The 144,179-nt window shown below is 40.9% G+C and overlaps 2 protein-coding genes across 3 annotated transcripts; one reads left to right on the top strand and one right to left on the bottom strand.

The window, feature by feature from the left end:
* Positions 1-25,986: 25,986 nt before the first annotated feature.
* Positions 25,987-81,787, top strand: LOC119658083. Of its 2 annotated transcripts, XM_038065346.1 has the most exons (10): positions 25,987-26,323; positions 63,805-63,966; positions 64,035-64,130; positions 64,961-65,110; positions 65,168-65,375; positions 78,065-78,247; positions 79,814-80,004; positions 80,080-80,695; positions 81,004-81,099; positions 81,388-81,787. In XM_038065346.1, the coding sequence occupies exons 1-8, from the start codon at positions 26,318-26,320 to the stop codon at positions 80,605-80,607; spliced, it is 1,524 nt and encodes a 507-aa protein (XP_037921274.1). In that variant the 5' UTR covers positions 25,987-26,317; the 3' UTR covers positions 80,608-80,695; positions 81,004-81,099; positions 81,388-81,787. The 2 variants fall into 2 exon arrangements, with proteins under 2 accessions (XP_037921274.1, XP_037921273.1); XM_038065345.1 differs by lacking the exon at positions 81,004-81,099.
* A 9,250-nt stretch (positions 81,788-91,037) lies between these two features.
* On the bottom strand, positions 91,038-107,477 carry LOC119657756 (tyrosine-protein phosphatase non-receptor type 23). The gene is made up of 5 exons (XM_038064811.1): positions 107,285-107,477; positions 92,481-92,635; positions 92,134-92,422; positions 91,582-91,851; positions 91,038-91,521 (listed from the first exon to the last, which is right to left on the bottom strand). The coding sequence occupies exons 1-5, from the start codon at positions 107,300-107,302 to the stop codon at positions 91,234-91,236; spliced, it is 1,020 nt and encodes a 339-aa protein (XP_037920739.1). The 5' UTR covers positions 107,303-107,477; the 3' UTR covers positions 91,038-91,233.
* Between the last annotated feature and the right edge of the window lie 36,702 nt (positions 107,478-144,179).

Below are 144,179 nucleotides of genomic sequence, written 5' to 3'. Positions count from 1 at the left end.
CCTCCACGCTGCGATCCTCCCCGTCTTTGAGTCTCCTTCTGCCTCCATTCTCTTCATTAAAACAAGCCTCTTTTATTAATTTTATTGCTTTTTGCGCCCAAGAATTACGCAACACTTCATTCCAAGTGTATGTCCAAACACAAATTTAGAAATGTTTTCTTTCTTCTCCAAGGTTACACACTCGATAGATGCATCTTTGTTAGTCTTTCACTTAGCTAGTTTCTGGCATGAAGAAAGAACTATTAGCGCTTTTTTCTTCTCCACAATTTTTGAAATCCTTTTTTGCGAGTCTGCAATTATTGTGCAATTTATTGAAACTGGTTTCCTAGTGTCGGAAAGAAAGCCGTTTGGGTATTGTGGGAGCAATGGGAAAGTCTGGAAATATTCGGCGAATTAGAAATAATTGGTTCAACAAAAAGCAGTAAATGCCGCAAAAACTGGTAAAATTGAATCAACTATTTTTGTTGACCGTAAGTGCGGTGTAACTGACGCTGCGTCATTTAGTATTTCGCCTACAATTCGATGGACTCAAAATGTTGCATTTCGAGCATTGTCAAGGGAAAAGTATTGTGGCTCAATTTCATAAGTATGTATTTACCATATTGCGTTTTTATCAAAAGTGGAAAAGTAGATGATGTAGGAAGGTTGTCAACAAGTGGAGCAATGTAACTCACCGCTGAATGCATTGTATTACACATCCCGCATCATATTCAAGAGTTTAGGTAATTCGATCCGGTTACAATTTACCAAAACAAATGGGGGAATCAAACGAGTATGGGGAACACATTTTTTGGAAGATTATTGCCCACAGTAGTAAGTGCTTTGAAACTTCAGATTTATAATGAACAAATAAATGAAAACAACACCTCAAAAGAGATACTTTCTTGACTTTTGGAGTTGACGAATTAGAAATTGTTTCTTGGTTCGACTGAAATTAAGTTTACTTAATATTATTTATATATACCGAAATTTAAATTGAAACATCTTTGAGACAATAAGCAAATTATCTGGATGGCTGTCAGCATATACATAGTGCAGCTTAGTTTTATTATATACTGCTTCCTCCCGTACACTCTAAAAAGTATAAGGAGAGGGAGAAGTTAGAGCATCTATTAGAAGATGTAATCTTTTCATTAGAGAAGATGAATCCAAAGCATCAATGAGACCGAAAACCATCTTAAATCTGAATGGTCTCACCGCCATCAATGTTTCTCCTATCTTCGATGATATATTGGCAATCAATCAGCAAATCACTGGAGCGAATAATGTTGGGCATGTACAAATATTGCTAACGAACCCTGAAACTGCGATTCACGGAAATTCCAAAATGAATGAAAATATGTTTACGGCTTTAGCGAATTTCGCGTTGATATTGAGAGTATATTTCTAAATCAGCCCATTTAATTTTTTCCGTTAATATTTGTTGCAATCTATCGTTTTCGTGTTTGATGTGAAGGAAAACAATAATTTGTTCACTCAGCCCGTTGCCCCATATTTGTAACAAATCAAATTGATTCAATTTTTTGTCAGATCGTAGTTGGTATTAACTTTCGAATAATTTCATGTGATAATATTCCTGATATCCAGTGGTCCGACTTATGTATGAAGAATTTGCATATTCTTAAACCAATAACAAGATTATTATTTCGCACTATTGACAGGAAATTCCTGGTGCATTTTTTAAAGGATACTTCGAAACTTTTGTTTTTATGCTAAGTATTATATGAGCGAGAAGCGGTATTGTGGAGGCGCAGTTCATTGTTCACCGCATCTGCTCAGATGGAAGCTAGTGCGAGCTAGTCGTCTCTTCTCTCAAACCTGACATCATCCAGGGGGTAGTGTACGTTCTGATCTTCAGAGCCAGCCCGTAGCATTCACGAAGGAAAGCAGCTCTCCCACCCTGCAGCTAGAAATTTCTCTGAGGTCTTCAAAGAATAGTTACCCGTATCCTGACTCTAACTAAAGCTGGGCAATCGCAGAGAAAGTGCATGAGGGTTTTCCTTCCTTCTCCGCAGCTTCGGCAATGCGAATTGTAGGGTATGCCGAGGCTGGCGGCATGGTTCCCTATGGACCGCCATAATCTTGAGTGCATTTGCACGCGTCTTGGACAGAAGCTCATGTTGTAAGCGGGCCAAATTCTCCTTGACTTGGTACAGCTCGTAAGCCTTCGCCATCTAAGGCCCGCGGCTGCTAGGTAGTGCGAGTAGACTTGGCCCCTGACAACTGCCAGCGACAGACTGGCTGTATTCAGCGAAGGGCTGTCAAGAGCAGAGCCTCGTCTGGCCGATCCATCAGCCCGCTCATTCTCTTCTGTGGGTAACCTTGAGCGTGCCGTCCAGATGGTTCAGCGCGTCCTTGCATTGCCACCAGCCTGGAGCTGTCGTCGCGGGGCACAAGGCCTTGATGTCGCTTTTCTGTCGGTCAGAATAGCTATGTTATACTTGAGGCTTCAATCCTGCTCCAGCCATCGACACACTGCCAATATCGCCAGTACTTCCGCCTGGAATACACTGGCGAAACCTTGGAGACCATGCGACTTGTATACACCGGGTGTATTCGAGAAAACCCCCGCGCCGACTCCACAGTCTTTGATCCATCGGGAAAGAATACTGAGTCATGACTTTGCAACACGCCGCCGGTTTTCCACTTGGAAAGTCCACAGCGAAGTTTCTCGTAAAGTTCAGTTTGCGGGTGACATAGTCAGTGCGGAATGCCCAGATTTTCCGAAGGACTTTCTCTAGGATGTTGCTGTGGCCGTAGGACTGCCTAGCACCCGGACTCACGTAGTCTGCCGCCACTGCACGCTGCAACATATTTAATGTGGAGGTCAAGGGGGAGTAGATGCAGCAGCACATTGAGAGTATCTGCCGGGCAGGACTACAAAGCCCCAGTAGCACCTGCACATGCGGTTCTTGGAATCCTTTTAAGCTTCATCCTATTCTATTTTTCGCTCAAAGCCGACCACCATACAATACGCACGTTAGAATCGGACACACAACAGCGGTGAACATCCGGAGAACCGTCCTCGGAGACCTAATTTCTTCGCAAAGGTTCCCTTGTGGGCATAGGAGGCTATACAGAGCTTCTTAACTCTCAGTCTTATGTTCAATCTCCAATTTAGCTTTGGATCCAGGGTTACACACAGATACTTTACATTAGAAGAAAGAACCAAACTCTGTTCATTCAGTCGTGGTAGGTGGAATTCAAGTGTCTTGGTGGTGAATAGCATCAGTTCCGTTTTGGTTGGGTTTATGCTGAAACTGCATTATGCGGCCCACAGGCACACCTTTTGCAACCCTCCTTCCATGATGTCGCTCATAATGATACTAATACCACCAAGTTGTAGGCATACGTCACCACCTTCACCCCGCTGCTGTCCAATATTCGTAAAATTTCCTCCATTACTATTAACCAGAACACCGGAGAGATGGCGTCACCCTGGGGCATGCCTGTGTTCACAGCTCTGGTCATGTGGCCTCTCAGATCTGACTGGATTATCCTGGTACTTAGCATGGATATAATCCAATGCGTAAGATACCCCTCCAATCCAATACTGGTCAAGGCTTCCTTGATGGCGTTGGTACTAGCGTTGTTAAAAGTTCCCTCTATATCCAAGAAGACAGCTAGGGTATACCGCTTGTACTGCAGCGACCGCTCAACCGTGCCAATTACCTCGTGGAGGGTGATTTCTGTGTGTTTTGAGACTTAGCGAAAGTCGTTCTCTCTGTAATGGACCTTAAGTGAATGTCCAGGACGCGCTCCAGGGTCTTCAGCACAAAAGATGTGAGGCTGATTGGTCTAAGTCCTTCGCGGACTCATGACTGCGCTTGCCCGCTTTCAGTATGAAAACCACTCGTGCGCGTCTTCAGGACTGTGGTACGTACCCTAAAGAGGCATCTCTTTAGGATCCTCCGGTAAATCTCAACAAGCCACGGCACAAACCTTTCCTGTTGCTTCTGCAGCATGACTGGCATTATGCCTTCTGGACCCGGAGATTTATATGCGCAGAAGCTGTTTATAGCCCAGCCGATCTTATCCTCGGTAATTACCGATTTGATATTCTCGCACAACTGGGGCGGTAGCACACCTTTCAAGCAAGGTGCTGACTCACAGTCCTCCCCGCTGGCGCTTGAACAAGCAGCTCCAAAGTTTCAGTAGAAGATTCCGTCCGTTTTAAGAAAGGATGTTTCTTGGAGAGAATCTCACCGAGCCTCGCGGCTTCACTGGTGCTATCGATGTTTTGACAATTGTCCAACCAAGACGGCCTCTTGGCTTTCCTGATGGCCGACTTGTACTTCTTCAGGCAGTCCTTTTATGTCAATATTTATGCATGTAGCAGATGTTGAAGATTTCTCTGGTCAGTTTCCTGAGGCTGGGGAGATCTTCAGTCCATCACGGAGGCAGTGTCTTTTTGCTTTGTACTTAGTAGGGCACGAGACTTTTAAGACGGTATCGAGTGACTTTTCCAGAGACCCGACCTTTGACTCCAGTTCGTTTGACGTGCCAATCTTACCAATTTGCACACCGGAGAGTTTGTTCTTAATTACTTGACCAAACTTTCTTCAGTCCATCCCCCTGGGGTCTCTGAAGGGCTTGAGGACCTCTGCGGCTAGATGTAGGCTGAAAAGTATCCAACTGTGATCAGAGAAGGATTATTAGGGTGATATCAAGGACCTCCTCCCAACTATCTCAGTTGTCCGAGCAGGGGAAATAGAAGGTTGCTGTACAGCCCCTGTTACACACCGATAGGTTTGAAGTGATAATAAAATCAAGGACTGACTCACTTCTCTCGTTGATTTCCTTGCCTTGCTTTGCATTGGCGTCGCAGCCAATCAATAGGTTGGCTTTCTTTGTTGCTATGGTGTTCGTCAGTGTTGTAGTTCCTCTCGCGGAGCTGATCGGTCGGGAGCCATATAAGCCGAGGAAATGTACACGTTCTCTGCCCCCCCTGTTCCAGCTTGACCACGACTAGGTCACTGGAACTCAGGTCCGGAAACAGAAAAGCCTGTAGACTCTTCCTCACGAGAATACATGCGCTAGGTCTGCCTTGATCAGCTTGGAATAAATTAAAATATTTGCTCTAAAGCCCTTTGATGGTTCGATCGCCTCTGACCCAGGGCTCCTGGGTGCGATGTCGATAACTTCCTCTAGGGAAAAGACAAGTAGATTAGGAGGCGCACTTCGAATGCTACAGATTTATCTGTGTTACCCTCAGCATGCTCTGCTTGAGGGGGGGGGGGGGGTCGTCAGTCCCCGTCGGATCGTCGATCGTTATCTCCTCCACCACGTTGATTGCGTTTAGGTCGTCGTCTTGTTTTTCAGAGCGGAACACTTTTATCTTTGCATTCCTAACTCCGAACCACATTTTATAGTCGACCTTTTGCAGTACCTGCAGGCACTCGTCGTTTATATGGAGTAGAAAAGGTTGGCTGTTTGTCTCAGGTTACCCATCCTAGATGACAATCCAGTCGTCCATGAGAGTCCCGGGGTTTTAAAGGCGCAGAATTTGCACGAGTTTGTCCTTATCCATATAGATCTTCGGCAACCAGATGCGAGCGACCGGTGTCTTGGGAATTTCGTTATAAGGGATGACCTTGATCTTAGCGACGGACGAACCGAAAAAGTCCCTAGAGAATTGGTCCTCGGAAGCTATAACATGGAACCCACGGACCACCTGAGAAGAATCAAAGCAGAGGGTGACTCCCGCATGTTTGTCTTCGGTGTTCAGGAGATACTCAGTCACAGTCACAGCCTGGCCTCAACACTGGTCCACACCTCCGGCGCTAGTTTGCCGTATAAGTATAATTAACATCCGCCAGCGCCACACGTAAGTGCTCCTGGCCACGTAGCTGAAATGTTTCGCAGTTCGTGGCCCATCGGCTGACTGTTGTTGCGTAATTTTCTTCAGATGTTGCTTAGCGTCTGAGCTCTTGCCCACGCTCGTTGACAGCACCGGCCTCCTTATTCTTAGCAATCTTGTTGAGAATATGGAGGGCCTTCTGGTACTAGCCCTTGAGCAGGATACCAGCGGACCTTCGCTTCTTAGTCGGTTTCCGGTGACCGACGTTCTTGTCGGTTTTCACTTTCGGGGGATCCCCCGACTTTGAGGATTTCAGGTTAGGAGTGCTATAACTGGTACTCGGTGCACCCAGTTTGACGGCAGTGGATTCCAGGTTGGAAGGCACTACTCCGTCTGTCGCCGCGCTTCGGGAGGTTCCTGCGGTTGTTTGCATCACAACGGTGCTACGGGTGGCACCGAGTGTACTGCCCTCTACGACTACTGCCTCCTAACGGAACCGAGACTGACTGATGGAGCTGGCAGCTGATAAGCTGGACAGAGCGGTGGGATTCCTTTTGTCTTTCGAGGAAAGTAGAGTTCTTTCTTGATTTTTATAGAAAGGGTTTTTCAGGAAAGGTGAATAGTTGCAGTCGGAAACAAGATAATCTGGAGCCAAAAGAAAAGTGAAAAGTGCAGGGAAAACGACTTTGAAACGGCAATGATGTAATGAATTATTTTTCCTAGATGAAGAAGAAACGAAACTTTGAAAATTAAAAATCGGAGTCACCTGAAAATATATTTGAAACAAGGTAAGAAAAATATGGATGAGGATAATAGTGCATTAAGCTCAATTTGTGCAAAGGTTCTTAAGAATGCAGTGTCAGTGTCAGAACAACTCTATCGATACGAATGTGCATTTTGGTGTTAAATGATTTTTGTGCGATCATTGCCAAAAGTAGTTTATACAAGAAACGATTTGGAGGATGTGAATGAAAATCAATCGTGGCATTTATTAGCTGTGGGAGATAAGGGAAAGAAATAACAAAAAAAATATTTACATTCTTCCATACTTTTTTTTAAATATAGCAAGTCCGAAAACCGGAGGGTGGACGCTTCAGGTATGAGGTTGTGGGTTTCTTTTATAAAAATAGTTCAGTCGACATTTGTCCCATTAGTACCTAGCACGTACTATATGCATATATTATGTGAGAATATCCACTTTTGCATGATACTGACATTCAAAATCTTGAATTTGCACAGAAGCGACAACTTTAACCTATTATAACTTTGTTAGTAATAGTACGATTTCCACCAAACGTGCTCGATATTATAGCCTACATTGTTGCCTCGTGATTCTAGGATGAACTTAAGGGGACTTTGCAGTTAATTACCAAAAATTATGGTAACATACTATATACTATTATTAACTTTACTTGAACAGATATCGGTATGAAGGCTATTTAGCAGCCTAGGCACCATATAGTGGCAGCCTCCTGATTTTTTTCACATTCTGCGGTTGGGTAGTTTCTGAAAATTTGTCGGTGAAGGAAATGATCTATTTTGTCTCTCTGCACTCTCCACCTGTTCAACAAATGTCGAAACTGAGACCACCTTCGGAAAGTACTCATTTGATACTCCACATGACTATATTTGGTGGAGAAAAATTTACACCCCTTTTTGCATGTATGGGAACCCCCTACCCTAACATTCATTATATGCTTCAGCGTTAAAGTTCCCATATATCTACCAAATTAATTGGCGATTACTATAACCGTTTCCGAGAAAAATCCGTGTGGCAGACAAACAATGAACCGATTGAAATAAGGTTTTGTTTTACACACGTAGAGGCATCTCACTCCACGTAGAGGCATACGAGCATGTATCAATATTTGTTGCAGGACTCCTTCGCAAGGCCTTCAACTAAGCACCGATCACAACAAATGTCGTTCCGAAGGCGGCGATCATAACACCATTCAGCTTCTTCAGATTCGCCGGGTGATCAATGCGTCTCCCCAGCGTAGCTCAGCCGCTCTACCAACCCATGAACCATCTCTCATTAGAGTGCCTAAGAGTATGGTGTTGCTTGGCTAAGATATTAGGACTACTGCAATCAATACCCAGGACATATTCAACAGCTTCTCTCCGCCCAGCCTCTCGGGGCTGAGGCGAAGTAAAATATCGTTGGTAAACTGTCTTTTCAGAGCGTATCGGTCTTTCTAGTTTTTTGGAAAGCTTTCATTGACCATCGATCACTGGTATAAATCGCGCAACAACATTTGCGTAAGACCTCTCACAGACAAGCGCACCAGCTGACCTACATCTAGCACCGGCTAGGTTTCAGTTCGTGGGGCTATAGACACCAAAGTAGCGGACGTCTTCTTGGGCGGGATTGGATACGAAAAATGTCCCGTCACCCGCAATGGAATGGGATGTTTGAGCACTTCCATTGGACGTTCAATTCCAAACGTAAAGTCCTCTCGTCTGAGCTATTATCGACAGTTCCCTTCAGCCTTCAAAAAGCTTTTGAGGAATTCCGGGCTTCAGGGGTAGTTGAATTTTCTAGCGACGAATCAAATGTAGGAATTCAAAGAGCCGAATCTTTCGACATTCAAGCTATCAAACAATTGCTCTCCTGGTGAAATTATTTCACAGACGCCTAAAACCAGCACATCTGAATCAGAACGTTTCTCCACATCTACATCAGTTCCTTCGGAGTCCAGTAACATGAATCAAGAGCCAACTTTGTCGTCAGAGCATATAACCTCCGAACTCTTTCTCCCTCGAATTTTACTTAGTCAAAGCTTAGAAGATTTTTCAGACGTTCTATGCTAATACTTTAAGACTTTTGCACTGTCACTAATCTTTTCGAACTAGAAGTAAAAAATGCTCAATACTTTCACACAACTTTGTAAAACTATACGTTCGTTACCCTCAACAAAGTAACACAAAACTTTACTGCGAAAGCATTGTAAGCTTCTTCTTTTTCTTCTTTTGTCTTTATCTCCTTCAGATGCTTGATGCGTTTTAGGATGATATTAACTAATAATAATAATCTTTTTAGAGAAGTTGCACTGCGTTCCAGAAGGACTATTGTGCTCCTTTAGTTGTTTTAGTATACCTGTTAACCATAGCTCCCAGGTGCCTGAATCTACTTTGCACAAATGCCGGACATTGTCCCAGGACATGTATGTCACTCCCCTCACAGAATCTGCAGACAGTATTCCTAGATGTTCTTAGCTTCTCCAACCAATAATCAGTGAGTATTCGTATTATCATCCGGAGGCTCTTCTTGATGACGTTTAAATGTACCCTTTAGCGCTAATCCTTCATGAGTACCCTGGACTATTCCATTCCTGGTAAGTTCACCCAATACAGTTATCTCAGCCGTTCGACTTCATTTTTCAAGGTCATAGCCATAAACCCATCTCCGACGTTAGTGCTCCTCTCCTGGCTGATTCCTCCGCTGTCTTATTATGGCCTTATATGCGTCAATGACGAATTGGTTAAGATATTCTAGCACTATTCCGAGTTACAGTTCGCTCCTGATATCGCTTTCCATCTGCAGATGAGCCATGTTATAGCCAAGGTTTCTTGCTTAGGAGTCCCAATCTGTTCTCTTGAGATCCCTCACTATTCTTTTTACTTTAGAGTGTCCCTCAATAGAACTTAAACGCATAGTTTCTCCTTTCTGCAAGTAAATTTTATTTGTGCAAATAAGTACTCCGGGAGCTACTTAAACCCTTCTTCAGTGCTTAGTTAGTGCCCCTTAAGGTTGAATCTAATTATTTTGTTATCCGACAGCAAGAGCTCCTCCGGCACCCTCTAATTTTTGATAAGCCCATGCTTTAGAGTATTCCCAGGAGTTATGTATAATACCTCTTGTCTACTACTAGCCATGAATGTTGTCGTGTTTTCATGAATTGGTGTTCCTGCTTCCCAAGGACCGACGGCGGAATCTCAGCGGAGGAGCAGTGAGTGTGCCTTCCTCTCACAGAACTTCACCAATCTAACGATTGATTCCCGCGGGATCTGTATGTCGTCATCTTGGAGGTGGCTCGATGCCACGACTGCAATCTGAGTTCTTCCCTTGGCTTCCAAATATATTTTACACTATGATTAAAAATGATACAAGTTCTTCGTTTTCCATAACAGAAATCAGATATTAAAAACATGTCTCCTCTTTGGAGGCCACGAATCTGTTTCCGGTGCACCCAGAGTTCCAATATTCCAACTTTTTCTTGGTAATTGTAAAAGACAATTACGGCAGATGCAGCATTTGAATGAAAAGTATATTGTTGGGCTATCTTAGTCCTGATCATTGGTTCGTTTAGTGTTTGGAGCTCTTCTCCACTCTCGAAGTGCCATTCTCCTCGTTTGACAGAATACTTTCCTTTTTCGCCTTGAGCCTTAGAAGATGCAGCTCAAGGTGGTCCACTTTTTCCTTCTCATTGGAAAATACATTCACTTCCGTGCTTCCCCCTTCCCACTGCGATTTTTCGTCCGAATTCTTTCTGTGCACATGCACGGTACATTGGAAAATCTGTTCTAATAAGTCAGTTATATCATTTAATTGCCTCCAGTGATTGGTCACTTATCCCGATCAGAAGGAGTTCGTCTTGAGCAATTAGGAGGCCCAAAAGCTGGCTCCTACCTTCATCCGTAATCTACCCGGGACTTCTTCCTGCTTCGGTTCTGATTTGGATTTTTTGGGAGCAATCCTCTCTTATAAGCAATGACTGATGCTCGCCTCTTCCTTGTTTCCATCGTTGGAAGCTTAAGTAAATTCTGAGCCTACTTTAGGGGCTCTTATTGTTTCAGGCCTTACTTCAATTAGCGCAGATACAATTTATCACCTGCGCGACTGAGGCCAATCTTCTTCCTGACGTATGAAATATTAATCTCAGACCTACTATTGTTGTGACCTACCTTATTAGCACGGGCCTTAGAAGCATACGCTCTTCGCAGTAGGCCAATGTTGACCTGGACTTCACTGCTCGACTTGCCAGTTTTTCTATTTTGGATGTTGTTACCTGGTATTCAGTATTGTGGAGATGTGCTCCCCCCTGGTGGACCAGTTTGTGTGCGGTACGAGGTCCCTTTATTAAGTCCTTATGAAGCCATTATTTGTTAAGGAGCCACTAAGTTGATCACTTCCTTTCGAAATTCACAGGAGATGTAAGGCAATCGAGTTTCAAATCTTGGAGGACAGGAAAGTGCGTTTGCCGCACGGAAGTGTACTAACAGCTCGATCATAATCTCATTGAGAGGTTTTGTGAAAGAAAGGAGAATCATCCGAGCTAACTTATAAGGCCAACAGGGTAGCACAATTCTGCAAATTACACAGAAGCAGAAGGAATTTAAGCTTGTTAAGCCTAATAAAGCTAAATATACATCTCAAAGTAACACACCACCAAATAAAGCCAGATATCTTTTCTGATAAACTCTCTTCGGCGTTTGATTTATTAGATTAAGGAGAAAAACATCTAAACAAGGTTACTCGCTTAAATCCTTCATTTCTTTTGCTGCCAATTTGACCATATCTTCAAGTTTAATGTTGAAATTTTCTCAAGCTTAGTCTTTTAGATTCTCTTCATCGCACTTTGTTTGGAATACAAAATACGCTTGCAATTCCATTTTGACTGATTTCAGATAACAAACAAAGTTGAGTGTGAGATACCAGACAATTTTTATATCACTTTTTCGTAGCAATGTTGAATAATTTTACCTGGGAAGGTCAACATTGGAAAAATATATTTGGAACAAATATGACATTGTGCAGGAATTTTGCTTCGTACGTAATCAAGACTTTTCATTGTTCGTCGCACTATCATCATCTGCTAATGGGTTGAGTAGTACAATAAGTTTGATCATTTGGACATAATAGCACGCTTGACTTCATTTAGTATACATCAAGTTGCCGCACCAGTTAAAACAATCTGAATCACATACCAGTCATGCATTTTTGCAAAATTGGGAAGGAAAAATTAGTTAAGATGAAAAACAAAACTTCAAACGAAAAATCCGAAATATTTACATAATCTTTGCAAAAATAACAAATCTTCTACTGTACCATAATTATGAACTAGCTATCATCTGTGGACCATACTTGGTTTGATCCACACAAAAAGATTAAAACGAGCTCATTTAAGTTGAAGACATAACTTCTGTTGGGTGTTTGCACATTTTCAGCGGTGTCCAACATGCAAAAAACACAATAGAGGCACATATTACGCTGATAGGTGGATGCACATTTTGACAGCATTCCTATAATTGACACGAATCACTTTGGTGGGGGGGAAATATGAAAGGAAATATTACAGCATTCCAAAAACAATCACGGCGAATGAACAGTTGATTTTCTGAGAACACATTTGAAAACAATAGCAAATTTCATGTCAAGCTCAATTAACCCTATCGTTGTCTTTGGATTCAGGAAGCGTCATCGAAGGTTATCTAGTTCTTCGGGAACCGGAATGGCTCTCCGAGAGAGAGAATTCCTGGAGGCCCGATTATTTGCGGTTGGTCCCCTTGTGGGACTTTCATGGTGATTGTGATTGTAGCTATTTCATGAGTAAAGTTCCTTGTGGGATCAAGCGCGGAGTTACGCAGCATAACTCGGACGCAGTAACCCTTAGTTGCATGGGAGATTATGTCTATATAGCAAACTGGGACAGCGTGACATTGACAGACGACTGAAACCAGCAACTAATTACCTAGTGCACAAACGGGGTCATTAGTTGAAGAAAACCGTACGCTAGCATATTCCATTTGGAAATATGTACATGCCACGGACAGATGTGACTTCCTCATTCTCCAAGGGTTCTGCCCGGTAGCCAGGAGGCGATTAAGGCGTTTAAGTCCAACCAGGTGAACTTTCAACTGGTATGGGAATGCCTTGAGAGACTTAACACGCCCGGCTCGCACAATAAGGTCTTGATATCCTGGGTTCCAGACCATATTGGGTTGGAAGGCCATGAGGCAGCAAAAAGAGAGCAAGGACTATAAACGAACCTGTGGAATTGGAAAGAGAACGGATATACTGACCAAACCTACCAGGAATGCATCAATTTGAGGTGCCTTTAGGGGGGGGGGGAATAAAAACCCAAGCGTACAAAGGACTATTTAAGTCTCAAAAAGAAGAACGTTCTGATTATAGTGGGAACACTCGTTGGTCACTGGCAACTATCACCTGGGGATGCTAGCGGTATCTAGGGACACTGTCTACAGGTTCTACACGGAGTGTGACGAAACCTCTATATCATATAAGATAAGATCATATCAAATGTTTGGAAGAAAGAAATATATTATGACGGTCATAGGCTTGCTTGACATGCTACAGTTAATAGGTACGCTATAACCAGTGAAAGCCACACAATAGATGTAGTGCAACTTCCCCTAGCAGAATAATAATAATAATAATGCCTACATGGCAAGTACTCACGTTAAACCCCCAGGAACTTCTGTTTGTCTATCACACTCATTTTTCTCAGGAACGGTTATACCTGTTGACATAAACATACCCAAACTAACTAACTACTACGCTACACATAAATTGTTCCGCACTCAACTTGAGATGGATTGCCATACACATAAAAGAGGAGTGCACATTTGTTTTACCGAATAAAGCCTCACATACCTATACCAAACGAAATAAATCAATATATAATATAACATCAAATAAAAGGTCTTGGCTAGTACTTTCCGAAGCAGATATTAGTTTTGGTATTGATTGCAAAGGGAAAGAGGGTGCCAAGAAGCCGTTCTCAAAAACTATCAAACAGAAAAATTTGAAAAAAAAGTGGTCTTCCATACACGTGGTATCTAAATACCAAAAATACTCCCCTTTACAATAAACTGCGTTTATAAATGATACAGCCATTATATTTTTTCGAACATTTCCTATAATTACTGTTAGAAATCTTCAATTACCTTGGAATTTTTATTGAAAACACTTGCATATATAACGCATCTACTCCGACTTTTTTAAAATCAATTAATGGTGTTACTTTCAGTATTCATTTATTTCCAATTTGTGATTTTTCTAATTGTTCTTAAATAAGAGAACCACTTATCTTTTTTAACCTTCATTGAATTTCGATTGATGAAAGCAACAGTAAAATATCATTTTAATATTGAATCGGCTCCCCACCATTCTTGAGAACGAAGTAAGTACGTGTTGGCAAATGAGAAATAAGAGTCTTGGTCATTTAACGCTTCGTTTTGGCCCAGGCACCCTTGACTGTTCCTTTCAACTGCTCACTGTTGTTAAAATGGCGGTAATCGTTGTAAATGTCCTGAATCATTTATTTGGTTTAAATCAGGTAAATGTGCAGGTCAATCTAGAGTAGGCACTTTAGTAGCGGCAAGCTAGTGTTTTTTAGACATAAAATTAGCTTAGCCGATCAAAACCGCTTTAAATACGATAACAAGTTATGGCGCGGAATTTCCTTGTAGCCTTCGGAATTGATTTGGTTACCGGTGGACGCGTTAATCGCCGTCGGTATCGACTTGCTGAGTGTCGAAAACGCTGCCAAAATCATAACAGATTGGTCATTGACATTGGATACCGCCTCAAATCATGCCAATAACTAGAAAATCCAACTGGGCCGTGGACATAAACCTTCTGTCATCGGTCCAATCAATCTAGGCATAAAACAAAATGAAAATATAAAGGGTACACATTGCAATCTGTTTTATCTTATTATATTCATGAACTGACGTCTGATGACAATCCATAAAATCTGCCATAATGTCATAATTCTTCATCTTTAACAACTGTATTTTAAGCTTTTGCGTGCGGTGACTCCTTTTGAGTTTTTCAAACTGTCACAGGTCCAACGTGAGGCGCGAATTTGTTACGGAGTCTGGCAGAATCCTTTGTTGCATTTGATGCGCAGTTAAACATTTTCCGCTTTTCAGGATAACTTTGGATTTGCGGGCAACCAGAAGATTTTCACGTACCGTAAAGTTTGGGGGTCAGCCAAGAAGACGGTGATGATACCATAGCTTCAAGCCAAATGGTGAGCAATTTCACACCTAGACCCCTTTCATTAAGGTCATAAATTTTAACTTTCTCATATTTATTTAACACACTTTTTCCTCCCATTATTTTACAAAAGTCTACTGATATAAATGACCAAAAACAACTGTGGTTCTATCATTTATGAACTGAACACTCGAATGAAGTGCTTTCTCTCAATTGGATGGAGTCCACCAAGCAAGAAATTCGTCATATTTTACATTTTTACTATCTGAGAGGTAAAAACGCAATGAAGGCGGCCAAAAAATTTGAGAAGTCTATGGGTCCGATACTGTAACGATTCGCACAGTACAGCGTTGATTCGATCTATTTCGTTCTGGTGTAATGGATGTCGAAGATACACCCCGTACTGGTAGGCCAATCGTCGTAGAAATCGATAAAATCGTCGAAATCATCCAAGTAGACCGGCATATGAGCATTCGCTCGATTGGTAAGGAACTGGGTAAGGACCTTAAAACCGTTTGGAACCATTTGGAAAAGATTGGATTCCAAAAAAAGCTGGATGTTTGGGTTTCACACGAGTTGACGGAAAAAAATCTCTTGGACCGAATCAACGCCTGCTATGCACTGCTGAAACGGAACGAATTCGACCCATTTTTAAAGCGGATGGTTACTGGTGATGAAAAGTGGATCACGTACGAAAATCTCAAGTGAAAAAGATCGTGGTCGAAGTGCAGCAAGCCGGCCCAAACATTCGCCAAACCCGGATTGACGGCCACGAAGGTTTTGCTGTGTGTTTGGTGGGATTGGAAGGGAGTCATCCACTACGAGCTGCTCAACTATGACCAGACACTCAATTCGGTCCTCTACTGTGAGCAACTCGGCCGTTTGAAGCAGGCGATTGACCAGAAGCGGCCAGGATTGGTCAATAGGAATGGTGTTGTGTTCCACCAGGACAATGATCGGCCTCACACATCTTTGATGCCAGACGCCAGAAGTTACGGGAGCTCGGATGGGATGTTCTATAGCACCCACCGTATAGTCCGGACCTGGCATCAAGTGATTACCATCTTTTCCGGTCCATGCAAAACGCTCTTGGTGCTACTAAGTTGGCCTCAAAAGAGTTTTTTTGCAAATAACGAGGGGGGGGGGGGTTTATAAGAGGGGCATAATGAGGTTACCTTCTAAGTGGCAACAAGTTTGCGAACAAAACGGCGCATATTTGACTTTAATCGAATAATTCTAAGTATGTTAAATAAAGCGGTAAAATTCGATCACAAATACGACATTACTTTTTCCCCAACCCAATATGTTTTTCTATTCAACATCTTTTCCATAGTGCTTAAAGGAGAGACACAGCGGAGTATTCTGGTTAGTAAAAGTAACTTTGTTTCTTATACTTAATACAGAACATTCCTTCGACCTTGCATATGTTATCTCCAATATGTATATAGACTTCTCGTTCCATTCCGCTTCGATAATTGAAAGTATGGAGAAGATGTCCTGTTGAACAGATTCATCTCCTCATGCTTCGGAAATAGGTTTGCTACCATAGCCACGCTACTTAACGTTGCCTTTGCATTTAGCCTGCTCTTAATAACTTGCAGGTAGTGTCTTGCAACACACAACACTTTGTAGCATTCCGGCAGGATCCTCCGTGGAACTTTTTTAATTTTACCTAGGAAATCTCGGTATTCGTGTTTCATTCTATATATTCTGCCCTATTATCATATTATTCTTTGACAAAGTTTTTCACTCATAAGCAAGACAACCCGAACATTCCAATTTTTTGGCTCAATTTTCTGCTGGGCAGGACTTTTTATCACGTTGGTAGTCCTAGACGTGTAGACGATGGAGTATAAAACCTAGGAAACACCTACTGAACCAACACCAACAGCTCTGCTACCAAACCCTATCTCCACCTCCACGTGGTGACCGCTGGGAGTTCTTTCTTAATGAAAAAGTGCCGACGGAGAAGGCCTAAAAGCGGGACAAATTGTACCAACTTGTCCTACAGGTTGGCGGTTGGGTAGGGCTGACAACCCTAAACGGAAAACCGAATCCACGGAAGGAACCCCTGACACGATGAACTTTACAACGACGAACCGGGCAACGCCAACTGAATAACAATTTGCGCGCCCTGTACAGAGCAAATGCTGCTCAGCAGCTAGGCGATCATCATCATCATCAACGGCGCAACAACCGGTATCCGGTCTAGGCCTGCCTTAATAAGGAACTCCAGACATCCCGGTTTTGCGCCGAGGTCCACCAATTCGATATCCCTAAAAGCTGTCTGGCGTCCTGGCCTACGCCATCGCTCCATCTTAGGCAGGGTCTGCCTCGTCTTCTTTTCCTACCATAGATATTGCCCTTATAGACTTTCCGGGTGGGATCATCTTCATCGATACGGATTAAGTGACCCGCCCACCGTAACCTATTGAACCGGATTTTATCCACAACCGGACGGTCATGGTATCGCTCATAGATTTCGTCATTGTGTAGGCTACGGAATCGTCCATCCTCATGTAGGGGGCCAAAAATTCTTCGGAGGATTATTCTTTTGAACGCGGCCAAGAGTTCGCAATTTTTCTTGCTAAGAACCCAAGTTTCCGAGGAATACATGACGACTCATATAGTCATATCATAGTCTCGTACAATAGGAGTTTTGACCCTATGTTGAGACGTTTCGAGCGGAACAGTCTTTGTAAGCTGAAATAGGCTCTGTTGGCTGACAACAACCGTGCGCGGATTTCATCATCGTAGCTGTCATCGGTTGTGATTTTCGACCCTAGATAGGAGAAATTGTCAACGGTCTCAAAGTTGTATTCCCCTATCCTTATTCTTGTTCGTGCTTGTGTTTGACCAGTGCGGTTTGATGTTGTTGGTTGATTCGTCTTCGGTGCTGACGTTGCCACCATGTATTTTGTCTTGCCTTCATTGATGTGTAGCCCAAGATCTCGCGCCGCCTGCTCGATCTGGATGAAGGCAGTTTGAACGTCTCGGGTGGTTCTTCCCATGATGTCGATATCGTCAGCATAGGCCAGTAGTTGGGTGGACTTGAAGAGGATCGTACCTCTTGCATTCACCTCAGCATCACGGATCACCTTCTCGAGGGCCAGGTTAAAGAGGACGCATGATAGCGCATCCCCTTGTCGTAGACCTTTGTTGATGTCGAATGGTCTTGAGAGTGATCCTGCTGCTTTTATCTGGCCTCGCACATTGGTCAGGGTCAGCCTAGTCAGTCTTATTAATTTCGTCGGGATACCGAATTCTCTCATGGCCGTGTACAGTTTTACCCTGGCTATGCTATCATAGGCGGCTTTAAAGTCGATGAACAGATGGTGCAACTGTTGTCCATATTCCAACAGTTTTTCCATCGCTTGCCGCAGAGAGAAAATCTGATCTGTTGCTGATTTGCCTGGAGTGAAGCCTCTTTGGTATGGGCCAATGATGTTCTGGGCGTATGGGGCTATCCGGCCTAGCAAGATAGTGGAGAATATCTTATAGATGGTACTCAGCAACGTGATACCTCTATAATTGCTGCACTGTGTGATATTTCCCTTTTTATGTATGAGACAGATTATGCCTCGCTGCCAATCGTCAGGCATTGATTCGCTGTCCCATACTTTGAGCACAAGTTGATTAACCACTTGGTGTAACTGGTCGCCTCTTTATTTAACTAATTCGGCTGTAATTCCATCGGCTCCTGGCGACTTATGATTTTTTAGCCGATGAATTGCACGGACCATTTCTCCTAAACTTGGTGGTGGCAGTATTTGTCCGTCGTCTTCAGTTGGCGGAACCTCCAACTCGCCGATGTTCTGGTTGTTCAGTAGCTCATCAAAGTACTTAACCCATCGCTCTAATATGCCCATTCTGTCGGAAATCAGATTTCCCTCTTCGTCTCGGCAGGATGAGCATCGAGGTGTATAAGGCTTCATCCTGCTGACTTGTTGGTAAAACTTCCGCGCCTGGTGCGGTAGCTCCCTGTACTTTTCTGGTTGACAGGCTTGCTGGTTCGCCCAGGCTTCCTTTTTCCGTCTGTGAAGTCGCTTCTCCGCTCGACGGAGTTCGTGATAAGTCTCTGCGCGTGCCCGCGTTCTTTGAGAATGCAACATTACTCGGTATGCGGCATTCTTCCGTTCCGTTGCTACATTCATCGTCAAACCAGCCGTTCCGACTCCTTTTGCGGCTGGGGCCAAGTATATTTGTGGCCGTATCCATGATAACGTTCTTCAGGTGGTTATGAAGTTCATTAGTTGATGCTTCATCTCCAGGTCCTCTATTGACTGCGGTTATTGCGGCATCCATTTCCCTCTTATAGGTGTCGCGGAGGGTTGTGTTGTGGATGGCTTCAGTGTCCACTCTCACCTGATTGTCAGAGGGGATTCTAGGTGGTATTGTTATTCGAGCTCGGAGCACCATGCCAACGAGATAGTGATCCGAGTCTATATTGGCCCCCCTATATGTTCTGACATTCATCAAGGCTGAGAGGTGGCGTCTGGAGAGGCCCATGTATGTTTGTGGATCGCTTTCCGCGCAAACCAGGTACTTCCAACAACCATTTCGGGTGACCCTGCTATTTGAATAGTCCGCAGTCCGTTATCATTTGTTTTTTCGTGTAAGCTATGGGAGCCAACGTATCGCCTGAATACGGGCTCCTTCCCTACTTGGCTGTTAAAATCCCCAAGTATGATTTTGATATCATATCTGGGACAGGCTTCGAGGGTTCTTTCTACTGCCTCGTAGAAGGTATCCTTCTCCGACTCTGCAGTCTCCTCTGTAGGGGCGTGAACGTTTATGAGGCTTAGCTAGGCGATACTCTGTCCCAATACAACGCTGATATAACAGCGTTGCAAGAGATGCGCTAGACAGGGAGCGATTTCCTGGAAAAGAACCGCTACACCATGTATTATAGCGGCCATCGGGTAAGCAATGTGCTCGGAGTAGGTTTCTTAGTCAGCCAACAAATGAAACTTGCTGTTCACTATCGTTTACGCCCCTCCTAGTTGGAGAAGGATAGCTTCTACGAGGCTGTCGAACGAACCCTCGAAGTCTGTCCCAGGTAGTAAGTAGGAATGGAGCCCGTATTCAGGCGATACGTTGGCTCCCATAGCTAACATAGCTATTATTCAATTAGCAGTATCACACGAAATGGTTGTTGGAAATATCTGGTGTGCGCGGAAAGGCGGTCCACAAACATATATTGGCACTTTCAATCAATTGACCACGTCTCAGCCTTGAGGAATGTTAGATCATATAAGGGGGCCAATATAGACTCGGATCACTATCTCGTAAGCTTAGTGCTAAGGGCTCGAATTACAATACCATCGACAATCCCCTCTGACAAGTAGGTGAGAGTGAATACTGAAGCCATTCACAACACACCTAAAAGAGAGAATAACAATCGCAATAACCGTAGCTAACAGATGTTCCAGAGATGACGAATCAACAAATGATAATCACAATCATCTGAAGAGCATCATCATTGATACATACTTGGTCTCAGTCGGAAGAAAAGTCGGAACGGCCGGTTCGACGATGAATCTACGCTAGCAACGGAACGGAAGAATGTTGCATACCGAGTAATGTTGTATTCTCAAAGAACGCGGACACGGGCAGAGACTGATCACGAACTCCGTCAAACGGAGAAGCAACTTCACAGATGGAAAAAGGAAACCTGGGAAAATCAACAGATCTGTGAACTCAAATAGTATAGGGGGCAACCGCCCCAGGTGCGGGAGTTTTACATACGAGCCAGGAGATCAAAAATGAAGACTTTTTGAACTCGATGCTCATCCTGGCGAGACAAAGAGAGACATCTAATTTCTGACAGAATGGGCATATCGGAGCGATGGGTTTTGCATTTTGATGAACTACTCCACGGACAAGTGCTACCGGCATTTCATCGGCTTAAAAACCATAAGCCGCCAAGAGCCGATGTAATTACATCCGAACTGGTCAAACATGGAGGCGACCAACTACACCATGTGGTTTATCTATGGATGGTCAAGTTGCTGCCAACAGAGCCTATTTTAACTTACAGAAACTGTTCCGCTCGAAACGTCTCACCATGCATTCAAAGCTCATACTATACAAGACAATGATATTGTCATTCCTTATATATTCCTCGGCGACGGAGACCTGGGTTCTCAATAAGAATAATTGCGAGGGAAGAATCCCCACAAGAATTTTTGGCCGCCTACATGAATATGGACGATTCCGTAGCCTACATAAGAACGTCGGGTTACAGATAAATTTCGGCTCAATAGGTTGGGGTGGGCGGGTTACCTAATCCGTATAGATGAGGATGATCCAGGTCAGAAAGTCTATAATGGCAATATCTATGATCTATCTATATAAAAGAAGACAAGGCAGACCCTGCCTGAGATGGAATGATGGCGTATCTCAGGATGCCACACAGCTTTTAGGGATATCGAATTGGTGGACCTCGGTGTAAAACCAGGATGTCTGAATTTCGTTACTAAGGCAGGTTTAGACTGAATACCGGTTGTTGCGCTGTTTATGATTATGATGATGTATATCTGCCCCAGCACACACACATCTACACATTATCATAGGTTAGACCTACTTAACTAAAATATAGCCAGAAGCATACGGCATCGTCAAGTTTCTAGATTTCCACACACGGTTCCGTGGTTGACTAGGATCAAAAACTAGCACAAACACGTCACCTGCGTCGGCCTGGATGTACATTATTGGATTGTGCACTTCACACAGCAGTAATTCTATCAACATACTCTAGTTTAAATGTGCTTAATTAGAGTATTATAGAGAATCGAGACCAGGAAAATAATGGCCCCTTTCAAATGTGTTATCATCACAGTTAACGCTGTGCAAGAGATAAGACAACAGGGGCGAGACCACCACAAGACGAATACAGACACTCATAACGACTGGGTATTCAGAGTTGCTTCCACTATTTTAAAAACGAATGATGGAAAGCTAGTTCATAGGTTTCCCATGATGGTAAGTATGTTCATTTTCATTTAACGTGAAGTATCGTAGCATTTCCTCGCGAATATGAGGTTCAACCAATATATCCAAACATTTGACCGAGAATGATATTAAGCAGTTTTTAAGTTCTTGGGTATGAACAGTTCTCCTTTCTAAATTCTGGTATGAACTATAATCTTGTAAGGAGAAGTAGGCAGGTAGCCCAGAATAAGGCGTGCGAGAAGATAGTTATTAGAAATCGCTCCAGGCGCTCCATACCGTAAGCCGCTTTAAATGTTTTAAAATGTTCTTAGGATAGTTTAACTTTTTATTGCTTTTTACGGGTAACCACCGCTTTTGCAGTGTTTCGTGTTTGAAGATTTGTAAAAATCGCTATTCATCTAGCTCTCTCTTCACTTACCTGTTTTTTCGGAACCGATATTTTCAAGGGAGTCTGTAGTAACTCATTTTCGGAGTTCGTGGAAATACCATCTGATTTTGATGAAAGCTGACTCATCCATTTTAAGGGCTCTACTCTCTTAAACTCTCTCTTTTACCTTCTAGTTCCTCATAGTACATTCTGAAAGAGTCCCCTTTCGACTTTTTATAACCCTCTTATATGCATGGTGGGACGTCCGGTGGCTCACACTTTAATAAGGGAATCGTTCGAACGCGTTTCCCCTGTAACTAACCCTTCCGGAGTACTCTAAAAGCGTGTGATTTAGGGTTTACTATTGAGCTTCTATCGCCGAGAGAGTCCTTACTCGAAAGCTGCTCCTTATTGTGAAGAAGTTTACCGAACTTTGCTCTGTTGGTTATACCTTTGTTTCATATTCCCTCCCATTAGTCAGACTAATTTTTATGTAATGTTTGTCCAACAATGAGACTTCGTCCCAAATTGACTCTAACACCTCTGGAGCATAAATTCTTATAATAATCAATTCATTTTACCTTTGCGCGATGAACCGGCCGGATTGCACTTGCTACTACCCAGAAAAATCTGCTGAGCAATCAGATCACAATTTAATAGCAGTTCAATATTAGTGGAATTTGCGTACGTTACCAGATTTCTTAATTCTTACGACGGTGGAGGTCACAAGGAATCATGGATTAAATACACAGGCATCATCATTATCACCAACGGCGCAACAACCGCTATCCGGCCTAGGCCTGCCTTAATAAAAAACTACTACAACTGGTTTTACGCCGAGGTTCACCAATTCCATATCCCTAAAATCTGTCTGACGCCTGGAGCGGTTGCTCCCTGTACTTTTCGAGTTCACAGACTTGTTGGTTCTCCCAGGCTTCCTTTTCTCGTTTCTGAAGTCGTTTCTCCGTTCGGCGGAGTTATTGGTAGGTAGGTAGGTACCTATTAGTGTTATATCGCAAAATTCGGGGGAGTCAAACATAATTTCTGAATTTGGACTCCTACACAACTTAATTTATTTGTACAGGTTGACATTCATATTTTAAAGAGAAGTCTTAGCAGCGAATTATTGTCGATTTTAATGACTCATCGATACCAGTTTTTGAGTCATTGTGATTTTAGTATCATAAAGGCGGCGATTTCTTCAGTTTTTAAAATGTCTGTGGCAGGTAAAGGTTTCAGGACTCAAAAACTTCAGATTTTTGGCTTACAATTGCATCATGAACGGCCCCGCATACACTTTACTTGGAAATTTTCAAACACCCTGTATACTGTGTGTGCTGCGTTCTTTGAGAATACACCATTACTCGGTATAGAGCATTCTTCCTTTCCGACTCCTTTTGCGGCTGGGGCCAAGTATATTGCTGGCCATATTTATAATAACGTTCTTCAGGTGATTGTGAAGATCATTTATTGATGCTTCATCACCAGGATCTCTGTTAACTGCGGTTATTGCGGCATTCATTTCCCCATTATAGAAGTTGCGGAGGGCTTTAATGTGGATGGATTCAGTGCTAACCCCCACCTGATTGTCAGAGGGGATTCTGGGTGGTGTTGTTATTCGATGTGGTTGAAAGTAGTATGTTTGTGGACAGCTCTCCGCGCAAACCAGGTATTTCCAACAACGATTTCGTGCGATAGGGCTAACTGAATAATTGGTATTTTGATGTAAGCTATGGAAGCCGACGTATCGCCTCAATACGGGCTCCATCCCTACTTGACTTTTGAAATTGCCAAGTCTGATTTTGATGATGATTTTCGAGGGTCCGTTCGACTACCTCATAGAAGATATCCTTCTCCGGCTCTGTAGTCTGAACTGTAAGGGCGTGAACATTAATGAGGCTTATATTTCTAAATTTGCCGGACGCTTATATTTTCGAAGCCGATAACAGCAGGGTTTCCTTTTTTTCGGCTGACTAAGACATCTGCTCCGAGCACAAGGTTTACTAGATGGCCACTGTAATATATGGTGTGGTGACTCTTCTCCAGGAAACCAGTCCCTGTCCAACGTAGCTCTTGCAACGCTATTACATCCGCCATATATTAGGACAGGGTATCGGCTTACTCCTTGGCAGCGCCATCTCTGCACAGTACGTTCAATGAGAAAATGCGCAAATCGTTATTCCTGTCATTGCCGGGTTCATTGTTGTATAGTCAATCCAGTCCGAGGCTCCTTCTGTGGTTTCGTATTGTTGGTTTTCCGTGTAGTGTTGTCAGCCCTACCCCCCCCTGGACCCGTTGGTATAATTTGTCCCGTTTTTAGGCCTGGGAAACTCGCCTTCATCCTTTTCCATCTGCAGCTTCGTTAAGAGAGAGCTCCCAGCGTTCAGAATGTGGTGGTGGAGATAAGGTTTAGTAATAGAGCTGTTGATGTTGGTTAAGCAGGCATTTCCCAGGTTTTATGCTCCATCGTGGGTACCAATCCACGTTTCGCCCTGGGACCTATACTACCCTTTGATCGCCATACACAGGCATGATGCAAGTAAACTTGACCGACGTTATGTCAATTTTAGTCTTATAAGTAATAGAAAAGAATTAGAAGGGTGTACTGCGGTCAATTTGGAAATCGCTGGCATCACCAAATTTCGATTATCGATTATACGATTATTCTGTCTCCTTACGATCGATTTTTCTGAGAATTTGATGCGTTCAGTGGTGCGCCAGGGCATGTTCTATACATCACAAAGGACACTAAAGCGTTTTCTGTAGTGACTTTAAGTATTATTTGGTAATGCATATATAGCAGATGTCATTACTTTTTCAATCGATTCTATTAGCCTCATGGATGTCGCTCGAAAACAGGCTTTGCAACATTCATCCAAGCGGTAAAGTCGGCTTTGTGGTAGGATACTGAATAACATCGGAGAGATTTTAATTTTAGTTAATGCTTTGAATTGCAAATGTAACTGGGGACACATCGGTTACATGTACGGGACAATCCCTAATTTAGAAGCTTGTTTTTAGTTTTTCTTCTTTAAATCGAATAAAATCAAGGATTTAGCGACATTTTTTGTCAATATGAAGTTGACCACTAGCCACTGTGTTTTTGCCTTAAGAATATCTTATTATTATGATATTAAGCGGATATTTGAACACCATCACAAAATTAATCTCCCCAATTGAGGTCCGTTATCTTCAACGTTTTAAATAAATATGCCTGAAAACTTGGTTATTGTATCAAGTAAATACACTGTGTCCTTTATTTAATCTATTATCAAAGTCTACATCTAAATTTGAAATTTGTAGTAATCCGATGTGGTGCGCATATCGCTTGTATTGTATTGGCAATAATAAATAAATGTTTAATAGAGCCCAATTTTTGAAGATATTCATCATCTTATGTATAAAGATGCATTTATTCATCATATAAAGCTAAGCCTCCAGTTTCATAATTTTTCAGTTTTAATTGTCTATATTTGGAAGGTAGTTGACCTCATGTTTCTGAAAAAACTGTCCGCGTGCATTAATTTGGACACCTCTATCTTCCATGATTTACGTATTAATTGCAAATTTACAAAAAGTTATTCCAATCGAATGCACGAAACAATTAACATAGATTACCAATCTTGCAATCTCGCTAACATCTAAAAAGTCACACAAATCCATTCCATCTATCACCAGCTTCGCCCCGTGAGTGTACAAAAGACTTGAAAGATTCGTTGTAGCGTAACACCATGCATTATCTGTAACGATGATGCAGCAATTCGAATTGTTGATGATACCATTCGTAAACGGTGGGGACCTTTCTCCGCTCCAAGATCTTCTTGTTGGGGATGTGGGGATAGTAAGACTTTGGTCGTACTCTGCCGTGCTGCGAAGTCATTTAGGTATGTCATCTCGCTTAAAACTGAAAAGAAATTTTTCGAACGTTACAAACGTTAGTGGACTAGCGTAAGTCATAGTCGCCGCACTCATCGATCCGCTGATTTTCTTTACAAGTATCTAGTATCTATAGATCGTTCGGTGAATTGTAAGAGAGAGTGTATAACGTAGTCGCGGGTTTACACTTTCGGACAATACTTTTCTAATACCGCGAAAAGTGACCAGTGCTAACCCAAAAAAGATCCAGTATTGAAAATTCGAACGCGAATAAGTGCATTCCCGGATTTTTGTTTTAGTTTAAGTGAAAGAAGGACCTTTTTCGGAATACTAGTTTTGATCCACGCTGCAAAAGATGAAGGTAATAATGAAGAAGTGATCAAACAATTCATTCAATTCAAACGCTTAGTTAGCGGATGTCATCTAATTCATGAATGTTAGATTCGTTCGAAATCCGGGATGAATGAGGACATAAATGCATGTTTTCAGAACATGCACTCTCCTAATTTATCTTCCCTTGCCTTAGCTTATCTAATTAGTCATAACGTCACGAGCTGCGTTGAACGTCTCAATCATATTAAATTGCTTATTAATTTTGATTTAGTACTGAACCACAAATTCCGAGTTCGAGATCGCCCAAAAGATACTCAAACGCGACATTTATGGGAAAACCTCATAAGTCCAATTCCATCAGCAACGACGTTTCTGAGTCAGTTTAAAACTTTTACTTTCATATCGTTGTCGAAGTTGTTATTAGTGAAAGCCGTACGTGCGGAATACAATTTATATAACTTCAACGGATGGTTTGGCTGATGTTTCTCTCTTGCGGGCAATAACAAATAAAACCATATTTCTTATAATTTGCGCCCCAAATTTTACTTTTTTCTATTATTAATTATAAAGACTGTTACGAATTAAATCGAAACAAATACCTGGAAGTGTTGTGCACGTCTTACAATCAGCTTCTTTTACCAGAGTGTCTTACCGGTTTTTTTTCTTGGCTCACTGACTAGTAATAATATCAATTGTTGCGTTGCAGCTTTAATTGGTCTACATATGCATATGCATTTATATGTAGATTGCATGCGAGTGATCTCGTTCTGTGACAATAAGAAATATAATACAATATTTGCGGATGCGGCGGGGTGATTGCACATCAAGGAAATAAGCGATACTAGAGGTTATTGTATGGTTAATATGTGTTTCATAATCCATTACCACGGATCGGCGTTTTATGCGAGGAGAAGCACTACCATTTTCATCATCATTTGGCAGAAACCATACATAACAGTTACCGTGATCTTCATCTTTTACCAAATTCGCTTATATGTCGTGTTTTACCTAATAATTCAGTTAAGACTAAAGGGCAAACTATTATGGGAATTAAGTAGTGCTTCCTGTATCTTGGAGCTCAATGAGCCAAAAGATGAAAGTTGAGCAGGTTGGGCTTTTAGTTGAAATCCAAGTCTATTACAGAAATGGAAATCCCGTGTTACTTTTTGTGCTGGCATCACGATTTGCAAACAGCTTGCTCTAGATACACCAATTCATTTATATGTGTATCTCCTGTTTACCTCTTTGTGGAGCACAGGGCATTATGCAGTCTCCTTTTAGGTTTTTTAAATCGGGTTACTGATTTTTTTGGGTGGTTGAAATTGTAAAGGCTATGTACTAATCACTGCTGCTAGTTAGTTATATGAGACTCCTTTCCTTTCCCCCGAAATGCGCATAGGAGTATGATATTATACGGCAGAGCTAGATCAGGTTTTATCTGGTGTTCGTGCTCATGCTTGAATTCCTCCTTTTTTCCTTCCTTTTTTTTCCGACAGATCTCTTCCTTCTGGATTGACGTTATCCTGCTTTCGAGTTTTATCCACAGCATTAAATCCGTTTCGCGTTTTTGAAGAGCAACCCTTGCCTAATAAGACATTTGTCGCTTCCTCCAACAAGTTTGGGTAGTTTTGTCAAGTGATGAATTGTCATGATGAGTTGACAATCTTCATGTATGCTCGAAAACTGCGTTAGGTGAGAGCCTTTTTCGATCTATCTAGCGATATCCGATATGTTCTGTGTTCTTTTGTGAAGCAGCTTCTTTTAATTCGTTGCACCTTATCTTCTTATCGCGCTGTTCTTCGTTTGTAAGTGTTACATTTTGTGTTAGGACTTATTATCAAAGACAGGCACAAAGCAATTGCCATACCAATAGTGCTGACCCGCCTGTTCTTCGATATAATACCTTCCTTTAAACCGCAGGAATGACAGACTCTCGATAAGAAATTCGGTAATGATATGGGTTAGGTACTTTGCCCGGTTAATTTGACTAGGATCCAAAGTAAAATCATCTCACGACATTGAAAGTATTTTGTGCATAGTTAGCTACATTAGTCATTTGGCTGACCACATTTTACGTTTCGACTGTAGAAATCCGAAATAATCTTTATAGAGACCACTTTCCTTTTCGATTCACCCAAATATTACTCAGTCTGTGAACGGGTGCTAGTTTCCGTTTTTGTTTCCTTTAAAACACACCGTAAGTGATTGATCGAAAGGTATTGGCACTATCTAGTTGCAATAATAATATAGTGGAAATTTGTTTGAGATACTTCCAGGTCAATCGTTTTATTCCCGGATACGTTTTGCCAAATTGTAGTTCCGCTTTCGCAGTCATCAGCGGAAATTTGATGATACATAAAGAAACAAGAAGCACTCGTATTTTGCGGAAAACGATTTGGTAATATTTTGTGCAGTAAGTTAGAGCAAATAATGTGGCTCCTTTGACTTTTGATACTGCCGTTTTTTATGCATCACGCCTGAGGTCGAGTCAGCTTCTCTATACAGTTGTTTAAAGTATCAGCCCCACCCCGCTTGGCTGCTTGTGCAAAGGTCAGTTTCTATTTTACTGGCTTTGTATTTGGGATTGGTTCCACAGGAAATTCGATACTCATTTCTACACCTTAATTTTTTTCATAAACGTGTCACATGCATGCCATGACTCTTTGTCGATCGTGAAGCCTTATCATTTTTGATTCAGATCAACAATATATTTTGCAGCAATATATCTTTTGTCAAACCTGTTTATTGTTCATTTCACAATTATCTTTCCGGACCGATTTATTTCATATACATGCTACTACTACTTTTTTTTTGAGACTATAGGATCACAATCACCATGCACTAGGTCCTCGCTGACGTTCCTTAGCTATTGCGTCACTACACTACACTACTACTGACATCATTTCGCTGTTTGGAAAGTTAGTATCATATGAAGTCTTAGCGACTAAAGTATGCAGATAAGAAGAAACTTTAAGTAATACGACCACTGATTTTCTATTCTCGACTGACCCATACTTTAAAATTACCAGATTTTGTTCTAGGAGTGTGGTCTCTTGCATCCACCGCTTAGCTCTTACGCTTTTGACTTGAATTCGCCTATTGTGGTACTTCGTATACCGTAGTAACTATATACTGGCAAGTCACCTAGAGATCGCCTAGATCGTTATTATATTCTGAAGTTATGATGAAGTCGGTTTGTCTTCGAGAATCATCATCATCAACGGCGTAACAACCGGTATCCGGTTTAGGCCTACCTTAATAAGGAACTCCAAACATTCCGGTTTTGCGCCAAGGTCCAACAAATCGATATCCCTAAAAACTGTCTGGCGTCCTGACCTACGTCATCGCTCCATCTCAGGCAGGATCTCCCTCGACTTCTTTTTCTACCTTAGATATCGCCCTTATAAACTTTCCGGGTGGAATCATCCTCATCGATACGGATTAAGTGACCCGCCCATCGTAACCTATTCAGCCAGATTTTATCCACAACCGGACGGTCATGGTATCGCTCATAGATTTCGTCATTGTATAGGCTACAGAATCGTCCTTCCTCACGTAAGGAGCCAACAATTCTTCTGAGGATTCTTCTCTCGTACGCGGCCTAGAGTTCGCAATTTTTCTTGCTAAGAACCCAAGTTTCCGAGGAATGCATGAGGACTGGCAAGATCAGTTTCTTGTACAGTAAGAGCTTTGACCCTATGGTAAGACGTTTCGACCGGAACAGTTTTTGTAAGCTGAAATAGGCTATGTTGCCTGCCAACAACCGTGCGTGGATTTCATCATTGTAGCTGTTATCGGTTGTAATTCTCGACCCTAGATAGGAGAAATTATCGACGGTCTCAAAGTTATAGTCTCCTAGGTGGACTTAAAGAGGATCGTACCTCTCGCATTTACCTCAGCATCACGGATCACTTTCTCCAGGGCCAGGTTGAAGAGGACGCATGATAGGGCATCTCCTTATCATAGAGCGTCGTTGATGTCGAATGGTCTTGAGAGTGATGCTGCTGCTTTTATCTGGCCTCGCACATTGGTCAGGGTCAACCTAGTCAATCTTATCAATTTCGTAGGGATACCGAATTCTGTCATGGCCGTGTACAGTTTTACCCTGGTTATGCTATCATAGGCGGCCTAGAAGTCGATGAAGAGATTGTGCAACTGACGGCCATTTTCCATCGGTTACCACAGAGAGTTCCCCATTTGCCTTTTAATGTATGGGGCAGATAATGCCTCGCAGCCAATCATGATCCTTTGATTTGCAATCCTAAGCTTAAGTTGATGAACCGTTTGGTGTCCGTCGTCGTCAATAGGCAGGATGTCGAACTAGCCAATATTCTGGTTGTTAAGCAGTTTAACAAAGTACTCAACCCATCCATCCCGCTTTGTCTCAATAGGATAAGCATCAAGGAGTATATGACTTCACATTGCTAACTTGTTGGTAAAATTTAGGCGCCTCGTGTGCAATCCCTGCACTTCTCCGCTTCACACACTTTTTGCCAGGCTTCCTTTTTCTGCCTCTGATGCCATTTTTCCGCTCGATGAGTTCGTGTTTCTTCGGTTGCTTTATTGCGACATCCATTTTCCCCTTGTAGGTGTAACGAAGGACTTTGTTATGTATAGTCTCATTCTTCACTGTCACCTGACTGCCAGATTGGTATTATTATTCAAGCTCGGAGCACCATGTCAATGAGATAGTGATCAGAATCTCAATTTTCTCCCTACATGTTCTTATATTCATCAATGCTGAGAGTTGATAACGCTCGGTCTCGCCTGGAGAGGTCACGTTTGTCTGTGGATGGTTTTCCGCGTGAATCAGATACTTCTAATTATTATTTTGTGTGACACTACTAATTGAATAATCCTCAGTTCGTAATCAATAGTATACAAGCAGCAGCATTATGCAAGCTAAGTGGACCGACGTGTTCCCAGAATACGGGCCCAGTCCCTACTTGGTTATTAAAATCTCCAAACATGGCACACTGACTCATAGAAGATTTGTCCCATTTTCAAGCGCGGGAGATTCGACTTCATTTGCCTGTACTGATTAAAATAGAACTCCCAGCGATCACTATGTGGGGTTGAAATAGAGTTTGGTAGTAGAGGTGTTGCCTCGCCTTCGTTCTTTAACTACTGTCGCTTCGTTATAAACTTTCTTTTATTTTTGTTTATTTTTTTTATGCATTTTCTCTTCTTGCGTCGAGTCACAGAGATCACTCCATTCCTTGTGGCAAGTAGATACCTATATGCAATCAAGTGTGTATTTTATAGTGTTTCTCCCCGCTAAATTATATTACTTCTAATTAACGCTCATCTTAATAAAACATGGACAGATGTTCAAGCAAATTAGATCATAGAAGCTACCATGTTTGTAAAACTTCGGGAAGCAACTGCATACTTACTATTCTCGTTGGAGAACAACAAATGTTTTCGAATGAGCCCGCCGCTGTGTTTTGGTTTGTATCAAAACTGCTTCGTGTCTTTGTTGGTGTTCATCAAGTGCCCTCTCACCACTCCTCTTTGTCTTTGTTATGGACACCGTCACACAGGATATCCAACGTTCAGCGCCCTACACACTGCTTTATGCAGATGATGGTTTCCTACCATCTGATAGCAAAAAGGATCTCGAGCAACTTGTTCAAAAATGGAATGATCGCCTCATGCAACACGGTCTCAGATTGAATTTAAACAAAACTGAATTTTTGACGACCGATCCCCATGAAACAGGCACAATCATTATCAGCGGCAGTGATCTGCCCAGAACTGAGCGATTTAAATACCTCGGGTCAACGCTATCAGCCAATGGAGAACTGCGTTATGAAATTGCTTCACGCATTAACGCAACCTGGATGAAGTGGCGTTCCACAACTGGTGTCCTTTGTGATCGACGTATCAACGAACGTCTCAAATCTAAAATTTACCGCAATGTCGTCCATCCAGTCGCTCTCTATTGTTCTGAGTGTTGGCCGACCATAAAAGACAATGAACGGCGTCTTGCGGTAATGGAGACGAAGATGCTACGTTGGACTAGTGGCGTCACACGTTTGGATCACATCCGAAATGAGGATATCCGCGATCGTTATGGGGTTGCACCGATCGTGGAAAAGTTGCGAGAGAGGCGTCTTCGATGGTATGGTCACGCAATTCGTGCAAACGAGAATTCCCTTGCCAAGATTGGTCTGAACATCGTCGTCGATGGTAAACGACCAAAGGGCAGACCTAAGCAACGGTGGCTTGATACGCTGGATGGGGATTTGAAAGCCTCGAGATTGCACCCAGATCAGGCATTCGATAGAGAAAAATGGCGAAGCCGACCGCGCTTGTGAACGGGACAAAGGCTGAAGAAAAAAAAGGAAACTTCTAATGTAACTAATCTCTAATACAATACGTACATGTGTATGTTTCAAAAATGAATAATATAGGTTTATTGTCTATATCTTTTTAAAAGGGAGCTCCTTGTTGTTTAATATAAATATCCAGTTGTGTTCTACTCGAACGGTATAAGGATCTCTTCCCAATATCATCTTAATCGTGCCAATAGAGGAACTCACGTAGTTAGGTTTATTTCACGTTTGTTAGGTGCTTCATTTCAAGTTGTCTATAGTTAAGGCAGATAGCCAACAACACATTGGCATCGGTCTTCATTAGACACTTGCCCAATAGGTTCACAAGTGAATTTTAGAAGTGCTACTTGATTGATTGATCAAGAAATCAAAATTTTAGCAAATCATTCCATATCGGATAAAAGTTGTAAAGAGTGGCTCCTTTCCCGCCAGATTAGTGTATATTTGTCAATGTTTATATCCTTTCTGAGGTTTTAAAAGGTAACTTGTAAGTAGTGATCATTTCTTTGGGTCTGCAGCGGAGATTAGAGAACAGTAGCACCATATAGCATTATCTGTAAGTATTATAAAACTGAATTATGTGTCGACTTTGCATACCTTGGATTTCCGCTGGAACAGGTCTTAGCCTATTCGCGATAATTTGCGTTAACAAATGCTGGGTCAATTTCTATATCATCGCCAACGTTGTTTACGGATCGAGTGATACCGGCTATTTTCCGCTCGTACCGTTTGCTCCCAAGCAGCAACAAGTTCTTCCCATCCTATCAGTTCAGTGTCGGTCGGTACTAGTTGATCATTTCTGAAGAGGTAAATACTATATGCAAAGACATGGTACTAGTTAATAGTCCCGAACTCGCCGAGAGCTTATTTTGAATTCGAGTAGGCCCCATATTTACGCTAATGAAAGGGTTCCTCCTGGAGGGGCATTTGTAGTTTCCGTTGTTGTTGGCACAAACGGGGATAATGTGAAAATGGTTGTGTTCGACGCTTAAGCCACGCATCTTTCCTGGCTCATTTCTAATCCGTAAGCATACAAATATTTGGTGAAGTGTGTACTATCTACGGAATCCAATGATGTCTTTGGTGTACCTTCTGGTATTTTATCTAAATATCCCGATAGACCACTAGAAAAACTTACTTCCCAACGTATCAAGTCCAAAACTTTAATGCGTATTCTTTCTTCTGCATATCCTATAAAAGGCGTATCCAGACGTTCTATAATTGATCTTTGAACTTATTCTGTTCGCGTTAGTTTACTATTTCAGTACATCTGGGTGTATTTTGTTGTTCGTAATTCAGGACTTGCCCTATACAAATTACAAAACACACTGCTACTTAGTGAAAGCACTCGTTTTTGATAGTTATTAATAACTTGTATTGGCACTTCGCACTGGTGGTTGCTTGAAATAGTCAGTGACTCCCAATGCAGTGATCAAATCAAACATTTGCTCCACTGATATATTGTTCAGATTGTTTCTATCACGCAGAATATCACTAATCTAAATAACCTTTAATGTATTGACTGAGAAGTTTTATCCTTTATATCGAAGCCGTCGACGGTGGCAAACTCTCACTCCGACTTTGCGGTAGTGTAACTCTATATATCGTGGATAGTTGGTCAATATCCTCAAAATATCTTTTCTTTGAAGGGGATTTATGCAGTTCACCAAGTATTTATCGAGCGTCTAATTTATTTGTAGAAGTCTCATATACCCAGACACAAAATTATGAACATAGTTCCTACTGCATGAAAATGGTGAAAAGTAATATTGCCTAAATATTATATTATGCTGAACTGAGACTTGTTATTTCTTAGGAATGAGGGAAAATTGTCCACATTTGAGAATAACTAATGATATAAAAATTACATACATTCAGAATTTATCAATAAGCAGCCTTAGTGGATTCAAAAACACACAGATTCGAAGTTTTATATATGTACATACATATGCACAAACATATATCGTGACAAAAAGAATCGAGCAATAAAGTTGATAACGATTGAATTCCATTTGCGGAACAGATGCCATGTTAATAGCCTCACACTGCCATAAGTGTTGCATCTTACGTACATATCTTTAGCGAAACGGGTCGAATCATAGCAGATAGTAGAAACTTTTTGGATTTTTGTTTCATTCAGTAAAGAGAATGCAAAAGCATGTCATATACATACTATGCCACAAATATCCAAAATTATTACCCGACTGGCTGTCGTTTTGCTTCATCTTTGAACTTTAATGGATAAACCATAACGTGGATATAGTGGTGAAAGAGAATGATCAATTCATGCTCCATGTCACAAAAGCCGGTGCTTCATAATTGGAAATGGTTCATTATTGGCTTTTCCTGAGAAAAATAAACCAAAATTGTACCATTTGCTTAGAGATCTGGAAAGTTTTTTATCGTATCGGATGAACGTAATAAGTTTCGGATACTGAGTTTCAAGGGCAAGAAAAAGATTTTCTACCATAAAATTCGATTGTGTTTTCTAAAAACCAAAAGGTGTTCATTTCCTTTAAATTTCCCTGTTTTTTAGAATCACTATTTCCATTTTAATTAATTGATTAGATCAGTTCGAAGTTTCGTTTTAGATAGGTTTTTTGAATTTCCGTGAGAAGTTCATTTCACTTTGATTTAATACTATCATCCAGCTTTAAATCTAATTACATTTTACAAAATTGAATAAGAAACTTCGGAGTATATATGGTATTTTATTTTAAATAAAACTCTATGCGTTCCAAGTTTAACTCATCTTTGGTAGGCAGTGGCGCAGCTCCAAACACTCACGCTTTTCGTCAGGCTCTTGAATCTGAAAAGATCGTCCAGAGGTCGAGGGTGCACAGATTCCTGCAGAAAATCTTACTTATCTAGGTTTTTTTGAAGGATAATCACTGCTGCATATGAAGTTCAGAGCCATCTACTCCTCTTCCTCGCACTAGCTACATATAGCCGATAATAAAAATGCTAGAAGCCCCGTTTTCTTTCCCCAAGATTTTCGCAGCCTGCCAGCAGAAACTATAATTTGTATGTACGACCGCGTAATTCACTCAAATTTCACTCTTCAGAGTAAACTTGACAGTGGATGGCTGGATGCCAAATGATGGCTCTGGCCTCACCATTGTGGATCCAAATCGTTGGTGGGCCATTCAGTCGGCTTTTTCATTTCCTGCAATATTAGAATGCTTGGCACTCAGGTCAGCAATTTTCTGCTCAGTCGGTCAAGTTTCCACCGCACCAGGTGGCAACTCCACTCCAATTAGCTTAATGTTAGAATTAACATGTAGTTGCTCTTTAATGCTGATTATATTGCCCAACTATCGGCGCAGATTTGAATAGTGTGATTTTTGTCGCAAACATTCTTCTGCTGCCAAGGAAAGGACTCGTGGTCACCACATTCGCCTCTTCTAATGATGACGACAGACTATGTCATTTCATTCATATTTCAATCATATGATTGGCAGGCATGGCAACGGTGCGTCGCAAGCGGGTTTCCATTTTACTTCCAAATGATTGGGAGTGGATTAAGGACAGATTGATGTGCCGCAGTCGGTATAATACTCAAGCAACCGAGCCATTGAATTTGCGCCATCCGCTCCCAGCAGTTAGCCAAATTCAGTCTCGGCCACCAGATACTGGCATTACAATGAGTTTTATTATGGATGTATAAATCCAATGTCCTCAGATCTTGTTGCCAGCACCAAAGCAACCCGCACAAATTCTAATATTGAGACATCCTGCCTCATAGACTTTAGTTCAGCATGTGAAGGATTCAACTGATTAACAGCGGATCGGTTTCATGCTGTCTTCCACGCAACAAATCGCCACGAATGATGCAAAATTAATGGCACCCTTATCGGTCCTGACCTGAGACTGGTTTTCTGTTTCTTAATCACTTTCTGTGTTTCCTCTGCTTCTATAACCCTCAAAGATTCAATTCAACTTTGCTCCTACTGTGCTGGTTATGATGATCTGGATTGTTTTTTCAGTTCCAGGAATGGATTTGATGCGCTTCGTAAGGATGATAAGTCGGGCGCCTAACCCTATTTTGTACGTCTCCCAATTTGTATTCCTCAAATTGAGGACGAAGTAAATACGCTTATGATCGGAAAGCGTAATATCGGTTGTTACTCTATTCTCCGAGGAAAACCACCATGTCAGGCCAACGCAATGTGCCCAGCTAACCTAATTGTGGAAATTAAGTTCAGGACCTAAGTTGAGTATTTGGAGTTTAGTTTCTACCAGATTCTTTAATAGTTTCGGTCCTGTCATGTTGATATTGAAACTTCCTCAGTATATATAGTCAGCGTTACAATCGCATTCTACTATTACCTCCACGTCCTTACTTTTGGCATATTGGATAGCTCCAATGAATGTTCCGTCATGGGGAAAATAAGCAGAACACCTTACCTCCCTGCTGACTTTTTACGGTTTGCTTAGTCGTTGTGTTGTCGCCATTACAAAGGCTGTTTACCAAAACAGTCTGGAGGTTTTTTAAAATCCCCATGGGGAACCGACGTCGAGCACTTCAATTGGTGCCACAATATTAGAATTTTAGGCCCTTGATTTTCCAAGCAATAACCCAAGGTTAAGTTGAAATTAATGTCCATATTTATTTAGTAGTAGTAGTATTTTTTCCTGCATACGATCGTTTCGGATACCTCGTGCCGCTATGATTAATTTACTAATCCTACCCATATTTCCCAAATCTTTTTATTTTTATTACCTGCGGCATAGCTTTTTCACCAGGGTCGTTGCACAGTTTCCTTCGTCGTGATTTAGGGTTACCTGCCTCCCTGCGTTGATGATGTATATGCTTTCTGCTGTATCTAAGAGGTGGGGTTTCCGCACCTGCTTTATAACATCCACATTGTCCATCGTTGGGGCATGTCCCTCTTCCACCCTTGCAACCGTAGACTTGATGTTTCGAGGATCGTCGCTTTTTCTTTTGTTGTACTCTCTTAGGTGTTCCTCGAATCTAGTGGTCATTATACTTTTTCACATTCTGGGCAGTGGACCTTATAGATTCCACTCATCTCTTCCTTTTTCAAGATGCATGTGGTGAACAAAGGTCTTGCAGCCATTAGTTCAACAACTGATTTGTGCCTAATTAGCAGTGATTACTTTACAATGGTGCAAATTTATTTGGAAAACATGGCACTCTATCTACGCTCCTGATGATGAGCAGTACTACCTGACCGAATCGTTCGTGTTTTTGTCTGCAAAGTTTAACCGCTGTATATACTGAGATATGTATAAACGGATAAACTTTACCGTTAGGAAGAGTTTCTCGCTAAACTGACAGCGCTGCTCAGTATCGTAACCGGATGAATTCGTGTTGGCATTGAAGACGCATCCGTCGACTTTACTGGCCCTGCCGTTTCGGTTTACCTTTTCCGCAGATGTGAGGAGTTAATGTGGTTGTCGCCGATTTGAAGTTTTCGCATTAGGGTTCGACTGTTAATTTTTTTTAAATGCAATATTTCTTTCATAAATTTCATGCCACAATACAGCTGCCGGTGTACTATAAAAGTGGGAAAAAATGTAACCTCATTTCATCAAGTGGATTTAGCCTAAGAACTCCTTCAATCATTATACGAAAGTGATCAAATAGGGTATCAATTTAGAAAGATGAAGAAATACTTTTTAATCTATAAATGTAAGCACGATAAAGTGGAATAGCTTAGGATCCAACCAACTAAAACATTGGAAAAAAATTACTATAATACACCTCGGATTCAAAATAAATCTCATTCTTTTTTTGGCTCGAAAAAAGTTATCTAGTTAAATAAATTAGTACTATGCTGTGTACTCTCTCTATTTTGAAAATTCATAAGAAAGCTCTCTCAAGTATAAAATATAGTTTATCACGAAAGGCCTAAGTAAAGTTTGCCTCACGCCAGATTACACCAATGTCTGAAATTCACATCCACTCAAAACATACCTGCTTTTTTGCATATCCCTACGAGAAGTACTAATTCCTGGCGGGGGATTTGGTCCATTTCAGCAAGTTGAGTTTCTTTTGAATTGCCACTATTTGGTGTTTACCACGATTCCAATTACCTCCTACATAAAAATGACCTTTAGGGATTGTTAGGTCTGATATCTACTTTCAAGACGTCCGTTGATATCTTTCCTTCTTCCATGAAAATAGATAAATGGAACATAATATTTTCCGCCTTCTTCTGTATAGCGAGGCATTCGGGAGTCTCAAGAGGTTTGTGAAATCTAAAGTAATGGAAGTACTAACTATCGTCCCCCATAACTAATTGTACCAGCTTGTAATGTAATTCTTCCTCTCCATCCATTTTTCATGATTATTTCATCATCGTTGCTATCTCTTGTACATTTTCTTTCGAACCGATAGTATTCTAAATTCTGCTTCTTTCTCTGGGAGGGAAGCATTCCTTGCCTCATCAACCATTCAAATGTGCTTACTTACCACTCGGGTCTGGTCCTGGTAGTCAATGTGAGAGGTTTGAATGGAATTTCGACAATCGCGACAGCTTCTTATAGCCAATATGTCCACAGAGATGATAGAGAGTGGAGGTGGAGTCCAGATACATGGCTAAATGAAATCTATCTTCCATCTCCAGGTGGTTTCTGCTTACGCAGCTTTGTGAGCAGTATCCAATTCTTGCCTGCAGAAGCTTTTCCCGCTTTTTCGGTTTTCTTATCCATTCTTTCATTCTTGCCTGCCTTAATTTAGATAAACCTCACCTCACATTTCTCACGCAACTTCGCAATGGAGACTTGGATATATAGATTTATATAGGACAATCCACCTTATCAAATATTAATGTTTTGTTGCATGGATAACACAGGTCTGCATTTTGTTTCAAAAGGAGAAAATGTACCCTTAGGTTCGTGAGGCAACTCAAGGCTTGAAAAGACTTAAGCATTCTTGTGACTATATTTTTGCAATCAGGATCTTTACTGTTATCGAAAAATTTCTCTACAACATCCGTAAATGCAACCCATCCTTGTTTCTGGAGATCTATCATAATGTTGCCAAACTCCTGATCTGCTAGAAGTCTTCTGATATTTGACCTAACAAACATACCCTTCCTTCAATTTCGCCTCCGAGATACTTAGAAAATTATTAGCCAAGTACAACCGTTTCATATTGCCGAGCTTAATATGAAGGGTAGGAAAGAGCAATTTTCTGAAGGTGCCAAGTTTTCTCACAGAATATTGTTGTGCCTAACCTCAAGCGCCCTTGGCTCCCGAATCTCAATCGACCAGTAATTTTTTCGGTCTCGACTGCCCTATAGACATCAAAAACAAGAAAATTTGGTGTAACCAGCTGAAGCAGCATATATATAGATGATCTTTAAATCGCCGCACATTTGCCAACCGTGATCTTCATATTTGAATTTTTAAGGAATCACATCCTATGTCTCATAGGTCTCATTCAAGAATACAGAATGTATAACAGAAATAGAACCATAGAAACCACCGTTATGGAGTAAAACTGTTTTTAAGTTGCGCTGCGTTGAATCAATAAAGAAGATTTCCACGATGTCTGAACCAGCAAAAATGCACTCTAGATAATAATAAGCTTTAGCTTTTGACTCGTTATCCAAGCAACTCAGCAGCATCATTGGGAAGATCTAGATCTCTCATTAAATAATTTTTGGTCTAGTATCATTCGGAGCTTGAGTCCTAATCGACTTTAGGTTGTACTTCATCCTCATCTGAATTTGGTATCTCTCTTAACGTCGCAGAGGGCTCCGGCATCGGTGTTTCTGCATCATGGGGAAGAGGACGAATAGCTGACGGAGAACCTTTTTGACAAAAAGTAGTCGGCAGCTTATATGTAGTAAGCATGTTATGTGTACAAACTCACATCTTTATCTGATACCGGATTCGGTACCTTGCATCCCTATCATAATATGAAGTTAGAAAAGCTTACTAGTATTTCTCTATTATTATTTACTTATGGTTAGACTTCATTCAGAAAATGTGTTTCATAAATATGAAAATACTACAATTTCTCATGGCTTAAATAAGGAAAAAAGGGCCAAATGTGAATTTACATTTTACGAAAAATCCTGACGTCCAAGACATTTTTCCGCACATCAACAGTTTTTTCATTGCAGACCTGTGTAATGATTTGTTTTGTTGGATTATCCATCTCTTCAAATTGAATGTTGAGGAACATTGTTGTCACTAACACTTGGGCTTGGAACTCTTCCTAAAAGGACGTCATGTGGATTCAATTTCTTTTTCTCCCAGCATTAGATGTTTCAAGTTTCTCACTATTAAACGTCAGCGACCAGGAACCGTTTTGTTCTGCTCCAAAAACTAGCATTTCAAATTACTACAGAATTAAAACAATGTAGTCTCTCTTCCTCCATATTTAGTATCTTTTTCGAGGTGTTCTTTCAAATTTTATTAGTAGCCACGGGTTAGCGTTTTATTTCCAACTATGTACTATCAGTGGATGTACACCTGTTAATGTTCAGAACGAATCCACGGAGCGTTCGCTTATCAACATGAACTGAAACCCCTGGCAGGAGATTTGATAACTCTGCCGAAATTATTATAACATATTACAATTAATGAAAAGATTCTAATTATTTAGGCTCAAAGAAGGGCTGAAAAAATGATCACTTTCGTCCGATCAGTGACAGTTGTTGGAGGTGGTGAGGTAGTTTACTGGGAGTGGGTTACTACCTTAGAGATGTGAAGAGAAATTGTAAGACAGATTTAGTTACTACTACACATTAACTTTTTTTATCGAGTTTAATTACGAACTTTTGTAAACTTCTCAATCAATGAGCAACACAGTAATTTTTTCGGTCGGTATAAAGAAAGTGTAGGTGTAGGTTTGAATCCACACTACAAAACCTTTCGCACTTAGAATGTTCAGCTTTAGGTCTAATGGCTTTTGCCCAGGAAATGGAGAAAATGTAGTTGACATTTTCCTGATCAGGTAAAAGTTAGTTGTTTCGCATACTACTTGTCCGCGTCTTCAGTGCGTTGAAAAAACACTGAAGAAGCAGGCGAGTGGCTATACAAAACATTGTAAATGTGGAAACAAATAAACTTTCTTCGGATTGGGAAAATCTCTGCTATAATTTTTTTCAACAATTTCTTCTTATTTTCAATGCTTTTAATATTTAATTTTTAATGTGACTTGACTTCGTTTCCGCAGCTCTAACAGGGTGGAAACATAAAAGCAAATACAAACATCCATGATCGGACTTAGAATTCCTACTAAAGTATGAGATCGAGAAGTTGATGCTTAATTACCATCGACAAAATTGCATTGTTTTTAAATTCACTATCTGCCTTTTTTGTCGAATACTATTCATTTAGAAACGTGCAACGTGAAAAAGAAATGTAAACTTTCTTTCTCTGAATAATAACAACGAATAATTCATGTGGTACACTAAATCTACTTATGATCGCAAAGGGGCAGGCATAGTGCTCGGAAAGTACTCACCGAAAATTTGACCGATCCCGGTTATACACTTTATTTGAGCTTTTATGTAGGACCTTTGCCTTAAAAGCAAAGATACTACATACAATATTCTTTTAGACTTGGGAAATTTCCACAAGTTAATTAAAAAGATACCGATTTTGTGCCAATTCTGTTTTTATTAGCGAAATTATTGTATGTCGAAATTTGGGTTACCCTTGTGTAAATTTATTGGACTCATAAATTGCCAGTATTATATTAAAGTTGATAATCTGTCGTAATAAAAAATAATTTAATGCTTCAATATTCTAATGAAAAAACATAAAACCTTTCATATCTAAATATAAAGCTTTGCTTTTGGTCTTTGTTACGCAACATCAACCTGTTACAATTTTTTTACTGGAACTAATAATGTTCAAGAGTACCGCAATGCAATCAAATTTATCTTCAATTTTACCTTCAATTTTATATTAATTATATATTTAGAGCCGGACTTTGTCTAATACAATATCATTCTATATAAAGTACGAAACAATTAAGGTTAAAGATGTTACCTACTTAAAAGGTAGCTGATAACAACTAACTACGACCACCCTGTCTAAATGTTGAATTTCTTTTTGATTTTCCAAGCTTTACCTTGATCTTCCGTACAGGGGAGCGGTAATGGCAACATCAAAAATATTCACAGAGCGACCAATTTGGAAGGACCAAAGTTTCTGAGAACATAGTGGGCCATTGTTTTTGATATCTTCGGCTAGCGGAATATCTCGAATTCGCTTACGTGTCGCCCGATTTCAGCTAGTGGATGTGATGCTATGCGCTGCAATTAGAGAGCACATGAGCACCAAAAATCTGATGTCTGAAGTGTTCATAGGCCAATCGAAAATGCTCCGTGAATTCTGTTTCCTTATTACAGGATGGGCACGCATCATCGTTTAGCCGGTTAGAATGTCCACGATAATTTTGCACGTCTTCGTTATGGGCTCTGCAATCTGTCATTATTGAAAGTTTATTGGTTGCTGTTGATGGCGGCCTTGGCCAATGTGCTTGTACTCCAATTGCTAGCTCTGGTCCGTACATGCGGGAAACTTAACCTTCTTTTGCTAAGGCATTAAGGAAATAATTTTCCTCTACACCGCAGCCAGCATTTACCCAGAGCGGTTCCACCATATTGAGTCTAGAAATAGAGTTCAATTGGTTTCTACATTGAATAGTTTTCGTGGCGATAAAAAACTCATCCACGCCTTAGTGCATCTTCACCATCGCCATAGATTGCGACGCCCCTGCCCTTTAAGCGCTTGTCTATTATACAGATTATTGCCCTAAGGATTCCATATACTTCAGCCAGAAAAACCATCACATATTTTCTCAAGAGAAGCTGTCGTTAATATTCGAAAGGTAGACTCCTGTTGTAGAACTCTATTCTGTTTTTGAGCCAACGGTATTTTTTCCTGTATATATATATGATCGAAATCACCACCCCATTTTTTCACATTTGGTAGTTTAAGGAGCAGTGTCCCGTTCTTCTTCTTCTTATGGGACGCATGCTGCTGTGGTTCTGGCCCCACCATTGTAGATCCAAACCCTTGGCGAGCCAATCTGCCAACTTCCTCATCACCAGCAATGTTTGAGTACCCGGCACTCGCATTAGGAATATTTCGTTTCGTCAATCAAGTTTCACTAGAAACTTGTGACAACATCCCACTAACTGGCTTGATATGCTCATACTGTTTAGTGCTGACAACGTTGCCCAATTGTCGAAACAGACTGAAAAGGTGCGATTCAGCCATGTTTACCGCGAACATTCTTCTGCTGCCAATGAAATAGCATATATCTCCGCCTGAAATATTGTCATGATTTTTCCGAGAGGTCGGGCCAGTTCCGAATTTCTCGAGAACACCCCTGCGATCGATCCGCCTTCCATGGCTTACCCATCGGTGCAGAATATTAGGTCTGTAATCCGAAAAGGCTTGTGGCCGTTTGTCGATTCCAACAAAGTATGTATTTTCAAAGACGAATCTGGAAACCATATGATTGGTCGGCATCGAAGCCACCGGATGTTTATGATGGAATTCCCAGATGGACAGATGATCGTCCATATGTGTCGTTGGCCGCTTTTCGGTTCACCTCCAAATGGAGAACGGGTAAATTTAGGATAGTTTCGAGTGCCGTGGTCGGTGTTGTACTTATTGCTCCAGTAATACTTTGGCAATTGAGTCTTTTTACGCACGCCAGCTACTTCCTGCAACTTGCAAAGTTCAATTTCAGTTATAAGTCGATGTATCCATACATCAGAATGGATTTTATTATGGAAATGTACATTCAATGAATCGATTGTTGTGAAAGTCCCCAGGTCTTACCTATCGCAGTCTTAGAATACCAGAGCAATCTGCAGGACTTGACATGATTGTTTGTACCAGCTGGATTTCCGCCCCTGATAAGATAGGTAGCGTATAGCTGCCCACCTGACTTTCCTAGTGGATATCTCTAGTCCAGTCTTCCTAGCGTTCACCGTGAATGTGTTGCGGAAGCACCAACTGTGGATTACATGCATCATTGAAGGGGTCATATACTGAGTCCGCAAACTTGCCGATAATTATTACGGCCACATCGCCCATAGATGCCTGTGCGAAGCCCTTTCTGACTTTCAAGAGCCATAGCAAGGTGTCCATTACCAGGGACATAAGAGAGGAGAGAAGCCCGTAAGACGCCTTGCCTCAATAGACTTCTGACCTAACAGTATGAGGATTTTTCTCGACTCTAACATGTGGAGGATCCAATTGGCTTGAATGAGACATAATTCAAGGCGAATTAGATGTCCAAGAATGCACATAATATCGTCTTTTCAGTCTTTACCGAATTTCATGGAGTCTGCCTCCGTGGATTTGCCTTTCTGGTGGGCGTGCTGCCTATAGTAAAGTGGCCACTTAATAATGTATATATCCCTCATGAATCGATCTCCTCGTCTTTCCAGTCCTTTTAGTAGACAAGATGTTGGACTGATCGATGGAAAGCTTTTTGCGTCAGTTAATATTCCGAAGATGCTAACGCAGGGCGTCCATTCTCTGTATTACTAACGCAGGAATGATACAATCCGGATCTGCAGACTTGCATCTATCGAATGAGTTAACTGCGCATTTTACTCACTCTAGTGATGCTAATTTGCATGCCAGATTCGAGTGTCTCGGTTGAAAGATTTATGCACCTGTCGACCGCGAGATGAAATTTCGGATGCTGCCTGGGAAGTGCACTTCAAGCGAATGGTTTGCCGTTTCTTCACTTTTATGTACCCCCCGCTCTGTAAACGTGGATAACCTAGCTGTTGCCTACGTTCTTTGACGAGGATCTGGTTCAGTTTTGAGGTTGCCTTAAGCAAGTTTGGCTCTTCGCAAAAGCATTCTGTGCCTTTTTGTACGGATTCCAGCCAAAGGTTGAATGCGATTCATAGTGCGATTGAGGAGCACCCTTATCGTTGGTTATCCTCAGTTTTCCCGTATCCGAGTGGTATTTCCCCCTTCTTTGTCGTCTTGAGTGGAGAGTTCTCTCCGAAATCGCAAGAGCCCTAAGTCCTTATGCCGAGGCAAAGGTCCGCATGTACAGCGCATAAACCGCGAGAGTTCGTTTCATCTGTACTTCCACATGTTTGTTTCAATAACGCTCCTTATCTAGAACAACTCCCAGTTATTTCACTTCTTCTAGCGGGTGCAGGGTTATACCCCTCATTTCTAGAAGGCATAGATAATTCAGTTTCCCCCTTTTTGTAAATAATAGCATTTGCCCCGATGGGGCAATCGCCTTTCAGAATTTCATCCCGCATTTTCGAAATCGGGAGGAAGCTGCGCTTTATTGCCATATTGTTGATTGAACTCTGTCCAATCCATTTTCCTAGGATGCCGTCTTTGTTTGGTAGCATGTTTGTCTGCAATAGTCGGACTTAGTGCGATCTGGGAGTGCAACTCTAACACCCGCCAGTCTCTAATCAAATCTAACAACTTTGAAGTGTAGATTGTTCAGTCTGTTACTTTCTTTTTTTTAAGCCCATGAACGTAGGCGCGTTCCCTACTTAGTCATGAAGCCAGCTGAAGTTATAAAATCAGCTTCTGTATTTGCTACTCCCCTAACCGCAGAGGCAATTATAACGCTTCTCCTCTTGCCATTAAACAGGTATTGTAAGAACATCGGAACTTGGTCCTGAGAACAAAGTTATCTCAGGCAGGTTGACTATAACAATTTTGACACCAGAACGCAAACAACATGTCTTGAGAAACGCTAATCGGGAAGATCCTAGTTTGTAGGCATAAGGGTAGTCTAATGTAAACACCCATGCTAATTAAAGAGTCTGCAACATCTATTGTGGATCCCATCAGACCAGCTTGCCCCACTTTCCGCCGAAATTTCCGCTTTCTTGGTGATACAGTAACGAACATGTCCTGATTCCTAAGGAGCTTCGACTTCTATCGCAATGTTTCCGTTGCTGTTGGCTGAAAAGCTTCCACGTTCACAAAGACGGGATGGATCCATTTTCACATACCGGGCCATACGATTAGACTATCCATTCATATCATCAACTCCCCTTCTCCCCGGTTTTTCTTTTTTTTGAGTACGGAGGTGAAATGCATTTACTCCACAAAGTGTCGGGCAGACAGACTACACTCCCCTGGTGTATTTAGGATCCGAACCGGAGCTACTTGGTACCTAAAATCGGGTCATGCGTATTTAGTATAGGAACGAAACCCCGCGATTCATGCAGCCTATGCTACCCTGGTATCTATCCTATACATCTGCGGTCCATTTAACCCTCGATTCTCTTTCGACAAGCGGACACAATTCGAAAAACCTTCTGGCCATTGTCATTGAGCTAGGCGGTTATGGTACATCTCCTTACTTAGAGAAGCAGGCTATTCTTCACGCTCTGTTAAATATGTGTTGAATACGCTAAGTAGAAACTGCGGCTTTTACTTACTTGCAAGTTTCACCACTTTGCTGGAATATCGTCCGGTCTTCTGCTACCAACGGTTTTATTACTAATTTCTACTATATTAAAGACCGTCGACGTGAGGTTCGAAATATATTAACAGAATTAAAACAAAAGCGCATCGTGTACAGTTATTTTTTAACTTAATCTATCAATATATGTAAAGTGGTGTCCTGCAAGAAGGAGTCACTCGTTCTATAAACCCAGGCTTGTTGTCTGCAACTATCCGGTGCTGTCCGCAAGTGATATTGGTAAGCCAAACCGTGGCCAGCTAATGTTTGCTTTCAAGGCTTTTATTAATCAACTTACACCCAGCATTATGCCTATCCGTGGAATGCAGCAGCGTTATCAGAGTTCACCCAGAAATCTGATGGTTCATTGTTTCTATCGCCAAACTACGTATTCCATACTGCTCGTTCTCCATCCACTCTTTCGTTATGAGCTTTATATAAGCACCTGTGGCAACTATGTGGCCTTGCTTGGCGCGGTCCCTGCATTTCCCCAGCAAGCAACCTTCTGTTCAACAAATGTTGATCGATACTGCCTACACGACACAATTCACGTTATTACCGTGCTTACCTTCCAGTTCCATTTATCCACCCGTTCTTTGTACTACTTGGTACTCCATCCCACCCAGAGAGAGTTGAAAGCCGACCCTTGAAGTTAAGGGCAACCCCGCAATCTGTCTTATAAACAGCGGCATGGAAAGGGGTTACCTAATTCCCTCCACCCCCATTCCACGTGGTAGGTTCATTAGTTCCACGCAGAATTTGGATGGTGCATTCGGAATTTGAACATAGTAGTCCGCATCTGCCGGGGGACGTTTTCTAGATCGATCTTCGTACACGGCAATATTCCGAATGCATACGTCAGTGCTAGCTTCATACGACGCAAGAATTCCAGTAACAAATTATCTTCTAAAATAACAATCCGAGCATGGGTTCCCTGTAGAATTCCTAAGTACTTGACTAATTTTGCCTGGTTCATAACTTGAATGTGGAAGTCACCAATGCTATGCCCAGCATGTGGCTCGGTATTCACAGATGCCTTTGATTCAACATTTGTCAAGACCGACTTCCATGCGAATAGCCATGCTGAACATGTTAACTATGTGCAAAACTTAGACAACACTTAGATCACATTCGATTGCATAACGACACCCGCTAATATCATTCAGTAGCTACGTTTGGGAGTTATTATCATCTTTTTCTTGGTTACTACTCTATCTTTTTTGATTGAAAATCCGCTAGCAGTTTTAAGATATTTACATTCAGCTGCACTTTATTTATTCTTAAAGCATACATGTATGCACATATATGTAAGAGCGTTTTATATCGACGTTTCTTTTTAATTGAGACAAAGCAGCACAAAAAGTGTGCTAAACAGCAGCCAAACTAATTAGTAAGACTTTCGCCGGCTTTGTTGACACGGTTATTTGGCTAATCTGTCTTTTTTATTCCACCTGCTTTTGTCAGACGTTAGAAAATTCGTTTCCGTGACAACAGGTGGATTTCATTAAAATTTTAGAAGCAAACGTTTTCACGAAGTTTCTAAAGAAATTGTGAGTAATCGATGCAAGTAACGTTAGGTATGTGATATATGTGTAATATCTTCATCTAGAATTTATTAGAACCGCAGTGCATGTGGAAACAGTGCATTGAACTGAAAGTGGCAATACCTACCATCTTTTCTGCTGAAATAATAATAGAAGTGCCCATATAAAGTATCTAATCAAGTTAGTGAACTTTTAAATAAAACTTAGACGCAGATGAATGCAGCCTACGTCGATTTTCTGACTGTGTAAGTGAAGAGAAAGTGATATTTCGACTAAGTACCGCCGAAAGTGGTTACGCTCAAAAACAATATGTTAACAGTAATTACTAGTATCTTTTGTATTTATATCTATACATATGAATAGATTGGTAGATAGAATTTGGAAAGTCGCCAATCTTTTAGATTCTGAATTTAAAAAGAATTGTTGCAAATATGTGCACTTTTCCCTTGGTATATCTATACATATGTCGGTCGTTGATTCTGTTTTTATCGCCCGTTATGCTGAAGCACGCTACTAAAGTAGATTTTAATTACAACTACTTATCAGAAATGGTTATTGAGTTTGAGCTCGTTGTACATAAAAAATCACAAATGAAGGCGAGTTAACTTGGTCAGCACAAGACTTTTTGGACTTGGGCATGATATGTTGGAAAACTGGTAATATACTAAGGAGTTGTTAAACCTTATTTTTTATTTTCCATATTTTGCCAGCAAGCATATAAAAAGTCAATAAATTTCAACTCAAAAATGATTGGAGAATATTCTGATAGATACAACAAATTCTATATTTGAGAAGTTAGAAATCGGAAAAGTTTTATAAAGGTGAGTTTTGATGGGTGATCAGGATGCCAAGGCAGGTTCTGATAACACTTTGCTGGAGACTATGACAGTAGTAATAACCATAAAAGCTTTGTAGATTTCTGCAACTTTCACCATCTTCTCACCAGGGGCACACGCTTCGGGCACAGAGGTTGTCGCAAGGTGAGTTGGGCTTCGGCTGACCGACAGTGGGCATTTAATCAGATCGGCCATATGGCAATCGAAAATAGATTTTGGATTTGTCTTCCAAATGTGCGTAATAAAAGAAGCGCTGACATCAGATATCGAAAGAGATCGTTGTTCGCAGACCATTTTCTTTAGCTCGTGCATGTTTTCTACCCCTGCATGCAAAGGAACATAGCGTCGATCAGCCATATGTAACACGGGCCGTCTCCTCGATCCGGTGGTTTTTTAGCAGTGTTATCTTTACTTTTGAAGTGGGTGAAATCGTCGCCCAGGTACCAAAAGCAAGTTTCAAGGCATGGTAGAAAAGTGGATGGGCGAACGTAAGTAGCTGGAAACCCTGTTGATGGCCGCGAATGAGAATGAGTGCGACGAAAAAATACGAGAACCGCTGAGTGGCGTACGACGTGAAAAATTGAATCCTGCATTGCGTTTGTAGTGGAAAAAAAACTAAAGCAGATAGCATCGGTTTCGACACGGTATACCTTATCAGAAAGTAACTTGTAGGTGGTTGTAAACTTTTCGACATTAACTGTTACTCATCCAATGATAACCAACTATAGAGGAACACTTTGCGACTATTCACAATCTTTACCTCGGAGACGTTTTTGTTTTGAGCTTTTGTCCCGCTCACAAGTTAGGCCGTCGTGATCGGTTTCGTAATTTGCTGCTGATCTGGATGCAATCGCGAGGCTTTTAAATCCCTATCCAGCATATTAAGCCTTCGATGTTCGGACCAATCTTTCCACGATCAGTGCGACTCCATATCGATGGCGGATATTCTCATTTCGGATGTTAAGTCCTTGAGAGTTTTACGTGAGCACCTTCTCTTCTCCCTTGAGCATAACCACAACCCCCATGAAACTCCCACTAGGGAGCCAACCGCAAATAACCGAGCTGTACTCACATACAACGGGAGTTCACCCGAAGTATGAGAGTCCAGGAGCTATCCCGGTTCCCATGGTACCAGTATACCCCTGGCAAGGTTTCGTGACCGATTTGCCACTTCAGATGAGTCCCCGTGCAGACTCGGGTCTGATCGCCTGATTAGGCCTTTGGAACATTCGCCTACTGCATCACGGCCGGCAATCCAGGGTGAGTACAGCGTCTCCCGGTGCCACCACTATCGAGGTTCTCCTCGGCCACTTGGTTTTGATTTGGTCGACAGGGTTGCCGCCCCGTCTTTCTCACCGCCTCTCTCTGAGCATTATTTCGGATGTGATCAACACGTGTCACCCCATCAGTCCAACGCAACATCTTCATCTCCATTACCGCAAGACGCCGTTCATTGTCTTTTATAGTCGGCCAACACTCAGAACCATAGAGAGCAACAGGACGGAAGACATTACGGTAAATTTTAGATTTCGTTCGTTGATACTTCGATCACAAAGAACACCAGTTGTGGAACGCCACTTCATCCAGGTTGCGTTAATGCGTGAAGCAACTTCATTAGGCAGTTCTCCATTGGCTGATAACGTTGACCCGAGGTATTTAAATCGCTCAGTTCTGAGCAGATCATTGCCGCTGACAGTGATTGTGCCTGTTTCATGGGGATCGGTCGTCAAAAATTCAGTTTTGTTTATATTCAATCTGAGACCGTGTTGTATGAGGCCATCATTCCATTTTTGGATAAGTTGCTTGAGATCCCTTTTGCTATTAGACGCTAGGAAAACATGATCTGCGTGCTGGACGTTGGATGTCTCATTCGATAGTGTCCATAACAAGGACAAAGAGGAGTAGTGAGAGGGCGCTTCCTTGACGAGCACTAATTGAGACATAAACCGGTTTTGATACAGCCGCCACACTTCGAACTTTAGTTTTCGTTTCGTGGTGGAGCAATTAAACCCAGCGCACGAGTTCTTCTGGTACTAGGTGTTGTCGCAGAGCAGATGAGTTTATGTGGCACACGGTAAAATCCCTAGTTTAGATCCAGAAATACAATGCAAAGAGGACGATGTTTCTCACGGTGTGTCTTAATGAGTAACCGCGCAACATGCGTTGCGTCAGTAGTTCTACAGTTCTTGACAACACCGGCATGATACACGGTTATTTTAAGGCAGATACGGTTGTCAAGAATGCGTTCACGAACCTTCATGGTATGGGAGGGCCAGCGGATCGAATGGTAATTTGCACACTCTGCTGGACTCCTATTCTTTCTTCATGTTAGAACTGTGGTACTTTCTTGGTGCTCCGGTCGTTTTTACCCTTCTCTCTCGATCACTCTTTTCGCTTCCCGATTGCATTCCTGGATATTTTCCAATTGGCGAGCGTTTTGTCGTCGAGAAACTTGTGGTAGAGGCGTTTCTTTTCGTCATTCTGAAGCCAAGTAGCTCCGTTGATGAACCTATGGCTTGGTAACTCCGGAGGTTGCACGATTCTTCCACATCCGTACCACCGATTACCAAATCGGGTAAGTGTGATCATCGCTTCTGTATTTCCATGAAATCGCAGTTATTTATGACGCAGCGGTTCAATGAGTCCCACACATCGTTTTATCGGTGACTTGCTTTGCGTCGACCTCATAGGGAACCGCTTTCAGTGATGTGGTAAAATGTCAATGTGTTGATAATATATTCGATTTGCATTTTACTACTCATCATCATCATCATCATCAACGACGCAACAACCGGTATCCGGTGCAGGCCTGCCTTAATAAAGAACTCCAGACATCCCAGCTTTCCAATGAGATTGACCAATTCGATATCTCTAAAAGCTGTATGGCGTCCTGGCTTACGCTATCGCCTCATCTCAGGCTGTCAGTAGTCGTTTTCTACTATAGATATTGCACTTATAAACTTTCTGGGCTGGATAATCCTCATTCATACGGATTAGGCGACCCGCACACCGCAACCCGTTGAGCCGGACTTTATGCACAACCAGATGGTAGGCTACCGAATAGTCCATCCTCTTGCAAGGGGCGAAAGATTTTTCGGAGGATTCTTCTCTCAAACGCCGCGATGAGTTGACAATTTTTCTTGCCAAGAACCCAGGTCTCCGAGGAATACATGAGGGCTGGCAAGATCATTGTCTTGTACAGTAAGAGCTTTGACCTTATGGTGAATCATTTCGAGCGGAACAGTTTTTGTAAGCTGTGATAGGCTCTGTTGGTAGCCAGCAACCGTACGCGGTTTTCATCGTAGTAGCTGTTATCGGTTGTCTTTGGTATGGGCCAATGATGTTCCAGGCGTATGAGGCTATCCGACCTAGCAAAATAGCGGAGAATATCTTGTAGATGGTATTCAGCAACGTGATACCTCTATAATTGCTGCACTCCGTGACATCCCCCTTTTAAGTGTGTGGCAGATAATGGTTTGTTGCCAGTCGTCAGACAATGATTCGCTGTCCCATACTTTGAGCATAAGTTGATGAACCATTTGGTGTAATTGGTCGCCTCCATATTTAATCAATTCGGCTGTAATTACATCGGCTCCTAGCGGCTTATGATATTTAAGACGATGAATTGCGCAGTTTCGCTATTTCTTCTATACTTGGTGATGGCAGTATTTGTCTGTCGTCTTCAGTTGGCAGTTCATCAAAATACCCAACCCATCGCTCCAATTTATCCATTTGCCGGAAATGAGATTTACCTCTTTGTCTCGGCAGGCTGAGTATTGAGGTGTATAAGGCTTCATCCTGCTGACTTGTTGGTAAAACTTCCGCGTCTGGTGCAATTGATCCTCGTAGTTTTCAAGTACACAGACCTGTTGGGTCTCCTTGGCTTCCTTCTTCCGTCTGTGAAGTCGCTTCTCCGTTCGCAGGAGTTCTTGAGGCGTTCTTTGTGAATGAAACCTTAGCCGGTTTGTGGAATTTTTTTGTTCCGTTGCAAGCTTACATTCATCGTCAAACCAGATGTTCCGACTCCTTTTGCGAATGGGGCCAAGTATGCTTCTGGTCGTATCAATGAAAACGTTCTTCAAGCGACTGTGAGGACAATTCGTTGATGCTTCATCTTCAGAGGCTCTGTTGACTGTGGTTATTTCGGCATCCATTTCCCCCTTATAGGTGTTACGGAGGGCTGTGCTGTCTGTGCCTTCAATGTTAACTTTCACCTGATTGTCAGACGGGATTCAGGTTCGTGTTGTTATTCGAGCTCAACACCTGGTTAATTTGGTTGAAAGTGGTCCCATTTGGAGAGGCCCACGTATGTTTATGGACCGCTTTCCCAGAAAACCACGTATTTCCAACTACCATTTCGTTCCTTTACTATTCCCACAATAAAATGTAGGAAGAGGAGACACTCGCCTGATGAACCGTGTATTCATAAGTACAAGGTCATGGGTATCCATAAAATTGATTATATGCTCGCCACCCTCACTGCGCGCTCCAAACCTCTTTCCATCATGGCACCTGTTATCGTCTGTCTTTTCACCCTCATGACCATTAAGGTCGCCGGCCATAATGATATAGTCGTCAGTAGGCCCGTGACAAATCTTTTCATCGGGAAGTTGCCAGAAGGTATCTTTATGGGCAGTAGGTTCACCTGTCTATGGTACGTGTGATGGTGAGCTTCATCAACCTGTTTAGTGGATTCACGGAAACCTTCTGAGATAGCAACGCCAACACCATATTGAGTGTTTGGGCTACCAAAATTGAAAAATTTATAGCCATTTTTACCGTTATATCTATGAATATAAGTTATCTTGCATCGAAGAGAAAACTGGAACGAACCAGAAGAATTCGTATCAGAGTATACTGACGTCGTCTACACCGATAGCTCAAAAGCAGAACTGTGTTCTACCTGTTGAACAAAAACAAGATGTGGGCTTTTCTCCTGAGAAAACATATAACGGACTTTCAGGCTAAAGTATATATGATCCTAAGGGCGGCAACCGGTTGAATGGTAGGCGCATCACATTCTAAAGCGACAGTCAAGCTGTATTGAGGGCATTGAACAGTCCTTTGATTATTTCGTTCAGGAATGTAGAAATCGATTGATCTCTGTTTCTAAATTCAATACGGTGGAACTACTCTGGGTATCTGATCATTGTGGTGTAGAAGGAAATGAAATCTCAGATGACTTAGCAAAAGAGGGTTCAATTTCCGCCATGCCCGGACTAGAACCAGCATTGGGGTGTCAGTATCATTGGCTAATGCTACTATCAAAAACTGGGAACAAGCTTTCAATAATGACAGGTGGCTGAGCGTTAATGCTGCTAAATACATCAAACTTTTCCAGTTTGAATCAAATAAAGTTACAGGAAAGTTTATCCTGTCGAAAGGCAAGAAGACTTATAGAGGTATTGTGGGCATTCTGACAAGCCATAATTCACTAGTTGGGCATATGGTACAGAGTGGGAATTCTCTAAGGTGATACGTGTCCATCCTGTATTGTAGACAGACCATTTTCTATGTGAGTGCTAAAAAGTTGGGCGAAAGTTAAAGCACTGAGCCAAAGTCCTTCACTCGACTCAAGGCAGTTCACTTGTTATATTCCCATGCAGTATATGTAGTTGTACATACATACTTACATTCCCATGCAGTAGTAGAAAATTTAAGGCAACGTAAGTCCACTATAGTTAGCCCCACTCACTAAAAGAAACTGATGGTGTTCATTTGCTGGTTTGGCTCAACTGTCTTCGACTACAGCTTCATGAAGGAGAATGGTGTGAGATCTTGTAATTAAATAATCGAGATTCATCAATCGATTGGCTCTCATCCTCCTGACCGGCCCTGGAGAAACTACGGTAATCCGAGTGGAAAATCCACCATCCACCACACTCGCTAGACTGTGCATCCACTGATTGCCACTTTTTTCGAAATTTGGGCAACTTCTGGTCGGCCTTTTAGCAGTTCATCGATTCCCGTAAAGCAGGTTTCTAGGCAAAGTAATAAATATGGACGATTACTGTCATTAGAAATAAATGAGTTAAAAAGAAAAAATGATTGAATTTGGACTTTCTATTTACTAATTTTATAGGAAGCGACCCAATATCCGGACTTTCAATGTGATTTGTTTAGCACGGAAACCAGCTTTCTTTACTAACTTTTATTGCATTTAATTTATAGAGACAACTGGTTGTTCTGCCGATTTGGGCAAATTTCCAAGTGCATAGACATTTTTCCATGCGCTCTAAAATTATCCAGTATTTACAAGTGAGGGGCCATTGAGATGAGCATGTACATGTACAGAGCTGTATTATTATTCAACGGAAGTTTCGTGTTTATTTTAGAGCAATGATTGGGCTTAGAAATTCGTTTGGGCAACAGAGTTGACCTGGGTACAGTGATTGTAATGAGCGAGGAATTGATTGGATTACAGTTCCTTCCATACTAATCGCAACGATCGAAATACAGGACAGGGGATAAGGGTCAAATTTGATACTGACGATATCGAGTAGAGTTAATATACTGAATGAATTTAGAATTATCTTTGCATACTAAAGTATTATCTTTTTGTCTGAAATGTCATAAGTAAATGCATTCAATAGAAAATGAAACTAACAAAAGAGAATTGGAACTTTCAAGCCATTACGTAAAACATGCGTCTGTCTACTTCTGTAATATAGGAAAATTTGTATTTATGTACATGTGTACATCCGAAAACGGTTTATATTGTATATGCACATCTACTTTTCTACATAGAAGGTCTTGGAGACCTCAAAATCTAACATTGTTCATTTTTCAAGGGTACTTAGCACAAAAAAACTGTTTACTAAATTTGCTTAAGTAATTATCGAAAGCGAAGTTTCCCTCATAATTTATGAGCAGTTAGGAATCGTTACCTGCATTGATTTTAAATATCAACAGAATATTAAACTTCATAATCAGTTTTCATTTGCCTTTATTTGAGTAGCCCTTTTCGTAGAAATGTATATGCGGATCTATATATACACACAGTGTTAATTTTATACAACTTCATTCACACTGTTGGAATGTTTAAATATCATTTCTGTTGGAAAATAATACTGTCTCGTTTATAATGGTGCATGGTACCTATTGTTTGAGGAAAATTGGTTCCTGAATACGCATTCTCTATCTTTTAGCTTTACAGAGTTATTGTTTTTGGTGAATGATTTAAAAAGGCTTGCCTTCCCAAAAAAATCACAATTTACTACTCCTTCAATCAATTAATCCCAGATTTGATTCTATTTTCCGAAACTACATAAAATATATACATTAAATGGGAGAAAACGTGGTCCTGATATGTAGTAAATTCGCTTAAATATGGTAGTTTTTAATGTGAACAATGCAAAATTAATGCGTAAAAACACTAGGACTTCCATATGTATGTGAATTTGCTTTATATCAAGACCACGGTTTCTTCCATTTAATGCGTAATATTCCTAAATTTTCCATTATTAAGCCCCTCATTTTTACATGTCATTTGAAAGCTAACATAAGAAGCAACTCTTATCAACATTGCAGGTTTTTAAGTTTAAAGTGCCGTTACCTTACACAAACAACCACTCAAACTGGATTTTTCCATAAAACTCCTATCTCAGCTACCTCACTGGCTCTATTTCCAATCTTGTCAAGCCCACAGAGCTGACCTTGATTGAAAAGATCTCAGTAATTGTAGTGAAGAAATATTCTTTGACATTTGACTCGCTCCCGATTTTCAATTTGACGCTGACCAAGAATATGTCCCTTTAATTCTGAAAATGAATGTCTCGCTCGGGAAAAACAATGACTTGTATCTTTGACAGAGGAAAGACTATGTATGGCAATTCCATCTCATTTATAAGCTAAACAGCATTCTTCAAAACCATCCGTACTCTTGGAATTTAATTAGTAATTTTCTAAGTATATACGTGGCAATTGCCACCAACCTGATTGAAATTTCATAAATTCTAATATCTTCTTGTGGATCCAATCGAATAAAAATTGTGCGAGATGCCAATAAACCTATCATACACCGCACCATGACGGATATAGTCTACAGCGAAGCTCGTTTGAATTAGTGTTTGGAAGAACTCTACTGATATTCGACAAAAATTAAATCTGCTTTCATTTTGAGAAAATAAGGATGACATCCAAAATGGCTTCCGGCTTTAGAAATCATTTTCCTTCAGAATCCACACTTTACTTTAGATTGCTGATCAACTGATGTAGAGATCCTCCCTCAAGGAAAAGCAAATCCCTCGCCAATATAGCACTATACATATTCAAAATCGACGGTCATACGGAGAACATATCTAATAAGACTTAATATGAAGGTTGCCAGCGCCGCTCATAAACTCCGTCCTGATCAGATAAACAACGCGGTTCTATTAAAGGCCGTGTATCTGAACCTTGCGGTACGCCTCTTTATTTTCAATTGATCCTCGAAACTGCTATTTCCCTATAGCACTAAAAATCGTCCGTTCGAAGGTTTAATAGTATTATACACAGATCGCTTGGTCCACTATTGAGTCTCATGCTTTGCATGAAGGATAGCAAAACATTGAAGACATAGGCGGCTTCAACCTCGAGGATGACAGAGATTCGACTCAAGTGCTTTGATTGGATTTTCCAAAAATAAGTTGGTTCGAGTTTTCATTGTTTTTCTACGTAAAACTTCCGGCACATCGCACTAGAAGGTTCCCTTTGCTCACAAGGATAGCACTATACGCGTGTTTGAATGAATCCAATGGATTAGCAACTGCAGCTTTCCGCTACTCATACCTCCAGCCGGCGCTGGATCATGTATGATTCGTGGTTGCTTAAACCGCAGCATCTTCCTTAGTTTTGTTCTGATTCGTTTCAAGTTTTCAAACAATATTGTTGAAATATTCTCCATTCACAATCAAGTGTCTTACCGACAAAAGTATTAAGATCAGGGAAAGTCAAGTTGTGTTTAGGAGCAAACTCCACGATAACGAGACCCTGAAACGAATAGGCTTGAGTTGCCATTTGAAAAAGCTAAGCGTCATCAAATTACGAATGAGGTGAACTGTCAACAAACAAACCAACAACCTCATCGATAATTCAATTTCAATTTTCTCAACTTTCCTGCGAAAGTTACAAGTTATTGCACATGCATTGCGCCATAAAATTGCGTAGAATGAAACTGATTTGGCAGCTTGGACCTATCGTCCGTCGAGCCGTTCGGGCGCCTCCGACCCGGCAAAGTGATCCACATAGGTAACATTTTAATTCCTTCAAGAGAGAAAACCCAAAACATGTATCAAAAAGAAAGTTAATATTAAAGTGTTTTGGAAAAGCTGATTCTTTGAAGTTGGTAGAACTACATATGTCTTCTGGAGAGTTTCGGTATGAGTGAAATATAAAAAACCATATTCCTACTCAATGTTCTTAAGGATTTTACCATAGGCACCCTATCGGACATCGTTCACACCGTTAACGGCTTGAACCAACTTGTACAAGCCATATCTGAGGAGCCAATCCTAAGATACCTAGCCGGTAATATCATTATTTTGAAAATGATCTGACTTCCCAGAACTTTGGCACGATTACGGCTACCTGAAACATTGTCTTGGCGATCATAACATCTACGAAAATTACATTGTTATTGGTAGCAGATTGTTCTAGAAGAGAGCCTACCACGATTTAGAAGTTATTGTTGTTGTGTGTACTGTCATCGACTTCGAAACAAATTATGGTTTGATTTATCCAGCTTTCACCTGCATGTTGCGTCCATGCTCATTCATCTCCATAATCGAGTTATCATTCATCGGCTTGACTAGACCATGCATATGTCCAACAGGCCACCAGAGCATATATAAGAACCCCGGAGGATCACCGTGCTATGTAGTACTCCTTTCTCTCCACGCAAGTCAAGTTATGTCACGTCAGAAAGTCAGAACAAGGTCGATATGACTGAGGACTAAACCCGATGGAGAAGTGTTGACTAGGGATGTGGAGCCAGGAGAAAGAAGATAAGCCAAGATATATAATAAATCAAAAATGTCTATGCGGCATAGCTAATCAACAACACTCACGTGCGCTCGTTACAGGCTCTTGTCAATATAATTCTAACGCGCCACGATCTTCCAAGTAGCTTGCACCTTTGTGTGCCAAGTAGCCTTACGGTGACCCACCAGTGAACTATCTTGGGAATGCAATGAAGTTATCGTCATTTTGTATGACTCATCCATTATCGCTTCCGTCCTCTCTAAGTAATTAACTGATATATCAGCGAATTTCTGCATTTGTTATTGTCTCCGGTCATAGTGACATAAGTTGATGAAAGCTTATACCTTCCGAGTAATAGTTACAACTGCCAAATAGCACCAACGTAAGAACATAGCCGTGAAAGAACCTCACTTTAATGTATTTGTTAAGCTGGTTGAATTTCTCAATTTTGGACAAAGAGGGAAGGCGCTTTTAATGTGTCGAGTGGTATCAAGTTCTTTGTGGCATGCGGCAAAAACAATGTTAACTATATATACAAATTTGTTGGACTGGTGAAACTGCGAATCTTGATCTTGCTGATGTTTATTTAAGATCAACTCTGCCTTCCTTCTGTAAATATCAAGCCATTCTGCCAAAGTTTACCACTCGTTAATAAAGCAAACATATATCATCAACGTAGTCGAGGTGTTTGACGAAGGGTAATGTCGTCCATTGGTAATCCTAACATCCTCCAGCCAAGGTGACATGAAGGCGTCATTGATGGCAAAAACTATCGACCACAAGATTAAACGGTATCAAATTCCAATGGTTTAGAAATTTTACTTCAATACGCTTCAATACTTTGTTCATACATTGTCTTGATAATAGATACTTAGTTTTTCCGGAATTCCCCCTGCATACGGTATTTGAGATACATTCCCTGTTCACGCTGTCGAAAGTTTTCTCACATTCGTTGTAAGGCAGGTGGACTAGGGATCCAAACTCACCATGATAGTCATGATAGGCGCAACAATCCAATTGGATCAGGGCCTTGAAATATGTTAGAGCACCTCATGCAAGGCCGTGACGGTACATTACAGTACAATGCAGGAGGCTATGTGGTTAGCATTATGCTCGCCTGAGATCATTACCCTGGTTTGACTGGTACTCATTCACAGCTGAATCTACTGTGAGATTTGAACCGCGACCTTCCGTATGACAGCCTTGTGTTCTAAACACTCAGCTTTTCAGACACTCAACTCAGCATGATGCGGACTCCAAAATGATACGGAGAGTATTAAGGTAGTCAATACAGGAATGTCAAAAACTGGAAAGCAACCTGCTTTGGACGTTTTTCTTGACATGTTTCAGGATGGGCATGCAGAAGTTTCAAAGAGAAACAGTCAGGGCCTGCTGCTTTCCTCCGCTTCAACGCTTTGGAGAAAATGATAATTTCTGTTTGGAGGAGTAGTATGCATCCGAATCTAATGGTAATTTACTAAAAGTTCGCTGCTACTTCACTGCATGCTACGAATTACAGTGAAATGGCCCTTCCACCTTTTCAAGTTGCTCATTATCATGGATGTGAAACCGATCATCTTATCATCGAAAAGCTTACGAGCGCTTGCAAACCTTTTCATGGTGTCGTATATGGTAGCGAAATGAGAAATCGTTGCTACTTTCAGCAGCCATAAAAAGCCTCTTTACCCTCTGCATCGGATGTCTCCGATGATTACTAACATTTACTATTAAGATGTTCCTCATTCTGCGCCTGAATCTCGTAGCTCATGTTCTGTCTCATACGGATTCTCAGGATAAACATTAATTCCACATTAGATGAACATACTTTCAGCACGGTTCTCAGAGGATGATAGCGTAGTGCCGTAAGAGTGAAAGTGTCCTTGCTTAAAGTCAGAAGGTCTAGCTTGTATCACTGAACCAATCATTCTAGGAAGCTTCAACACCGTCGACAAGATGCGATTCCATATTCCAGAGTTCAATCATTAACCATTGACGAAAGCGGAAATTCGCAGTTAAAAGATAATTCGTATTGCAAGGCGGGGTAGACGTTTCCTGGGTGAGTCTAAGTGAAGTCTTCCCTGACTACTCCTGCGACACCCTAGTGTTATGTGGCTATTTCCTCATTCTCTCTCAAGCTGGCTTGGGAGCGTCTGTTGCGTAGCTAATTCCAATCCGAAGTTTAATTAAATTGAAAATTTCCTAGAAAATTTTTGTTATTTAATTTGTTTGAGCGGATATCAGAAATGGGTATCCTTTGAGGTCTAAACTATATGACATATAGGGTCATTATCATGATATTTTTCAAATTTTTGGATTGAGTAATTTCTAAGAATGAGTCCTGTCCAATTTCAGGTGTCCTACTTCGTCACCTATTGGCGACTGTTCAAGCATGTTTTGGTGAAATCAAGTTCTTTCATTTGACGTTCCACACGATTATATTCGTTGGGGAAAAATTGCACACGCTCTTTTTGCTTGTATGGAAAGCGATCCCTTTTAAGCTATAATACAAAATCATGTCATTTATTGTATTTTGGGACATCTTCCAAGGGTGGTAGGGAGTGGCATAACCTTTTGATATATACCAAGGGCATGGAGTCCGGTGAAAAAGCTTTTTATTCCCAAAAAAAATAAATAAACAATCATTTTCACCGCAAATCTTTAAGATCAATTTGACTGAGATTGTTTCCACTCAGAACGGTGGATAATTATATTAGAATGTTCTAATGCATTATCTCCAACGACGTCAAAATGCTTGCTGGGCACGACGGTCAACCGAAACCACTCTGTATCAACTGACAGATGAGCAACAGGATATCATGAACTGAAGAAATACTACTGTGTGCGCTTTTGGACAACTCTCTTGTCTTGCATATTACTCATGGCTGTCCACTGGGTGGGGTACTAGCAACGCTAATGTAAAATGTGGTTGTTAATAAACTCCTAGGAAAGCTACCTTGTACTAGAATATAGGACCAGGGTTACGCTGTAGCCGTTGTTTCTATCTATCTGGGCAAATGTGAGGTACTTTATATGGTACAATCCAAATTTGGACAAAGAATCACTAGTACTTGGTGCAGCAAGACGGATTTGCGCATCAATCCAGCCAAGGCCACCATAGTAACATTCACTAGAAAGCTCAAGCTTCCTCACTTGAGAGCCATTCAATTACTTTCCATGGAGATAAAACGAGGAACAGAGGTCAAATATTATGAAATTACACTAGACCAAAAATTACTTTGGAAGGCACAGGAGTAGGTCCATAAGAATAGGCATACCCTGGATAGCTGTGGTTAGAGCGCTGAGCTGTCCTAGCGGAAGGTCGCGGTTCAAATCTGAAAGTGCTTGAGTCAAACTAGGGCAATAATTACGAGCGAGCGTAATGCTGACCACATTGCCTTCAACATTTTACTGAAGTCTTCAATGAAGCACTTCAATGAAGTGCTCTACCACAGTTCATATGGATTGTTGCGCCAATGATTGTTATTAATAGGCACTCAGCAGAACAGTCACAGGGTTACACAAACTACAAAGACTGGCATGCGTGAGTATCACATATCCAAAAGCGTCCCTGGAGATCCTTCTGGGATTCACTTCTCTCCATCCACACACACTAATGCTAGAAAGGAAAGTGATCTTCAGAATGTTTGGAAGCAGTAAGGCGGGCCTGCCTAAATGACGTCTGGTTTAGACCTCCTAAGGCCCCGACTAGGGCAGACGAAATAATAAAAAAGATTATTAAGTCTAGAGAATAAATGTATGTGACAAGAACAAGGGGGCAATTTTTTGTCAGGTTATTAAAATAAGAAAATTTACTCATCTTAATCCGTCTATGACCTATGCCTAAATACAAGGGAGAGGTTCATTGAAGGTGATAAGCCGGACTATGGATACCAAAGAATAACAATTCAGCAAGATTTAATTTCGTTAAGAAGTTTGAAATCCGTAGGAACAATAGGGCTAACTGGGAGAGCGCGGCATTGACATTCGACTTAAACCAGCAACTGATTGTTTAGTACAGAGAAGGATCCCTCACAACAGTGGAAAGGGGCGCCGGGGTCATTGCCACTGTAACGGACAGTCAAGCGAGCACTTAAGTCCAAACAAACTGGTATGAGAATGCCTCAATGAATTAAATTTGATTGGTCGCTACGCGGAGCAAGTATCTTCTGTGGAATCGGGAATGGGCTCATGGCTAAGTCACTACCAGGAATGGAAGAGTCGAGTGTTTTTCCTTCCTTTCCTTCAAATAATCTCGTTACTATGATACCCGAGTTATTAACGTTTATTCTGGCTGCTTAAATTATCCTTTCCCACTACCTTCTCATTTAAATCTGAATGACATAGGAATCCATTATTGCCATATTAATTCAAATTTTGACCATTATATTTGCCTTTCTAATTCAACTTTCTGCATCTTACAGATTTTATTACTTCTCCTTATTGCGCTGCCTATATCAACTTTGTCATATGTCGTGGAGAAAGAAATCAAAGTGGAGACAAATGTCCAAGGCCCATCAGCAGATGCTACCATAACGAAGAGATCGGGAGGCGGCAGTTTTGATTTTGTTTCTCAAATTAAAAAGGTGCGTGACCGAATGTTTACATTCTTTTCACTATTTGGCTGACTAGAAAATATTATTATTATCCGCAGGGCTTTCTTTCTGGGGCTGGGCGAGCGTCAGCTGCTCTAGCGTCAGGTAGCTCTGGAAGCAGTAGCAGTTTCAATAAACCAGAGGAACCAGTGCACGTAAGTAGTTCTTGTAAAAATATGTATGAGAAGATCAACAGTCAGTTCCTATTTGTAAGCATGTGCTATTAGCTCCATTTTAGTACCAAAGCATTTCCGCGCTGCAATTTCACCCAAATATTTGTTCCGATTACTATAGTTCTGACAAACAATAAATTTCGAAAGTGAAATTTCATTCTATAAAAAATGTTTACAAATAAAAAGATACCTTTGCATGTGTATCCACTCTATAATATTGCAAGAATAGAAACGTTAGTTATTCAAGCTTTTTGACACACTTTAATGACATATGATATTTGGAAGTTTCATAGAACGCTCCACGGTGTTCCAATGAAACAGATTAGCAACTTGATATAAAGTGGTTTCAATTTCACTATTCTTCGTAGCGACAGCATTAGATTCTGCAATATAACGTCAATAATTATTCAGTTGTCAGCAACGCTCAATCCAATTGACCCTAATGCGCTAAACTTTGCTTAGCTTTTGGTCTTCAGTGAAAGAAGGTCGATTGTGTTTCCCATTTACTCAGCACACATTTTTGGAACTACAATTCGTCGGTAGCACACATTCTCTTAGGATGAATGGAGAGTTAAGTGGAAAGATATCTGAGCCTCATCATTCGAAATATTGCATGCTGATTTGTTTTTACATTACACAATCCATCAAGGCCGCGGAAAGTCTTAGTCAATTTTCGGCTAAGCATATGCAACCAATTGGCATAGGCGGCATAGACATCGGCAGGTTCAAGAAGTTACTCAATTTCGTGAAAACAAACCACTTTTTGTTAATTGTATCAATCTTTCCTCACGTTTCACTTTCGTTGCATGCAGGCCAACTCAGTGGACTTCGACCCTTGGTCACTAAAGAAATCGGTCTTCAACACTCTTTTCCAAGCTGTGAAAGCCATCACGGGAGGTGTAACCGCAATTAAGGGACAAATCATCAAAGGCAGCGGCTACGCATTGAGTGCGGGTGGTTCGGTAATTATTATCTTATCTTTTGTCGTAAGATATCTTTTTCAGCTTCTTGTTATTTAGCTAATTGCGGCTTCTGGTGACAAAATTACTGATGTCGGTAAGGGAATTGTGAACTCGGCACAATTGGTTCCAGTTTCTTCACATAGTGCTCCAGCAGCGCCGGTCGCCGGTAAATTTGCATCATTGTCTGCGGCTTCATCGGGCAGCAGCAGCGGTAGTAGTGGCAGTGTTCCCGAAACTGGTCACGGACCCACAGGTCACGGTGAAAGTGAGTACAATCATTAAGTTTTCTATTAATGTGTTCGAAGCGTTTTGGTACATGGTTGAGTAGATGAATATTGGTAGCATAAACCGTCATAAACTTTATGTACAAAGTTATGCATTTACAAGTGGGCTATTGGCGCTATGAACATTAAACTTCATTTATTACATTTCGTCGCTATTAGACCTGGATCCCCTTCACCAAATAACGTTGTACAAATACAAGAAAGCTTCGCAAATAATTAAACACACATATTTCAGGTCAACTTATTGCTGATTTATGGAAATTTAGCACTTTTGCATTTCAATTTCATAACAATTCGTAGATTGAAATTTGACTAGTAGTGTTAATAGTAATGGAACTATATAAAAGTATGGGAGCTATTGCACTTTCAGTACTGCAGATATTTTTGAATCCGGGCGACTTAACATTTTGAAATTATTTGATTTATTTGGCGTGAATCGCAGAGACTATACAAATGTATATGTACTGTACTGTAGAAAGATCCACAAACAACGAAAAACAATTTTGCTTTGTTACTACCATACTTTCATTACATTGGAATAAACTATGATTTAGATGCATATTACATCTATTGATTTATACATTCAACTGACTCGAAGTCTTTTAGGCCATTATGCGCCTGCAGTTATTGAAATCTAGGTTGTCTACGTAGTCTCTACTTATTATTGTTTTTAAGATTTCGTATAAAACAAAATTCTATTAAAATCGGTTTACTATCTATCTATCCGTCCATCCCTCTGTCTGTCTCCCTGTTACACCAATTATCTCAGAAATGGTTACTCTGGTAGAAAGAAGAATAGTGAGTTCCGGTTTTTTTCACCGAGTGTAGTCGTATGAGTTATCAAGCGAAGGTCTCGATTAATACTTTTCGAAGCTGGTATTAGTTTTGACATTGGTTTCAAAGGATAGGAATGCGGGGATCCGAAATGGGTCTGTTATTTTAAGGATATGTTTTCAGAAACTACTATACCCAAATATTCGAAAGGAAATATTGTGGCCCATGCACATGGTATCTAGCTCTCAAAACATTCTCCATATTGATACCTGTTTAAACAAAGTTAATAATAGTATTCATTATAAATATATCTTTTAAAAATTGATTAGGAACCCCCTCAAGTTTACCCTACAATGGCAGTTTCGGAGTAATTAAGGCTACTTTTTTTCAATTAAGCAGCCGCTCCGCGGAGCCCAATTAGCGCTGTGGGACACCATTTTGATACCACTAACTACTAAAACTGTGATAGCAGAGACCAGCCGGATCAGATCTTCAGAGCCAGCCCATAGCATTCAAGAAGGAAAGCAGTTTTCTTTGCAGCTAGAAATCTCTCTGAGGTCTTCAAAGAATGGTTGCCTGAATCTAGCTAGAGCTGGGCAATCGCAAAGGAAATGTCTGAGGATTCCCCCTCTTCTCCGCAGATTCGGCAATGCGAATTGTCGGGTATGCCGAGCCTGGCGGCATGGTCACCTATGGGCCAGTGACACGAGTAGATCGCCGTATTTTTTTATGTATTTACACGCGTCTTGCACAGAAGCTCTCCCAGGTGTACTATAGAGCAAAATACTACCAAGTTTGGTGGAAATTCCACTATTACAGAGTTATAACAGGTCAAATTCGTCACTTTTCTGCAAATTCATTGCATGCTAAAACTTTTTATGTTAGTATCATACTGACTGCTTTGACAAACTAAATGCATAAACATTATGAGACAAATGCCCAGTCAAATATCATTACATTACCAATACACAAAACCTTTCATACCTGATGTGTTCCGTTTTCCCGAGGTATTTGAATTTGGTATTCATACTATATTTAACCAAAATAGTGGCAATGTCCACAATGCAGACTTCATTTGAAAAAAAAAAATGCTTTCATTAGTGAGACATATTCCATTTGTTGTTGTTATGATACAATATTATTTAGCATATGAAAAAAAAATTTGCGGAATTAAATTTTTTGTTCCAATATTTGTTAACTCACTTCACACTCTTTCAATAATAAAGTCTTTATTAATTATGCAACAAATCGCTAATGCAAAATTACAAAATTACTTTCGTTTAAATAAAGCCATTCATTTACTTCCTATTAATTAATTGTGTCACCGTTGTTAGATAACACAGGCACAGCATTAAATCATGGTATTTAAGCGCTCGATATGAGACGCAGGACCGGGATTCTCTTTCTGGTCAAGATGAACACTCCCCCTTCTATCCAGCGCAAGACTGAAACCGTCACATCGATATGCAAAGTCTGCTTTGCGCCTGTTCGACAGTGCGTCCGGCAGCAAGTGCCGCAATGTCGTCTGCATAATCGACCAGACGCTACTATTCGGGCATATCGAGTAGACTATCGTAACAAGCGTTTCATAGGTTCGGCCGTAGGATAGATCCCTGTGCTTCTAGCGTCTCATAGAACACGGTGCGGCCTTTCTGGTACCCTGAATATCCACAAAAGATTGCTTGGCACGTGGAATGGGTTTTCTAATGTACCTAGCATATCTATTGGTCTTACAGAATTGAAGGCATTTCTGACATCAAGCGCTATGAGCAGCACTATCTGTCGAGGTCGGCGGCTGTGTGCCTCGGCACGATGACCCGCATCTACGGCCTTCTACAGCATCCACTGTAGATCTCCCTATTCTGAGCCCGAACTGACTTAGGGATAAAACCCGGCAGCGTGGATCGCTTCAGCGGGTCTTCTCTTGATGACCTTTTTGAGCACTTTTCTGTCCGCATCAAGTATACACAGCTCCGGGTCTCCTTTTCTCTTGCTGACCAGCGTGAGTCTCGCTACCTTCCAGCGGCAAGGAAAAATTTCCTCCTTCAAGCAAGCGTTAAACGCCCCGAGCAGCAGCAGTCTGGCCGTTGGTGAAACACCAGTTTGTAAACTTCCATCGGCGTCCTTCAGAACAACAAACCGGCGCCAAAAGACCGGCATCGTGTCATTTAGTGTCAGGTAAATGCTAAAAAAAGTTATCTCTAAACATCGAATCCAGACAAAGTCATTTCCTCGGTCTTGGATAAGAACACGAGTTCGAACGTGGTCCCGAACCAGATAGCAGCGCTACCCGATAAGTCGAGATGCCATGAAGTCTGTCCGATTCCTTGCAAGTTACTGACGTGTGTTCATATTCCAGTAGCACTTGATGGGGATTATCCGCATTCGTACCCTTTATACTACGCATCCAATTTGAATTTTTCCGCTGCTAAGGAGTTTCCTTGGATATTGCTTGGGGGCTTCTACCTCGAGCATTTATAGAGGTGTGCTTCGAACTTTTTCTATCAAAATTTCCGATCTCTAGGGAGCATATAGGCTATAGGCTAGAAACAAAAGCCTTTTCCTCAATAACCGCTTGACCGGTTTGCAGAACATACTCTTGCTATTCGTCTTCGATCCCAGTCCGACGAGGACTCCACCACGCTTAATTTTCCGTATGGAGGGCACGTCTGCTAGGCGAGAAACAAAAGCCTTCTCCTCCAATAACCCCTTGACCGTTTGCAGATGGATTTCTAGCGGCGCAGCCAGTTGTTTTTTTTTCTTTTATCCTTCTTCCCCTTCCTTCCTCCCTCCCTTTTTGGGCGTAGAAAACTAATTTGATCAAGTCTCCTCCAGGTTCGTCGTCGTCCTTCCGCTTTTTCCCCCGTTCGCTTTGCAGTGGGCTATCTACGGTCCATTCGGAGCTAGCAGTGTTCCCAGCGGGAAGTGCGGATGTTTCTGCTTTCCAGGCGTCTTCCGCTGCTCTGCCTATTTACCAGTAGAAAGAGATGCGGTCCAGTAGCTCCTCCAGTTCCATCAGCCATTGCTGACGCTTCACCACTACCGCCCGTTTCCTGATGAGCCCCCTTCGGCTGTAGCTAGGACTCGGTTCATGTCCGGCGCCACCTGCCCAGGACTAGCAATTCTGACTGGGCTTTTTCGGAACAGGGGTACTACAAGGTATTGGAGTTGCCATATCCCTACCGCCAGTCGCTTCACTTGGTAAAGCTCACGGATGTATCAGCGTTCGCTCGGGGCAACGCGGTCTACTAACAACGGTTCAATGCACATTACCTAAACAGGGCTGGCTCCTGATGCACGCCACAATTACCATTTTGGCAGAACTAGGCTCACATCACCCCGTCAACGTTGACAGAGAGCTGTCGACGACTCTGGGCACTCTCAGTGTATCCCGACGTGCACCGGTCATTCGCGGTTCGCTCTTCACCGAGAGGTTTTCTCAAGGCTACTACGTAGGACGCAGGTATACTGCCAGCTAGAGGGTTAGAACTACTTACTCGGGCTCCTTGGGGACGTCACTCCCCGTACCGTAAGCGACCCGTTAAAGATCATTGACGACCCCTGACGCGAGCTATTTATAAATGAAATCAACGTATAACGAAATATTCTAACATAAAAGATAAACGAAACCTGTCATACCTGAAGGAACAAACTTGCGGTTACTGAAATGGCTTTGACATCACCTCATGCGCCCGTAGAAAATCAAGTCTGCGCCAGGTAATACAATTTAATATACGTTTGTGAACAAATTCAATATTAATATTTACCTCGGTAACATTACATAGTGTTGTATTATTTTGCATGCTTCTTTCGGAAAAGTTCAGCATGTTGATGAGAAAATTACATGTTGAGGGTTTTTCTTTTTGTTTCTAGCTAGTTTAATAATATTCAGCTTAGCAGGCGAATTCCTAAGTGGTTTATAGCTGATTGAAATCGACCTAAAATAAGGGCCGTTCCTTAACTTTCCCTTTTCCCACGTATCCTCTTAATGAAATCTCAATTAAACGCTTTTTTAGTCATTTAAAATTCCCATCAAGTGGCACTAACTAAATCTGATAGTGCCAATATACTTCCACCAAGTAAACCCAATCAATCAGAATATATATATCTGCCCTTTCTTGTATCACCCATAAAACCATACGTAGGTACTCCAATAGTTAATTTTTAACTTCTATTTCCTCCTGAACGCAGGCAGTTACAGTTTATTGCTCGCTGACCATATGCATAATACATATGGTACCTGGCTTTAATTGAGAGATTCCGCTTTTCTTTTCTCGAGTTCGGTTTCGCTTTCTTATGATCGGTACATTGAACTTTCGGCTTGAGACATTCCCCACCTGTATTTGAATGCGTGATGGTTAACTTCTTACCTTAACGTGTTTCTTGGCTTCATGTTTACTTGAAAGAAGCACTGACAAGGTTTCGACAGATTTAGCGACTTTTTCGATGTTTTTTTTTGTAATTTTACCAACTACTTTGGGAAAGTGTACATATCGAGCTGCGTTACTGATTTGAATTCAAGACTGGGCAAATAGCAGCCTCCCTTTAATCTCATGTTTCATGCCGTTACTATCTCGATATTAAGATCGGAAATTATTTTTCTCAAATTTGAAGTCACTGCGGAATGTGAGTTTGAAATTCTATTTTATTACCTTTCCTTTCAAATAGCCTGAATTTTAGTATTTCTTACATAATGATAATGAAGAGAGACACGCTTCGTCTTCTTATTAAACTTGCGTTAAGACCCCACTGATTCGAATAAGCAATATAAAGAAAATTATGTGTGAATTAAGGGTAACAATCGACTGCAATACATGGATACAATCTTTTGATTTTGTTTTTTCCTCTATAAACTATTGTCTTATATTTAACAATGCCAGCGAGTAAAGGAAGGTTCCGCGTTTAATATATTGAAATGAAAACTCTCAATGGTTAAAGTCGAGACTTCACTTAATCACCTAGTGCTCCAGTCTATTTGCGCAAGATTGTTTCCCTGAAATATTGACCAGTGGATAATGATGTTTTAATTTTGATTTAGATAGCTGAAAGTCCTGTAGGATTTCAATAATATTAACCTCTAAACCGCTCTACAATTTGCTATCATTACTACGTAATTTAGGGTTAAATCACCCATACTTTGGCTCGCCTTCAAACGCAGCGTGGTAATGCAATTAAGGTTAATTGGCTGGTGAAACATAGAAAGCATACCTGCAAAGCCGCAAACAAGACAATGGCGATCTGTGACATTAGACGCAAGCCCGACTTTCATTCCAACTTTTTCAAGTGCTGGAGATCATCGGATAAGACATCCACCCAACTAAATTATATGATGTGACTCCAGCAATGCAGAACTGGTCATCTTACGCAATGCAGTCATTTATTGTAATTAATTGATTGCCTGCAACCGAAAGTGTACCGACTGGATAATAAAGATGATAGCATTGACAAAAAGTCTGTAATGAAATCGAAATGAAATATTTATAAATTTTTTTCGCGGTTGACTTAATTTGTGGATCGTTTTGAGCGATTGATTCAAATTGGGAAAGGTTTTGAAATATTTCTCTCAAATATGCACGATTTCTCGAAATAGATTTCTAGCTGAGCCTCCCAAATGAAGTTAGAAAAAACTCATGTCATTTGGACAGAGCCTATAATTTTACCCAAACAGTGTAATGATATAATTTGAGAGTGTTTTTTAGTCAAACGCATGCTTTTTTAAAATAGAAAAACTTGCCTCATGACTTTAAAATTGATAGCGAACCTTGATTCTTTTAATTTTGATTTTGTTTATGAAACATAAGTGGGTTATGTTGTTATCGAGTGTTACTAATGATGCCTGTAATATTTTCTGTTGCTCTTTTGGTGATCGATATATCGTCTGAAAACAAAAGGGTGAACGAATTTCAAGCAAGGACGGCAGCTTCCCTACCTTAACTTAGGCAAGCATGCTTTTCATCTTTAACCTTTATTGCGTTGGGGAGATCCGCTCGTCAAAGCGGATTTGCCACTTCTGCCACATGAGCTTGGATCGGGTGAAGTCAAGAGGTTCCTCAATCGCCATCCAGCGTATCAAGATATCAGTGTTTTGGTCATAGACAGGGTCCATTCTTCTTTTGAACGAGCGACTCGAGATCAACTTTATTGTGAGGCATTAAAAAAACATCTTTTGCTTAGGACAGTGTGTATGGTACGGGACATGTCTATGCTACGAAAGAAAAGAAGTGGAAAACCGGCATTTCTTTACCGGACACTAATAGAAGCACGGAATAGTTTGCACATGCCACAGTTTGAACTTCGCTCTTTACATCACGTTAGAGCAATTTATTCTATTGCACGAGTGAAGTGCATACTACATGGGATTATGTTAAATGCACCTTCTCTAGATTCGGGCCATAATGTAGATAAGACGACTCTGTTTGCAGTAATTTGAACGCGATTCCAAAGCCGTCATGGTATAGGATAGCAACCTAATCGGATGGTAGTTTGCATATTACGCTGAACTACAATTTAGTTTCCTTTCTTTCCGTTCTAGCCTAGTCAATAATTCGATTGACCAACTCACTGAGCTAGAGGACCTGGTTTATCGCGTTTCAAGGATCGACTGGTATATAATGCTGTTTTCCTGTGATATTCCAGAAAATCCCAGTAGCACTTGCGAAATCATCATGAACGGCGTAACAACCGGTATCCGGACTAGGTCTGCCTTAGTAAGGAACTTCAGACATCTCAGTTTTGCGCCGAGGTTCACCAATTCGAAATCCCTTAACAGCTGTCGGACGTCCTGATCTATGCCATCGTTCCATCTCAAGCAGGGTCTCACTAGTCTTCTTTCCCTACCATAGATTTTACCCTTATTGACTTTCGGAGAGGATCATCCTCGTCCATATGGATTATGTGATCCGCCCATCGCAACCTGTTGAGCCGGATTCTATCTACAACCAGACCATCAGATATCACTCATAGATTTCATCGTTATAGAGACTACGGAATCGGGGCACAAAATTCTTCGGAGTATTCTCCTCTCTAACCCGGCCAAGACAAATACAAAAGGACTGGCAGGACCATTGTTTTGTACAGTAAAAGCTTTGACACTATGGTAAGACGTTTCGAGCAAAACAGTTTTTGTAAGCTGATGTAGGCTCTGTGGGCTGCCTAGAACACTGTCCGGATTTCATGGTCATAGCTATTACGATTGCGATTTTCAACCCTAGACAGGGAAAATTATCAACTGTCTCAAAGTTGTAGTCAGGTATATTTATTGCTTTCGTTTGACCAGGCGGATTCGATGTTATTAGTTCTTTGATTTTTGGCATTGACTTTGTCGCTATCTACTTTGGATTGCCATCGTTAACATGCAGCCTAAGATCTCCCGTCGCCTGTTCGATCTGGATGAAGGTAGATTGAACATCTCGAGTAGTTCTTTCAATAATGTTGATGTCGTCAGAGTAGGCCAGTAGTTGGGTAAACCTGAAGAGGATGATGCCTCTCGCATTCACATCTGCATCGCTCGTCAGATTTTCCAGGCAAGGTTATATAGAACGCATGATAGGACTTCCCCTTGTTTTAGACCGTTGTTGACGTTGCTTGGTCTCCTGCTGCATTTATCTCACCTCGCACATGGGCCAGGGTCAGCCTAGTCAGTCTTATTAATTTCCTGGGCATACCTAATTCTCTCACGGTCGTGTACAGTTTTACTCTGCCTATGATGTCATAGGCGGTCTTGAAGTCGATGAAAAGCTGGTGTAACTGATGGCCATTTTCTAACAGTTTTTCCGTCGGTTACCGCGGAAAGAACAACTGACCTGTGACTGATTTGCCTGGAATGAAACCCCCTTGGTATGGGCCAATAATGTTCCGGGCGTATAGGACTACCTGATCTAACAAAATAGTGGAGAATATCTTATAGATGGTACTCAGCAACGTGATACCTCTATAATTACAGCATTGCGTCATATTCCCCTTCTTATGTATGCAACAGATAATGCTTCATTGTCAGTGGTCAGACATTGATTGGCTGTCCCTCATCTTGAGCATTAATTGATGACCGCTTGATGTAGTTGGTCACCTCCATATTTTACCAATTTTTGTGCAATTCCATCGGCTCTTGTTGTCTTATGATTTTTAAGCCGAAGATTCCAACATTCTTCCTTTCCGCTGCTAGATTACGTTCGAATTAGCCGTTTCGACTTCTTTTACGGCTGGGGCCAAGTATGTTTGTGACCGCATCGTTGATAACGCTCTTCAGATGGCTGTAAAGATCATTTCCGCGCAAACTAGGTACTTCCGATAACAATTTCATGGGATACTGCTTACTAAATAATCCGCAGTGCGCTATCATTGGTCTCATTCTTTTCCTTCAGCTTTTATCCCATTCACAAGCGAGGTCGGGACGTCGTTATCGGTTTCGCCATTTGACTCTATCAAATGCCTGATCTGGATACAATCGCCAGACTTTTAAATCCCCATCCAGCGTATCAAACCATTGTTGTTTTCACCTTTTTTTCACGATCGGAGCGACCCCACATCAATCGCGGATATCTCCGCAACATCTTCGTCTCCATTATCTCTTTTAATCGGCCAACACTCAGAGTCATTGAGAGCGACAGGACGGATGACATTGTGGTAGATTTGAGACGTTCGTTGATACGTCGATCACAAAGAAGAACAGTTGTGGAACGCCACTTCATCCAGGTTGCGTTAATGGGTGAAGCATTGGCTGATAGCATTGAGCTGAGATATTTAAATCGCTCAGTTCTGGGCAGGTCACTGCCGCTAACAGTGATTGTGCCTGTTTCATGAGGATCGGTCATCAAAAATTCAGTTTTATTCAGATTCCATCTGAGACGGTGTTGCATAAGGCGACCATTCCATTTTTGGACAAGTTATTCGAGATTATTTTTGCTATTCGACGCAAGGAAAACATCATCTTTATAGGGCAGTGTATAGAGCGCTGGACATTGGATGTCCCGTGTGACGGTGTCCATAACAAGAACAAAGAGGAGCGGTGAGAGAACAGAGGCACGGAACGGATTTGATACACCCGCCACACTTCGAGCTTTACTTTCCGGATCGTGGTAGAGGAATTGAAACCACGCAGCGTGTATTGTAGTTTTATAGTTCTTGGCAGATCCGACTTGCTTCACGATTATTTCAACGATTTCGAGAATACGGTTGTCAAGAAAGTGTCTTCATTGTGTGGGAAAGTAACCAGATCGGACGGTAATTAGAACGTTCTGCTAGACTACCTTGTTTTTCCATTGGGGAACTGGGGTATTATCTTGCCAGTCAAATGGTGTTCTACCTTCCTGAATAACCCAATTAAAGCATTCACTGAGCCACAGTGTTGAGCCTCAGCTCGTCGCTTTCCTGAGCTCAGATGCGATGTCGCCAGGTCCTGTCACCATCTTCGATTTCGTTCGTTTTATTACTTCTTCGACTTCAGTTGCACTGACAGGCGATTGTGGAAGTGGAGGATGAACAAATTCCTCAGTTGAAATCTGGTCGAAATATTCTCGCCATTTATCCGCCCATCCGACGGGAATTTTGGGAATTTTTTGCGACAAACTGGATAAAGATACAAATATAAATTTTTCATCATGTATTTATTAATGCCTTGTTAAATTTGCTTTTTGTAAATTTTGGTGTTTTGTGAATAAAAAAAAAACGGGCGAATGAATCGCAATTATAATGAATTTCGTTGGATAGATTTTGGGCTATGGTGGCAGTAGAAAAACGCATTTAAAAGTTAGAATATTAAATCATTAAACCTTAACTGACCATTAATCTGCTATACCTAGTCAATAATCCTCCGGTTTCTTAAAAAAACGCATTTAAAGCTTTGGTTTCAATTTTCGCTGTTTTAGCGAAGTCATTCAAATATCGTTTAGACCAGTAACTTCGCACTTTCTTGCGGCGGTCGACATAAATCTGATATACGACACTTTACCTGTTACCGCTATTACCCCCAATGTCGAAAAACTACTTTGGCCAAGTATCCTGCACTATATCTAAATACAATTGATGGAAAAAAATGTATTCCTCGGATCCGACACACGAAAATACTCCCAAAAGTGTTCGATATTCTGTGTGCGTTCGTATTGGTTTTTGGTAAGCCTATACAGATCTGTCTCGCCATCTCGAGTGTCCAGTTTATCGTACAGATTTTTGTAATGGACCGTTAGGGTGACAGCGATAGCTTTATTTGCTTCCCGGTTGGATTCTTCTTTTTCCACACGAATGCGCCATCATTTAATGGGCGCCGAGCCAGAGGGTTTCTCAGGCTATTTTATCGGTGGCTTGATTCGCAAAACGACGATTGTGTTGTAAAATGTCGACGTCCTCTGAGAATATAACCGATTGGTATTTTACTATTCGCACTATTAAATATAGGAAGATGAGACAATCATGTGATTAACCATGTATTCAAAAGTACAAGGTCCTGGGTGTCCGCAAAATCGATTATACGCTCGCTATCCCCATCGCGCGCTCTAAATCCCTTTCACCCTCGCCACCTGTTACCGTCTGCTTTTTCACCCCCATGACCATTAAGGTCGCCGGTGATGATGTTATAGTCTTCAGCAGGCATCAAGAAGTTGCCACAAGGTATCTTTCTCAGCGTGACGTCGACTTGTCTGTGGTGCGTACGTGGTGAAGAAGTGAATAGTGCCATCAGTTGGCTTTTGGCTCAAGACCATTAGGTTTCTAGTAGAGCGCAGATATAATATCTAACGCGCTTTTCCGAATGGCTTTTGCGAGTTTCTCGGTCTTTCCAATGAGGCTGCCAATAATCAACGTGTAGAGAAGTATTTATTTTGATTGGACTTAATTACTTACGTCCTGACGCTGTCCATGCGTCAGAAAACCCTCCCCATTTTCCGACATGACGCAAGCCTATTTTTCCACGTCGGCTGATTTGGGTGCCCTAGTATTTCTCCGCGCCTTCTTACTTAATCCGATCATTTTCAAAAGAGGGACGAAAATGGCTACGGTTTCGTACCAGGGCAGAGGCAACCCATCAGACGGTTCCTCACGTGAGCTACGTGACCGAAGCGGCTAGCAGGTGTTATACCCTCCCTTTTATAATTCGCAAAACACGCAAGGATGTTAAACCAAAAAAGAGGAGTACGTGGACCATAAAGAGTAGCACTAATTTTGAGCACCACTACATTTCTTAGGCGAATACCCAATACTTCCAGACAATTTTTGTATGTGGGATCAAATTATTATACAATCTAAAAAACGATGTATGAAAATGGACTATATTCTCACACATAGTTTTCCTTTTAGATTACTTAATAATTTTATCTTCTAAGTTTGATTTGAAAAAATGTTAATTTGATTTGGAAAATCGTGAATTTAATTTGGAAAGATGAAAATTTGGTGTGGGAATTATTTGATTGAAATTAATAGTCATTAATTTGATTTGAAAATTATTAATTTCATCGTGAATGTCGTCAACTAGAGGTTGGCATACAATATGTGAGCAGTATAAAATTTAGGATTGCGGAGAGGTTTAAAATATTATGGATTGTAAGTGAAAACCGTCAGCACACAACAATTGTTTGGAAGTATTACTATGATTAATATTAATAAAAATTAACTTCATTTGGAAAATAGTGAATTTATTTATTAAGATGTGAATTTGGTGTGGATGGGTGAAAGGCTATATATGTTATGTTCTTTGTTTGTCTTGAGCGTGGCCGTATACATTCCTTAAAAGGCGTCGTTGCAATTTAAACATCAGGAGGTCAAACAAGACTTCCTAATTCAAGAATGCTTGAAAAATATCATTGATAGATTTAATTTATACTTTGATACCCACATTTAATCTGTATCTTTCTTAATGCACTTGAAAGTTTATTCAAACCTAACTAAGATATTTCACTTTGTTTTGTAGTTGTACCATCGTATGATATACCAACTGCTCATCAAAGCTATGGACCACCATCTAAATCTCCATCGCATTACACGAGTACTTCCTCGCAATATCTACCACCAGGAACATACACTAGTGGTCTGCACTTCACAGGGCCAGCATCATACGAAAGTTCGCCTCATGTCTCCTATTTGCCAATAGAAGGTAAGTAATATCGCAACGTAAAAAACGTTATCTAAGCTGCATTCATATGTAAATCAAGCCGCTGCATTAATATTACTCCATTGATATCAATGTCTTCATCCATGCAAATCACCTTCTTCTGTCTGGGAAGTAATAACTAAAACTAGCTTTGCCTCGTCCAAAATAACTACAATTCAATTATGTCTCACAATCGTATATAATTCCTGGTATTGCCGAAATGTCTCCTTCCAAACATTGCAGGAAGGCTTTATTGTTGTCATTTACCTAATGATGCGTGACTACCCGCTACATATGTATGTGTCTAATTGTACGACATGTGACCTAACATTACTATAACGGCGAAGCTTTACTTAACAATTTTACCGGATTTTAATAATGCTAATAGCGGACTATTTTCGAGCATCTTGATTATCAAGTAATACTTATTTCCATTTGTTGTATTTTCTACATAAAATCAGATACCATGCACTTAGAGTTTATGTATTTATGATATAGATGTCACTAACAAACATTCGGTGAAGCATGTTCTTCACTGCCAAATTGATAGGCAGAAAGGATGTCTCAAATTTTCCCTCCTCTTTTGATTATGAGGCCATCAGCAATTCAGATAAATAGTTGTAATCGACAGTATCTGCAAATGTGGTTTTAGTGCCGCACCTTTTAGAAATGTTTTTTTCCCAGCGCCTTTGATTGGAAAATAAAGTTTTTAATCCTGTGAAAATGGTGCAGTATGAAAATGATCAAAAATTGATTTTTCCTGAAATTAATGTTGGCAGTTAGCTATATTTTTCGAAATTGAAATGAGTTTACCATAAAAAAGCTAGTTATTGTTTACTTGGCATCATACATTTACTTGTCTTCCCCTCGAACTTCTATCTATAACATTGTAGTTCATCATTAGTTTCTTTTATTCAAATTTTACTTGTAAATTAGTCTCTTTTGTAAAAAATACTTTATTAAATTCGCGAAAGCCCTGTTTGGTTTTTCCTCAGTCAATTTGAAATCAATCATTAATGTTTTTAGCAATTTGTGTGAAGTATTTTAGATTTCTTTATTCTCTTCACAACTTCCGTAGCATTCTTTATTATAAATCCACGCCAGTCGTGGTTGTTCTTTTGTAAGATATTTGAAAACAACTTAGCCTTGTTTTTGACAAAGTACTACTGCTATTAGTTTTGTATATCAGTCGAATATCGAATTTGCCTTCATAGTTTAAGTAGTTCAGAATTAGGAAATCAAATAAAATATATCATGAAAATGGATGTAAGCAATAGTTAGAAATGTAACTAACGCCAAATGCATCTTTACTCAATAGTGTTAGTCTTAATCACATACCTGCTATGCAAATACTAAAAGCATTTTTAAATTTCTGTTTAGCGCCAATATTTCGCACTACACTACATACACTACATAACGACTTTGACGACTTTCATCATAAATATCATTTTCTTCATGATAATCACAAAATTTCTTCAAATCATTACGATGACTTTGATGACTTTCAAGCCAATCCATATGCATATCGTAAATTTTCGGAACAATTGAAATATTTTAATCCAAATTCAGGATCACCATCATTTATACATGACAGAGACAGCAATAGTGCTTCAACAGCACTAAAGGAAATCATGCAATTTTTGCCAAAGCATGAGACGAAGAAACTGACCGCAACTTACGCCGCTGCCCCAAAACGACATAAACTTGTTGACCAGTACGAAATCCCTAGTGATCCGATTCCGACATACAAAACCTATAAAGTAGGTCCAATATCATCCATTTCTCACACGGAAACCATAACTACTGCCTTTGGTAATCCTTTGCACGAATTTCAGAAGCACATATCCGAACCACTAGCGCACAACACACTAGATCACCGTCCATTGCACAACCTCCACCACCATCATCCATACGACGCCTATCATAGTCTATCGTTGAGACAAACTAAGCGATCTGGCGGACAAACTCCTAACCAAAACGCCATCCCGAACTCCTTGAAAACCCCATACCATATCCCCCAATTCAAATATGTGGACCAAACGCCATGGAAAGTATCTTTGAATTCCGGCGTTCCATCGGCGCCTCTACCATCCCCATCCCCAACTCCAATAACGGTAGAAAAGTCAATAGCCCCTCTAGATATTGAGGCATTAGTAGCGACATTGGAAGCAAGGAAAAAAACTATTGGGGAACAAAGATCCTCCATTTCGGTCCAAGAACCCGTTAAAGGACGTACAGATCGGAAAATTCCCGTACCAGCGGAGGATAGCGTACCGAAAACACTGAATGTTGAAGTTCTCAAATCCGTCGGATTTCAAATCACTGACCCCGAACTATTCAACAGAGAACTGATGTACTTATAAGAAGGACGATGACACCCACGGACTGATATTTGAATATTTATTCGTTACAAACTTATCTAACTAATTTATTTTTGTGTGCCACTACAAGGTAAGTTCTACTGTGTAAGCGACTGAGATACGAAAAGAATCTTAGGACCCTTATTAGATATATTGATAATACCAGCCGGCTTTCACTCGCCACATGAAATGTGATTCAGAGTAGAGAAGCAGTATAGATAGTATTGCTGCAGAACTCATATTTCATACATACATACATATGCTGAAACGTTCCGTAATTTATCGGCCTTTGCTGCATAACTTTTCGAATTTCCTCATGATTCCAAATTTCAAACTGCTTTTCGCTTGGCAACTTACTTTTACGCGATTCTGACCTTTACTTAGCCCATTTTATTTTAGATACTTCCGACCAATTCTTCTATAAACTGTTTGAGGTATAATTGTTATAAAAACGCAGTTACATGCGAGCGTATTACATTAAATACAGGGAATCAGGTATGTAATTTGATATGGAAAATCAGATTTAGTTAATTTTTCAACAACCAGTTCATCTGGTCAAGTTAAAACAAGGATATTTATCAGTCGTAAGTTTGGCTCAAACTATAAAGAGTTCTGTTATTCTGAAACCAGTAAATTAGTACTGATTTTTCGAAAACGGCCGAATAAGCGTTACTACTCAGATTACTACTTATATTATATTATATTGAAAATGGACATCATAAATCAAACATACTATATTTAAATTATTTTATCAAGTAATAATAACAATTTAATCTCTTTCAGGTGCATACTATTAGACTGATAGATACATTGTCGTGGAAAACTGTAACACTTGGTGTAAACGGAATTTATCGCATTTAGTGTAGCAACTGCTGTACTTGTCGAATATATCATAGCGTCTAGAATTTAACAATAATTCATACACATATGAATAGATCTTTTACCCGTAAAGTATGTAGTTGTGACGTGCTATTAGTCTAATACCTTTTTAAAATGAAGTATGGAAAAATTTATCTGCGTAAGGCATGAAAAGATTGTACACCTTGTTAACTATAATTAAATTTAAGTTAAGTGTAAATTTGTAAAAAATAATATTTTTTATGTTGTTGTATATATTTATTATAACTTACGAAAAAATGTTTGTAAATAAATGTAGGTCACATTGGTGGTATTACTAAAAATACGTCAATATTTCTTCTGTCTGACTTGGTATGTATTTTGATAATATATTCCGCTTCTAATTGGATCATAGAGCCTGCACGGTCTACTTTAACCAAAGGTTAGCTTTGTTGAAGTATCCAATCGACGCATGTTTGCATGCGCATATAGGAGCCAGGCTCGGAAATGTCGGGGGTCTTTTTGGACACTTCAGTTTTGTAGTGATTTGTTTATTGGCGATGATCGAAAGACAATCGTAACTCGCTGGGGACGATCAAGACTAGACCTCAAAAACTAAAAGCTGGAGCTCCACGAAAGCGTTCCATCGACACGCGTTTGCATTTTTGCTAGGCTGGTTCGGGAATGTGGGGTCCTCAAACAAAAGTCGGGATAACGTACGTACTTAACGGAAGGAAAGACGTGAGCTAAAATTTGAAATTGAAACAAAATAAGTCGGGAAACCGGAAGCTGAACGCATCAGATACAAAAGGTTTTGTGTATTTCTTAGTACGTAGCACGTAATATATGCATATATTATGTGAGAGTATCCACTTTCGGGTGATATTGAAATTCATAGTCTTCAATTTTCAAAGAAGCAACAACTTTGAAGTATTATAACTTTGTTAGTAATAGTGCGATTTCAACCAAACTCGGTAAGATCATGCTACACATTATAGCCTACATCATTTTGTGGAACTAGGATGAACATAAGGGGGGTTTCCAGCCAATTAAAAATTATAGAAGTATACTATTATTAACTTTATTTGAACAGATATCGGTATGGAAGGTATTTCGGAGCCCAGGCACTATATAGTGGCAGCCTCCAGATTTTTTTCAGATTTTTCAGTTTGGCAGTTTCTGACAATGGCCCCCTTAAAGAAATGGTCATTTTCAACCCCACGCACTCCCCACCTTTCCAACGAATGTCAAAACTAAGAGCGGCTTCGAAAACCTACCTACTAACCGAGACCTTTAATTTGATATCCCACATGACTATATTTGATGAAAAAAAATTTACACCCCCCTTTTGCATGTATACAGATCCCCCTTAAATTCAACGTAAAAGGATGTAACTCACAGTATTTCCGAGCGTTTATAGTTCCCACCTTTCTAGCAAATTTGGTGGGAATCGCTATAACCGTCTCCGAGAAAAATACATGTGACAGACAGACAGACGGTAAACCGATTTTAATAAGGTTTTGTGTTTGCACAAAGCCTTAAAAAGGCAAAACAAACGAACGAGGAGAACTCCGGACCCGAGTGCCGCCCTCGAGTGGAAAGATCCAGAGCGGAAAGCATTCTCTATCGATGCTACTGCTGCCTCAGGGGTCTTCTTCGGGCTTCCCATCCTGCCTTGATTCCCACTTCGAAATGTCATGTTTTTTTTATTCCTATTGTTTACTAAAAGTGTATTCATATTTTTTCGATCACATCTTTCTTCCATGAGGATATGCCAAATTGAAAGGCCCAAAATAATTTAATGAAATCAAATAAAATTAACCAACATTCTTTACATTAATCAAGTTTATTGTTATCATTTAAATATAAAAAATACAATAAAACTCAGTCCATAAAATTTAAACCCCGAATATCTTGCAATTATTACTTTTTCCTTGGCGCTTTGGCGGATTTTCTCGTTTTAAACGCCAACAGTGATTGGCTAGCATAGTTGTGTCTCAACAGCCTTCAAATGGTTCTTCTTCTTTCTCACCCTGCTCATTATTGATGATGAGAATGAAGAAAGCAAATTTTTACCCCAATTCTACAAACCAACTTCAAGTATGCGGAACTCCATTAGCATATACATATCTGTCTCCACTAATTGATGCTGATTTACAAAAGCTAAAAAAATTAAAAGTAAGATATTCACATGCTTCCTGCTGTTCAGATGAACCCATTTTATATAAAGATGGCGGCGCATTTGATGAGAACGTTGCGCACACTGCGGGCTCGGGGCCGTGTCCAGGCTTCAGAGCAGAATTGGAAAGAGCTAGGAAGTGGTGAATATGATTCATATCCTACAAATCAATATGCACCGGAGAGCAACCGATCACGAGTTGCTAGCGCAAGGACGCAATTTCGTGGCACCCTGACATATCAGGTACCGCTGCCATCTGGGCTCGGGACGGCACCCTTCTTAGGGTTCTTATCCAAGGCCGAGGGGACGCCTTTACATTGATTCGGTGTTAAGGGATAACGTTTTTGGAGGATCTTAGGCACAGATGGACGTATTCTGGTCGGTAGTGAATTCAATGCTAGAGTGCTTGAATAGGGCATGCCTCACATGCCCAGGAGGGGAATCGAGACGTGGCAAACCTTCTATGTATTGGTGGACGGTGGAAATCGCAGAGCTTGGGAAGGAGTGTCACGGGCTCCGCCGTTTAACACAACGTCTAAGGGACCGGGAGGAGGCATGTACCATAATGACGGAGTACAAATCAAGCAAAAGGAGACTCCGCAACGCAATAAACAAGAGGAAAGCTCGCTGCTTGTAGGGTCTCGTCGACGAGGTGAATGGGGACCCGTGGGGAATCGGTTACAAACTGGTAACCCGAAAAATCGGGGCTCTGCGGAAACCCAATTCACTTAAGGCCGAGCAAGTGGAACGCGTTGTATGGACGCTATTCCCTGCGCACCCCGTATGGGATGATGACGTCGGCGCGGAGAGCGAGGAGGACTGTCCACTTTTCCCCATAAAAGAGTTGGAACAGGCAGTCCTCTCTATGAAAAGCAAGAACGAGCCAGGACCCAATGGGATTACAGCCGAGGTATACAAACTGGTATTACAACACCGGCCAGACCTACTGCTCGGCGCACTGAACACTTGCCTGAAAGAGAGAATTTTCCCTGCTCGTTGGAAGGTAGCGAGGCTTGCGCTGATCAACGGGTTGCCATCTTCATACCACCCACTATGTATGCTTGACACTGCTGGAAAAGTTCTCGAAAAGCTCATCAAAAGTAGACTCACTGAAGCGATACGCGCTGCCGGAGATTTATATCAACGGCAGTTCGGTTTTAGAACAGGGAGAACTACAGTTGATGCTGTCATGCAAGACGTGGATGCCAGTCGATGAGTGGAGGCACATAGCCGTCGAACTCGACGGGTGGTGCTCCTCGTAACGCTTAACGTCAGAAACGCCTTTAATTCCGTAACATGGAAAGACATTCCAACCACAATAGACAATACTTTCCACGTGCCGAACTATCTCTTACCAAAATTGAGGGACCATCTGTGGAACCGCTCCCTGCTCTATGAAACATTAGAGGGTCAGAAGAGGATGCAGATGATGTTGCGGCGCTTGTTGTTGGACGCACTGTCGAACAAGCCCAAAGCAGGCTCGCAACAACAACAAAATAACAACAGTAATAATAAAAAAAGAAGCTGGACGTTGTAGGTATGGAAAATTTTGTGCATTTCCTATATATTTACGTGGACGCTTGCCCCGTTTGTATCGAGCTCGTAATGTTTCTATATTTAGCATGGCAAACTTTATTGTGATCCTGATATTCAGTCTTAGATTGTATTGAATTTGCATAAGAGCGACAAACTTGATCCATTATAACTTTGTTAATAATAGTGCGATTTGACATGACCTCACGGCCATAAAATGGGGAAGCTGATTGATGAACCCAAGAATATGTTCTTTTTTGCAGGCTTTCACGCAGTTAAACAAAAAAACCCGAAAGGGAGGAATGGTTAAGCAAGTGGCAACAATTGATTGTCCCTCAGCATTAAGGTGGTGGCGTAGAAAATGCATAGTGAAGTAAACGAAGTTTCTCATGGGACATGGGGCATACCTTAAATATCTCTATAGGTTTAAACTGGACCAACTGTTCCAACAGCGTCGGTATTCCTGAGGATCCGGAGCATGTCTTCTGCCATTGTTCTAGATTTGCACAACAAAGGAAGAGTCGGGGGTAGATATTGGGAGGAATAGTAGCATTGAGAAGTCTGATTGGGAAAAGATTTGCGAACCAAGGGAACTGGAATGGAGTTAGCAATATGGTGGGATGGGCGCAATGTAGGTTGAGAGATCTGGTTGCGATTGCAATCAAAGGGTGCAGGGAGAGGCTAGAACCATGTCCACTCCGAGAGGAAATACTTTGCGGAGTTTCCACGGGTAAGAGGACAAGAGTTAGTGCGTGATTTTAATGGGTAAAAATTCCAGAAGTTCGAAAATGTAAATGCTTGTGTTTTTTCAAGATTTCAATTTCTGAAAAAAAACAGGGCAGACAGGCAGTAAACAGATTTGAATAACGTTTTATTTTACATAAAACTTTAAAAACGATCATATCCCTCAGGTAACCTCAGCAGATACCTATTTCTCAATCTAAGGAGATAAAATTCATTCAGGAGGTTTATTTGAAAAAAAAACGTATTGAGATTTGAAAACTTTGGTTAACCTGAATCTTAGCGGAGTTCTAGGCATTGAAGGATTGCGATTTTAACCAGACGAAAAAGGAAACATATCATCCATTGGAAAACAGTATTCAATATCAGAAGGGAAATTTGAGATTTTTTAAATATTGGAAACATCTTCGAAATGTGTAGGGTTGGTCCGAGAAGACTGATATTTTAAATTCAGTGTACCGAAAATGACATGCAAGGTGATAGACACTTTAAGGCGTAGGTTACTCCAGTCACGATCATCATGAAGAAATCCAGACATATAAAAATTATGGATCACGAAAAAAGAGAAATTTCCTCCGTGCTGAACGGACAGTAACAAGACTACAAAATAAAGAACTTCTACGAGAGCTTGGAGGCTATCGTTGTTTAAGCAATCCGCCGAACTGAGTATCTTCAGGTTCTCTTTCAAGACAATTTTACAAGAATGTTATTTCATGCGTATAGCTGGATATACAGACCATGGCGCAAGTCTAAAATTCGATAAAGAAGTGAGTGAGAAGCTAGTGTTTCTTGCCCATCAGCCATAATGCACTCGGCATACAGTGCGATGTGCTGTGGCAGTTTGGAAAATTGTCAGTTCACACTTGTCCGAAGGCAATAGCATCGTCAATATAGAACCATGTATGATTATGCTGCAAGCATTTCTGATTACAGAGTTGAGAGAAGAAGAAAATTAAATAATAAATAAGAAAATTAAAATAATTTTAGAGGAAGATGGCGCAACATTTTACAGGACATTGATTTCTCTCCAGTTGCTTCGGCTGCTGCCTGATCGCTTAGCGCATCCCCTTTTTTGGCCGCTTCGCTCAGAAAGTTTGCTAAGCCTATGAGTAAACTTTGGTAATGAGAAGATATCACTTCGTTCACGGTACGCACAGCCACCGGAACCTCGCTTATCTGGATAAATCTTAACGAATTAAATATTTTTAATTCATTGATATGTGAGACTTGCCTGTATGGAAAATACTACAAAGCTAGCTTCAAGGGTCCTGAAGGAAAACCCGAATAGTGTGTGCGGCAAAATAATTCATGCATCCGCGCACGGCCTATTCCAAGAGAATTCCATCACCTCTTACTGACATTTCTCATTTTGCAAAAGACAATTACTTCGATTTCTGCTCCGCCAATCTCAAGAAATAAAATTCAGATGGTCTCAAAAAATTCATGGGATTGATTAATTGCATCGATCAAGAAGGAAATCCTACAGCAAAATTAATAGGGAAGTATTTTATATGGAGAACTAAATGCGATTTGACCTATAATAATAATAATAATAATAACAACGTAGACGTAGCATATACTCGCACTTTAATCTATGAAAAATTTGAAGAAACTTTCCATCTTCTTGTGGGAAAACATTTCTTTAATTTTAATTTTTTGTTCTGCACATCGAAATAAAATCTTTCAATGACTCAATGAACGGACTGCTGAGCTCCTTTTTTTCGATTTTCGCTATCGCACCGTATTGATTTGACATAGAGAAGATCAATGTGTTAAAAACCTCACTCACCCGAAGGGCAAGAAAATTTCGTGTCAGTGTTGTCACGTTTTAATCAACAGCGTAAAAGGCACAGTGGATAGCCCACTTTTCGTGGAGCTGGAAGAGACAAGACCTGGCGGTATCCCAGGATAGGCACAGATACTAGTAGGTTGACCCATCGCTCAGTACATGCAATGTTCACCTACAATAGGGAATTTTTTCTTTGTTGTTACTAACACTGGTTATAATGGTGGCTGCCAAGCAGAACACCATCGCCTTCCTTATTAAGGAACATAAAACAATTCATAAGCGCAAAAGAAATTCAAGAATGGCGGAAAATATAGAACAGCGGGTAGCCTTTGGTCTGATTACGTTTCAAAAATGGATGGACGACCGTAGAGGAAGAAGAGGTATTGATGCCTGGCACATCATCAGTGGACGCACTACTGGCATCCAGCTTGGAGATAGTAGTCATCGAGGACAGTACAATCGTCTACAGGCGTAGCATCGGTGTGCTGGAAACAAAAACAGGGATCTCCAGGTGCGACGCACAGTTCAAGTTTTGAAACCACTGGCGTGGAAACTGTACGTAGTGTACTATCGAAGTTGAGGGTTCACCAAAGAACAAAGGACCATAAGAATGTCGACCACCGGAAGCCAGCAAACAAACAAAGGTCCGCTGGAGTTCTGCTCAAGAGCCAGTATCAGAAAGGGATACAAATTCTTGGAAAGATTGTGAAGCATAAGGTACTGCCAATGAAAAGGATGACAATTCCGCTTACCGCAAACTGACGACAGAAGTTTGGATCAGTGTTGACGCCAGCCTGTCCGGGATGGTTACCGAACATCTCCCGGGCGGTAAGGGCGAAAATAAGGCATGCTCCCCCCGTTTTGGTTCCTGCTAGCTGTTTCTTGTGTTCCACGTCATCGCATGCGAAGACCTATTTTTCAGGCACTATCTTGGTTCGTGGAGTCTACAACGACGAGATTCGCATGGGTAAGAAAAAAATCTTTCAATCCACAACCACAGCAAAGAAGGACAACCTGTTTATAGATTGCGATGTTAATGCTAAGTATATACTTCAGGATAGCTCGGAAATAAGCGAAAGAGGTTAGTCTCTACTTAACTTAATGATAATTAAACTATCGATTTGTAAAAGGGGCAGTACAGCAACCTTCCACTTCTTCTGCTCTGAGAAATCTGTCGGTAAGAAGGGAGTGGAGAACTGGGGAGTGTCTGACCGAGATCCGTTTCAGATCACGGTTGGATGCTTTTCAATTCGAATCTCGCTGTAGAAATTCCTCACCCTTTCAGAGAACCCTGGAACAACTACTGAAGGAATTTGGTCAAGTTGTCAAAAATAAATTCTTCTTCATGTTATAGCACACACCGTACACTACAGAACTGCGGAACCCCGTAAGAGGCAATGTAGTCAGCATTGCGGTCGCCCGTTACTATTACCTTGATGTGACTCTGCTACTCAATTACAGCTGAGTCGACTGGTACCCGGCATCCAAGCAACCCTGTCAAAAATCGGTAATTACCTAGGATAAAATTAAATGTGCTGTGAGCATCTTCTGCATATATAAATCTCCGGGCCCAGACGGTCTCATGCCAGTCATGTTACAGAAGTGGCAAGAAAGAGTTGTACCGTGGATTGTAGATATTTAATGGAGTTGCATTACTTTCGTGTAGGTACCGCACTTTTGCACACGTACGTCTGTTATTTTCATTCCAAGGCCGGACAGGTACGGGGAAGAGTCCAAGTAGGATTTTTGACTAATCTGCCTTCCGTGTTGAATACCCTACAGCGAGTCTTGGAAATCCACATGGGGACAATCATGGAGCGGACGCACTTCCCCGAGCGTCAGTGCGCCTACCTCCAATGCAAATCCATAGAAAACGTACTTCACGAGATAACGAGCACAGTTAAGCGGTCACCGCACTACAAGCAGTATACTGAAGCTCCCTTCCTGTATATAGAAGAAGTATTTAGCAACGTTAGTACAAGAACCATCAAGGAAGCACTAGCCAGAATAGGATTGAAGGGTTGCATTACGCATTGGATAGCATCCATGAACAGCAACAAGATAATCCAGCCTCCAATTGAAATCTTGGAAAGCACGTTGGGAAAGGTGTGCCTGTGGGCAGCAAGATGCGAACTTGGCCTAAATTCAACCAAAATGGAGTACCCGAATTCAAAATCCCGCTGCTAAATAAACAATTATCGTGTAGCATTATCAGAATACGTCTCTCCGGATATAGGTCAGCAGAGCCTGATGAGCATAGTAACTTCCTAGTCGGTCTACGTCGCACCTAACTAGGGCATAGTCGAAAACCGGTGACATGTTGCTAGACTGTGGAACAAGATTCTTCACACACTGATCAAAGATGATCTGTGGAGCTGCGCCAAATCAAAGATGATGTAGCCCCCCTATAACTATTGGACTAGACACGTTCAAATGCTTATAGGATGGTTGGCGGTGTGCACCGAGAGCGAACCTGCATAACCCACAATTGGCATTTCGATTGCGATTGCCGTTTGAAGGTTTCAAAAGTCCCTAATTACAGGGTAAGGGAGTTGCTTGCCTTCGTGAATGCTATGATCTTGGTCTTCTCGTAAAAGTCATGGTCTTAGCAGCTCGTGGCATTAATACGGTGTATCATAATGCGCATGGAGCTCCACGGAGCGGCCACTAATACCTGCCTATCTACCTCTTGGAAAAAAAGTCGAACGGGCGATGAAGACGCCTCTCATCGGAAACTTAAATCCATGGCTTAGCCAAAAACTTGGTAAGGTTGATCGCTTTCTCTAAGTGGAGAAGGAGGTTTCGAGCGTTACCTACCTACTTAATCGGTAATGTACGATCCTCTGATTGCGTGTTCTTCAGTGGAATGACGAACGATCTCACTCATCTCTTTTTTTATTATGGAAGGTAGGATGGGATGCGCAATCAACTCTATGCGGACACATGGGAGCTCTTTGCGGACAACATTGCCATAGAAATATTGAGGAGAGTTAACAAGTGGCGCCATTTTGTATGTTTAATTATGGTTCTGCTTCTCACGAAGAAGATTGAGCTCGACCAGCGGAGGGATCTCTCCGATTGCCCTCATATTGGTAAAACGAAACCCTCGACTTGAAGAGTGGCCCCAAGTAATGTGTTAAGTGGATTCAGGTTAACTCTCTGATGACACGGAGCTTTCACCATTACAGGAGTGCAACACTCAGTGGGCACATGAATTCACCTATTCTTCCCGGAAAAAGTATATAAACTAGGCGTAGTAAGGTTAATAATAATAGTAGTTGATGTTCCAGCCATCGAATTTGAATCCTTGGTCTTCGAGCATATTAGTTAAGAATCAATTTGAAGATCCCGAAGTAAGATTAGAATAACATAATAGTTTTATTCTGCATAATGGCGAAAAATATACATAAAATATGTGAAGATGTAGTCTCACATCAACATGTAATTTATAAATTTACAAAAGAGAAATTATTGCATTTCAATTTACAGCGCGTTATGAAAAAATGAAAATCTACTACATCAAAGATGATTTCTATAACTCTACAAGTCTTCAATAATATCCAAAGGAGATATCATGCAACGGCTGAGCGCCTCCTTGGGGAAGTGCATAATCTTTCGCCAGCTGGTCCAAAACACCACCACTGCGACCTTGAGGTGAAAGCTGTGGGCTGTATTGTGGGGTGGGTCGTGGCGAGGGGAACGACAGAGGCTCGTGCACGGGTCTTGATGGAGGACCAAAGGATTGAGCTCTAGCTGCTGGGGCAGGCTCTGGAGCGGGGGCGAATGATGGTCTGGAAAGTCTCACTGGACTGGACTGAAGTTGAGGTGCTGCAAAAGTCTGTAAATATTACCAAGAAATGACCTATCGAGAATTAATTGGCAAAAAAACAGATGCTACCTGACTCTGGGAGTACTCTGCATCTGGTCTAGCTGGGCGGGGTTGAGCTGAGTAAACAATATCACCAACTGGTTGAGCTCCAGGAATTTGCAACCTTGGTGGGGCTGGGCCCTGACTGTACTGTGGGCGAGCTGGTTCTGGAGCTGGGATGAATTTTGGTCGAGGAGCTGGGGCAAACTGTTGACGTGGTGCTGGTTCATCTTCATATTCAACGTATTGTGGACGAGGTTGTGGGCGTGGTGCTGGTTGGGGACGTTGAACACGAGCAATCTATGATAGACCAAAGGGAGAAACAAATTTGGGATTTGAACAAATTTTTGACGTAATTAAATAAAATAGCAACATAGTTTCATCATGTTATGAAGATGTGTTCGTAATTCGTGAATGACTGCTATTATTCAATCTTTCAAGCAACATATGTAAAGAAAGGACAACTCTTTCTTTCCGAATTTATGTTAATACTTTTTTTCTGTTGTATATCCTAATTGGTTTTATTTATTTATGGGCTTCAAGTTTCACCTAAGCAGAAGTAAAGGAACATAAATTACTTACATATGGCTTTTGTGGAGGGGCTGGACGTGGTTCGTCTTCGTAGTCCAGAACTTGAGTACCATCCTTGTTTGTGCTTTCATCAACTAGAGTTGGGGGAGCTACCGTAATACCTTCTCCCGCCGGTTGGAAACCATATTTATTGGCACCGTACTCAACTACACGAACTTTTCCGCTTTCATCCACGTACCCGTATTTGCCTTTTACTTCACCAGTCGCCAACTTTGTTTCAATTTTGAAGGATCCATCAGCGCCTTCGTATCCATAAGTGTACGACCCATCCTCGTTATGTCTGGGACAATTTATTCAAGTCAAATATTATGTAAATATCGCATAATCAATCTACTTACCTATTGATTTGCTTCAAGATAGGAACTGGAGTTGGCCGGGTGTCAACTGGGCCATTGCCTGGTCGTAGACGAGACGGTGCAGCTCGTGGCGAATTATCATATTCTTGATATTCTTGGCAGTTCACTGCACCTATTACTAGCAGCATGCACGCAACCTGTATAGGAGATGAGAAACGCAGAATGCATATATTTAATGGGAAATCAATGGAAAACGATAAACCGTGGAAACGGCGGGAGAAAAATCATATTCAAATCACGAATCATCTGCCTTGTCATGAACCATCGCATGTGCTTTTTCCTATGCAATCTGTTCACGGTTTTATTTATAGATGGTTCATTTGCACGCGATTTATATAGATTAAATCTATGTTCATTAGAGATTCCCATTTTCACTTGTTTGAGGCTAATTGTGTTGTTGGTGTTTGAAAAATGCGGAAAATAATACATTTCCATTTTAAATTACTTAATGTGCTGCTTCCATATCACATTACATAATTGATTATGAATTTTCACTGGTAATTCATAGATATTTCCCATGAACAAATTCTCGAGATAATGGAAGACAGTAAATCAGAGATCAAAGAATGAAAGACACTGTCAACATATTTCTACAATTGATATAGTATGGGCAGGTTTGTCTTGCAAGGATGAATAATTTAAACACTTGTGCGGTCATTAGAGTACTTAGAGTTCACAGCGGCTACAATGAGAATATTGTGTACAGTATAAGATTTTGTTAAGTTTCTCTTTTGTTTTTATAGTAACTCCAGTGCGTTTCAAAAGTAGAAAACACCCGATATGTATAGAAGATCTTTATAATATGGAAACTTTCGCTTTTAGGTACGAGTATGTCATGCTCACGGTGTGAAAAGCGAATGGAAACTATAATAATACTGTCAATCATACTAGATTAAACACTCTTAGCAGGTTGAATTGACTAATCTAGTTAATTACATGTCCTTTAGAGATACCAAAAATATGTATAGCTTGTAACTACATTCCAGCTTCCATTTATGAGATATCATAATCCATTAAAACGAATATACCAATCAATATTTGATTTTTTATTGTAGACGGTTTTGACACATTATTGTTGGTAGTTAATGAAAAATTATCTGGTTATTATGGTTGCTACTAGTCCCTAAAAAGGACATTTCGCGTCAACTACAATTTTGTGTCTCCAACTCCTTTCTGGCCTTCACGGCAAACTTACGCTTCGCCTCTATTCTTCTGCGTCACTTGTTTCTAGGACCCCTCTTTCATCAGTCATAGCATGATATAACTGGCATCGATATTGTCACCTTTTCTTATAGTGTGACCTATCCATTACCAGTTCCGATTTCTTACCCACTTGTCCATACATCGACGCAGTTTTTCATTGGAAATTACGGGTAACAGTTGCAGTTATTTTCCGCAGGGTTTCTCTCATATAAAAACAGAGACAACTACATTTTCTGGTTTTGCACAAAAAAGCGAAAATGCATTCTCGGGGCAAGGTGCTATAGTCCATTGAGTCCCTCTACATATTCCAGACAAGGCAGGATGAATAACGTCACCAATAACAAAAATAATAGGCAACTGAGCTCGGTCATGTTATTTGCATAGTATGCTGGTCCCAAGTCCAGACAAAAGAGGACGATTTGAGGCAACGTAAAGTGCTGAGATCAAAAAAGAGATAAATAAAGTATAGTTGGAGTGGATAATTGTTAAATATTGGTACCCTCACTGGAAAAATGGAGCTCGACAAGAAACTCGATGCTGTGATGCCAAAAGCTGCGTCAAAGAGCACAAACGCAGTAAAAATTTCAATAAACACCTCTATTTTGGTAGCCCACAAACTGAAGATAATGTTGTCATTGTATTTCTGAGAATTTCCTTCATGTCATTGCAGGGCCGAGTGATGTGATGACCGGCGGATGATCGCACGATTCACTTCTTCATCGCGTACGTAACACAGACAGCTCGACCTGATACCGAGAAAGATGCCTTCTGGCAACTTCTCCATACAAACACCTACAAAGTGCTCGCCAATGACTATATCAGCATTGGGTGCTATCGGAAAAAGCGTTTGGAACACGCAATGAGGGTGGCGTGCGTGTAATCGATTTAGCGAACACTCACAGCCTTGTACTTGTCAATTGTTTATTAAACGATTATTTTATATTTGCATCCTAAATTTTATGGTGGGAACAGTGAAACGCAAAGGAATTATATCCTCATAGGACGCCAGCACTTCATCATTGCTACGACTGTAAAGATGCTTAGTTTGAGACAAACGCAACTCTACATCGGTCGGTTGTTACTTCTGTGATTCGAGCCATTGGTAAAAAAGCACGAGGAACGTGCTGGCCTGCACCGAATTAAATGGTGGCTATTTCGTAAGGAAAAAGAAAGGACGATCTCATCAACGCGATCTCTGACCGAATCGTAGAACTTAGTTAAGAACCTAATCCACAAAGCGGCTTATGTAAGCGGTTCACTAACTGAGATAGTCAACTTTGGAGTAATGGTGTTCAAATGAAGGTCCGTGAGCCTCTACCGTAAGTTTTCCCAAAACAAAAGACGGCCCAATTGGCAAATTTACAAAAATTTCAACTACAAAGGTAAGAAAACCATCGTTGTTATCCAAGAGCACCATTACAAAGATCTTTCTGATAAACTGGACACTGAGGATGCCAAGAGAGGTCTGCATTGACTTGTCAAAACTCGATACTAACGCAAGCAGGATATTGAACATTTCTGTTGCGTTAATGACAAGAATGGTACTCTGCTTATCGGTCGACCAGCGACGACAAATTGGTGGAATTTCTTCATTCTCCACTTCCACCAACACTGCCGCCATCTGGAACAACTCCACATGTCAGCGCCACTAAAATTGAGGATGCAATCGAGCGATTGAAATGGGAGCTCTGGAAAGCGAAAAGCTGGGTTCCAATACTGTTTCTCAGTGGGCTCCTCAACCGGGGTATTAGAAAAGTTAGAACACCGTCTGACTGACAAGAAAGCATTACCGTTCCAATATGGAAACAGTAAGATAGTCCAGCTGAATGACCAAATTACCGGTTGCGTTCCCATAACATAAGGACTTCTGAACGCATCCTTGCCGGGAGCGTTCAAATATCCATGAACCAAGCTGCGTTTTTCAAGAACTATAGAACTGCTAACGCAATACTCGTTGCGCAGTTACTCATTGAGAAACACCGTGAGAAGCTTCATCCTCTTTAGATAGCATTTCCAGGTCTAGAAAAAGCGTTTAATCGTATACCACGTCAACCCATCTGATGCCCTCTGCGGCACCACTGTGTACCAGAGGAGGTGAAGTGCTGGGTTAAATTATTTGACCACGATCGAAGCATGGCAGGTATGTATATCAAAACCGCTTCGCGACTCTGTCTGTGTGCATCAAGGAAGCGCCCTTTCACCACCCCTTCTTGTTTTCGTTAAAGACACGGTCACACGGGACATCCAACGTCCAGCCCTTTATACAGTGTTACATGCAGATGATGTTTTCCCTGTGTCTCATAGCAATGTCTCAAACTGAATCTAAATAGAAAAGAGTTTTAGACGACTGTCTCTAATGAAACAGGCACTACCACTGTCAATGGCAGTGACCTAACCAGAACTGAGCGATTTAAGTATCTCGCATCAATACTATCAGCCAATGTAGAACAGCATTATGAAACATTATGAAACTTGAATAAAGTGGCGTTCCACAACTGGCGCTCTTTGTGATCGACGAATCAACGATCGTCTCAAGTCTAAAATTTATCACATTGTTTTTCGCCCTGTCGCCGTCTATGGCCCTCATGTTGGCATCACATCACAATGATGCGGAGGATACTAATGTGGTCAATACAAGAGGATCCAAAACAAAACTAGTTTATTTTCTAAAGATAATTCTTGTTAATATCTTCGCAGCCAACTCGTTAGGGTCGGTGGGCTCGAGCTTCACAGAATGTAGTGTAGAATACAATATTCGGGGATGCAGAGCAGTCCGACAGGAAACTATAGAGTTTGAAAAAGTACATATATCATGGGAAATTCGGAGTTGTTGCAGAAAATGTAGATTGAAAACACGAAGCCTGGAATAATCGGCCAGAGGGGGAAAGTTCTTCTTAAAAAAGAATAATTTGGTGAATTTGTATTTTATAGCTTTAAGGGCACGACAGTCACAGTTGAGCATGGGAGAGCAGATTACAAAGCAATATCCAAGGATATATCTAATAAGGGAGCTTGAAAGTGTTAAAAAGGGATGGATTCATGTAAAGCCGGAAGAGAACCGTAGGATAAAACTAGACATTTTGGAAGTCCGAATGATGATGTTAACGAAGTGGGAATTGATGAAAAGTTTGTCAACGAATAGTTACTTCCTGGTCTGAAAGGGCATTAGTGGTAATAGGGATAAGCCACCAATATAGTAGAAAAAGGAGTGGATTTAAACCACTGGTACATTAAGTGGCATTGCTGACGATTAGTGCCAGTTTGTTTACCGACCACCAACGCACCAGAATATATAGGTTGGATTGGAAGCGAGCACAGCTCAGAGCAGAGGAAACAGCGGAAAATAATTGAAGGCCATCTACGTACAGCAAACACGAGTCGGGGAGGATGGAGAGAAGGTCTTTATTAAAATATAGGAATCGTAAGAAGCCAAGTGAAGTTCCTTCGGAAACACCAGAGAGAGAAGAGAGGGAACGAGAGAGATCATGAAATCATGAAAAAAATTGGTTTGATATGTGTAAAGAGAGCCGTGAGATGGTTGAAGAGGAGAAATTGTGAAAAGAGTTCGTTCGTTCCCGGCGAGCCGAGATGACCTTGGGGCTGCGTTAAAAAATGTAGAAACGCTTCGTCGCTGTTGTTACGTAACCAAGTACATCTCTCCCCATCACATGTCCACATGATTGAGAAAAATGTTGCAGAGTCTCCTGAGCGGTTGGTGCTTAGCACCGCACAGTTGTGATGCCTTTTAGCTAGGTTCGGAATCACGTAGTAAAGATTCGGTTGAAAATCAGCCTCCAGATCAAGATAGACTGCATTAGCGTAGTTGTCAGCAGATGTCCGTCACCGGATTAGCGTTTGTTAACACTAAGTTTTCGAGAATACAAAAACACAGTGCCTCAAGAGGTCGAGAATAACCACCTAATGTCGCTGGGATTCTAGCTCGAGTTGACGAGAAAAAACATTCTGGGAATCTTTGATACCATTGTTAAGGAGCGGCCGCATCTTCCAGAAACCAATCACACCCTATTTTCGGTAGCCTAAGGTGCGCGTATCGTAGTTGTCGTTTCCTTAGTGAGAAAGTTTCGAAATTTGCAAGTTGCTAGCCCATAAATTTGTATCATTTTAGTCGCCTTTTACGATAAGCGAATACACTTTGTGTATATTCTTAGATACTTTGAGTATATTCTTAGATCCTTACTCGCAGAACGATTGAATAGTTTTATTAAAAATATAGAATATCTCAATGGAAAAATCAATGTTTGCGAATCAAATGCGCGCATTAGAAATCGTATATTTTACACCAGACAGCCAACGAGGAATGTAATTAATTTGAAAATCAACAATAAGGAAATCAATTTCACGTGCAATGCTACTCGCATTACTATGGTACTCAACAGCTCGCATTGCTTTAAATATAATGGGGAGCAAGCAGTATTAAATACGTTCGAAGTGAAGAGGCAGACTTACAGCTAGAGAAATCAATTGGCTTGGGATTCGGATTTATTAATAACTACCGGCGATAGAAAACCTTCTGAACTTTACGAAGCGAACAGTAGAATGGAGCCGTTGGTAAGAAGTTACGGCTTTAAAGCTAGCAAATCAGAGGCTGATACAATAATGCACTAGGGCACCAGGATAATTAAAAGTACTAAAAGAATTTAACCGTCGTCAATTACGCTCTCAAATACCTACTTCACTCGTTAATACGTTAATGGCAGGAATACGTAAATTACACTTTAATTTCCAGTTGCTTAAGCTGCCACAACTACGCACACCTTCATCAGGACCAGTCAGAAGCAATCAAGCTGACTTATAGCTCGATCAACTAGTTAACGCCCCAATCCAAACAACAGGGTGTACTTTTACTTTCCGATCATTTGATCCTCAGAGTGATTCTAAATGCTCCTTCCGACCCCAAAGTTTTTATAGACCGAAATAGAGATTTTAATGTGAAAAAGGATAGCAAGGGGTCCATATAATTTTCACCCCTACTTCCTAGTATAATTTTTACCTTGAGCCTTGATTTTCTCTCTACGGCCCTATTTCGACCACTGTCTCCATTTATGTGGCTTCTCATTTGTAAAAATTCGTATATCTTTTTTCTCAATAAAACCTGATTGAAAATTCGTCATAGTTTTCGAATCTCCAAATATAAGACTTTCTAACTGGTTACTCGAACATTCGAATAGATGAAGCTCTTCCACCGATAACCTAGTAAAAGTTCTAATATTTCCTGCTTCCAATTTATCTTACCCGTTTGGTATAAAAATGTAACGCATGGAAAATGCGTTAGTTCGCGATTTTTTCTAAATTAAAATATTTACCAAGAATTACCCCTTACTGCTACCCTATATAAGGCTGTTATAAAGTCCTAAAAGAAGCATAGAGAGCACACCTACGACGAACGGTCAATTCAGGGCCGGAGTGACAAAATACAATCCTGACGAACTCTACTTTGGACTTCAAATCCCTCTAAAATTGTATCTCAATACAGCGTATAACATTTTACGTTACCATGCGTCATTCTAATAAAAGATATTAGCTTTCACGGAATGCTCCTCCTACACTGTCGATGGGCAAAAGTTTTTCTGAAATTACTGAAAAGGACGTGGACCTAAGGATAAAAGACGACTAATGGCTTTGTCCAGGTTAAAGGTAGCTCATCAGACGTTGCACACTTCAACGGGTGGTAGCCACACCTTTTTATATAATCAAAAGCACGACCTGGTGAGAATAATATTCAACGTAGTAGCTTTGGCTTAGCTTGGACTCAAACTATGGCAAGTTTTACGTAGAATCTAATTCACACCCGCGTCGTAGAAGAAATCATCATCTGTTGACGGGTTCGGTGGCCAAGATGGTTGCCCGTCAACCTCTCGATCTGGTTACGCCGGGTTTGAACCCCAGTTGTCTTGAACATTTATGTTCGTATTCGTGCTGTCCCGCTGCTGTAGGATTGCACACCATTCAGCGTGATAATAATGGAACTGAAGCACAGTCTCAATGAAATCTGAAACTGTGTGAATGGTCCCTATTCAACAAAAGGTGGCGGGGCAGCGTCTAATGAGTTGCCTCTGTCCTGGACGAAACCGTTAGCCGTCCTTGTTTTCTTTTTAAATACTAGGGTGATAAGCGCAGAAGAGGAGCTCATAGACCAACAAAAGTAATAGTATGTGGATGCTAGACTTAGGATTCCTCATTTCCCAGCTATAGCCGAAGGGTGTAAATGTGGTCGGTACAGGAGAATCTAAAAACCTACCGACACAAGAAGCACGCAAATACCACTAAATTTTGCACAGTCGCGCCCATTTTCCGAATTTAAACTAACTATCCCTTCCCCCCTTTTCTAGGAGTGGTCTTAGGAAGCAGTAACTGTTTAGAGACTCCAGGGAACTACGGGGCCAATATCCTGGGGCCACCATCAATCCTTTACTATTCTTGAGTGCATTGTCTCTAATGATTTTACTTTTGCTGAGGAGAGGTCTTGAGGAGAAGTCCGCATCCGCATGTTATGGTGACTCGGCGCATCATCTACGAGGACGTGATTCTATTCGGGAAGCTAAAAGGCTGAGAACCATGGTGAAGGGGTCCTTCCATCTCTTCAGTCACTCATCATCATGAATCAGATGCCTACCTTTGAAATTTCTCACATGACCATCCAAGCAAAAAGCGAGGGAGTTTAATGGCCCGATTCACAATTATCTGAGGCTAAGGAGGAATGAGGTCGATTATATTAACCATAGTAAACTTGTGTCCTTTAAACGCGAGACTCGAGTTCGCCAATATTCATCTCCACGTGCGAAGTTGGTCCGCAAATATTTTCTTCCAGTTTGCAGCGTCAATCGTTACATTATTCTGTGGTGTTTCCCAACATAATTGGTAGCAGAGGCTTCGTGTTATTTATGATGGGGATGTGCAACTTTTTTATTTAATTCAAATGTTAAATATGTATATAGAAAATTTCTAATGAAGGATTGAACGAACATTCATAGAAAAGAAAATTACAGAATTTGGGGACGCTACGTTTGTTTTAAATGTGTCAAAGGATTAGATCAAAAGGCTAGGTTGCAATTGATTGCTTTTCCTAGTTCTTTTCGTATGGGTGAGTGAAAATAGTATATGAGTTCCTTGAAAGGCGTAAGGAATATGACAGTGCGGGTGCCATATAAGGAGTCTGGGAGGTGAATATTAGGGGTTAAATGACAGTCCATAAGGCACACGGAACAGTCAGAAATCTGTGGTGTCGAAGAAATGACATTCTAAGAAAAGTAAGACAATCATGGTAACATGATTAGGGATGGTTACTTTTCGTTGGCCAGATTGAGAGCAAGAACAGTCAAGTTATAGACAAATCCAATCGCCTAGATAGAGAAGACAGGGATTAGTTACCCCTGTCTAAGGAAGGAAGATAACTAACGAAGAACGAGCTTAAGAATAGACAAAAGGTGAGCTTCACATTAGAGGAAAATTGATATGGACAGTGGAGTTTAAAACTTCGGAGAGTTCAGTGTAAATTATGCGTAAGTCTTTTCTCCCATTCAGGGATTAAGCGATAAAGTCAGCAAATTCTTCTCTTATGTGGAGAGAAAAAACTAAAGTAGGGGACAGTTGATTCCCGAAATACGGTTTTTTTTCTTCAAATGTTTAGCCAATAAAGGAAATAATCTAATAAACCTGTTTAATTTTATTTAAAACTTGGCAAACTAACCACTCCCTAACTCAAACTATTCAACAAGTTAGTTGGGGTCAAGTTAAGGATGATATTGTTAGACGGTCAAGTTCCACAATTTTAGGGTAGGGTGATGATACAAACCTGCTTTTACTTGCCTGCAAGTGCAGTTTCAGATAAACGGTTGTTAAAAATTAACGAAAATAGAAGGGTATAGAGTTTATGTATATATTTTCTAAAACGAGATTAGGAAGGCCATCGAGACCGCAACAGCTATTAATGCCAACACTATTAATGAGAAATTCAAAAGAGGAATAAAAGAGACATAGGGTAAAATAGTATCTGACGTCTCAGAAGACGGATGGGAAGGTGAGATTGATGCAAAAACGGATGAGGGGAGATTCCGGAGAAGTTTACATGCAGAATTAAGGTAGTATGAAATGTCATCGTCGAATTTTCTATTGGTCATTGGAGCGGTCGAGGAGGCGGAAGTTTGGACATGAGATGAGGGGGCTTAAATTACCGTCGCCAGCGAAAACTTTCAATGATTGATAGAAGAAGCGTTCCTGATTAAGGCTTTTGTGTATAAACGTAAATATTTTCAATTCCAACTTCGTATGTAAGGCATTTCATGCAAGCAAGCAAGGAGTTTGTCCATGATATCTTCAAATATTGAGACAGTGTGGTTGCATGGTAAATTTTGGAGGTCTACGGTCCACCCAACTGAGGACAAAAACTGGCTTAGGGCTAGAAAATCCGTTCTGTGAAAAATGAATCTAACCTGTTGGTTGTATGGTTAATGTGAAAGTCGATCTCAACAGTTAGATGGTGAGCTGCGATTTTAAGATAAGCCAGGTTACTGATCAAAGAATGTCTTACAATGAAGGTAAAGAATATATTACAATGAAAAGATTAAATGGAAATTGTACGCAAAATAATGAAATACCAAAGTAAATTGTTGGCACAAGTCAACAAGGTAGATATTAGCAAAGAAAGAAGTAAGTAACCCAGATGAAATCACAACGAGATGGGGTCAAGAGTTCAAATGTAGACTTTCACTTCAGCGGGTACTTCCCACAGACACTTCCTCATTAAATAAAGTTGCAGTAATGCTTTGCGGAGTAATGGAAAGTACGCTTATAATACTTGATATAGGAGAGTTATCAAGTGTGATACGCAAGTTTATTGTTATGAAATGGACTCATGGAAGAATATCTGACGACTGGTGCAAAAGGATCGTATACCCATTCTATAAGAAAGGAGAAAACTCTCCTATGAAAATTACAGAGGCTTTTCATTGGTGTTTTCGTCATAAAAAATGGTAAGAAACACTAAGCCCGTACATGGAAAAGATGATTGGTGAATACTAAGGTAGCTACCGAAGTGAGCGGTTTATAATTAGGTAATTGTGTTTATTGAAACAAGTGCTTGAAAGATTCTGATAATTTAACATCATTACACTTCGGACAGAAACTAGTACGAATGAAGAAATGGGCTATAGACAAGACAGAATTCCAGGGTAAGTTCCGGGAAAAGTTGCTACAGAGATCAAGCAGCCTCAATTAGGGTTTGAAGGTAGAAGACTGTGTAGATCCCATTCTCTTCAATATAGCACTGAAACATATCATTCGAAAAGAACGCCAGACCAACTTTTCGAGGTTTGGAGTCCGTGATAGAGGAAAATCGATTAAAGGTCAACGAGACTATAGAAAATTTCATGAGCCAAACAAGGAAATCAGCGTCAACACGACAAAACAATAAAATAGGGAAATATAACTTGAAAAATGTTTGGCTTTACAACTTGGATCATGAAAGAGAACTGAAAATACCTTTAATATCTTTGAACACTAAGTTCTCAGGTACATACTTTAATCAATACTGGCAGGATTGGACTGGTGAATCAAATAGAATGCGAGGTTGTACGAAGTCATTGTTAATCCAGCTGCATTCATTCTGGTGAAACATAGCAAACTGTAGCGCTTGGGTCGACTTGAGAGGTGATAATTGGAGAACCGATATTTTTGAAAGCAATGGGTTCTGGTAGCTTAGGCTCGCGTTATTGATGATGAATCAACAGTTGGCGGTACGAGATCGAAGGTCACTATGGCAATAAATCACGTAGTTTTTTGCATTACGTGTAGTGTCAGATTTTCAAATAAATGAAATTTGTGGGCAAGTAGTTTCAGAGCTAACGACATGGCTACTATTTCTTATAATCGAAAACGGTTAATAGCAAGTTTCTAAGATATTCATTCGCTCCTCAGCCACGGTATCGGAAACCCACAGAACCCTCGCTTTCCCCAACTTCAGCGAGAATCAGGGCGACTTCCTGAACTAACGTGGACTAAAATGATGAGACCTTGGAACCTCCTCCTCCTCTTGCCACAGTGTTGCAGGCAGCGCCCGCTTCCATGGCATGGGAGCCGGTTTCTGACAGAAACTTTAATGTAAAATTTCGATCCATATTAAAGACCATCACAACTAAACAGCACTACGCACCAACGGAGATTTGTGACATGTATGAGCTCACTGAGGGTGACATTGTGGTGATGATGAGTGGTCCTAATGCCAAGGTGGATTCTAAAACTACTTTTATCGTGCATGTGATGGGTAAGCAAGGTCTTGGTGACCACAGTACAGCCCTAGGTTTTGAAGATTTCTGACATTTTCCGAATTGTTATTTACAACATACTGTCTGAGAATTGACTTTGTCACGAAGTTAATTGCGTTTCGACTGATCGTCAGTGATCATCATCATCATCAGATCCAACGTATGACCGTCATTAGTGGGTAAATAAGTTGCCTTCTAAATAAGTGCAACAAAGGAGTTGCGTTACCAAATCTGTTTGCAAAGGGCCGGAGTGTTGTTCCGATCCGGCAGTCACACAACAATGGGAAAACCTTATTTCTGCGTAAACAATACAATATCTAAAAATCCGCCCCAGGATATTGATGAGCGTGCAGCTACCATTAAAAATAGTTTAATTTTGCATACGAATGAAGTTTGTTGGCATGTTTCAAAAGGATTCTAGACGACCTTTTATTAGTGCGGAAACGTAGAAACAAATTAATCAAGGTAAAAGCTGAGTAATTTGTCTTACTACTAGCTAAAATTTCGGTGGAATTTTGAGTCCAAAGCGTATTTCCCCAGGGTTGCATCTTATCACCGATATTATTTTTTCTTGTTATGGTCGACGTTCTTCATGCTGCCTTATCCGGACGATGTGGATGGAGTTCAATTGACAATGTTGTCTTTCTTCAAAAACCCCGGCTACGATAATGGCATCTGGTTGCTTCACAGCGAATCATACAAATTGACCAAATGGTTCTGTATATGGAAAATGAGGCAAAGAGAGTTGAAACAAGGATAAATACCAAGAAAACCAAGATTCTCAATCTGACTTGACTTGAATTAATAGGCAGAACAGTGAGCGCATCGAACAGCAGGCGTTATTTTCTAGGATGGGGACACAGAACTTGATTTTTCTGTGTCGCACAGGCAGTGTTAAATTTGCCCTGGTTGTTCTGTTCTAAATCAAGAAATATCACTATTTCAGCATCGATATCAAGTTGAAGCAGCTCAACGCTCCTCCTCTCTCTGTGCTATTATATGAGAGTAGTTTATTCCAAGTAGCCACCGCTGTCCAAGATTTCGGCAATTCATGCCTGCGCCCTGTCATCAGGCGATTCTGGCCTGAGATAATAACAAATGAAGAGCTTCGTAGAGAGAGCAGTGTATGTCTCACGTGTCAATCAAAAGGCTGAAGTGGCAGTGAACAGATCACACAAGGAAGTATGATAGGAAGTTAATTGAACCCTCTATCACAGGGTGACGGCGAGTGGGTTACCAGAGAAAGACGTGCCGTATGACCATGGAGGAAAAGTGCCAGCTGCTCAGAAAATCAAGGAGCTTTGAAACGCTTTACCTAGAACTGACGACGAAGGTAAATAGGCTACACTTAAGGGTTTGTGGCTACCTTAATTATATAACGTTCAGAATTATGTTCTTCCGCAATTGATATTAGATGACTGGATAAAACGGGACCAACTCTGAATTTTTTACCGCTTTCTCCGACAATTTTCAGGAGATTTTTATTTCATACCTCATTTTATTTCTAGTTCATAATAAAATTTATATGTAGTCTCCGTAAAATCAAATGGCAAAACTGCGATCATTCAATTTCGTGGCCTTGGTTCCGTGTAAATTATATGTGGTAATAGACAAATGAATGGACCAATAGACGAATATCGCAAAAACCTTCAAAAATAGCGTCCATTCAATTATATGAGGTCTTAAGTAGTTCAGGGCAGGGAAGAATTGGCTTCAGCTATCAACGTACTTCAATTTTGAATAAATATTGGTGCAGCATCTTTACGTTAATTTTAGTTTAATAGCGACTTGATTTTCTGACCTTCCTTACTTCGAGACTTTTTAGGAGCCGACGGGGATAACTCACCAAGGGTAAATGAAGACGTAAGCCCTTGGTATTGGCGTTGATATCCCATGAATAGTATCTAAAGACCTAAAGAACGAGGAAACAGATATAAACAATGCTAAGATAGTTATGTTATTCAGACACCTCCTCTCTGGCTTACACTGCAATTAGCGCTCATGCCACATGAAAAGTAATCATTACAAGGCTGCAGGCCCGACCAGTTGTCAATAATTACTAAGCAGCATTCTTTCTATGTAGTCGACCATCACGAATTGATAATGGTTTGCAATCTTTCTTAGTGTCTTTGATTTGATACACCTCATTGTTTTATCATTGCATCACTTCGTCGTTGATTCTTCAAAGTATTCAATGATCATCGGAGCCGGTGCCTAGTCAACGCGACGCTGACAATTAAATTGGAAGTCTTGAGCGAAACCTCGCGGGTTTGATTTATAATAAACAATGTATTTACTTATATTAAGAGAAGCTAGCTGTATCAGAACATGTATCCTACACGAGAAATAAATAACTGGTATTGAAATACATAATCAAACAAGATTGCATCAACAGCAAACTCCGCAATTGCGGCGTACACGTAGGGGTCTAGCCACTGTTACTTTCATTAAGTTCTCCAAGGCCGTACTAAGTTACACATGTTAAGAAATCAATGAGGAAATCTAAGCTCGATATTCTGTCTGCACAGATTACCAGTTTCTGCATAGTGGTTTCGGAAGCGATGTTGACTAATTTTCCTCATTAGATGTTTGTCTAATTATTTCTAGTTGCTCCCGTTTCGTCGAGCTAAAGATGAATAACTAGATCGAATGTTCATCATGGTTTGGCTCTGCTAATGCAATGTAGTCTCATTGCTCCGAATCCATTGTATTATTTTATTTTGGATGCAAAATGATATTAATGTAGTCAATAGTAAAGAGAGGAGATATCCGATCGCACGAAACTAGCCTCGCGAGGTCAGTTCAATGAGATGGCAAAAAAGGTGAGGCCAGAAGGTCAACATGTATTGATAATAATATATCCAGTCTTGCTTGCAAAATAAGCGTGGCTAGAACAAAGATATACTATATACATTTATATATGTTATTCCACGATTTTTACTCTTTTGTCTAATTCTAATCACACGGAGCTGTTATCATTGGTTATTTAATTGAACTTTTTGAAGCAAATTTTCTGGTATTTAGCGTGAAAATCTACGCCCAAGTAATCGGATAACTTTTGTCAACAATGTCACATAGTACTTTGTCCATAAGAATGTGCGGACAATCAATAGTGCATAAATCCAACAGTGCACTGCAAAATTATAATTTCTAAGTAAAGTGTTTCACATAAGCCGTAGCTTCATTGACCTGCGCTCAGGAGTAAACAATGATGCAACCGAACTGGCACAGAAAGTTGCGAAAAAAACAGGTTCACTTAACTTCCTTGATACGACCATAGTCAACTAAAAATTAAGCACATACCAATGCAGAAACACCCATGGCTATCACGAACGTATCACTACTAGGCTCGAACTAATATTAATCCTTGATTGCACTTTCCGTGGCAGAAGTACGAAAGCAAAACTAGTTACAATAGGAAGGACTAGTCGGTGTACTGTTCTCCTCCACCCACTCTAAATCATCTAAATTCGCGTTTAAACTGAACCATACTTAAGACTTCTTGGGGGCTTTTATACTGCGACCTCATACCTTTAAGACTTTGGTCGGTCTGTTTCCATTCAACCTTACCACCAGAAGGTAGTGGAAACGAGACAGTGAAAGTAGTATGGGGCACGTTCGCACCACCGGTGCAGTCATGGTACTTGCGGCCGGAGATAAAGTACATTTCCAATTCAAAGTTACTCCTGAGCCGAGTCTCAACTCACACCTTTCTGTTTCATTTGCGGAATTTACCTGTATTGTTGCGATAATTTTGCAATTGATCTTTTAAGGTAATTTGGATCAGATCTGATTAGGAGCAGCCAGCAAGAAACATCTTTTCGATACTTCTTTACCAGTTGCATCGATGCTATTTGTTGTCCATTTATTATGCCTATCACTATGTCGATTTAGAATCTTAAGAGAATTTATTTCAAGTTGCCATGATTACCTCAATATTTTAAGGTAGAGATCACTTCTAGTGCATCTATCCATTGCAGTTAGAGTATCTGACGAACCCATAGATATTTACCGCCACATATTTCTGCAATGGTCGAGATCCGTAATTCGAGTTGGAGCTAAAGCATTAAACTAGAATATTTTAGGGCAGTCTGCGATGGAGCCGATGGATTTAGCCTACGTGGGGTCAGAATCGTTCATTGTAAAAATAACTATTTCATTAGTGTGCATCTCACGTAGGCGTGCAAATCTAAACAAACAAATGCAAAATTGGCTGACTCTGAAGAAGGTCAGGACTGCGTTTTTTATTTGAAACCAAGTGTGAAAACCAAGTGTGACCTCCGAAATCTTGCGGTCAACATGAATTTACGTAAAGATTTGGATTTAAGTCCGTGTTACTATTTCAAAAGTAATATATCCTCAACATGAGCGTTTTGTTTCGAGGGGATGAAAACCACCGGCTACTGCATAAACCACATTGGTTGAGATGGTTCTAAAACCACCGCACACTTTTAAGGTAGCCTTTCTATAAACTGGGCTCATTTTAAGATTACAGAGATTACAGATACAGAGTTCGGCAAAATCGTAGTCATGATTGATTGTGATTACGAATTTGATGATTACGTGATTGTAATCATAATCAAGCTCTCGTGATTAAGATTGTAATCTCGTAATCATGCAATCATAATCATGTAATCACCTAATACTAATCCTGTAATCATAATCCTGCATTTTCAAATGCGATTGCCTGATCTCGTTGCTTAATAAAGAGTACATTTGCATGATTTCCAGCTGAGATGATTTCAAGGAGACGATATTAAAGATACTTTGCTTGATGTTGTTGATGACTTCTTTTAGTAGCAAAGAGTATTTTCCGTCAGTCATAATGGATGACTGGTGCTAATTGAACGCCGCCACCTCTCAGCCGAGACGTAAAAACTGCCTTCATCCAGATCGAGCAGGCGGCGCGAGATCTTGGGCTGCACATTAATGAAGGCAAGACTAAATATATGGTGGGAACGTCAGCACCGAAAACCAACCAACCAACAGCATCAAGCCACACTGATCAAACAGGAAGAATAAAGATAGGAGACGGCATTTTGAGACCGTTGATAATATCTCCTATCTAGGGTTCCGCTCGAAACGTTTAGCATAGGGTTAAAGCTCTTACTGTACAAGACTATGATCTTGCCAGTCGTCATATATTCCTCGGAGATTTGGATTCTTGGCAAGAAAAATTGCGAACTCTTGGCCGCGTTCGACTGAAGAATCCTCCGAAGAATTTTTGGACCCCTACATGAGGACGGACGATTCCGTAGCCTAAATAACGACGAAATCTGTGAGTGATACCATGACCGTCCGGTTGTGGATACAATTCAGCTCAATAGGTTACGGTGGGCGACGTTTCGAGCGGAACAGTTTTTGTAAGATGAAATAGGCTCTGTTGGCTGACAACAACCGTGCGCGGATTTCATCATCGTAGCTGTTATCGGTTGTGATGTTCGACCCTAGATAGGAGAAATTCTCAACGGTCTCAAAGTTGTATTCTCCTATCTTTATTTTTTCTGTTTGACCAGTGCGGTTTGATGTTGTTGGTTGGTTGGTTTTCGATGCTGACGCTCCCACCATATACTTTGTCTTGCCTTCATTGATGTGCAGCCAAAGATCTCGCGCCGACAGCCGCCTGCTCGATCCGGATGAAGGCAGCTTGTACGTCTCGGATGGTTCTTCCCATGATGTTGATATCGTCAGCATAGGCCAGTAGTTGGAAGGACTTAAAGAGGATCGTACCTCCAGCATTTACCTCAGCACCGCTGATCACTTTCTCGAGGGCCAGGTTAAAGAGGACGCTTGTTAGGGCATCCCCTTGTCGTAGACCGTTGTTGATGTCGAATGGTCTTGAAAGTGATCCTGCTGCTTTTATCTGGTCTCTCACATTCGTCAGGGTCAGCCTAGTCAGCCTTATTAATTTCGCCGGGATTCCGAATTTTCTCATGGCCGTGTACAGTTTTACCCTGGCTATGCTATCATAGGCGGCTTTAAAGTCGATGAATAGGTGGTGTAACTGTTGCCCATATTCCAACAGTTTTTTCATCGCTTGCCGCACAGAGAAAATCGGATCTGTTGCTGGTTTGCACTGTGTGATATCTCCCTTTTTATGTATGAGACAGATAATGCCTCGTTGCCAATCGTCAGGCATTGATTCGCTGTCCCATACCTTGAGCACAAGTTGATGAACCACTTGGTGTAACTGGTCGCCTCCATATTTAACCAATTCGGCTGTAATTCCATCGGCTCCTGGCGGCTAATAATTTGTTAGCCGATGAATTGCACGGACTGCTTCTCCTATACTTGGTGGTGGCTGTATTTGTCCGCCGTCTTCAGTTGGCGGGACCTCCAACTCGCCGATGTTCTGGTTTTTCAGTAGCTCATCAAAGTACACAATCCATCGCTCCAATATGCCCATTCTGTCGCAAATCAGATTTCCCTCTTTGTTTCGGCAGGATGAGCATCGAGGTGTATAAGGCTTCATCCTGCTGACTGGTTGGGAGAACTTCCGCGCCGTGTGCGGTTGCTCCCTGTATTTTTCGAGTTCATAGAGTTGTTGGTTCTCGCAGGCTTCCTTTTTGCGTCTGTGAAGTAGGTTCTCCGCTCGTCGGAGTTCGTGATAAGTCTCTGCGCCTGCCCGCGTTCTTTGAAAATGCAACATTACTCGGTATGCGGTATTTTTCCGTTCCTTTGCTAGCTTACATTCATCGTCAAAGCAGCCGTTCCGACTCCTTTTCCGGCTGGGGCCAAGTATGTTTGTGGCCATATCCATGAGAACGTTCTTCAGGTGGTTGTGAAGTTCTTTTGTTGATGCTTCATCTCCAGGTCCTCTGTTGACTGCGGTTATTGCGGCGTCCATTTCCCTCTTATAGGTGTCGCGGAGGGCTGTGGCTATGGATGGCTTCAGTGTTAACTCTTACCTGATTGTCAGAGGGGATTCTAGGTGGTATTGTTATTCGAGCTCGGAGCACCATGCCAACGAGATAGTGATCCGAGTCTATATTGGCCCCCCTATATGTGGATTGAAATGCACATAAATATATAATGATATTGCAACCACAGCCGCAATTGTCGAATCTCGTTGCCATGATCACTATAATTATGCAATGCCCTACAATAAAATGTTCGCACTCAACACTTTTATGATTCCACTTTTTTAATTACGCCTAGAAAGCATTTAGTCTCGTCTAAAGTCTATTTCTGGATTTAAAGTTAATCATTGGTGCTATAAAGGTTTGTCATATTCAGATTTAGTTTACTATAATTTTGTTTGGAGATTTGTAAGGAGAGGTAGTGAAACCCCTAATTTTGTGGGAAAAGATGTCAACAGGGAAAAAGTTAAGTGTTTAGGAAAAGGCCGGTATTCTGGTTTTGCAGGAACGGGGTGATGGTAATAGGGCAATAGAGGGACAAATCAATTGTTCTGAGGAAAATATTATAAATTTTTTTTAAAGTATACCAAAGATGGCAGTCTGAGACGTAAACAAGGGAGCGGGAGGAAGCAGGTAATTACTCCCCGGGCCAGGGGGTCATTAGAGCGAGCATACTTACCAGATAGATTTGCAACTGCTCCTTAATTACGTGGTGAATATCTGGAAGGGGAAAATATGTCAATTAGTGCTGAGTGTGAGAACGGTGCGGCAAATGTTGAATGAATTAGGACTCAGAGCTCGAAGACCAGTAAAAAAGCCTATTTTAACGAATACTATGCTCGAAAAGAGGCTGAATTGGGCATTGGAACGACCTGACTGGACTGTGGACGATTAAAGGCGAGTTGTGTTTTCTGGTGACTTGAAATTCAATTTGCTGGGATTTGACAGTCCGTCCACAGTCCGAAAAAAAGGAGTGATATTTGACCCCCAGTGCGTTGTACCAACTGCACACCATTCTCACTAAATAATGATGTGGAGGTGCATAACATCCAAAGGAATTGGTGGTTTTTCATTTCTAAGCGGTGCCGTTAACGCTGAAAAGTACAAAAAAGTTACCAAAGATTGCGTTTTTCAACCGGTAGAAGCACTGCATGAGCACTTTGATGAAGTAATGTTTCAGGACGATTCGGCTTCGTGTCATAGAGCTCGTACTGTAAGTAAACGAAATTTTTCCCGTGTCAATTTTTCTATCTATTTTATTCTCAATACGGTTCTTATTCACAGGTAACATCTTGGAAAGAGGAGCATACAATCGCTGTCATGGTCAGGGAAGCGTCCAGATTTGAACCCCATAGAGAACTTATGGCCGTTCATGAAGCGGCGACTGCAACAAAGATCGATAAGGAACAAAACAAATCTAGAACTTATATAGAAGATATAGCTTAATGAAATACCGGATGATTTTATTGAAAATTTATACCAATATATTTTCCCTCAAAACTTCAACTTTCCTTTCCACCATATTCTTTGAATATAACTTCTTCTGGTGTAAATAATAAGAACTTCACATGAAGCACAAGTTTATTCTCCAGCTTAATGATAAACCCGAAAAACCCCTTTGAACTTGGATTTTCTTTCACACTCGCAGTGCGAACATTTTCTTTGTCGGGCACTGTGGCCATGTAATAATTAAGACATTTGTATAAGATCCTTTAAGTCCTATCTAAGTCATACGGATTTTGTCTGATCTAACGATATTACTCGATTTTGTGCCTTAGGAAGAAAGGTCGAGTAAAACAAATTTTTAGCACCAATAGCTGAACTGTGAACTGAGAGTTACATCATTGTACAACGAATTTAAGGGGGGAGGGTCCCCATACATGTATAAGGGGGTGTAAACCTTTTTTCACCAAATATAATCAAGTGAGGTATTAAACGAAAGGTCTAGGCTAGTGCCGGTCTTAATTTTTACATTTGTTTGGAAACTTGGGAGTGCAGGCGTCGAAAGTAATGATTTCTTTCACTAACCCGTTCTCAGAAACTATCCTACTGAAAAATCTGGAAAAAAATCAAGCGACTGCCACAATGGTGTTGTAATAGATCGAAGTTGTCGTTTCTATGCAATTTCGAGTTTTTGAATGTCAGTATCATGTGAAAGTGGATATTCTCACATAATATATTCATATATTACGTGCTTTTATAAAAGAAACACGCAAAACCTTTCAAGCCTGAATCGAAAATCATTTAACCATTGACTACCGTCCGGTGTACTAGAATTTGCAATAATTGTTGATATAGTATTATTTTTGTGATATACCACTTAAATAAGAAAATATTCTCCGATCCGGTCTGTCATCAAATGGATGCGCATTCTGGATTCCCAGCATCCTCAACAAAAAACAGAGGAAATATTTTTTTCTGTTCGTTACAAGGTTGCAAATATTCTTGATATTGCATTCTAATAAAAATATGAAAAGATGAAAACGACAGATAAATAAAATATTCTACGGCTGAAGCTATTGTCGCGAAATTTGACGAGAATGTGTGGTCTGTGAACCACATCTATAGATGCAACTAGTGATTTTAACGAGGTACTCCCTATGTATGCAAAAGGGAGAACAATTTTTTTTTCGGAGATAATCATGTAGGGCATTAAAAGAAAAGGGTCAATTTGTACTTAGAAAACGACCTTATATTGCTTGAAACACAGGGGAGTGAGAACTCAAAATGCGTACTTCAAAAAGTGTGAAACGTCTCGTTTTCGAAGAATCTGTGAGAAAATCACAGCACTGCGTCTCTACAAAATCTAGGCCTCAAAATACACCATTGTCGGGTTTTGAATTAAATAACAAGTCGGGAAACGGGAAGCTCCGCGCTTCAGGTATGAAAGGCTTCTTCTGTGAGTATATTTGAATGCAGAACTATCCCCTTTTATGCGTAGCCCGTTATGTATGTACATTTAGCATATCAGACTACTCACTTTAATGTGATATTGATAGTTGCAGCAAATCTACAAGATAAAGTCAATTTTGAGCTACTCTAACTTTCTTAGTAATAATATGATTTTGATCAAACTTGGGAACAATAGGCTTCATACTACAGAGTGCGGCAGCATAACTTCCTTTTTTAAAATGCGCGACACTCAGTTAGTTGATGTCATAGCGGAGCGCTAGTGGTCTCGTTCAAGAGGGGATACTGTAAAGTTTTGTCCCGACATGGTTCAGTCGCCATCATGCGTTGGAATAGTGAGGAGCGTGCCTTTGCCGTTGAGGTTTACTTTTCAAGCGGATGTTCGGTTATTGCAACACAGTGTGTATTTCGCAATCGCTTTAATTTAGCCCCGTTGGCTCCCGTCCCAGACCGTAAATCAATTGTTACATGGGTCACTACATTCAGACAAACTGCAAGTGCGACAAAAGGAAGAACTGGAGTCCCTCGACCCGTTAGATCACCTGAGGACATTGAAGCAGTGAGAGCGTCAATGTTGCGATCGCCACGGCGTTCTGCGCGCAAACACGCATCTGCCCTTGGACTATCCGATTGTTCTGTGAGAAAAATTCTTCGTGATGATCTTCATTTCCATCCCTATAAGATGGCGATAGTGCAGGAACTTTCAGAACGTTACTTCAATTCTCGGATGAACGCGTGTGAGCTTCTTCTTGATGTCGTTCCCGAGGCTGCTATTGTTTTTTTAGCGATGAAGCCCATTTTCATTTGTGTGGGTCGGTTAACAAACAAAACATGCGCTACTGGGCTGACACCAACCCTCGAGAATTGCATTAAAAGCCTTTGCATTCACCCAAAGTCACAGTGTGGTGTGCAATTTCCTCAGCTGGAATTATTGGTCCCTGGTTTTTTGAGGAAAATGAAGTTACGGTGACAGTGAATTCGGACCGGTATGTAAACATGCTACAGAATTTTTTTATTCCCACGGCTAGAAAATTTGGATTTGGGGGACACTTGGTTCCAACAAGACGTTGCAACAGCACACACTTCAAGAGCATCGATGGCTGTTTTGAGGGAACACTTTCCAGAGCGCCTTATCTCAATTGGAGGCGATTTGGAATGGCCGGCACGCTCTCCCGGTCTGTCCCCTTGTGATTTTTTTCTATGGGGTTTTTTTAAATCCCGTGTTTATGTGAACCGTCCAAGAACCCTACAAGATTTGAAGACCAACATCCAAGAAGAAATTGCCAACATAACACCTGCTATGCTAACAAGAGTCATGACAAACGCCAGAAATCGGTTTACGCAATGTATGGAGAATGGGGGACGTCACCTAACAGATTTGATCTTCAAAACAATGTAAATAAAAACTTTAGACATGTACCTACATTATAAAAAATAAATAAATATTTTCCGATGCATACAATCATTTTTGTTGAGTTTTGAAAAAAGGAAATTATGCTGCCGCATCCTGTATATTTTGCACTACTACAAACTTTTATAACTCTGGGATAAATCTAAGGAGGGCTTTTACTTAATTTCCCCCAAAATATACTAATATACTATTATTAACTTAATTTGAGTAGATATCGATATGAAGAGCATTTTGAGCCCTGGACACCATATAGAGGCAGCTTCGTGATTTTTTTCAGATTTTTTGGTTGAATGTTTTTTGCAGAAAGAAATCGTCACTTTCCATTCCTCCCACTGTCCGCCTTTCTAACAAATGTCAAAAGTAAGACCGGGTTCGAAAAGTACTAATCGAGACCTTTCATTTGATATCCAACATGACTGTATTCGGTGAAAAAGATTTTACACCCCCCTTTTGCATGTATGGGGACCACCCTCCTTAATCTCAACGTAGAAAGATATCACCCACTGCATGTATGGGCGTTCACAGTTCCCACCTTCTCACGATTTCGTGTCAATGGGTATAGCCGTTTCTGAGGAAAGTGCGTGTAACAGACATACAGACGGACAGACAGACATTGAACCGATTTTAATTAGGTTTTTTTTCGCAAACATAACCTTAAAAAAGGTAAAAATACGACATGCAGCCGCTTTCGGTGACGCAAATCGGCAGGGTGGTGGCGCGATGCAGCGGCTGATGGGATCGCCAATTTATTTTTTATGGGTAGCGGTCCATCCGGATACGTTAGCGGTATTCACTATTCACTAAAGGTGCTTAAAATAATTTTCTTAGTTTATTGTTGACTTGTTATTATTGTGTTATTAGGAAACAATTTCCCGACACGCTGAAACCCTTTATCGTTGAATTGGTACAAAAAGGCTCTAGTCAAAAAGGAGGAATTCAACATCTCGCCGTCCGATTCCGCAACACGAACCCCGGTGTAAGAGAGAAAGGTAGCGGACATCCAAGGAAATCAACTGAAACCCAGGACCATTTGCATATCAGTATTATGTCAAAAGATCCGTTTAAAATGAAGTCCTTATGTCGCAAATTAGGACGACACTTCGTTGAAGTTGGAAGTCACCGCAGATATGGCTAGACTTTTTTTGCAGTGGACAATGAAATTCTTTGTTTAAGGCTTTGTGTAAATCAAAAGCTTATTAAAATGGATGCAATGTTTATATCATCTGCCTTTTTGTCTATCACACGAGATTTACTCGACAACCGCTAAACCGAAAGGCATAAAATTTGGTAAGAAAGTTTGGCCTGTGAATCCTTTTACATGTAGCCACTGGCGCCATTTTGTGTTGAGTTTGAGGAGGGCCCCCTGTAGATGAAATGATGATGAAACCTTTTTCACTAAATATGGTAATGTGGGACATAAAATCAAAGGGTTCGATTAGTACTTTTTGGTTTTGTTATGGAGGAGTGAGAACTCCAAATCTGTGCCCCAAAAAGGGAAGCAAGTCTCGTTCTCAAAATCTATCCAACCGAAAAATCTGAAAAAAATCAGAGCGTCGTATGTCTACGAAATCTAGGCCCCAAAATAAATCCCGTTCCCATATTTGCATAAATCTAGTTAATAATAGTACATTTCTATTTTTTAGAAATTTAGCCGGCAACCTTCCTTAGGTTCATCCTAGAAGTACAAAATTTGGCACCATTTAATCAAGAAGGAGGAAATCCAACGATTTTTAACAAAGTTATAGAGGGTGAAACTTTTCAATTTTTTGTGAATTTCGTTCATTCTACAACCTGTGTCATACAGATATCAATTTGCCTATACCACAGAAAAGTGAGCTCGTATGAATAGAGAGTCCCAAGGAAACATTTTAGTTTAGCTTTTTTATTCATTTGTATATCAATATCAATTACTCCCCCTCTTCGTATGTATGTAGTGTATAATTCAGATTGATATATACAAATATAAACGAGCGGTTAAATATACGTACTACATATGTACTTATGTATGCTTTTGTGTACGAAGTAAATCGGAAATATGGATACGATCAATTTATATCCGCATGTATATGTACAGTATTCGGTAATAGGTGGCTTGTTTGTTTAGAGTGAGGATAATATCAATTTCTATAATATGTTTATCTTGTAGTTTGGAAAAATATGCGCAGCAGTTTCTCACATAAGATGGACACGAAATCTTTATACCCGAAGCGTGAACTTCCGCTATTCCGACTTATTAAACATATATTACATTATGCAATCGTTATGTCAAGGCGTGCAAAACCGATAGCAGCATTTGGTTTTTCATCCCTACACATACGACAACATAATGAGCATATGTTAAATAAGTCATAAGAAACGAATTTCATTGTCCACCACAAAATAATTCTAGCCGTATTTTCCGGTGACTCCTAACTTCGACGAATTGTCATCCTAATCTGAAACATGAGGACATCATTTTTAACGGACCTTTTCACATAATACGGACATGCAGACGGTCCTGAGTCTGAGTTGATTTATGTGGACACCCGCTACCCTTCTTGCTACGGGGTTCGTGTTACGGAATCGAAACGTGAGATGCTGAGTTTGACCACTACTCTCTGGCTAGAGCCTTTTTATACCACTTTAACGATGAACAGCTTCAGCTTTTTGGGAAATTGTTTTCTAACGTCGCAATAAGTCAGCAATAAACTAAAAAATACTTTTAGCGCTTTTCTTTCAAATAAATAAACCATAAATGTAATTCTACATGGTCTTCACTTTTATGGTAAAAATTAATTCGAGCAATATCCGTTATATGTATCGTTAGTTGATTGAAATGTACGTGTTGACTATTTCCGGAAGCTCGGCGCTTCAGGTATAAAAGGTTTTCTGTTTCTTTATGTGAGGAGAATTACGCAGTTCTCCATTGGCTGTATAGCATTGACTCGAAATATTTAAATCGATGCACGATAATATCCTCTATGTTGGTGCAATTTAATACTCCTATGAAGAACTTAAAGGGAGTTTTCAGTAAATTTCTAAAAGCTAGTAATATACTATTAGCAAGTTTATTTGAGCAGACATCGGAATGGGACATCTGCCGAGGCTTAGATTTCGAATAAGTGTTTTACAGGAAACCTTAAAAAGGGCTGAGGAGAAGTATATTCTTCATAAATGTGGCTTTAATATTTCACGCAAATGTCAATTATTCTCGCTAATTATGACGTCAGCATCTTATTTGCATGGCTCTAGAAGCAGTCGCGCGAAATTGTCTGAACTTCTATAACTTTGGCGTTAATGGCCAAATTCCCATGAAATTTGGCATGTATGTACGAAATGCCGGCGCAAAATTTAGTAGTCCTAGGGTGAATTTAAGGGGGGTTTCAGTAAATTTCTAAAAGTTGGTAAAATACTATTTATAAGTTTATTTGAGCAGATATCGGAATGGAAGATATATTGATGCCTAGATTTTATCTAAGCGCACCACCCTGATTTTTTTCGGATTTTTGGGTTGGGTAGTTTCCGAGAAGGACTCATTCTCACTCACTTTAAGTGTGTACATTCTGACTCTTTACTCACGCACTTTACAATTCACACTAATATCAGTTTCAGAAAGTACTAATCGAGACCTTTCAATTTGATACCCTACACGACTATATCCAGTGAAAAAAAATTTAAACTCCCCTTTTGCATTTATGGGGAGCCCGCCTTTAAACTCTACCTAAATTTATGACACTCATTGTATGCGTGGGATTTCATAGTTCCCATCTGTTCACCAAATTTCGTTTGGATCGATTTAGCCGTTTTGGATAAAAGTGCGAGAAAAGTGAAGCGATTTTAATAAGGTTTTGTTTTACACATGATGATTGGAGTTGCATTGGGACTGTTGCCTTTCAAGTTTCATTATTGTTTCAAGCGGATTGTTCAATATTATATCAACACTTAGTCATCATCAAAATACCGTTACGCGGTTGCTAAAAGATCCAGATAATTATGGTGTTCTAAAACGAAGTGGTAGAAAGTCGTCAATCGATGACTGACACAATAGCCCGCTTGTGACGTTTATCAGTGAATAAGAGAACAAGTTTTGTGAAAATAAAAGCGCAGCACTGAAGCTTATTGTGACCAGAAATAGGATTTGCCAAATATTGTATGAAAATCGAGGCGTTCAATATGCTTCGCGAATAACGTTTAAGCCACTTCATATAAGAGCTCGATTGCGATTTCTCGAAATGCACCAACTTTGGAGGCAGGAATTCCATCAAGTTATATTTAGTTCTGAAAAAAAATGTTATTTGGATGGCCATGGCGGGCAATATGCTTGTAGAATATGCTGAAGACATTTAGAGAGATAATTGAATTCTCAGCAAGACGATGCTGCCATTCAGAAAGCGAACGTCACTATCGGTTCTTTTAAATTCAAAAATATAACGTACTGATGTGGCCAGTCAGAATGGTAGAAAATTGATAACAATCGTTAATTGATCGTACAATCATTAATTGATTGAATGCTATCTAGGTTAGGGAAAGTGATTTCTAACAAAAGAGGTCATACTTCCTATTAAACTATATTTTTCGTTGAAAAAAATTCATTAAAAAAGCCAAAAATGTCTCCCCATAGGATCAAAGCTCTTACTGTACAGGACTATGATCTTGTTCAGCCCTTATGTATTGCTCGGAGATCTGAGTTCTTAGTAAGAAAAATTGTGAACTCTTGGCCGCATTTGAGACAAGAATTCTCCGAAGGATTTTTGACCCCCTGCATGAGGATGAACCATTCCGTAGCCTTTATAATGATGAAATCTATTAGTGATACCACAACCGTCTGGTTATGGATAAAATCCGTAACGTGACCTAATCCACATGGGTGAGGATGATACAGCCCGGAAAGTCGATAAGGATAATATATATAGTAGAAAGAGAAGACGTGACAGAGCCTGGCTGAGATGGAGCGATGGCATAGGTCAGGAAGCCAGACAGCTTTTTGCGATATCGAATTGGTGGGTTTTAGCGTAAAACCGGGGTGTCTGGAGTTCCTTACCAAAGCAGGCCTACACCGGATACCGGTTGTTACGCCGTTGATGATGAAAAATGCGTAAACCTGTTTTCTGCACATACATATATGTATGTACATACTGTAAAGCTTTCAAATTTTATGTGTTTTTTATTTCTATATATACTTTTAGAATCTGCGAGAAGAGAATCGTGTGTAGAAAGTTTCTCACATAAGATAAACCCACAACCTTTTGTACCTGAAGCGCCCAGCTTCCGGTATCCCGACTTATTTCCTAATAGCTAATAATTTTGCTATTTCGCAAGTACTGTTGTTTACTTAGTTAAAAACTGACTTGATTCAAGTTGTGGGAAGGCGCTCGATTACCAAATTAGAAACATGATGAAAGCGAAAGCTTTAAACAAAATTCTGGAAGACGTCAAAGAATAGAGTGGGAGTTTCTGGAAAAACCCTCTAGTGGCTTCGACGTAAGAAAGACCCTGTTAGTTCAAACTTTGTAGTTTCAATGCCACTGGCTGCTTGGCTTCACTTTAAGCACTTCGTTAAGTTTCCTAGTCAAATTCCAGAACTTCTTTATCTAAGTTTTGAAGGTATTCTACCCTCTTGCCAGTGGTTGGCCTGTAGTGATATGCAGAGTATCCACTTTTAGACCTCCAAATTTGTCTAAACATACTTTCTGAACGTTGTTACATGTAGCGCTGTGTATAACCCTTTAGCGCTATCTAAAGCACTCCATTTATTCAATAATCGTTACGGTTTTCAGAATACAAAGCCAACATTAAATACATTCAGAACATCCATCAAAGGTGTTTCCAAGTTCGGTTAAAAAAGGACGAGGGACGTATCATTATAGTTTGAGTGGCCGTGTAACATTCATGCATCTCAGGGAATTCGTTATTAATTTATTGCATTTTTACCCCATTGAGATAAAGATTAATAATTCATTCATAGAAGTTCCCGTTTGTAAAAGGCGACCGACAGGAATAGAAATCTGTGCAGATTTCGAACTTTCTATGAAAAGATATCTCAGATAAAGACGGACCTACCGACATCGACCTATCGTATCAGAACTTGAATTGGCTTTTAAGGTTTTGTGTGAAACAAAACGTTATTAAAATCGATTCAATGTCTGCCTGTCTGTCGGTCCAGAATGAGAAACGTTTCGAGGGCAAAGCGGTATGCTCGAACGGGGACTTGCGTTGCAAAGGAGAAGGAAACTTTCTATTAGCGACTCAAGGCAGTCCATGAGAGATATCCTAAAGGTGACATTGTAATCGTGGCAACTGTTTTGCATGAATTACTGTATATGTACATTGATTTTCATCAGTTATTTGCGAAGAACTTGTAGCTCAGCTACCTTATTACATGCTACATGCTAAAATTCCTTCATATAATCACAAAGTGTTTTCCACTCAGCATGTTACAATCATCACTATGAGGTGGCTAGGAGGTGTGCTCATCAGGAGTCAAGCAAATTTGAATATTTTCATATCTTCATATTTTTGTAAGAATATACGAAGACTACCGATACTTCCAATTATATACTTAACCATTTTAGTACGGAACTCAGGGCGGTGGGCTGCGTAGGCTGAGTTCTTACGAGTATAACTCCAACCAAGCGTGACTTTCGCATTCATTTTTCCTCGCTGCAGTGCAAAAAGTGCAGTTTTTTTTTAAAATAATTTTCTTACCGGGCAATGACGACTTGAAAGCGTTGTTACTACCAACTTTCATCTATATTTCTGAAAATTTTCAAAACAGTTCACATGCTTGCATTGCGACGTAGGTTTGAGAAAAAAACAGCAAATTTCAAGGTCCACAAGATAAATCTGACTTTTTCGACTTTTCTTAAAAATCTCTGCAAGCATGGTCGCTGATGGTGAATCTAGTATTTCTTGTTTGTTTCTTGAACGACCCATGAATATGCATGCGTATAATTCTCCATGGCTTCTGCACTCGTACTTAATTGCAATGTCAAAGTGTCATTCGCAGCAGACCTTGTGGTTACTGGGAGCAACTTTATATGTGTAATCGATTTTTGGTTAATGTTGCAGACAAAATGCATTTGGTTGGTTTGAATGCAATCGATACGCCGGAGTGTTGTATGGGTTGTGTAATTTACAACGGGCCGTTAAGCTTATCCGAACGGGACAGGAAGCCATCAGAATCTGATCTGTAATGTAGGTTAAATATACATTTGCTTTTCTGATAAGAAGCTGGTTTTGATAAAACGTTTTCAATCTATGAAATTTGATTGAATTTACAAAGATTCATCTGCACGACATCTCGAAATGCATAATTATTGAACTTAAATCTTGAAAACTATTTTTCAATCATTTCTTTGAGAGGTCACGGATTCGAATTCCGTTTTAGTCGGGTTGGACCGATTTGAGGGAAACTTCTCTTTTTAGGTTAAGCACAAAAAAAAAACAAGTGGGAATACCATAGGCTGGGAGCTCTAGATATAAAGGTATTGTATTCATCTCTCTCGTAGCCTACATAATGACGGAATCTATGAGCGATACCATGATCGTCCGGTGGTGGATAAAATTCGGATCAATAGGTTACGGTGGGCGTGTCACTAAATCCGTATGGATGAGGATGATCCAGCCGGGAAAGTCTATAAGAGTTATATCTATGGTAGAAAACGAAGACGAGGCAGACCCTGCCTAAGATGGAGCGATGGCGTAGGTCAGGACGCCAGACAGCTTTTAGGGATATCGAATTGGTGGATCTCGATGCAAAACCGGGATGTCTGGAGTTCCTTATTAAGGCAGACCTTAACCGGATACCGGTTGCTGCGCCGTTGAAGTGGAACAGTTTTTGAAATAGGCTCTGTTGGTTGAAAACAACCGTGCGCGGATTTCATCATCGTAGCTGTTATCGGTTGTGATTTTCGACCCTAGATAGGAGAAATTGACGACGACGTCTTACACGTCCTAAAGTGCCAGGAATTCACGTGAGATTCCTTAATTATCCCTTATACTGGCGTACTTCTAGTGTGTACTTAAGGGAAGTTTTCAGGAATGGTAATATATCATTACATATTAACTTTACAGGCAGACAGGTATGGGGACGGGATGTATTTCGAGAGATTTCTTATAGATGCACTTTTGTATTTTTTCCGAATTTTCGTTTAGTTACCTTATGTAAACGAAACCTGTTTCACTTTTTGGGGCTCATAGTTTGCGCCCTCAACCCCCTAAATTTAATCCAATATTAAAAATAGGACCAGTTTGGAAAAGTACTAATTGAGTCCCCCTCTAATCGATTCCACATTCTGTGGCATCTCTTTTGCATGTATGTGGTTACCCCTCCCTTTTAAACTCATCAATAAATGGCTTACCGCTCTCTGTAAAGCAATTCACCGACCACATTTCGCACCCAATTCTGTGGCAGCCAAGTAAATTGGGTGACAAGCAGATTGACAGATATAGTAGGCTAGCAGGCAATGAATCGATTTTAATAATGTTTTGTTTCACACAAAACTTCAAAAATAACTCCATACTGTGCAGAGGCATTGAATGAAGAGTAGGAGTATCTTTCGAAAAAACTAACAATATGTAACAAACGAAATAACAAATATTCAGTTTGATCTTTGATTCCATTAAACGATTTCTTATTCAACTCAATGTCGACATGTTCCACGAATATCCCATATTTTCAGCTTTTTCGATCCATTTTTCTCTCAAAATTGTCTCCTATTAAGCTCTGGATAGTATATCCAGCATTCTTTTACGCCTGACACGTTCTGTTCTGAACATGCTACCTGCTAGATAGTATAAGTAATTTCATCTGTGCTGTACTGGACACACTCTGTGCTTCGATATAGCAGCTCCTGGATTGTATGAATAGAACTTTATCTTAATTTTCGACCGATTACCCGTCGATGAACACCGTATACCTATTCTAAACACTCCCTGGCACTTTATGTATTCAATTTCTATATCCGCTAAGTTCAATGTAATAAGCACATTGATTTAAGCGACTTCCACGAAATGCGTTTAATCATCCAAGCCTTTGAAATGTATACCATAAAACATGGAAAATATTTCCGACTAATTTTATAGTCCGAATTCTAGCAATATTCTAATTATTGAATGATATTTAAGGGTGTAGAAGATTATAGGATTAAATGGGGTTTTGGGGTAAAAATTTGAAAAGAACCTAATGTAGTAATTTAAATTGATTACTTATAGCTGCCAACTCTAATCCAAAGGAGTGTGGAGGGAATATAGGAAATAGGAAATGGAAATTTCTGTAAAATATTGAATGCATTTGTCGGCCTGTCTGGCACGGACCATATAAAGGTGAAGGTAATTTGCATACCGTGAAATAATGGGCCATTACAAGGGGCCCCTTCAGAATTATTTGCCGGGAAATGAAGATGTGGAGAGAGAGGGCAATAGGCAACGTCCCATCAACATGTGAGGCAAGGGAGCGTCAGATTGAAATACGATTTGTTGCATATTTCCCAGCGCATGAAGCTTGAGTTATCCGGCTCCACGAGCGCGACCGAGCTGTCATTTTTCGCCGAATTTAACTTTGGGTCCATAGTCGTAACTTTTTCTTCTTACATCTGGATCTTGGTTACAACTTAGCGCAATCAAGATGCATATGTGTAAATCACGTTCCATTTAGGTGCAAGCGAGCCTACACCCTCAACTTTTACCATTTTTCTACTTTTGTGATAACTTTTTTTCCTTCGTAATTGTCCACAGTCAATCGAAATGACTATTCTGGCTGCCCTAAATATTAATGAATATTCATTGCAAAATGTGTCTGCGAATTCTTTTGAATGACCAACAAGATCTCAGGGGTTGTCTATTCTTTGCATGGTGGCAAAGGGAATTTGAATGGAATAGGTCTTCTTCTTTCTTCTTTTTCTTCAACCTTTGTCCCGTTCACAAGCGGGGTCGGCTCGTCGTGATCGGCTTCGCCATTTGGCTCTATCGAATGTCTGATCTGCGTGCAATCTCGAGGCTTTCTAATCCCCATCTAGCGTACCAAGCCACCGTTGTTTAGGTCTGCCTTTTGGTCGTTTACCATCGACTTCGATGTTCAGACCAATCTGGGCAAGTGAATTCTCGTTGGCACGAATTGCATGACCATACCATCGAAGACGTGTCTCTCGCAACTTTTCCCCAATCGGTGCAACCCCATAACGATCGCGGATATCGTCATTTCGGAAGTGATCTAAACGTGTGACGCCACTAGTCCAACGTAACATCTTCGTCTCCATTACCGCAAGACGCCGTTCATTGTTTTTGTAGTCGGCCAACACTCAGAACCATGGAGAGCGACTGGTCGGACGATACTGCGGTGAATTTTAGATTTGAGACGTTCGTTGATACGTCGATCACAAAGGACACTAGTTATAGAACCCCACTTCATCCAGGTTGCGTTAATGCGTGAAGCAATTTCATAACGCAGTTCTCCATTGGCTGATAGCGTTGTTCCGAGGTATTTAAATCGCTCACTTCTGGGCAAATCACTGCCGCTGACATACACAATCGTGCCTGTTTCATGTGGATCGGTCGTTAAAAATTTAGTTTTGTTTAAATTCAATCTGAGACCATTTTTGAACAAGTTGCTCGAGATCATTTTTGCTATCAGATGCTAGGAAAACATCATTTGCATAAAGCAGTGTGTAGGGCGCTGGACGTTGGATATCCCGTGTGACGGTGTCCATAACAAGAACAAAGAGAAATGGTGAGAGGGCGCTTCCTTGATGAACACCAACAGAGACGCGAAGCGGTTTTGATACACGCGCCATACTTCGAACTTTACTTTTTGGATCGTGGTAGAGCAATTGAACCCATCGCAAGAGTTCTTCTGGCACGAAGTGTTGTCGTCAAGCATACGAGAAAGGCAATGTAAAGAGGGCGATGCTTCTGACGGTGTTTCTCCATGAGTTAAGAGAAGTTGCACTGCTTCCTAAAGTAACTAGTGTGCCCCTTCTATTACCAGTAAAAGGGTACCTATTAACTGCCGACCTATTGGTTAATTTTATTATATTTACTACTTCCAAGTATTTCCAGGTGCCTAGACCTAGTATCCACAAGTGCAGGCACTGTCTCACAACGTGCATGGAAGTTTCGTAACACTCCAGATGCAACCTGAAGGCAGTGTCCGTAGATGCAATGATCAGGGAGTATTCCGATTATTATTCGGAGGCTCTTCTCGGTGGGATTTAAACAACCCTTTGAGCGCTTGAATTCGTTTCTCTTAAGCACCCTAGGCTGCTCTATTGCTAGTTGGTTTACCCAGGATAGTCCCCTTAGCCGTTCCTCTTTATTTCTGAATGTCATAGCCGTGAACCCGTCCTGGTCCGATGGTTCGATGCATGCCCACCTTCCGAGGCAGAGAGCTAGGCTCAATCGTCGATCTGACTTACCTCTGTTCCTCATTGGCGAGAGTTATCGGCTTTGCCAAAGGACCAGAGGGAAGCCAGAACATTGGAAATCGCGATCTTCGAAATAGCCTTAAGATGGCTATACGGGAAAGGTAGCGGAATTGCTACAAACAGTTGTGCTTGAAGGAATATACGAACCCGTAAGGCTCTGCGTACTAGCTTGTAATGAACAAGATTCGTGAACAAAAATCTCCCCAAGTGTCGTACCCGTGGCTTTTGTTCAAAATAATTGGAATCCTAAAGATTCGGGATTGGATGGAATTCCGAACAAAGTCCTGTAGTTGATTGCTAAAATCAAGCTCGAATGAGCTCATTTGCATAGTGCATAGAGTGTTTCCCTGGCTCGGAAGGCTTTGGTGGCGGTGGTAGTTTTTGCGAAATACCACAAAGACATGGAACTATATGCAAGTGAAACCATTCATGCCATCAAAGCATGGCTCCAAATGACGAAACTGGACCTGGCGGAAGATAAGATGGAGGTAATCCTTATTGTCAATCGCAGGAAAAACAATACTGTCAAAATTTGAATTGGCAATCAGGGGGTCGTTCCAAAATCATTCTTTAGATACCTGGGAGTAATGATCGATGACAAATTGAGTTTCCAGACGCACCTGGATTATGCGCGCAAAAAGGTAGCAAAGGCTGGCTTATCTCTAGCGAGGATAATGCCTAATATTAGAGAGCCAACATCTCGTCATCGGCTGCTTATCGCAGGAATGGTGAAATGCATGATGGTCTACGCGGCTCCTGTCTGGGCGTACGCACTGGATGACACAGTGAACTAGGGAGGAGTAAGTTCGGCATACCGGCTAATCGCGCTGAGGGTATGCAGTGCATATAGCACGTTATCATTTGCAGTGCATATAGGACCTTATCAGGCGAGGTGTGTGTGTCATGATTCCCTTGGATCTCCTAGCGAATGAAGCACACTGTGTCTACTAGAGAGGGAGAGTGAATCCGGCCGAAGTGTCTGCGAGCTTCCAGAATGCCACTAGGAAGGAGCTGTATAGGAGATGGCAGCAATAGGAGATGGGATAATTCTGAAAAGGCCGCTGGACCCATACAATAATCCCGTGTATTGAGAGATGAGTTGACCCACTGTCCGTCATTCACGAATAAAAGAAGGATGATAAACGACACCCTAAACACAGCTATTGGACTCCATAATTTCGTAAACGACATGCGGGGGTTCGCAGCAAATTGGAGTGCAATAAACGCAACAGTAACTGCGATACAGGAAAAGCTGCAGGAACTGAAACGAGCCTATAAAGCGGACGGAGTGGGGGTGGTTTTACCGGGTAAGAATCCGACAGACTACTGTAACCTGGACCAGCAGCGTCTTTATACAATTCCACCTCCCCCCATAAAAAAAAAATAAAAAAAAAATATCCCAAACTGTATTCATGGCAATAGAATTTGTGCCTATCGTTACTTCTACATGCATACTCTTTAATATTCTTGCCATCCAAAAAGTCAGGGTGTTTCCCACTCCTTTGAGGAACAGGGCATCTTATATCTCTGTGTGCGACGACGTGATATATGTCCAAAAACTCAGACTGAGCTACTTTTTAAGGTTTTGTTTGTAAAACAAAACCTTATTAAAATCGGTTTACTGTCTGTCTGTCTGTCCGTCTGTCTGTCTGTCTGTCTGTCTGTCCGTCACACGCATTTTTCTCGGAGACGGTTACAGTGATTGACACCAAATTTGGTAGAAAGGTGGGAACTGTGAACCCTCACGCATATAGTGAGCTACATCCTTTTACGATGAATTTAAGGGGGGATCCCCATACATGCAAAAAGGGGGTGTAAATTTTTTTTCATCAAATATAGTCATGTGGGGTGTCAAATTAAAGGTCTCGGTTAGTACTTTTCGAAGACGGTCATAGTTTTGACTTTTGTTGAAAAGGTAAGGAGTGTGGGGGGTTGAAAGTGGTCATTTTTTTAGCGAACCTATTCTCAGGAATTACCCAGCCGAAAAATCTGGAAAAAATCACGGGGCTGCCACTATATGGTGCCTAGGCTCCGAAATACCCTCCATATCGATACCTGTTCAAATAAAGTTAATAATAGTATATTACTATAATTTTTAATAATTGACAGGAAAACCCCTCTTAAGTTCACCCTAGAATCACAAAATTTTGCAGCAATATAGGCTATAGTATAGATCATGATCCTGCCAAATTTCGTGAAAATCGCACTATTACTAACAAAGTTATACTAGGTCAAATCTGCGCTCCTCTGCAAATTCAAGACTATGAATGTCAATATCACTTGAAAGTGGCTTTTTTCACATAATATATGCATATTTTACGTGCTACATGCTAATGGGACAAATGCACACCCAAATCTCTTTACAAAAGAAATACACAAAACCTTTCATACCTGAAGCGTTTAGCTTCCGGTTTCCCGACTTGTTTAAGGTTTTGTTTGTAAAACAAAACCTTATTAAAATCGGTTTACTGTCTGTCTGTCTGTCCGTCTGTCTGTCTGTCTGTCTGTCTGTCTGTCTGTCCGTCACACGCATTTTTCTCGGAGACGGTGGTAGCGATTGGCACCAAATTTGGTGGAAAGGTGGGAACTGTGAACGCTCACGCATATAGTGAGTTACATCCTTTTACGTCGAATTTAAGGGGGGGTCCCCATACATGCAAAGGGAGGATGTAAATTTTTTTTTCATCAAATATAGTCATTTGGGGTATCAAATTAAAGGTCTCGGTTAGTACTTTTCGAAGCCGGTCCTAGTTTTGACATTTGTTGAAAAGGTGGGGGGTGCGGGGGGTTGAAAGTGGTCATTTTTTTAACGAACCCATTCTCAGAAACTACCCAACCGAAAAATCTGAAAAAAATCAGGGGGCTGTCACTATACGGTGCCCGAAATACCCTCCATACCGATACCTGTTTAAATAAAGTTAATAATAGTACATTACTATAATTTTTAGTAATTGACAGGAAAACCCCCCTTAAGTTCACCCTAGAATAACAAAATTTTGCAACAATATAGGCTACAGTATAGAGCATGATCCTGCCAAATTTGGTGAAAATCGTACTATTACTAACAAAGTAATACTAAGTCAAAACTGTCGCTTCTCTGCAAATTCGAGACTATGAATGTCAATATCACTTGAAAGTGGATACTCTTATCATACATAGTACATATAAATACATAAAACGTTTCGTACCTGAAGCATCCAGCTTCCGGTTTCCCGACTTGTTTATTTCTATGTTATCTATGATCTAATTCATTTTGGACACTAACGACGCTAGGCAAATTGTTCTGATAGATTTAAGGTGAAAACGATCAAAGGTTTGTATTGTTTTGCATTCCATACATACTGGGTCGTAAAGGCAAAATCAAGGCTTGAGGATGAAAATTATATGGAAAAGCTGAGTCCTGGCAATCCGGGTCACTCTATTATACATTTTATCATTGAAATCTCTATTCCTCGATACTAAGAAAACTCCTGCCCCGCCTTTCTTCCCTTTCTTCAGCGTTATGTTCTTACTGAAACTAGGGGACGGTGATCAACATGCCATGGTCGCTTGCCGTCGTTTGCATGCATGAAAAAGGAAAGATTAATATTTTGCTAGATAAAGAAGCAGAAGCTGCTACCGAGAATAATGATTTCGATTCAAAATACCGTACCACGAAAGGACTTGCAGATAGTCGTCAACTGTGATACGAATAACAAGGTGGTCACACATAACACTTTGTTGTGATGTTTGATATCATGTACAAGTTGCTGCAAGTAATATAATTTCACTCTCGAAAGAACTTGTAAATGGTCGCAAGGGCTTTGATCGTGCTGAGTGGGACGTTATCTCCAGATTCTCAGCAACGACAATGAGGAGCTAAAGAAGTGTAAGGCACATTTCAATATGATTCTCAGTTGTATAAAATCTGAAATGGTTTCATTCTGACAAAGCCTCTGTAGCATTCGGATACTAACAACTTTTCCAACAGAAAACAGTAATTATCTCTGCTATCAGTTTGATCGAGTGGATCCAGTCTTTACAATTTACCACTAGCATTGTTTTTGATGACCCTCAAGAAGCTTTAGATTCCGAAAAAGTAAGTCATTGTTAAAAATAACGGTTGGAGAGGCATTTGCGGGTTTTTTGCCGTTGCAGAAACAGTAGTTAAAATAATATTGGAACATATGAAGCCACAATATAGTCCATTATGTGCTTGTAGGGGTCCGTAGATGTTTCGGTAGTATTGTAAGGTACCGTAATAATGGGTCTCATTCTACTCACAACGTTGAAGAGCTGAAGAGATGGGAGGAGCACTTTACCTCGATTCCCAATTGTATATGAGGTGAAGTTCTATTTTTCATGGATTATATCTGGTGAAGTTCTATCTTTCATGGATGATATGGAAAGCCACCGTGTGAATTCGAACTGCTCTACCAAAGCTACTACTTTGAATAAATGCGCTCAAACAGAATAAAGGCTGCTAGCAACCTATTTAGTTTCTGCTATTTAGCGCTTATTCGTAAATCAAGTAAATCCAATTTTTTGTTCAGTTGTGAAGGTGAAGATAGTTTAGATTGTGGAAAAAGTGACCCATACTGAGTGCGACAACTGGAGGGGTATTTGCGAGCTTTTTACTCTCGCGAAGGTAATAGTTAAAATAATCTTAGAACGCATCATCATCAATAGTATCTGAAGTGCTCCATACAGGACGAACATTTCAGAGAAAACAATAGCTATGATTAAAGTAACATATGATGACGGAAAACGCCAAGTGTAACACCGGAATATAATTTCCAACGAGTGTGAAGCCCGATATGGAGTCCTGCCACCGATGCTATTCCTTCTCGTGATAGGTGACATGAATCATGCTGCTTTGTCTGCAATTTTCCTGATATCTCCTTGCTCTCTCACCGAGTCAACGATCTTGGCCTAACTCTCCTGGAAATGGTGAAGGGAACAAGCGTAATCAGATTAAAGACAAATACCCACCGAATAAACATTTTCACTCTGGCCCAATTGTCCTACGTCCATTAATGTGCGGAGCATTGCAGACGTTATTCAGTAAATCTAGCTTGGTAACGTTATTTTAGCAAATCGCGACACCGAGTTTGCTGTTAGTCGATACATTTTCACAAGATTTTACATTGCCTTCGTTGTTTTATCAGAAATCTGAAGATGCAAATACTTCAATACCAGCATTGGGTTGAGGCTATCCCACGTGGCCATCCTCTCGGTTCTGCTGCATTTATATATTGTGGCAAATCGAAAGTAATCGTCAGAAAATTCCAAGCCTCTGTTAACACCTGTCTTTACTACTTTATATAGGAACTTTGGCCTGGCATAATCTCGAATGCAGATCAGCACACATGTTGAACAAAAGGGGGAAGTGCAGCGGATGGGTCACATAATAAAAAAGGGGCGGGAAATTAATTTCAGGTTATGTTATATCTCTGAAGCACCTCTAATAAGCAGCGTCAGTTCCATACATGCATAACACACCACTATGTTATATTGACAGCTACAGGAAAAGCTCTAACCGGTCAAAGGAAAGTGTTGTTGAGGGTAGATAGTGCTTAGATGTAAGACCAAATGGGACCATTATTTAATTTTTAACTTTCGGGCATGCAGACCCTTCTCAGAGCAGTATTCTTGACAATTGCATATGTTGTGCGGCAATGGACCTTGAAAAATAGTGAACAATTAATATGCGTTTTTAGCCATATATGCACAAATGTAGAGCCTTATATCCAAAATTGGTCCTATAATAAACCATAAATTCTGTCACCATTGAAGTCTTTCCCGATCATTCTTGATCAAAATGATCGAAAAACTACTTAATGAGGTGTTATCCGAACTTCTTTGACTCTTCCTTCGGATGACTAGCCAAGTGCATTTCCCGGCATGCAACAGATATGCATTTGAAGGGCAGTTTTCTTACTTGATGAATTATTGGTACTTTGTGTCAGAGGCCAATTATACTCAACCATTAACCTTACCTAAGTGTGTGAAATAAATATATCCCTCCGATCCCGTTTCTTAACTATTTTCCAACTGATTTCAAGTCGTCCGGTTTTAACTAACCTTGACCAACATGGCAATTAATGGCCAACTACTTAAATATTTAAGTAGTTTTCTTCCCTATCACTGCGTAGCGCAATCTATTCAAATATCTACTTTTCTTTTTAATTTCTCACACTTTAATCAGAGGCTTAGTGAGTAAAAAACGAAGAAACCAGATTCAGTTCAATTCCTACAAAGGCATTAATTGTGTTCATTAATTTAGCCGGGAGCAGCCATGAAGTTTCCTATGCGTGCTTGGGCGCTACCGAGCGGACGTTGGAGTATTGTTCATGTGGGTAACACCCCAAAGAGCCAGGTACACGGTAATAGGTGTCTTAAATACCAGAAACAATTTCGGTTACCAGTTGACCTTCGATTGGGTTCAGTGCAGTATTTCCTCGACTTGTTACCGGACACAATTCTCCAAACCCAGATTCAACATTTTTGCCCACGAGTGCTAACAAATCGTCAACTGTGCGCGTATCCATATTGGAGGCCTGTAATGTGTATAATCTTATAACATACGGTTTATAGAGGCACAGATACAAGTATGTTGCAGTACGGTCATAGCCACTTGAACTTGCACAACATTTTGTTACTTTCAAATTGTTAAAGATAGCTACATAGATACCTCCTAACAAAACGTGTTGTCTAATAATACTATACACATAATAACGGCGGACCGGTTAGAATTTCAGTTGAAACGCTTTTTCCTTGATTAAATAACAATACAGTTTTTCGTAGCTGAAATACGAAGCAGTTATAATGATAATCCTTATCAAATGTTCCCATCGACATTTTCGTAATTTCCGAGTTTTTGGCCACTTTACGAAACTTATTGTAGGAGGTATGGAGTTTTGGAGGGCAGAAAACCTCGGCGATATTTTTGAGAATCAAGAGATGTTAAGACAAGGTGCAATTTCCAACAAAATTCATGGATGGAAAGTTGCGGATGACCTTTTAATTGGCCCAACTTCCCTAATAGATTAAACAAAGACAAATAGCGGAAGGTTTTTTTAATATTTCACACATTTTCACATTTATTTTCGCTTCATAAATTTCGGACTTTGTCTACAAATGGGCACTCAACCTACATACATATATGCATATTTGTTCATATTTCCAACTAACTGTGTATCAACATAAAAGCGGCTGTTATTCAACAATGAAGCAGTTATAAACTCAGAATGCAATGACTACTCATCTAATTAAAAAATTATGTAGCGCTATGCAACCGCCACGCTTTGTGTAATTTTTTAGCTTACACAGTCGTTTGATGGCAACATTAGTTATTTTGGCGTTTTTAATTTGCTGGTCTGTAATTAAGTTTTGTTTATTGATTCCTACGATTTTCAGCCATGAAATAATCTTTCTTGGTAATCGTCCTATTTAAAATTTCTCAAATTATTTTCATGGTATCTACGGCTTCTCTCATGGGAATCATATGAGTGCAGAAAAAGAACTAAAAACAAACAAGCGGGACCCCTACCACGCATAAATTGGCCCATCAGGCTGGATCACATCTCCGTAACACTGAGAGTCAGGTGACCATATCCAAGAAGGGAGAGGTTTGGAGGTTAAGCATTGCAGCCAGGGTCAACATTGGCCAACAACAAAGGTTCCCACTTAAAAGGCAGAGACGGGTAAGGTCATCATATCGGTCTCAGTGGCGCAGGTGCAGATGGTATCTGCATTGTCTGAAGGACAGAATAGACCTAAGCCTTCTGGAAAGCCAAGAAACCGAAGAGCGGAAATTAGCCCGTAGGAGGGAAATGCTCCCAAAAGATCTAAATCCGAGCGCCCCCCCCCCCCCCATGGGAAATCTCGGAGTGGTAAGGAGTAAAAGCAGGAGCCAGGAGACCCGCCGTTAGCTATGCTAAAGCGGTAAAAAGCATTCGACTGGCAATACTTGCGAAAGTATTTCCGGGGCAAATACTCGCTCATCAGGAGCAGGCAATAATTGAGGACCCCTTGGCCATGAAGATGTTTAAAGGAATGAATAAGGAGCTTGTGTTCACTGGCATACGCTTTACATCAGGTCTTAAAATGTAGACTGCGCAACGGAAGACACGGGGGACCGGCTTAGAGCTATAGTCTCTAATCTGCCAGGATGAAAAGGAATTGAACTATCGACATGTGCTGGGGATGACGTACCAGGGACACACATGGTGATGGTTTACCTTCCGAAAGCCGGAGCGATTGAGACCGGGGAGCTTCTACGCCTCTTCATCACTCAAAACATGCAACACATGGTTATGAAGTGCTTTTAGAAGCAAGGAGGAGGGCAAAGACAAACTTTTTACAATCGGAGTAGACGACTAATCCCTAGAGGCCATAAAACGTCACAACTGCCTCATTAATTACAGATTTGGTAGCATTGTTCACGTGCACAGGGAGAAACCAAGGAAGGAGGAGTTTGGAGGACAATCGAGGGGTAAGCTACACTACAATAGAAGCACGTCAGATGTTGCATTCAAATACACAAATCAAATTTATAAAAAAGGTTTTCATTGAAGCTGCAAGCACGGTAAGCTGCATTCCATTATTTCCGGACCCAATCCCCAGAAGCCTGAAATTTGGTTCAAAAGGCAAGTGCCTAACACATAGGAGCGCTACCATCACGGTCCGTCACCGAAGTTTGCGACATAATTTTAGAGTCGGTGACAGATAACTCATATAGCCGCTTACATAAACAATTATTAAAGTGGTTGCGTGGAGTCAGGAGGAGAAAACAATGCAGTTTATGGAGAGCACTTCCTTTTGTAATGAGAACCTCCTCCATTTGCTCCGCCGCCTGGAGCGTCTCGGCGGTACCGCGGCTCCGGAGCCGCTAATGCGTAGTCTGTTGGTAAGACGCCTACCATTTACTCCTTAACCGATTATGGCGATGATTCATGACTAGCCACTACAAACTATAGCCAACGTAGCTGACGGGGTCTACGCCGCACTTCTTTCGAGACCATGCGTCGCGGAAGCAACGTCAGCCACACAAACACCATCGCTTTCCGCTGCAGAGACACGCATACGCAGCTAGTTCAGCAATTATTAAGTTAAGTGGGATTTGAACCGTGACCTCCCGCCTTGTGCTCTAGCCACTCAGCTATTCGGACGGTAATACTCAAAACATAATATAGGAAACATATCAACATTTGCAACCAGCACCAGGCAAGAGATACTAGACATAACACTTTGAGGAGCGGCATAATCAAGAATTGGAGGGTGTTGGATGAGCCTTCCATGTCGGATCACACAATATTCAGATTCGACATGGAGGGCAACTCGGAAGTAAATAGAATAATAGGGAATCCCAGGAGAACAGGCTGCAACTCCTACACGAGACATCTTAGAGACAGCATGACTCATCTACAGGTGAGCGGTGATATCAGGAGCGAAATGGAGCTAGAAACAGTGGTGGACGTATTGATGCTTACTGTCCGGCTTAGACAGTCAATTCATCAAGGGACGTACCCTGGTGAAGTAGGATGACAAAGGGGGTGCGAAAATTCTTCACCCAGGCAAAACTAACCAGGAACTGACAGAGGTACAAAAGGCCACTGGCGGCGTATAGCAACGCGATCAGCGAAGCAAAACAAAAGAGCTTCAGGGAATTCTGTGAAGGAATAGAACAGATTACAGAACCATCCAGGTGATATGAAGCCATAGCCAAAGACATGGCAATATCTTCTGGCTGTCCGAAAAAGGAAGATGTGATATTTACCAAGAACGAAGGGGACATAATACATCTTCCTACTCTACGGAGGAAAGCAACAGCACTTCAACAGCTGCTTTACACCGCAACAAAAGATAGAAGGGCAAAAACGGAAGAGTTGTGTACGGAAACTACAGTAAGATCGGCAGTGTCAACCTTTAAACCACTGAAATCACCCGGAGCAGATGGCATTCATTTTCCAAGCACTATTCCAAAAAGGTCTAGAAATTATCTCAGGATCTCTCGTAAGAATAGGACAGAATAGCCTTGAGTTATATACCAAGGGCATGCAGATGGACAACAGGGGTCTTTATTCCGAAAGCGGGTTTTCACTCTAAATCTTTCAGACCAATTTGCTTGACATCTTTCGTACTTAAGACGGTGGAGAAGGTCATGAACAATTATGTTATATTAGAACTAATGTCCATGTCAGCACACTTAACACTTATAGCTACTCTGTATCAGCTGATGGAATGCTACAGAAACGAAGGAAAAAGCATTTTGTGCGTTTTCGGCCATCAAAGGAGTGCTCGATATCACATCGAACATTGGTCTTCTGGATAGACAGAATGTTACAGTGGAGGCAAATAGAAGTGCCGACAGATTCTATTGTCATGAACACTTCTCAAAATTGTCCACAAGGTGGCGCATAATTACCATCGATGAGGAGCATTGTCGCTGATAAATTCCTGGGAGAGTTAACAAATACAGGAATACAGGTCCAGAGTTACGTTGATGATATTGTTTTAATCTATAAGGGTAAATATGAGGATACCTTGAATGACAGAATTCTAACCGGATAATCACTAGTACCAGTCGCAGAAAGGAGCTGGGCATAACTCCAACCAAGGCGAAGATAGTACCATTCAATAGGAAGTTCAAGGTTGATCACCTGAACGCCATTAGGTTACATACCATGGAGGTGAAACGAGCAACAGAGGTCAAACATTTGGGAATCACACTAAACCAAAAACTTCTCTGGAAGACACATCTTCAAAACATATATCGGAAGGCCACAACGGTTCCATACCAGCATGGGCCAATAATTATCTATGGGAATGTAGCATGGGCAGAAAAACTGAACTCAGTAAAACAGCCAGGGAGTTACACAAACTTCAAAAACTGGCTTGCATGTGTATCAGTGGCACAATGAAGTCATGCCCAATGCATCCATAAAGACCCTTCTAGGATTAATTTCCAGGGGGGGGGGGCGATCTTTAGAATTGCTGTTAGTGTCGGTGAGGGGGAAGCTGCCTAAATGGCAGGAAAATTGATATTCTTTCTAGGCAGCATCCCAAGTTACTGGGGATACAAGGGATAACATGACAACGAGGTTCCACTTCGATAAGAAATTTGAAACACGCTAGAGCAACAGGGCAAACTGGAAGAGCGTGGCATTGACATCAGCTGATATGGATCTCTTAGAGCAACGAGAGCAGGTGTCACGATCATTAGTCCACGGAGAACTCACTTTTAACCAATGCACTAGCACAGCAGCATATTTCAGGCAGAAATATATGCCATAGGCAGATGTGCCTTCTTCAATCTCGCAATGAGCTATAGGAGAAAGAACATAGCTATTCTAACCAACAACCAAGTAGCTATTAGGGTGCGTAGGTAAAGGTAAATTCCAAACTCGTATGGGGATGCCTTAACAGACTGAACACGCTCGGCTCGCTCAGTTAGACCTAGTATACCCTGGACTGCAGGCCACATTGGATTAGAAGACAATGAAGCAGGAGACGAGCTAGTCAAGAAAGGAGCAGCGGCGCCGCTATATGGCTCAGAGCCACATGTGGAGTCGGAAATGGGTTCATGGCTGCAACATTGGAATAGGAAGAATGGCCGAAGAACTGTGCGAACTTACCTTGATTGAAAGAGTCCAGGATACTCTAGCTGGATATGAACCCAAGCGCTCGAATGATTGTTTAAATCTCAAAAAGGAGAACCTCCAAATCATAGTCGGAATACTCACTAGTCACTGCAGGGTAAACTATTATCTGGGGAAACTAGGGATATCTACGGATACCGTCTGTAGATTCTGTGAGGAGAGAAACCTTTGCATATATTTAGTGAGAGTGCGCGGCAATTGTGCAATGTAAGTTGCAGCACCTGAGAGAATACTCAATATCAGATGCCGGGTTGAGACACTTTGAAGTAGAGAACATAATAAATTTTTTGTTGATTATAGTTTTTAGGTATACATCAATCAGTAAAGGGGCACAATAGTTCTTTTAGGATGCTGCGCGGCATATTTTTACTATATTAATGTATGTAATTTCCACACTTTCGATCACGTCTAATTTTCCAGTACTCGTTATGTCTTTCACTAATCTTACGTCCTCCGTAGGAATTGAGTGCTTCGCCTCAAGGATGTGCTCCGCCACTTTCAATCTGGAGTTTAAAGATCCCTTTTCCAAAACTTTACCTTCTTCAACTCAACCAAACTTTTTCGATGGGCGTTGGAATTTTAGTGTCGTCCAGATTTGGCCATGTGGTTACTTTGACCCTTGGCTGATCCAAGAAGTGTTTCTAGCATTCCGTTGATACAGATGACAGATGACGACACCTGAACGATGTTTCCCTCGGTTTTACTTCAACGAAAGTGAAATTTATTACATCTGAAATGTGTCTGGTCTCTTTCATCAATTCTTCCGACGATAAGCAAGGGCCAGAAGGGAGGAAGTTAGGGTGTATTATGTGATAAAAAAGGTGGCGTAGCGGTGGTGAGCGCGGTCCGATGTTCTAAGAATGACTCTTTTGGTGTCCGCTGGTTTCCTGCTGTCGATGGCGAATTCGATATTTGTAAGTCATCTATTGAAAGCGTGGAATGTACAATATTTTCGAATTCATCTTTTCTGATATCACCCACCTGCTTCTTCCAAAATTTTGAATCAGATCGATCGAAGTTAACTCCGCTTCTAGTTTGGCCATGAAAATGTCGCTGACAAATGAGGGGAAGGGGTTTGTAGTACTCGCCTATAAAGATGAAAGTGAGAGTTTCTGCTACGGGGATTCTGACCATCTTTGTATATTGCTTTACCTTGCCTTTCTTTGTGGGCCATTTTGTTGTTTATATAATCAATCCTCTACAATTTGCTTCTCTGGCCGAGATGCTCGGGAGTTTTGCCGTCACTTTGCATCTCTTGAGTTCTCCAATCAACTAATCAAACAAACAATTTTGCCGAAATTTCAAAAATTTTCGATGATCCGCTCTTTAATCATCCGCCCAAAGGGTATAGTGATAGCAAAGGGCCCGATGCTTATTTAGCCGAGGTTGATGCTCGATGCGGTCGAACTATAGGAACATACTATAGACAGGCACGTCCTGTAGATTCCGGACAGCAAATGGAGTTAAGCACAAGGACAATTATGCTGCGTGTGTTGCTGTCCTGTCACATTTACACGTGTGTTTATCGAAACAAATTAAGTAGTTACAAGTCACCAATTGCCAATAAAGCCAACTTTCTTTTGGTTGGCAAATAACGTCTTGCCTTCTGTAAAACAGCGCAATTTTGACGGTGCGTTGACAGAACTGCCCATACGGTAATAACACTACACTCCATCACAATCCGAGTCATTTTAACACAAGTCGGCGGTGAAAGATGAGACAGTCGAGAACACTAATTTGAACCATCGTTTGAAGCGAAGCATTTTGTAGAAAAAAGGATTGCACTTCGACATCAGGAAGGAGGAATATGTGGAATCTGGAACTGCCTTCGGTTTCAGGAAAAATAAAAAAAAAATGAAAGAGTAAAGGGTAGCAAGGGAAACGTATATTATGTGCTCCGCAGAGGGTACTCATCAGGGTAAATGCGTAGGTTCTGTGAATCTCACACTGGAAACAGTGAAAAGAGGAACAGATGAGTATCCAGATCTATAAGAATCCAGAATTAAGGAGTGAAATGCTTTTTTGCTGATGAAATAGTGCAATAAGGAACACCATGTTTACAGCAAGATCGGTTTGCAGTTGTTTCTTCCCGCCAGGGATGGACGAGAAGTGAAAGGAGGAAAAAAGAAGTGGTTGCTTCTATTTTTACTCGAAATCCTTATACTGTGAGATAGCCATTCAGTAAGACTTATTTTCAGTAACTTTTTGCGTCAAAAATAGAATACATTCCATCTTAATATTCTTCTTAATACAGACTTTCTTCTGTAAAATGAAGATTGTCCGCAGGAGAATAGAGTATCCTTAGTTGACCTGAGGATTCCATAGAAATTATTCTGTAATTTCGGTTCGCGACAAAACTTCAGGGACAGCCGATTATATCTAAATCGTAAGTTTGAATGACGTCTAAATTGGTCTAACAACAATTGATTTCCTCTTTTCATGTTTGTTGTATCTTAACACACTAAAGTAATGGCGTATTCTATAGCTGCAAGAACGTGACCCAGCTATAGGTTTAAGTTGCCTGAATCTTATTGAACAAAAGTATAATGATAACGGTCAATATCGCCATTTTTTTAATTTTTAGGATAGTTTTGGCTTCTTGACTGACTTCGCCACTCAGTATAGTTTTTTTATCATCGTCCAATCAACATTAGTCAAGAGCACCTTGATGAATGCCGACAAAGACGCGAATCGGTTTCGATATATTTGCCTCACTGCCATCTTTATTATTCGGACTGAAGAAAAGGGATTCAAATCAGTATATAAATTCCTCTGGTAGTAGTAGTGCCATAAAATATCGCAGATGAATTTATGTGGTAGACTATCAAAGGTCTTTTCTAGATTCACAAATGGCATATAGGCAGGACGATGTTTCTCACCGTAAATAGTATATTTGATGGGCTACACAGTATTTACAATTACCATAGTTGTATTTTAATCTTATTCCTTTTTTTGACTTATGAACAGTAAATTATTGATTTAATGTTTCCTATATGGATATCAAAATTATATAAAAGCTTGTTGTTTCGAAGACCCTTCTGAATGAAAAGCTTGTAGATATCATGGCAGTGGTCCTGTTTTATAGGCTATTCCTCCAAGATAGTGGAAGCCTGAAAAAAATTTCAATCAAAGTGTCATGGAGCCTACGCAATTTCCTGAACGTCCTAGAAAAGAAGCTAACAAGTGTATGATTACTCAAGTTAGTCTATGCCTCACCATCGAGTATGTTGTATCGTGTCGCAAGCGTCGAAAGTCAAATTAAACGAATTATTTAAATATGTCCATTTTTCCTCTTAAGACTTCCAGCATGGGTAAGGGCGCAGAGCCCATAATTGCAGAAGTATGTTTTCGAATAAATAAAGTAGATCCGTCCATACAAATTACGAAAAACAACCAAAATATTAACGAGAAGAAGTGACAGGACTAGCACCATTTCGTCGGATTCTGGAAGTGTAGTAGAGAACACGACCTATTAAAGCCTCCTAGTTACAATGAACGGTAAAAATGCAGCAGGCAGAATATGTTCGCCCTTAGAGGGATGCAAGGAAGTAACTGGTAAAAAACGCCGCGGTTTCCCTCCCCCTAAAGTACTCGAGTCCGAGTGCAAATCAGAGTCATAACAGACGATGAGTGTGACTCATCACGAGATTCCAGCGAAATTTTTAAAGAACCTACAGCGGTCGAGAAGGAGCTAGTTAAGGCGATGAGACAAAACTTGCACCCCTCGATGAGGCGCTTTCATGAAACAAGTCCCAGCAGAATCTAATCGTCTCTCTTGAAGCGATAATTAAACAAACGTTTAAGAGCCCAATCCAGAAACGATGCCAGCAACATCAGCCAGAGATGATGGAGCAAATACCCTGTGTAGAGAATTCCGCAAAACCAACAACACCAATGCAGACAGCACAATCTTGTGCTAAACCAACGACTAGTCGGGTTAAGGCAATCAAGCAACGACACAACCGCAAGGAACACAAAAGCACTCATAATAGAACCTCTGAATAATATTAAATAACTCAGAACATTTACAGTTAGGCAATTCCCATTAAATCATTACCGAAACCCCCGAAGACTACTCTACAACCCAAAAATTTTGGTGGAGAACAATAATAACCTTATCCTCCGAGGCCTTGGTTGCACTTCCCTCCGCAAGAAATCGCTGAAGAACTGATAGAACCCAATGCTATCAGCGTAAAGGCCTTCGTTACGATCTGAGCAAAAATGACCAAATTCGTTTTGGAAGAACATGTTCAAAATTTTAAAGCCATTGAACATACCACTATTTGCTTCGAACAAATTAAAAACAAGCAGGTATTGCAATGCAAGAAAGGAGTCACCCAGAAACCAACTGACACTTAACCTACTACTCCGTCGTTCCGAGCGAACGCTCTAAAACATCAGTGTAGAGGCCAAAATGTAGTAATTGCGGGGGCAACGACCACCCTGCAAACTACCGAACATGCATAAGTTTCGTTGGTACGTGACGTGGAGAAACGCTCAAAAGCGCACACCACCTTGCCATCTCCCAACCATTCAAATCATTCACGCGTCCTTCGAGTGAAGCCGTGCGAAGCGGCACTACACCACTCACCCAGTTCCACCCACTAAGCCCCATTAACGTATTTCCTTGAATTTGCCAGGAAATCGCAAGAATTTCGGAAGATGTTCAACGCGATGGTTTGAATTCTGATTTCCACCAATAGACATTAGGATCATTGAGTTGAATACTAACTCCATCCTCGCCCGAACTCCAGGATGCAAACTCCAGCTATCCCTTGACGAACACAAGCCCTGCATAGTGGTCCTCTGCGAAACTAGGTTGCAATATAAGTATAAACCCAGCTTTCCCAAATTTAAACTTTTGCGTACTGACCGGCCACAATCCAATCCTCCCTCCATCGGCGGTGGTACAGCTATCCTTATCACCGAGAAACTCCTGTCTTGCCAATACTTCCCACCCGCCAACAGGCTGAATTCGAAGTTATTTTATTTCCTTTGAAACTCAATCGTTCTCGGTGTTCGTTCCTGTCTGGATCAGTCCCTCGATACCCATGATTTCTATTCGCTTGGTAATTGATAATAGGTGGAGACCTCAACGCCAGACACCAATCTTGGTTTGATGGACGGTGAAACAGAATGGGGAAAGACTCTACTGTTTCCTAAAAGACGCCCATCCTTCTTTCTATTAAGGTTACTATCACTCATATCTGGATCAGGTCATCATCAGCAGTAACATTACTTTTATCTCCATCTTAATATATATCCTTTCCTGGAAACCGACTCCGGCATCCGTAAACATGACGTTGTAATCCTCAATATCAAAATTAATGAAGAGCCATCCATCCCGCTCCGCCCTCAGTTTGGAATTACCAGAAGGTGAACTGGAAACTTATCAACCGGATCCTAAAGTTCAGACTTAATCCATTACTGCTCCCAACCAACAGAATGGTATCCAACGACACCATCGACCAAACAATTCGCCAATTCAAAAAAACGATTCGGCGGAGACGATTTAGACATAGATATTCGCCGCAGTCTTCCCGCTCCGGTGATGAATTCGCAACCTTGACCGGTCAATGCGCCAACGAATTTTAACACCACATACCGACCATCTCCGAATTGAACTCTGGTCTCCTAAGGACACATCCAAACGACACAAAACCCTTTCACCCATCCTGTCAATCACCCGGATCGGGAGAACATCCACTTTGTCACACCGAACATTGTCGCGGCGTCGATCATGGCGTCGGCAAACAAGAAATCGGTAGGTCCTGACAAAATCCCATCCATAGTGCTAAAACAATTTGGAAACCTGAAGCTTGGTGCTTTAGGTATGAAAGGTTTTGTTTGTTTCTTATGTAAGTATATTTGAATGTAGAATTACCCCATTTGTTCATAGCCCGTAATGTATACGTACATTTAACATGTGAAACTACTCACTTTAGTGCGATAATAATATTTAGTATTTTGCCTACA

This window comes from Hermetia illucens, chromosome 5, assembly GCF_905115235.1.
Source record: "Hermetia illucens chromosome 5, iHerIll2.2.curated.20191125, whole genome shotgun sequence".
NCBI lineage: Eukaryota > Metazoa > Arthropoda > Insecta > Diptera > Stratiomyidae > Hermetia > Hermetia illucens.
Note: the sequence above shows the minus strand (reverse complement) of the source record. Positions and strands in the feature narration are given on the sequence as shown.

Coding starts and splice junctions, on each gene's coding strand:
- LOC119657756 (XM_038064811.1), bottom strand. Junction 91,852..92,133: donor CCCCTCCACAAAAGCCATAT/GTAAGTAATTTA, acceptor GGTCTATCATAG/ATTGCTCGTGTTCAACGTCC. Junction 91,522..91,581: donor CAGAGTACTCCCAGAGTCAG/GTAGCATCTGTT, acceptor TAATATTTACAG/ACTTTTGCAGCACCTCAACT.
- LOC119658083 (XM_038065345.1), top strand. Junction 63,967..64,034: donor TTGTTTCTCAAATTAAAAAG/GTGCGTGACCGA, acceptor TATTATCCGCAG/GGCTTTCTTTCTGGGGCTGG. Junction 65,111..65,167: donor CATTGAGTGCGGGTGGTTCG/GTAATTATTATC, acceptor CTTGTTATTTAG/CTAATTGCGGCTTCTGGTGA.